This window comes from Mauremys reevesii, linkage group 2 (assembly GCF_016161935.1).
Source record: "Mauremys reevesii isolate NIE-2019 linkage group 2, ASM1616193v1, whole genome shotgun sequence".
In the NCBI taxonomy this organism is placed as follows: Eukaryota; Metazoa; Chordata; order Testudines; family Geoemydidae; genus Mauremys; species Mauremys reevesii.
This window is the reverse complement of record NC_052624.1, coordinates 166,093,469-166,237,647: the sequence shown is the minus strand read 5'-3', so window position 1 is coordinate 166,237,647 and position 144,179 is coordinate 166,093,469. Positions and strand designations below refer to the sequence as shown.

The window sequence follows — 144,179 nt, the reverse complement described above, 5'->3', positions numbered from 1 at the left end:
GTCATCTTGTGAATTTCACGATGTTGAAATAGGGTTCCACCAATGACTAAATTATTCATATTACAAAAATCAACAAACTGTTCATAGTGTCACACCCATGTCTTCCCATTGCTCTGTCATTGTTTGTGTTATCCTTACCAACCTTGGCATTCAGGTCTCCCATGACAATAGTTAGGTCATGGCACAGTACTCTCTCTAACTCCGCCTGTAATGTAAGGTAGAATTTGTCCTTTACTTCTTCATCGCTGTCATTTGTCAGAGCATAACACTGAATCAAGGTGATATTATGGTTTCCTTTCAGTCTGGCTCTTGGAAGTCTGCTGCTGATTGACTTCCATTCAAGCAGGGAAGGGTCCACTCCCTTCTTCAAAAGATTAGCAACACTCTCCAGAATCAGCAAAGTTTCTGATTGTTAAGGCTGTTAATCTTTCTGATCCTGTCCATCTGCTCTTGCTGACACCCAGGATGTGTAAGCTGTAGAGTCTCATCTCTGCTGTGACCTGAGCTAGCTGAATTGTCGGGTTAACCCATTTTTTGCTCCTTCCCCCTTGGCTTCTCGCTTCCTGCAAGGGAATTTTCCATTTTGCACTTACACCTTTGACCTTTTCCCCACCCTCTCCCCAAAATGCTTTGCCATGCTTACAGCCGTGTTAGCAACATACAATGCTGATTTGCTTTCCCAGGGAACCCACTGAGAGATGGAGTTCTTGGGCCTGTGACACTCCCACATCCCAGGTGCAAAAGGCAAGCACCACCACCTTCTCCACTGGCTTTTTGTGTGGCATAGAACAGGCACCTAAGCCATGTGACTTTAAGAGACGGGGTCAGAGTTGTGGATTGCTAGCAGTGTTAGGCACCTCCCTGGAGCCTAGATTTAGACATTTATCTCTATAAAAGTGTGTGTTGGGGAGGGCCTTAGGACACACACCTCTCATCATCCTCTCCCATTGGCTAGTTTAGGTGACTCGCCGTCTAGCATGCTGGGTTTTGTGGATCCCATTCATTGTATAGGAAGCCTAGCACCTAACTTGGCTTTTGTGGATTGCAGAGTGTTTCTGTGGTTTTCTAAAAGTTAGGCATTGCTATGCTCATTGTCACAGCATCTAAATCTCTTTTTGGTGATATGGATCTTACACAATGCCTGGTATAACTTAATTGATGGACACTAACATAGCTGAGAGCAGAGTTTGGACCATGCAATTTCACTTTTAGGTGTGATCAAATTAGGAAGCTTGTCAAACCACAAAAACACTGCAAATATTTTTCACAAGTGGCTTTCAGTATATTTTTCATACACTTCTCGTTGAAGGTTATTTCTCCATTTAGTGTTTTTTCCAGATCCTTTTGTTCTTTTTTGTTTTCTTTGGTCCTAATCCTATAAACACTTACACATCTAAGTGGTAATGGAACTATTTACATTCTTCAAGGTAAGCAGGTGCATAAGTGTTTACAGAATCACAGCCTGATAGTGTGCTTTCATGCTTTCTGGAATGATTTTTTTTTAAACTATTTCCATTAGAACAGCCAAAGTAGGGGTAGAAAGGAACAAATGGTGACCCTAACATTACAGGCACTTATGTACACGAGCAGTTCCTAGGGCTCTGTCTTGATAAGGGAAAAGGCTGTGGTTCCTTCCCCTCCCCGCCGCCCAATTGTGGTAGCTCAGTTGACTCAGCCAATAGTATTAAAAGGAGGAAGACTTGCTTGCGCAGCTGTGTTAGTTAGCCATGTTTTAGCCTGGGGGCTCATAAAATGCCCAACTTTTGAAAACTGGGCACAGCTTTTGACTCCTACCTCAAACAACTTTCCAGTGTTCACTATTTATTAACCTAGGCGATGAGCTGTTTGTGATCAGCAGCACACAAAATCCAAGAAAATGCAGAGTATAGACTGTATGTGTGTATATGGACAATACAATTTCTTCCCACTAAAGAAATCCCTCTCACTTAAATATCTTTAAGCTCATGTACACATGACCTAATTAGTAATTAATTCTATACTTTGTAATTAAACAGGACATATTAACAGATAGTGAAGTCTGAGTGAAGGCAGTTTATAATTACTGTAACAAACACAAAATGCATCAGGCATCCTGGTTTATCCTATTTTCAAGCTTTTTGGTTAAGTTCTCTTATTCTTCTGTACAGAGATATTGGTAATTCAGATAAACAATAAATAAAACTTCTGTAATTATCACTAGGAAGGGGATGAGCAATTTACAACTCACCAGGATACTGCTAAAAATGGAAGGACAATTTTTCTTTGAAAGTTAATTCATACAGCATGTTTATATTGAAGTTCTTAAAACAAGCTCTTCGGGTGAATCTCTGGCACAGTTCCAGAGTTGATACCACAAAAGAATTTTGCCGGTTACATTTTAAAGAGATAGAGATTAAAGTCTAAAGCACTATATAACAATTAATACATTCCAGTTCCATAATGCCTTCTCTACCAGGATCCTTTAGCACATTACAATATATACTTCATCTCTCTAGGCCTCTTTCTCCTCTGATCCTTTGTCTGTCTTGTCTATTTAAACTACGTTTTTCAGAGCAGAGACTGTGTCTTACAATGTGTTTGTACAATGCTTAGCACAAGAGGGCCCATGTTTTGATTAGGGACTCTAGGTGCTACTTTAATAAAAATACATAATCATCAAGTCAGTTAAGCCTTACAACAACACTCCTGCGAATCAAATATGTGTTTGTAACCCACTTTACAAGTGGAGAAAGTGAGACACAAGAAAGATAACTCATTTGAAGGCCACACGAAGTCTTTGGTAAAACCAGTAGTAAAGCAAAGATTGCTGGACTACCAGATCTATAGAATAGTGACAACACCATAATTTCACCCCTGGATACTTGCCTATAATCATGCTGCTTTCACTGTTGTTAAAGGGTTGTTAAACCCCTGAATCAAAAGGTACTGTGAGGTTGCACCAGATATTTAGGAATGAGAGAAAGGAGAAGTCAGGAGAAAACATGAAAAGAGGTACAATACTTACCAAATGAAAGGAAGAAAAGTACTTCCTCTAGCAGCCAGTTGCAAAATAGCCACTTTAGAGCTGCAGCTGGCTGTCTCTCCAAGATTTAAAGGCCAGCTACCAAATGATAACATGCTGGGCAAGGATGAACTCAAACTGGAGAGTTCAGTTATAATTAGGACAAAGAGGGGACAGCTGTGAGTAACTAGTTAATTTGCAACATTCTAAACTTCAGAGAGTTAAGATTCACAAAGTCTGATGTTGCACACAATTAGCCTGTTTATGCCCACATTGGACTGATCAGAAGGATTTCATCTAAGAAAAAGTAGAACTCACCAGGAAAAGAATTGATGAAGGGAGCCAGGGAGGACATTTTTCGTTTAATTTTAAAACAGCTCTAGCCCACATTCTGCTGAGACTGTTCATACACAAGAATCCATATTTCTTTTTGGACATTATCTGCTGCCTGGGCTTCAAGGGTGCCATCTGTTCTTTAAATGCAATGTAAGGCCCATCCTGTTTGGAAGATTTTTATTTTTCCAGTTCAGAATAGACAGCATAGAGTAGGACTGGGTTTCCTATGAGTAAAATTGTCTAAGAAGAGGGGGACTATCAGATCAATGTCAAGGTTTTATTTGTCATTCTAAGGCCAAGTTTTGCATGTGGTTTTGCAGACACAACATACAAGAAAAGGCAGTAGAAGCAATAGGTGAGGATAGATTTTGGTTCTTAAGTGAAAATCTTTCCTCCTTGGCCAAACAGAACTGTTGTGCTCTCACTGCACAAAGGGGAGCAGGATTTGGGAATGCCCTCATGCACGCAGTATCTAGCCCATGAAAGGAATGATAACTCAGTGGTTAAGGTACTGGCCTTTACTAAAGGAGACCAGGGATCAATTCCCTGCTCTATCATGCATTTTTTCCTGTGTGAGTCACTTCCCCTTGGTAATATGGGGATAATAGCGCTTTGCTACCATACAAGGCTGTTGTGAAGGTAAATTCATTTAAAAAATGTGAAATGCTCAGATACCACAATGAAGAGAGCTCTGTAAGCACCTAAACTGATGGAGATCCAGTGATAGTCTCTACCATTATGTTCACCACTTTTACAAAACCATGATAAATTCTGTACAAAGTAAGCCTTGTGAGGTATCATTTGAAAACTCAAAATCTGCTGAACACTATTGTCCTGATAAAATGTGTGGCAATGTTGTATGTAAAGTTATAAGATTCTACTCTATAACGTTGTTGTAACATGTTCCAAAATTAGAAAGGCCAGCCCAAACCAGTTTTTTGGAGACAAAGACACACAGGCACCTCAGACAGGTGTCAACAAAGCCAAGTGGGCTATCGCTTAGCTAAGCAACCATTCTCTGACCGAGGAAAGGCAGAAACAAGAAATTAACATTTCCTCATAAGGATAGTTCAAGCCTCACATCCCCAAGAGACTGTTTGTAATAATGACTTAGCAAGGCTGTTTCTAGCACAAGAAATTGAATTATAAAGAGGGGAGAAAAAAGGTTTGACCTCACTCTCCTCCTTCATCTCTGCTCATGACATCAAAACCTTTAAAGAACTGCACTTGGTGGGGGAAGTCCTGGCTGAAAGGAAACTCAGCCAGTGGACTGTAAAGCACCTGGTGAGAAAATAATTGCTTTGAATCCATTTTTGCTTGTTAAGTTAGGCACTGAGCTTGCATTTTTTCTTTTTATTTTCTTGGTAACCAATTCATACTTTTATGTCTCATTACTCGTAATAATTTAAAATCTCTATCTTCTTTCTGTAGTTGTTAAACTTGTTTCACTGTTTTATTTAACCAGTGAGTTTTTATTAAAGTGGGTGGGAAACTCCATTTGGGATAACAAAGCGGGTGCATATCATTTTCTATTGATGAAACGACAGATTTATATGTGCTTGCATTGTTCAGCAAGATGCTGGGCAATACAAGATGCACATTTCTGGTGGAAACTCTGGAACTAGAGAATCTGCTGGTGTTCTTCTGCAGTGTAATTCATGAGTGGCTAGCTAGTAGCACTCAATACTGTGTACCTGGGAGCAAGGTACATGCTGGAGGCTGTGTGTTAACTGGCCTGGAGCGGCTGTTCCCCAGTAAAGCAGTGTAAAAGGCATCTCAAGTTGGAGAACTGAGGAGACACAGGTATTCAGCAGTCCAGATTGAATCCTGGGTAATCTCACAAACCCCCACCCTGTGGGGACTTCTTGTGTGGTAGGAAGCGAGTGGGGTACAACAGGAGAGAGATGAATGCAAGATCTGCAGTGGAATGTCTACTAGTGATAAATGTGGTATTCACTTAGGCTGTAAATGCTAGCAGTGATTAGTTCTGGGCATAATAAGTATTGTAAAGCAAATATACGTCCTGTGCTTTGCCTATTCTGGCTCCCTTCTGTTCCCTTCTTCCTCTCATCTTTTGGAGTTCTCCAGCAGCTTATTGAAATACATGTCTACTTTACTCTGCTTTATTGATTCACCACTGTTTTTAAAGAAAAAGCTCAAAACCCACCTCTTCTATGTTACATGTAGCTAGTAAGTTAGATCTTTTCTTGTATAATGACCTCACTTAGTTTCTAATGAGTATTTGCAATTTTATAGCTTTAAAAAAGCTTTAGAATATTTTCAGAATTATAGTGAATCATATGAAGTTAAGTACCATCTCAGAGATGTCCCAATCTGAATGAAAGTACTAGAACAACTATAGCAAACTCTACCTCTAGATCTGGACAGGAATCATGTCCCCCTCCATCTTCCACCCCCCCACCACACACTTTTTTTTTTTTTTTTTTTTTTTACACACAAAGATGAACATTTTTATATTTGTCAAAAAACTGAAAACCCCAAACCCTAAACGATCAAGTTTTATGTAAACCCAACTATTTTAATAAATTTTTTTTTGACAAACCTCTTTGTTGATTAAAAATCTGTACAACAGGAGAGAGATGAATGCAAGATCTGCAGTGGAATGTCTACTAGTGATAAATGTGGTATTCAACCAGTTCTACTTATGCCTTACAATATCATACTGCAGTGGATGTGGCATTGTTTCTAGAATGCTGTAGCTATTTTGCAAAGAAGACCAAAGAATCTACAGATTTCATAAGCATCTAGTAAATCTCAACTCTGTAAAGAAAGCCTTGAGGGAACCATTGAAGCCTATTGTGTCAATGATATCTATTTAAACATGTCACGGTGCAACAACAACCCCTCCCCCACCACCAACAACAACAATAGGAAAGCAATAATTTGGCTCTATATAAATTTGTGTCTTATTGTGATGAAACTCCCTTGCTCTTGGCATACTATACCTTTAAAGCCCCTGCTTCTCCTACAAAGGCAGCACTTGAAACCATTTTTTGAGTATTAGCACACAACATTGGGGCTAAGAAAGGAATGGGATAGCAACGTATAGAGTGTCTCTTGTTTGTCATTTAGAACCTTTCCTACTTGCTTACCTGTGTTTATTTTAAACCCAATTTGAGATCATGTCCATTAAACTACCTTTTCTACACATGCTTCTTATCAGTTTCCTCTCAAGAGGAAGTTCATAAACCAATGATATTCTTCATTGCTTGGAAATGAAGGGAACAAATAGGAACTAGTTATACTGGAAAGAGGTGATGGGGGCTCTGCAGACAAGGAGGTCAGCCACACAACATGATTCTGTGGTATCCCATAGCTGCACTAATTCCCTCTATAGCAATTAACAGCTGAGCTTCTGTGGTAGGTGGAGGTCTTCTGGATGGAGTGAGGAGTTACTGAACAGCTGCTTAACATTCCCCTCCCAGGCCAGAAGAAGTTTTGGAGATAATTCATGCATACTTTTAGCAGCACAATTCATTTGCACACTGCTATCTCTGTAAGAGGAGCAGATGGCTTGACATTTATGGGGTCTCCCATGCCTTTTCATGTGGCTCTCTGGCCATGATGTGGATGTTAAGGCATATCCATGCCCCTTCCACATGACTGCTGATCCCATGCAACATGTGTACATCATATGATGCAACCCTGCAAAGAAGAAAACTGATGACTTTTTTGGATACCTTTCCCCCTCGACTGTTTATTTAGGCAGAAGAGGGTCATAAAATACTATCAAAACAGCCATCTTAGTTGTTTAAATGACAAATGACACAAGTTACGATTAGGCCTAACTTGCCTCCACTTACAAACCTGTATACGGTCGCTCTTAATGGAGCCCAAAAGGGCCAAATAGCCATGGGAGACTTTTATAAATCTACTGAGCATGACAATATGCCCCCATGTATCTGAGCTTGGAATAAAGTCCAGTGTGAAAGAACACAGAGTAAAAAGAAAGAGAAGCCTTTGCTACATATAAACAGAGGGATATGCTTACAGCTGGCAAGCCAATGAAAAGGAATATCTATAGCCATGTTTGATGCTCTGATGGCTTCAGTACTTTCACATGTCCCTTGAAGGCAAGTCTATCCATTCCAAGTAGCTGCAGTTTGATCAGTTTTAGGGGATACATTAGAAACAACCCTGAGCCATATCACTCAGGCTTTTATTAGTCCTCTATCAGATACCCAAAACAAAAACTTCTCCCTCCTCTTTATCCAAGCCCTGAAGCAACTGGATAAACAAGCAATTCTGCTCTCTGCTTCACTAACCCTTCTAGCCTATGCAGCAGAAGGTAATTTGATCAGTCTTTCCACACTCGCCTAGCCCTGCAGGCATTGTACGTTTAAAAGTCCCAGTGAGGTTAATGAGCCTATTGAGTGGAGATGAGCAATAATGGAACGGCTTTGGGTTTGCAGATCAGCTGTGTTTTGATTTTGCTAAAGCTCAGCTAAGAAAAAGAGGTGTTTGTGATTCAGATCCACATCCAATTTCATCAATACCCCATCAGGTTTGGTTGGGGCAGCGGAAGTTTTCAAGAAGCTGAGTTGTCATTTGGCCCCTCTATAGTATTAGGAATTCAATGATTACAGAATCACTGTCAATTTACCTCTTATGATAGTAAGACACTTTGCAATTTGTATGTGGAAGTTCATTTTATTTTTATGGAATAGGCAAAATGTGCAAAATTGTGTCTGGAGAGAATGAGGAAGCTGCTGGGCTGTCTGGCTCCCTGGGCTACTACCCAGGGAACTATCCAGCATGGCAGGTGGGCAGCTCAGGAAGAGAGACATTCGCAACAGGTGAGGTGCAGGGAAGCAGTGGGTTCCAGGGAGCATATTTTATTTTGGAAACACTTAAATGTTCCTGTTGCCTGGGCAGTGGCAGATTTTCTAAATGAAATATTTCAGAATTTCAGGGTCCATAAAAAAAAATTGACTATTTGATTTTTCAGCACAAATTGGGCTTTATTTTTTTAAATTGAGATTTTCTGCAAGTTGGAAATTGTTTTCCAGTCAGCTCTATATGTTTCTCTGTGCCTTTCTTTTACTCCCAACCTTTGTCTGTCTTGTGTATTTAGACTTTTAGTCAATTATGGCAAGGATTGTCCCTTATTCTGTGATTGTACGCTGCTTAGTCAATGGGGCCCTGATCTCATTTGGGACTGGCGGGACTATCATAACAAAAATGAATAATTGCCTTCTTCTGTAACACACAGGGGTGTGCATAATTCCTTGTGTACAGTTAGTTGTCAAATTAGGTCTGAATCCATAATGACCACCGGGGAGGCAAAGGGGGCAGTTTCCCCCAGCCCTCTGTTTGAAAAGGATCCCAAATTGAGTGATGCTGTAACCTCACACTTTGGGTCGCAATGCCCTGAGAGGGGAGCTATCCTCAACCCTGCAAGGCAGGAGCTGAGCCACTGCTACAGGATGAATGTGGTGTGGGCTTGATCTCCAATCCCCTACCCCTTAGTGGTAATTTTTTTTTAAAGGGGGAATTCTCTGTTTCAGATTTTGCCTCGGACCCCCAAAAACCTCTGTGCAGCTTGGATCCATATTCACTGTTCCCTGTCATCATTGGAAGCAATTTCCTATTTTAAAAACTTGTACCTGGCTGAACAACTTCCCTGTGGATTGATAAATGATCATTAAAGGAAATGAGTATCTGTGATAAGCAAGCTTGGTTGAGCCCTGGTTGAAGGTGTGCACTTTGTGCCCTTCCAGAGCTGAAACACATTGTCTTTCTGTGAACCATTTGGTGCCTTTCTTTTGCAGGAAATCTGTATAGATTATAGGGTCACACAGGTCTCGAAAATATTCTAAACAGAGGGAGAAAGATTTATACATCTGCAAAGACACAAAATCTAGCACAATATGATTCAAGTGCAGTTTTATTTTGCACTAAAAGTATGCTGTACAAGCTGCCTCAAAGAACTATGGTCCCAGGGGGTTGGTCCTAGGTTCCAGAGCATCATCTGTGACAGCAGTTTTACATTATAGTTGCAAACCACCATCCCTCCCAGGAAAAATAAAAGACAGAAGAGCAGGCTTAGGCAAAGGAGAAAATGGAACCATCTATCCACTTGCAAGAGACTAGCCCCTATTTGGAAGCTGTGCTGGACTTTTGGCTTCTGTTTCAAATTAGATAAGAGAGTTTATTATAGTAGCAAAATACTCTAGGCTGCCTAAAATTACCCAAGCCTGCCAGGTGTCACGTAGAGAGTACCAGATTCCTATGTTCTTTTTATGGCTACTTCTCTGACCATTAACTGTTTTGTCCAAGGTTTGACAAATAACACATTTGTTTTTGGTGAGTCTTCTTCCCTATTTCTATTAAGCTTTTTATAACTTCTTGTTCCTTTTGGAAGAGTCTTGCAGAATGCAGTGGTGAAACCAATGAAGTACTATAGAAATCTAATAGGATTACTTTAAAACACCTAGAATACAATCATTCATATATAATTTTATCAACCACCATACTGTGCCAGATCCTCAGCTGATGGAAACTGGGGTCACTTCATGCTAATATAGCATGTTAGGATCTGACCCTTAGAGAATTATATCCATGCTGTAGAATTCTATTGGTTGGTTTAAAATTTTCAAAGAAATATTATTGTGACATTCTATAGGATTTTTCTATAAGATGTATGTGATGTTCTGTACCTCATGGGAACACCCTACACCCCCATGTTCTTTCTTATTATATGATTGTGTGGTATCTGTGCAAAGTTTATCATGTTGGGTGTCTTCGGAAGGCTCACGAAGTACTGATCATTGTTGTTATGGTAATGTTATAGTACTCATTATAGTAATGTTATAGGTTGTATTTTTATGTATATAGTTATGAGGCTGAAAATGTGTCCTCTTGGCTTAAAGCAAGCCCAGGCAAAAACTCCCTAAGAGCAGAGGGGCAGTTCACACCTCATCCGGGCATGTATGGGACAACCCCAGCCCAGCCTCACAGAAACAAAGGACACTGGCCTAGGCAACAACAAAGAATCTGTTGGACTCTCCAGTGAGTCACCCCCTCCCTTTGGTCAGTTTGGGACTGTGATGAGGTAATGCTCACCTGACTCTCTGGCGTGGGGGGGGGGGCAAAGCCAAAAAGGAAGAAAGAGTATGATAAAAGGGAAATATGTTTGCCATGTTCTTTCTCTCTCTCTCACACCTCCATCTACAGACATCACCACCAAGTGACTGAAGTGCTGATCAAAGGGGAGAGCCTGGCTAAAGAGCATCTTGCAGTGTCCAGGGAGCATACCTGGACACTGCAAGATGGAGGTTTCTAGGGTTGCGTCTGGGCCTGGAGATATTGGCTAATGTCATTCGGTTGCAAGTAGCTGGGAGCAGCTTACATGCCAGAGGCTGTGCGTGAACAGCCCAGGAGTGGGGGTTCTCACAGCAGCTCAGGGTAAGGCTGGCTCCCAGAGTCAAGGATTGGAGTGACCTAGCAGCTCACCAGTCTGGATAACACCAGGGGAGCGTCACAATGTATTTCAATGCTGTTTGAGAAAGCATGATGAAGATTTAATCTCAATTATCAATGACTGCAATAGATGGGGCTAGAAGGTTAAGGCTAAGATTTTCAAAACTACCCTACCGATTTGGATCCCTAATTCCCATTGCCAATGCAGTTACACTGGTATAAAGCTGGTGTAAGTGAGTGAAAAATCTGGTCCCTGACTTTTAATGTATGGATTAGTCCATTGACACCTTGAAAGACCAGCTGGCAACTTGAATTTAAAATTCAACTGAGTTGGCTCTGATTGATTTATGCTGAATTTTACAAAATAAACTGGCATTCTTGATTGCAGAATATGGACCACTACACCACTTAGGAATCATTAAAAAAGGGATAAAGAATAAGACGGAGAATATCTTATTACCCTTATATAAATACATGGTACGCCCACATCATGAATACTGTGTACAGATGTGGTCTCCTCATCTCAAAAAAGGATATACTGGCACTAGAAAAGGTTCAGAGAAGGGCAACTAAAATGATTAGGGGTTTGGAACAGGCCCCATATGAGAAGAGATTAAAGAGGCTAGGACTTTTCAGCTTGGAAAAGAGACGACTAAGGGGGATATGATAGAGGTATATAAAATCATGAGTGGTGTGGAGGAGAAAGTGAATAAGGAAAAGTTATTTACTTGTTCCCATAATATAAGAACTAGGAGCCACCAAATGAAATTAATGGGCAACAGGTTTAAAACAAATAAAAGGAAGTTCTTCTTCACACACAGCACACAGTCAACCTGCGGAACTCCTTGCCTGAGGAGGTTGTGAAGGCTAGAACTATAACAGGATTTAAAAGAGAACTAGACAAATTCATGGAGGTTAAGTCCATTAATGGCTATTAGCCATGGGTAAGGAATAGTAAGGAATAGTGGAGGGTGGAGATGGATGGCAGGAGAGAGATCACTTGATCATTACCCGTTAGGTTCACTCCCTCTGGGGCACCTGGCATTGGCCACTGTCGGTAGACAAGATACTGGGCTGGATGGACCTTTGGTCTGACCCAGTACGGCCATTCTTATGTTCTTATTACATATCGTTGGGATCAGCTAATGATAATGTATCCCGCAACTGAAAATGTCACCTTTGTTTACATGGTGACCTGCTAAGGTCCTTATAGAATTGTATAAAAGGATAATAGTTATACAGATAGTGGTATCAGCCAGAATCCAAAGCTTATTATCTCTATAATTTAAACATTGAAGGAAATAGAGGAAAGCACAGGAGTTATGGATGGGAAGGGGAGAAGGGAAGAGGGTGTGACAGCAGAGCTGGTCGGAAAAACTTCAGTGGAACCTTGTCCTGTCACAATCTGCAGCTGTGCTGATATCAAAATGCTTTGTGACAAGGTAAAGCTATTGCAACTTGTAAAGGGTTAACATATCCCAGATGATCACATGGCTGCTCTGAGGGGCTGCACAGGTAATGAGAAGGTGGTTTAAAGGGGAGCTAATAATAAAAGTTTTATCTTTTTTCCCTCCTGGGATGCTAAAACCTCTGAGGAGTTATTGCCCACTGTTTTCAGTTGATTTGCTTTTGTGACTGGCAGAAAAACAACTAACCCCTGAAGAAACATCTTCTAAAAAGGTTTCAGGCATGGAGTTTTTATAGATTTTAAGGCCAGAAGGGACCATTACAATAATTTAGTCTGACTGTCCTGCACAACGCAGACCATAGAACCTCACCCAGGAATTTTTGGATCAAGTCCATACCATACATTATTTTTGAGCTACAGCAGATCTTCTAGAAAGACCATCCAATACTGAGGGAAAGAAAATGGTATAGAAACTAGTTACTGCCCCTGCGCAGCCCTAATTCTTGCTGGGGCTCAGTGGCCTTGAATTGGGGAACCACAATCTGCTCCTTGTAGCCCCAACTCCATTGGACTACACCTTTGACATCCTTTGTGTTCTACTTTCAATAAGGCTGTTCAGTTTCCAAATCAGTGGTCCTATGCCCATTTACATCAGCTAAGGATATGGACCAATTCTTCAAAGGTATTCTTAAGCAAAATGTGCAATGTTCTATCCAGGTACGTTTAGAGACGTTAAGATAGATTCTCCTGTACTCTTCCCTGGCTTTGCACCAGTCTAGAGATTCTAAACAGCTGTGAACCAGTATTAGAGAGTTAACCTCAGTGAGATTTAAGCACATGCCTAATATTATGTTTGTGGCATACACATTTGAAATACATCAAATACTCTTACTGGAATTTTGCAGCACAACAGTACTTCTATTCTTAGAATTCAGAACGACAGCACACAAGAATCCAAAAGAGTGACAAAGCAAGCTGCTGCTAAAACAGTGAAGAACAACTCACCCCACCTTATTTTAGGCTGTCTGCTGACTAACTCTGACTGCACACTTCCCTACAGAGCCACTTAGCCTGCAAGCAGGACCAGGAAACCCCTGACCATTTAAAGTGGTAGCTCTACAATTTAAATACTGTTTTCCACATACCACAATTAAGTTTTTGCTAAATGGGGGCCTTAGTGACTACAACAGGTGTTTAAAACTCATTGTATGTAATTAAAATGCAGAGCTAGTTATTGGAAGTGGCAGGAAATTTCAGGGGCTTGTTTAAATATTCAATTTGAAGTTTCTTGATCTCAGAGGTGATGAACACCCAGAACTCCCACTGAAGTCAATGGTGCTCTATGCCTCCCAAAATGAGCCAAATACTGTGTTTTAAGGTTTTCACTTTACCAATGTGCATCACACTCTGATACTTTATTTTTAGACTCTGGCGTTTTTTCTACCATAAACAACTTTATTTAAACCGGGTACTTGATGTTATTTGCATTGTTCAATAAACCAATTAATACAAATCAATCACATTTCAGATTTGTTTTGTAAAGAACTGGATCATTCATCTTAATGTGGTCACTTTGTTCTCACTATGGAATTTAACAGAGATGGGAAAATGTGTTCCCGTAAATATTAAACCGCCCCAGGGTTTGAGAGGTTCAGCTGTAGAGCTCTCCTGAATTGTAGGGTGGCTACTTCTGGTATGATGAAACTAGGCATGAGCAAACCTCACAATGTGTGAAGACTCAGGACAAGATTTTGGTGATATGCAAGATATGCAGCTTGGTGGTGAGGAAGGTGGAAAGAGGGTCTAAGGAGATTTTCTTCTCCCTTATGGTCATATGCAGGGGCTGAGCATAATATGGCTAGTAAGGAGATAGTGGCATTAGGGGTAAGAGAAGGCAAGATCATCCCAAGAAGTACAAATTCACCAGGGAGTTCTGTGAGTCTTCAGAAGGAGTTCTTCCAGAGTCACCAATAATTCCTCCCAGGATCTTTCATTACAATAGTTTCTACCACCTCCAGTGCAGGCTTTAGGTTCAGATCTAAAATTTCAAATGCGACTTGTGATTTTTGGGTTCCAATCTTAAGTTACTTTAGAGGGACCTATTTTTCAAAAAGTGCTGGGCAATTTCTCTCTGAAAATCAGGTCTCTTTAAGGGTGTCTTAAGTTGGCAAAAATCCAAAAACGGAGGCACCCAAATTCACTAATCACATTTGAAAACTTTGTCCTTAAGTCACAAAATGTCTCAACTTGAGAAGCTTATTCAAACTGTATCTGACACTAGGGGAACCTCTTGAATCTGTAAAATGGGCCCCAAATTAAAACAAGTTTCCTCATGACACTTCCTGTAGTTCTTTTTCTTGCCATGTCTCCTGCTTTTCAGCTGGCACCAGAAATGGCATGGAAACCTGAAAATAACAATGGGACAGTCATGGCATTTAGGGAATTGGCCTATATTGAATGCAGCATAGACCAAGCTATCTCACACACACAGAGAGAGAGAGAGAGATTTACTTTCTGATCAATGGAACTCCAAAGACTGAGCAGAGAAGGGTATCAAAGAATTAACCATTTCTATAAATTACCTTGAGAATTGAGAACACATAATAGTCTCTGTGTTGATGAGCCTTGTCCACTAACATTCAAAAAGGATTTTTGTATTTCAGTGTCTTATTGATTCTAGATATCAGACGAAGTGGGTATTCACCCACGAAAGCTCATGCTCCAAAATGTCTGTTAGTCTATAAGGTGCCACAGGTTCCTTTGCTGCTTTTACAGATCCAGACTAACACGGCTACCCCTCTGATACTAGATATCAGATATAATTATATTACCATTTCAACTAACAGAGCATTCCTGATGTGTCTGTTGTCTCTTCTCTGTGCACCCAAATTCAGAGCTGGATGTATACCTATCCTCCCTGCAACCCCCATATTCACTCATCAGGGAAAGAGACAGATTGAATTGATTTAGACTGTATTCAGTTTCTGCACATATTTTAATGAATGAGTCTACCGGCAGGGATGTCATGGAAAAAAGTTTTAAGCAGTTAAATAATATTAATGAAAAGCAATTTTTTTTAAAATCTGTAATCCCACGTACTAGCTTGAAACCGCTGATTCTATGAGTTATGCTCATGCAATCAAGAATAGAAACAATGCCAAGAGATTGATAGCCAATCAAAACTAGTCAACGCACTACACTTTTTTTCAAATACTATAAAGAACAAGCTACAGTCCAAGAATTATTCAGCAAATATTTGGGGGCAAATAAATACAAGAAAATTGTAATCTGCTTGCAGACAGTTTGTGAACAGAAAGAGGGTACATTATTTGAATGTTATTCATTATAGATTACTTACTCAACAGGAATCGGTATTTGGAACTGTTATATAAGTGGAAGTTCTAGGGGTCTGATCCAAAGCCCACTGAAGTCAATGGGAGTCTTTCCACTTTCAGTCATGATCTAAGAGATCAAGGAGATACTGTGTTTATTTGACCTTACAGTATGGTCACAGAAACATCATTATGGCAGCATGAGAGCCTATTTTAGAAGAGATGATGATAGTAAAACATCACTTCTGGAAAATGTATTAAGGGTAAGTTAGGCACATAGCCATCAAAATGCCCCCTTCCACCACAGACTTGAGATCTCAGGCTCTTCCTTACAGCCAAGCACTGCCTTTGAGGGCAAATTCTATTTCAAGTCCCTCACCCACACAATGAACTTTTCTCTTTCTTCCAATCCTGAGTCCTTGACCTCATCCCAAAAAAGGCATCCTAGAATACTACAACAGGCAGACACCCAGCAGAAAGCACATGTGCTGTACGTCTTGTTCTGTCTCTGACTCCTTGCTTCATTTGGGACTGCTATAACCATGAGGATCAGATTCTCTCTTTCCCCTACCTACTCCCCATGCTCCCCAATCCTGCCTTTATCTACTCCAAGTGGTGTATATTGTATATCACTGCAATTTACACTGCAGGTTTACTTGGATTTTCTCCGTAAGTTTATGTTACCATAGAAAATATAAATACCATGCAATAATATAAAGCAGTGGAACATCTTCAGTATGCATGAATTTCAGATAAAAGTCACATTCAGCATTTCACTGAATGTCAAGTACAGCATGTTAATTGGCATAAAGTACAAGTAACTGATTAAAGCAATTTTCCTGGTTGTGGGGTTTGGGTTTTTTTGGCTTTACAAGTTTAAAAAGAAAAACTGGCAATTGTTTTATAAAAATAATATAACAAAGCCCTAACTTCTTGTGTAATTAACTGTACACTAGGGAAAGATTTTTTTTTTTTGGCCTATGAAATAATTTTGTTTTTTAATGGGGAATGTAGTTTCTTTATTTTAAACTAATACAACTTTGTTTTGTATACCATCATGCAGCAATTAAATAGTATGGGCTAAAACCTCAGCTCGTATGAACTGGCATAGCTCCATTCAAATCAATGCTATAATTACAGCATTAAATAATGGCAGAGAAGAAGAGAAATGTAAATATGTTTTCAAGTGTTGTTTATAAGGATATGGACAAAGCCACAGGTGAAACTAAGAAAATCAAACGCTGTCTAATCTGATATAATTTAGTCCTCTCCATGAACATTTTGGAGTGTGTCACTGGAAAAACAGGACATTTCCTTCTTTAATTTACCCTTCATTCTGGGATAAAGCTTATAAGGGCAGTATTCCACCACCACCTCCTCTTGCTGTTTTGTGCAGAGGAGGCATACACTTAACTCATTCCCTCAAAAAGCAGCTTAGGCACCTAAGCCACCTGATTCCAGTAGGTGGATTCCCTTTCATGGATCACTATGCTGACATAGGTGTCTGTCTCCAACAGAGGAGCAGGGTTTAGCACACACCCCTCTTGTCAGCATCTCCCATTGGCTACCTTTGGCAGGGAGCTGCATAGCATGCTGGCTTTTGTGGATCACATACATAGGGTCCTATCTCTCCCATTTATTATTCAGGGAGCCTCAGTACCTAATTTTGTGCAGTGCAGTGTTATTCCTGTAATATTCTAGGCACCCAAAAGTTAGGCATTATGTCACTCAGCATAGCAATGACTATGTCCTTTCATGGATCCCATCCTCAGTACCTAACGTAGATATCCAAGTTTGAAAATGTTGGCCATTATGTATGACTGTACTTATTTTGCAAACATCCTTGCAGACACTTCTTTACTGATGAAACCCAACTAAGGAGTAGACTACTGGTGACATTTTATTCCCTCCCCCCTTTCCATTAGAAATTCTGTTTTTTATAAAAATTTTAGGGCTCCTTTTCCTCTCATCCCAAGTCATCTGCTCCCAGAATAGCCATTTACACACATCATACAAAAACACCAGAAGATGAACTATGTATTTCCACAATGAGTTGTAACTACTGCAGTAGGAGTGGAATTGACAGTCTTCTGTAATTGGAATGCACTACTCACTATTTATAGTTTATTATATACACCTCTACCCCACCATTTAAGCAGCCCAGTTCAAATTAACTTGTACAATATTATATCATTATGGCACTGATTTGCATTTTAATTACATAGTTTAATTTTAAAGAGGAAAAATATCCCCAGTGACTAAGGTTAGAAACAGCATCTTTCAGGCATAGGAACTGTTGCTGTCAGCTTCATTCATTTCAAATAAGTGGCAAAAATAGCTTCCATGCACTTTGATTCAACTTAGAAATATGAAATTGTTTTTGCAAGTAATCTACTGTGGACCAGATTGTAACTGGCTCACATGTAGTCCACAGGGTGGTAGGGCAAAATTTGACTCAAGAGAACACAGGAACTACTTTCTGTTATCATCACTCCAAGTGCTGGATGTTCAGAGGAGTCAGAAAAAGATGCAGAGTGCACATAGAACAGTCCTAAGGCAAAGTGCAGTGGACACATATTTTCTGTGCCCTGGGAGTTCGGGGACACAATTTTTACTTGGGGGTATTGTGAATAGGAAGAGATTCCTAATAGTGGATGTCTGTTTAATCTAGCAGATGAAAGCTCCAAGGTTAGAAGCCAAAGTTAGACAAATTCAGACAAGAAATAAGGCAAAAGATTTAACAGAGAGAATAATTAATCACTGGAACAACTTACCACAGGATGTGGTAGATTCTCCATCACTTGAAGTCTTGATTTTTTTTTAATTTACTAATTTAGCTTTGGTGTTGTTGTTTTTTTTAAATAAAATATGCTGTAGTTCAAACAGAAGGTATGGGCTTTATGCAGAAGCTATTGGCTGAGGTTCTTTGGCCTGTGTTTAGAACAGAATAATAAAATATCAGGATTGGAAGGGACCTCAGAAGATCATCTAGTCCAACTTTCTGCTTAGGGCAGGACCAATCCCAGATAGATTTTTGCCCCAGATCCCTAAATGGCCCCCTCAAGGATTGAACTCATAACCCTGGGGTTAGCAGGCCAATGCTCAATCCACTAAGCTATACCTCCCCCTAGATACAAGAGTTCACACTGGATATTCAAAATGGTTCCTTCTTGTCTTAAAAGCTATGAAACCATATAGTGTCCTAAACTCAAGCCTGTGTCTTAATGGAACCACCTTTTCAGTCCTTTCACTTCTGTGCAGTACTTGCACTAAACAAACTTCCTTTAAGCTCAACACATTTTGAAATGCTTTGCTCCAGTAAAGAAATACTCCAGATCTAGAGCTTTACCTAAACTAAAATCCTCCATCTAAAGAACCCTGAACTTCAAAATTTGTATCTGAATTTCACAGCTGGTCCCATCTCTAATGGACCAAATAAAAATTTTGGATATGAACACCCCCCGCCCCAATCTCCAAACTTTGGTATGGTTCAGATCTTGAGTTGAATTTTGCAGCTTGGACATATCCATGCTTCATACATGACCAGACAAATCAAAAGAGGTAAAACAAAAAGTTATCCCCCCCCTCCCCATCTAAGCTTATATTTGACACATTTCACTGAAACTTAAAATAGAGCTAATATCAACCTGGTTTAATTGAAGTGAATAAGAAAAATACACAGTCATGGGAAATTGAAGACAGGAATACTATTCCATTATGCAATAAGTTACTAGATTGGATATACATTGCATCAGTAAAAGGTGCTGTACCATATAAAGAAGTGAATGGTCAGTGTGTAAGTATGTTCCAGACTTTGGGGTAGAACATGTACAAATTACTTGAAGTTTGCAAACTGATAACCTCAGGTGAAAGTTTTCCTTTCCCATCGTTAGGGGGAGACCATGACATAGGTACTGTCCTACAGATTTGCATGGAACTCCTATGGATGTCAGCAGAAATCCTGCATCAGTAGGTAATTCAGAATACCAACCAAGATTAGCTGGGTGGATACCAAAGAAGAATTTCGCTCTTCATAGTGTTTTCAGTTGTTTTAAATTACAAAGCCAAATTGTGACTGGTTTTTGCTTGCATGCTGATGAACTCAAAAATGCTTCTCTGAATTTTGATGGCCCACATGTCAACCATACTCAGGAGAGCACTAGGATTGATCCCTTTGTGTCTCCTTGAGATGCATCATACCCAGAAAGAAACAAGGAGGGATGAGGAGGAGATGGGACCATCTTGCCTCCCCCTAGCACTGGCCTGGCCACAATTATGGAAAGCCACTGGGTTGCTCAGGGAAAAGCACAATTCTGCCTCAAGTTCTGATGTGATGGAACATCAATACACCACCCCTCAGTCAGGTTACTGGCTACATGACACAGTTTGGTGTTGTTTATATACACAGATTGCACCAGTTTTAGTTAAACTGGAGAATTTTTAAAACCAATTTAGTTAAATCGGTGCAAACTCCTGTATGCGCACACTGTTTACAATTGCATCATATCAATTTAGCTTAATTCAGTTAGTTACCAAGTAAAGCTAAACCAATAGTTTGTCTTCAATCATTTAAATCAAAATAAACATTCTTCTAAGGCTCTAGCAACCTTAACTCACCTTTAACAATACAATTAAGTTTCAGCACATTAAATAATTAATTCAATCGGAATTCAGCCATCCACTTACAAAAAACTCCCTTGTGCTTCTTGATAGTCTCAGAAGTAAACCCTGAGCCTTCTCCAAAATTCTGGTGGCACAGATGACTTTAGCAGCATGCCCAGGAGGTCATCAAATTCAGACTATCGTGGACCAAGGACCTAATATAAGCTGTCTTCACACAGGGGTCTTCACTAATTTAACTAAATTGATTCAAAAGACAATTTTAGGGTCTGCCTAGATTGCAGTCATGCTCAGGTATGTCAGCTTGAGCTGCAATCACACTGCACAATTGAAGTTAGATATACACTTACTTAGACTGGTGCAATAGGTTTAAATTAGTGTAAACAGTGAATTCTTTGTAACTTGAAGTCTTTAAATCATGATTTGAGGATTTTAGTATTCAGCCAAAGGTTAGTGGGTCTCTTTCAGGAGTGGGTGGGTGAGATTCTGTGGCCTGCAAAGTGCAGGAGGTCAGACTAGATGGGGTGGCCAACCTGTGGCTCTGGATCCACATGCAGCTCTTCAGAAGTTAATATGCAGCTCCTTGTATAGGCACCGACTCCGGGGCTGGAGCTACAGGTGCCAATTTTCCAATGTGCCGGGGGTGGCTCACTGCTCAACCCCTGGCTCTGCCACAGGCCCTGCCCCCACTCCACCCCTTCCTGCTCCCTCCCCTGAGCCTGCCATGTCCTCGCTCCTCCTGCTCCTCGCTGCCCCCCAGAGCCTCCTGCATGCCACAAAACAGCTGATTGGGAGGTGCAGGGAGGCACTGATTGGCAGGGCTGCTGGTGGCGGGAGCCACTGGGACTGGGGGCAGGGAAGCTGATAGGGGGCTGCTGATGTATTACTGTGGCTCCTATTGTACATTGGTAAATTCTCGCTCCTTCTCTGGCTCAGGTTGGCCACTCCTGGACTAGATGATCATGATGGTCCCTTCTGACCTTAAAGTCTATGAGTCTATGATACTTACATGTACAGCATTTTTATACACAGTTAAATTTATCCAGATTAGAGTATTTTCAGAGCTATATTACCTATGTACAAGGGGCTTTACACACTGTTCAGCCAGCCAATGAATAATCACGTTTATCAGAGGGATTTAAAATGGCTCCACTGATACTATACTGAGTAAATGCATAATTTGTTTCCCATGTGTACTGAATATTGCAAAGCAATGTAATTGCTATTGCAGGATTAGATTTCCAAGAAACAGAGATTGTAATTTCCCATCCTAATTATGTATATATAATCACAGTGAATAATAAATTATTTGGCCTTTGGTACTCTCTGTATTCTCTGAGGATCTCAAAACGTTCAGAGGAAAATCCTGCTCTTTTCTCAGCTGTCCTGGAAGGTCCCAGCATGGTTCCACTGCTGAGAGGGGAACAGAGCCCAGCTCTGTAGGGCTCCTTACACAGATGGGTTTGGGAACACAGAAGATTGGAGCAGTAGTGGAGTCAGAGCCTAGAGATGAGGATTTTTCTTTCCCAGCCCCTCACAGTTCCTTGTGCCAAATGCAGTTTCTAAAGGTTCATATGGAGAAAGGGTTTTAGTTCTACAATCAATAAAAGTGTCACAAATCTCCAGTGAGGTAGATATTAGCCCTATTTTCCACATGGGAAACGTGGAAGGGTAGAAAGACTAAGGCTGAGATTCTCAGAGTCTCCTCAGGGATTTAGAGGCCCAAGGCCAGTTAACTTTAATAGGAATTGAGCATCCAAATCCCTTAGGCAGCTTTCAAAAACCTCAGCCTAAGTGAAGGATTGACTTGCCTAGAGACAAAAATGAGTGACCAAGCTGAAAAGAAACTGTGTGAGCAGCTCTTCTAGCCACTAGCCACACAATTTACATGTTATTCACAAGACAAAATGCCTGTATTGTTTTATGTTTAAACAAAAAACTAAGAACAGAGGGGAAAATAAATCCCTAAGGGTTTTTTGGTCTTTTATCAAAGGTGTCTGAGAGATTTTCCAGTGACACCTAAAATCCAGCACCACAAGCAGCTGAATGAAACCTGGTCTTCAAAAATAAATGTCTTCTGAGCATACCAAGATGATCAGTCTCTCTGCTACATACAGACATACAGTAATACAAATTATTATGGCTACATTGTACTCTTGCAGTCTAGCCTGAGTAAGAGGCTGCGCATACTTGACACTGCTCCAGGACACAGTTCAGTCCCTCTTCTCCCTTATTCCATGGGGAGAAAGTAAGCTGCACAAGACATATTCCTGTGTTTTGGTAGGGGTGGAACCAAGGCTCTTGCTCACTCATCAAACAGGATTATTTACATCAAAGGCATGAATCCCATTACTTTTAAGTTTCCTGCCTGAATGATTTTTCTATACCCCTCATTTTGGGTCTTTAAAATTTTTGTCTCACATTTGGCCCATGGTAGATTGAGAGGAATGATCCTGTAGGAGTCAAAAGCCAAGAAATAACTCAGAGCCCACAATTCTCAATGAAGACAATAGGTGTTGAAGATGCTCAATATCTCTCAAATAGATCTTTGTTGGATTAGATATTTTAGCTTGCATTCTCCACCTCCACAATGAATCTCATACTGTGTGGTGCTGGGGAATTTTTAACTAATGCTATCTAATATATTTATTACTGACTTGAAAGGAAATGAACAGCGAGTTGATGAATCTAAAGTGGAAGATACAATTTCTCAAAATAGTCTATGGAATTAAATGCTATGGGTTGTTGGACAGCATACTGACAGACCACATTTAAACTGGATATTTGTGGGGAAATTCAATGGGATTTGGGTGCCTAACTCCCTTACACTCCTACGTTTATATGAGTAGGCTTGGAAGGATTAGATTTTTATTGGTAAATGTTGATAAACCTTGATTTCACCATCCACATACAAACCTTTGAAAAAATATTTCCATCGATAATCAAAATGTACGGCAGGCAAAGGAAAAAAAATGCAGCTTTAGAATTTATTAGAATTTGATTTAAGGCAATTTTTGACATAAGATGTTGACAATGTGTGTTTTAATGGTTATGAATCTTTACATTTTTGAATCTCAACATCTACTGTCATTAAAAAAAAATTGTCTGACACCCTCCCCATTGTCCAACTCCTCCATAAATTTCTTCAACCTGGAAAATTTAAACTGATTAAAAAAAGTCTATATATGAGACTATACTGAAACTTACACAATACTCTGAGAAAATAGGCTTTGCTGTCACAATGGATATCACACTGAAAAATCCTGGTCATATTGCACAGGCAAAGTTCTTCATTTCAAGATTCATTTCAGTGCTTTGGTTCATTAATAAAAAGGGATAGAGAATATGTTATCAGTCAGGGCATTCTCACAGTCCTGGGTTCAGTTTTGGTCACTTCACTTTTTGAAAGAGATTAGAAAAGTCCCAAAGATAGGCAGCAGAAATGGTTAGTCACAGAAGGATGTACATATCCTAAGAGAATGCCAAAATTAGGCTTGTGCTTGGAAGAGAAATGGAAGGCTGCATGTTTAAAATGAGAGTATTTTTTTTTTTAAAAAAGAGAGATTGACCTCTTTCTTTTATATTGTCTCAAATTTCAAAGCTAAGCTGTCAGTCTTAAGTTTCTTGTAAGTATTTTTGGGAAACAAAACCAAAACACCCGCCTCTTAATTTCTTCATCGAGTACCAGAGCCTGACTTTAAGAATAGTTGGATAACTTTATAATAACATTACTTATATCTTAGCTTAACTACAAGTAATCAAATCTCATGCTTAAAAGGTATCAGACAGAAAATTGCTGCAGGGGACAGGAAAGATATTTTTCCCCTTTGTATACAACAAGCATAATTGATCCCATTCAGTATGTTTTTAAAATGTTGCAAGTTTATCAAATTCTATGAGGGCATGGCTATTAAAAATGTCCTTGTTTGACATACAAACTACAGAGAATAGATTTACTGTATGAGAGCAATTCAGGGCATCCCTAAACCACTGTACTGTTAGGATATAGATATTCAGGCCTGTCTGTAAAGGCCTATACTTTAAGAATTTAGGTGTATTTTTATCACTTACCTAGTTACAGAGGTACAAAAGAAAGAATCAAAATCACAGTCTGCCAGTGTAAGGGCCTTCTCTCACTAGGCTAGTCTGAGGCCTGGTTCTTAGGCAAAGGCCTTTGGCTAAGCAGCAGGGGCAGCCATAAACTGGGAAGCGTATGGTCACATTCCAAACCAGTCACATTGAAATAAGATGCTATTGGGCTGTCCTGATAATGCCCATCACCACCAGATAAAGATAGTTAAAGAAAACTTAGTTTGATAGCATCCTGTCTGGCAAGAAATCACTTCTCAATAGTTGTGGTTGTGAAACTCTCATTTCTGTATGTTTTATTTTTATGGCCCCCACTTTCCTATTGTTAATCTGTCTGGTTCTCTAATTGTTTCTGTCTGCTGTATAATTAATTTTGCTGGGTGTAAACTAATGAAAGGGTGAGATATAATTGGTTAGCTAATCATGTTACAGTATGTTAGGATTGGTTAGGTAAATTTCAGTAAAATGATTGATTAAGGTAAAGCTGAGAATATTACTATATAAATTAGGGGCAAACCGGAAGTAAGTGGGGATTCAAAAATAAGGAAAAAGGAACTTGGATTTAAGCTTGCTGGAAGTTCACCCCAATAAACATTGAATTGTTTGCACCTTCGGACTTTGGGTATTGTCGCTCTCTGTTCATACAAGAAGGACCAGGGAAGTGGGAGGGTGAAGGAATAAGCCCTCTAACATGTACAAATGTAGATTTGTTTTCGTTACATAACTGCACTTAAAAATAAAACAAAGTGCACTCAGTCCTACTTCTTGTTCAGCCAGTCACTAAGACAAACAAGTTTGTTTACATTTACAGGGTCCTACCTGTAATTCACCACCCTGTAATGCACTTACATGATAAAGAGATTACACTACTGTACTTGTCTGAGGAGAATTGAAAAATACTATTTATTTTATAAAGTGCAGATATTTGTAATAAAAATAATATAAAGTGATCACTGTACACTTTGTATTCTGTGTATTAATTGAAATAAATTTATTTGAAAATGTAGAAAATATCCAAAAATATTTAAATGGTATTGTATTATTATTTAATAGTGTGATCAAACCTCCGGTTAATCACAATATTTTAAATTAATTTTTTAATAGATTTCACAGCCGTAATTCTGAACCACCTTTTCAAAATCCACCAACTGTAAGACATTTCTTGCCCCCCTCCCTCTTGCTCCAGTGGTTCTTTAATACAAGTGTCTCTCTTTAGTTTTAATATGCACTAATATCAATTCAAGCCATTGCATGATGTCACTGTGGGAAAAAAATCAGTTGTTAGTGACAGGGCCTTAAAGATAAAAGTTAAATCATATAGCTAACTGGTATGGAAAAGAAGGCTCATTAATTATATAGATAGGGTGAGGATGGTGACATGGCTACATTGATCTATAGATATAGTCCCCCCCACTGCCCTCCCGCTGATATTGGAGCCTGGTAGGTCAACATCTTAGTGGAAAGGAAATCACTGATTCAGAGTCTTGCTATGTTCCAAGTGTAACTTATTTTATTTACACCTATACTCCAATCCTGGAACCAAGGTGGTCATTAACAGCAATCCAGACAATCTCTTCTTTCAAGACTATTTGCCCAACACCAATGCCCAGTTACCAGTCTCAAGACTCGGTCTCAAGAACAGACTCCAATCAGAGACCAAGGCAAAGAACCAACTCTTCTGCTGCTTGTACAGCTCTCCTACACAGAGCCCAGCATAATCTATCTTCCCAAGACTGAACATTTGCTTGCATGCTAAACAAAAAAAACTTGGAAGACTACTTCTCACAAAAGCACCTGGTGACACTAGTCATAATATATTGAGAAATGATACATAAGGGGAAGCTGAAGAAATACAGAAAAGATAGATAATTAAAAGGATTAGAAGAACTATCAAAAGAACTAACAGGAAGGGATTCCACCTCCCCCCCAAAAAAAAAAATTAGATAAGTAGTTGCCTGCACTGCTGGTCTTGAATGAAATTTTCAAAAGTGCATAAATTACTTAGGAGTACAAATTCCACTCAAAGTCAATGGTATTTGTGCTTTTAAGGTACTTACACTCTTTTGAAAATCCCACCCTTGAACAACAACAAGTTCATGAAATTTAAAAGGGAATCATGCACTTAAGCCACCTTTGCAGTACTCTGATCCAGAGAGCTGCTCTAAATTGCTCCAGTGGTGTACATCCCCTCAAAGAGTTATTCCAGAAAATAAGAATGTAGATTAGGAAGATTAGGAACTTCTTGCCTGTAGCCCTTTCCCTTAAACATGGTCACTGTCCTGGAACAAGGAGACAGGATGAATACAAGTCTCTACGTCACCCAACAATTTCCCCCATATTGGGGGGAAAATACTCAAGTGGCTGGTTAATTCAGTTTTAATGTTTCTTTGCACTTCCAGTGCAGTACAAAGATGTTCATGTCTCAGTTGAGTGCAGGGAAAACTAGGACCAAATATGCCCACAGTGATACAACTGTGAAAACTAAGGTTAACAATAACAATTTGAGTATGTATGCACAAAATGATGAAACTTTGCTATTTACATGCACAAACACTGGTTCTTCCTTTTTTTTTTTCCAACAGTAATTTCATGCACTCTTTATAGTTGGATTTTCCACATCTGATATTGCTCACCCAGGTGTATCTATGTAACCAGATTTTAAAAGTTTAGACATACAGTTGTCCATATCAGATGTGGAAAATCCAACTATAAAGAGTTAGAGACAAATCTGCAAGGAAAAAGTTAACTAGATTTGTGTGAGTGATAAATAATAGAGCTTGTAAGATTACTAAGTGAAGGAAGAAAAGGAATTAAGTGTTCAAATGGAACAAAAGACCAGTCAGAAGAGACAGACAATTTAAATATAGAAATGTAAATAACAGAAATTGCACAGCCAAAACATGTGGTGTGGGACTACTGAAAGAAAGAAAGAAAGAAAGAATGGAATAACATGGAGGAGTACTGTAAAACTACATAAAGGAAAGAGATATCAGAAAAGGTTCTTTATGCCAGGATGCACTTAGACAAAACATATCAACAGAGCTCTCTAAAAGAAGAGCGTGTGCAATGAGAGATTGTTAAGCAAGTGAATGTTGATAGGGGAGAACTTAATATGTTTTGATTTCTACAAGAAAAAGGATGATGACAGAAAAAAATAAATCTGGGAAGAGAACAAAAAATGAGACAAAACAGAATGTAAAGGTAAGGAAGAGGCAAAATGACAATATCGCTGTAGACAAATTAAGAAAGGAGGGGGAAATGACAAAGGGGAGGCAGGGAAATAAGGAGATGCCAGTATGAGGAGCCATCACAACAAACCCTGAGATATTTTCAAATGGAAGTCAGATTGCCAAGAAGAGAAGCAGCTCAGGAGCCATGGTGCCTGATGACACATACTGGAGGAACGTGCTTATTAAGATAAGCAGAGAAAGCCCATCAAAATATTAGTGAGCAGAAATATTAGTTAAGAGGGAAATCCTTCCCATAGGTCTCTGCATGGCAGACAAAGTGTAATCCTCCCCTAAGCCATGGATTGGTAGGGACACCATTCAGTAGATGTTGTCACGGTTCAGATCACCTACAGCTGTATTCCACCTCTGTGATCCCTCCAGGGCACCCATTTTTAGGCTTGCCACTGCTTGCATCCGAAGAAGTGGGTATTCACCCACGAAAGCTCATGCTGCAAAACTTCTGTTAGTCTATAAGGTGCCACAGGATTCTTTGCTATTTTTAGGCTACCAACTCGTCAGCCATCACCTCCCTTGGACCTCTATTGCTCCTGACTGGGGGTTTTCAAGGCTGTGCTGTGCTTTGTCCCCAAAGGCTATAAACTATGTAATTGGCAGCTGTTTCACGTTACCACACAGCTCTTTATAAGCAAGCACATTTATTCTTGAGGTGAACATGTTACAGAAAAAACATATTACAAACAATAAGAGAACCTACGCACATGCTAAAAACTGACCAGAGGTCCTCTCCAGCCTCCCATCTCAGGTTCTGATAGGTGCCAATCCTTCAAAACCCACAACTGGGCTTTCCTATAGTTACAAATTCATAACCATCTCAGAGCCAGACTCATCACGAATAGTAAAGTTTTTCCTTTATACAGCTTGGGCATTTGATCTTGGCTTCATGTAACAGATGAATAGCAGACAATGGCCCACTCCTTTGGGAACAGCTTCCAAAGGCTGGATATTTGCATAACCAGAAGGGAGGAATTTGCATTCACCTCCCCCTAGATATTCCCCAGGAAAACCACTTAAGACTTGTTCCAAGAGTCCACTCTTGTCTGGCACATTGTTCAACAGAATTCTTTGAAACCGCAGGTTTCTCATCCATCATGTCTCCCTCTCCACCCAATCCCAGCCCACAATAAAGCATAAACTTTTCATTTAATACAACAGACCCCAAAGATTATTGAATTTAAATTCAGTAAAGTCTCCCAAGGATACTGCAGGATATTGCCACATCTGTCACAGATGTTATTCCAGCCTAATGGCCATACAGCTTTATCCCTAGGCTTAGTCCCACCCAGATTTTCTGCCACTGCAACTTTAACCTAATCAGGTCAACACTCAGCTTTCTGTAAGGGCTACTCCTACTTCCTTTAAACCAGTTGGGTTAACAAATCATCTACAGCAGGAATCGGCAACCTTTGGCATGCGGCCCATCAGGGAAATCTGCTGGCGGCCCAGGCCAGTTTGTTTACCTGCAGCATCCGCAGGTTTGGCAGATCGCAGCTCCCACTGGCTGCGGTTCACTGTTCCAGGCCAATGGGGGCTGTGGGAAGCAGCGTGGGCCAAGGGACATGCTGGCTGCCGCTTCCCACAGCCCCCATTGGCCTGCAATGGCAAACTGTGGCCAGTAGGAGCTGTGATTGGCCAAACTTGCAGACGCTGCAAGTAAACAAACTGTCCTGGCCCACCGGTGGATTTCCCTGATCTACATTAATGACTAATTAGCATTTATTCAACTAACCCTTTAATAGTTTCAAAGTTATTACTAACAGGGTGGGTGAGATATGCAACACTACTAACCTAATGAAATAACACATAGTGGACCATGTAAAAGTTGCAAAAACCTTTGTGTAGCATTCTTAAGTCCCGCATTCTCCCCCCATTCCCCAAGATTCCTCTGCAGGAAGCTTTGGTTGGTGAATACTGTAGCTGTTGTGAATAAGATCTCCATTATTCAATCACAGAATGCCATCCATATTTGGCATTTGACCACATAAACCTGGCTGAACTACACACAGGCCTTGTTTTAGGGTAATCCAGCAATCACTGACACGTGTCAATGCCTCCATTTTGGAGGGACAATCCTTATCCCTTGCATAGATTGCCTGAGGGTATTTCAATCGAGTTCTTAGTTTTTTTCCCTATATTAATAATCTATGCAGAGTGAAGAAGTGAAAAGTAACTATGATATATTTATCCTGCCTGAGGTGACTAACTAAAAAAAGCTGAGTTTAGTTTAGCACTTAGCTGTTTCATGTACCTGTAGAACAAGACCAAAATATATCACTCTGTTGGTGGATGAACCATCTGCTTTTGTAAGTGATTCCACACCTAAGTAACCTGCAGTGGTGGTAGTGACACTGGAATCCTCACGGATTATTTTCCTCAGGGACTTCAAACTTCATTTCAGGTTGGCCAACCTACATCTCCCTGAAAGCAGCAGATTTACAGGGATTTATCCTGAAGATCGAGAAGGTCCTCCACACGTCTGAGTCTCTGCTTGGCCTTCTCTTTGGATCTTGCTTAGATATCTTGTATGCTCAGGTCATTCCTCTGGATGAATGGACCAACTGTCACATTGGGTATTTGCATGCTTGGGCTTTTCCACCCACAGAACGGTGCTATATCAGAATATTTGCTTCAAAGACTGATCCACAATTTGATTTTTTGCATTGTCCTTACCACACTTGGGGTTGGGGGGCAGGGAGGGAGGACAGCGGGAGAAGGGAAAAACGGTGATAGAGCAGGTGGAGTGGGAGATTTTGGAGCTGGAGAGGTGTACTACCTGGCAGCCTGAGGAATCCATCCCTCTGCAGAGGATGTCAAGAGAAGCAGGACAAACTCTGGGCCCTTGAAAGCCACCAGGCCTGCAGTGGTTTTGTTCGATCCCACATACAACTCCCTCGGGAAATGGAGCACAGCACCTGCCTCTATGACCTGGACAAAAAAGAGGACTGCCAAAAAGCACATCACCTGCCTCTTGGCAGAAGATGGCATCCCTCTGACAGATCTGGTGGAGACAGGGGAAAGGGCCAGGTCTTTTTACACCAGCCTCTTCTGTCCAGATATGACCAATGCTGATGCCAATGGGGTCCTGTGGCATGAACACCTTACAGTCAGCCTGGGTGTCTTGGACCAACCAGAGCCACCGCTCATTTTGGCTAAGTTGTCAGAAGTCTGTGGTCTGATGCCCATCAACAAATCTCTTGGCATCAATGGACTGACTGTGGAGTTCTACCATGCATTCTGGGACAGCCTCAGCCTGGACCTTGCCACCCTCTGGACTGAGTCCTTGGGAAGCAGGGTGCTTCCCCCTGTCATGCAGGCAGGCTGTGCTCACCCTTCTACCTAAGAAGGGGGACCTCCACAACTTATGGAACTGATGCCCAGTATTACTCCTCAGCATGGACCCCAAAGTTGTAGTGAAAACCATCTCACTATGGCTGAAATCTAAACTGGCAGACATGGTCCATCCCAGTCAGACCTAAACTGTCCTGGGTTGGACTATCTTTGATAACCTCAGGACTGCCTGGTGCATTGTAGATCATCACTATTGAGCTTTCCACGGGGGGAGGCAGACAGAGCTCTGGCTGTTTCCCAGGTCCAGGATGCAACTGGTCAAAACTACAGAGAGTCCACCCCAGAAGAGCCTGGCGGTTAGGAAAGTTACTTGGGATGCAGGAGATCCAGGTCATGTCCCTGCTCTGCCTGATTCAGACCAGAGATGTGAAGTTGCCTATCCCCCATTCCAGGTGAGTGCCCCCAGCCCCACCAGCCTATTGGCTATTCTGGGATGAGTTTCTCTCAGCCTCTGCTGCTGGAGTGGTTACAATTTGTATGAACAAAAATATTTATAGGAGCAGTGATATGAACCTGAGTCTCACACGTCCCACATATGGGCCCTAATCACTGGGCTATGGAGTCAGTTAGTCTCTCTTTCTCTCTGGCCCAGTGAATATTTAATTAGTTATGCAAAGTGGAAGAGCTCTAACAGAGGAGATGGAGAGACAGAGACCCTCTTGACATTAGATTGCTTCTCACTTTCTATCAAACAGAAGAAGGTGATTTGAGCCTTATGTGCACATTAGGACCCAGACTGAATGTATGCCAATGTTTTTCAGAGTTGAAACTGCTCTCAAAGGGTGCATCTTCTCTAAGAAGACATGTTCTTAACTTGAGTTAGCTTACATGAAGTATCTCTTAGTCACCCTTGTTCAATGTATATATGAGACCTTCTAGCAAGATAATTTATCAACATGGGCTAGAGCTTCATCAGTATGCTTATGACAGTCAACTGTATTGACCTGCTCCTGCTCCCATTGAAGTTCACCATTTATATGACACAGGATCAAGCCCTATGTCTCTTGCCCTGTGAATTCTCTCTGTTGTTAGATTAGTTTCTGCCCTAGATGCATTATATTGCCAGACTGAGATTTCTCATCCTCATTCTGGCAAGGCAGAAGAAAGAGCGAGCCTCTTCCCAGGACCTTCATGTCCCCACTAACGTACTCATACGGGTAACTGCAGAAAGGACTGTCTTTGTAGTAATATATTAATATCAGTGGTATATTATTTCTCATTCAAATACTGTGAAACAAATGATTGTAAATGAGATAGAACTACAAATAATGAGTGCCTTGCATCTCAGACAGGTATGTGCTTGGGGTGGTTAGCCTCTCGCGCTCGTCACCCCACAATGGCTACACTCTATTTTTAGCAAGCTATATCAATTAGAGCTAGCACATATATGTCTTCTGGAGCTGTAGGCATACCCTAAATCGCTTTTAATATATTCATTATACTTTATTGGTATGATGTGTTAATTATTACCCTGTATAGTCCTGAGCAATGGTCCTTGTGAAAATGCCCTCTATATAAAAAAAATTGGTGCCTAATAGTAATACTTGTTGTCTATAATATTATTTCTAAATGATTTCAATAGATAAGCTCTAGAGCTCTGTGGCTTTACAAGATGAGATCACATGTGTGTGTGTGCACACACATGTGCGTACATGTGAGAAGCACGCGCAGTGGTGCACAAGGGCAGAGGACACTGCTGTTTTTACACAGTGCAATATATTTTGCTAAAACTTTAAAGTTTGTTATGTTAAGCAAAACATACTGTAGCTCAGATTAAAATGCATATTCAATTGATTAGCATTTCCAATTAAATTTATGGGCAGTAGAGATATAATGATATTATCCATAAAATTGCACCAGATATGATAATGATGCCTCAACTGCATCTGTGCCATAAAAAGTATAACAGCACACTATCAATGGTTCTAATTACCTCGTATCCTTTAGAGAATGGCAGGTGGCCAACAAAGTAAAATCAAATGAAGGGAAGATGAAGCTGTTGTTGGCTTTTAGTTATGTAAATTAAGAATTTTACTCAACAAGTTATTTAGATGAGTGGAAACATCCATTTGGAAGACTAATTATACAGTACTTACTATGTTTAAAACACCCAATTGTACTTTATAGTCTTTGTAGGGAAGTATCTTGCATTGTACTAAGTTAATGGCAGAATTGGATCTGGCTTATTTCTTCTGTGAGAAACCTCCAAGGAAAACTCAGTACTGCAGAAAATGAATTGGTAAGTCGGTCAATTAGTAAGATGCACTCTTCCTCTAAATCAATCTCTCTCTTCTTCTCTGCCTTTTAAATAATTTCTGAGCCAATGTGCCAGAATGGTATTAGGATGTATAGTACTGCTGGAAGCAGTAGCTTTCAGATGCAATGTAAAACCAAGGTTCTGATCACTTGCTGTCTCTAGGGATCCCTGAGTACTTTTCATGAGGACAGGGGTGATTGCGTTGTATTCTGACAAAATTCTAGCTGGATAAATGAGAGAACTGAGCACATAGAAACATTTTCACAAATGTTTGCTTAAATTCTAAAACAAATTGAGACTGAATTATGCTCACAATCCCTACAAGTTTGCTTTCCGCAAATATTTGTGTGGTTAAGGTTCACTAGCTCAAATACGCCTGAAAAGTGAAAATCTTCTGAACAGTGAAATTTAAGCTTGAACTTTGCCAATGGCAAATTTTGATTACATTCAGTTCTAAAATTTGTGATAGGCTGATTAGTTATGGAAATGAATTATCTGAGGAAGAATAACTATACCACGTGACTCATGTAACTTACCAAAACAGCAGGAATTGTGAATTAGGAATGTTTACAATTTGCAAATAGTGAATGAGCTGCAGGCCAAGAGATATTCATTGGACATATGTGTGTGCTTTGCCTAATAAATAAGAGTATTTTGTGATCTGTTCATGGACATTCACAAGTCAAAGGAGTCGTGAAATACATATTTTCTCTTAGAAATAGCATAAGAATGAAACTCAAACACTAGCAGCCATTTCTAACCCTAAACTTTTATGGGGAAGCTAGGGATGGCTGACCCACAAGCAAAGTTTTAACCCCAAAAATGGAGAAGTGCCAGAGACTCCATGAAGTCCACTAGAGACTTTGCTGTTGCATAGAAGGTGTTCAGATATCATAGTGATGAGTAGCAGTATAAAACCCAAATATAGATATATTATTTGTTGTTATTCATTTACTCAGTTCTAGTAAATACATTCTTCTTGACTAAATTTCCCTGTACTGGATGTGGTACTACAGCCTAATATGGTCTTTTCCGTCTCTAAACTGTTGCATAGTGTTTCTGTGTACTGGCAGCACCCCTTGACATTTCTCTAACTATTCTGGTAGTCTCTGCCAACTTCGACACCCTCTTCATTCTTCACTTCCTACATTTTCCCAGCATGTGCACTGTTCTCTGTGTGCATTTCCCCTATCTTGCTGATGTTCACTGAAGATCCAGGTTACTCTGGGACATTAGGAAGGATGGAGTTGTTAGCTGTAGTCATAGTGATCCGTAAGTGATGATTTGGAGATATTTAGTCACTGCTCCTTTCCTCTTTACCTTGTGAATAGACTGTTGGAATTTTAAAATCTGTGCTCTGCCTCTCCCTCATTAAAGGCAAAAATCTTCACTCAGATCCACATGGTAAATCTTAACTCCAATATTCTGTTGTCTGTACATTTGGAGAGCACCCCTGGATATCAGTGGGAGATCTATGCACATGAGGAGGGGCAGAATAGCAGAGTCACCATCTGCCTTGCAGCTCTGACAGAAACACATTACTCTCAGCCTCTCTCGAGTGAACTGGGCAGAAAAGAAAAACTATTAACCCTTAGATCTCTCTAGCTGAATATCCTGTTTCATAAACTGCCCCATCTGCTGACCCATGCATAACCCCGGACAGTAGAAATAGGCGAACAGGCTAATATTTGCCTTTGGGGGATTTTCAAGTTCAAGGAATCCAATACTGAAGTGATAGGTGAACCTCTGAGTTCAGATCTACCATTTCCCCACTCCTATAAAAATAACCCCCTCTACGTGACTCCCAGGACTCCCCCCGCCCCCGGTGCAACCTTAAAAGGTAGCAGAACACTCTTTACTATACGATGCTGCCCAGTAGCTTGTAGCCTTACATTCCACACTCTGAAAACTGAAACTGCACTATGTTCTTATTAAGTGGTGTGCCACACCAGAAGCAAACCATATGCTGAGATCTGCCCTGGCTTCCAGTGAGTTTCTAGTGGAATTTGAGGTTGATTAGAGATTTGTAGGTTGGAAAGCTACGAGTAAATATTTTGAGATATAAATTACCTGAGAAATCTTCTCTCTGACTGGTTCAGTGGTGACTCCCAAGGGTTGTTATACACAGGAGGGAGTTGCTTTCAAGGAGTTCCCTGGGAGGAATCCTTGACTTTGGAATTCACAACCCCACTGGTCTCCTGGAACAAAAATCTGCTAACCTTCTAGGCATGCTTCAGAGACCATCTTCTTTCCCAGCCTTTTGGTGAAGTGGTAAATTTGGAGGGGGTTATGTTTGTGTTGTTATAGTCTTATTAGCTGGTGGGTATGCATTTGTGTGTCAAGGGGTATGTCTACACTACCTGCCGGATTACTCGATCTATCAGGGATTGATTTATTGCATCTAGTATAGACACGATAAATCTATCCCCGATCGCTCTGCCATCGACTCCGGAACTCCACCACAGTGAGAGGCAGAAGCAGAGTCAACCGGGGAGCAGTGGCCGTCAATCCCACACCACGAGGATGCAAAGTAAGTGATTCTAAGTCGATCTAAGATACGCAACTTCAGCTATGAGAATAGCGTAGCTGAAGTCGACGTATCTTAGATCGATTCCCTCCCTTCCCCCCCACAGTGTAGACCAGGCCAAGGTGTGGTAAACAGTTCCTTATTTCATACTGCATGTTTTGATTTGTGGGTTGGATGCACAGAACATAGAATGAGCACCTATTGGGAGTTGTATGTACCTAAATATCCATATAAATAATTTGCAAATCAGGTATTTAAAAGTTGGATCCTATAGCTAAATCTGCATGGGCAAGTGCATATGGATTTATGTGGGTGCAGAAGTCCTCATGCCTTGACTCAGCTGCACAATCTGACCCTAATTGTATCACTTCCTTCTTTATGTAGGCAAATCCCTATTTGTGTTCTCTGTACTACAGACACAAAAGTAGAGGATGGTTTTGATGCTGGCTGAAAATGAGGCTCTGTTTTGAGCCAAACATATAAAGTACACTCTATTCCTCTTTTTCACTTCATTATAATAAAGAGGGAAATTTGAAGCCAAATAACAGGCTTTTTAATTTACCAGGCAAATTAGGTTGTTTTTATTACTAGAGTTGGGCCCAAACCAAAATTCTAGCTCTGAACCCTCCCAAACTAGGGAAAGCCCAGATCCAGATCCAAAATTGCAGCAGGCCTCTAGGGATATGTCTACACTGCAATTAACACCCCTGGCTGGCCTGTGTCAGGTGACTTGGGCTCTAGCTACCCGGCTGCTTAATTACATTGTAAACATTTAGGCTCAGGCTAGAGCTCTGGCTCCCATGAGGAGGGAGGGCCCTAGAGCACAGGCTCCAGCCACAGTTTCTACACCACAATTAAAGAGCCCCATAGCCCAAACCCAAGTCAGCTGACATGGGCCAGCCATGGGTGTTAATTGCAGTGTAGACATACCCTAGGTCTACAAAGAGCAATGTGAAAACCCCAGGTACTCCTCCTCCTGAATTTAGGGAGTGATTGCATCCCATTTTGGATCAAAAGTTCCTAATATAGGTGGTTTTCTAATAATCCCTCAGGAGGACTTTAGTGGTACCTACAGATAGTGTGAAGCACCATTCTTAGCTCCTTTATTGTCCCAACATGATATACTCATAATCTGAAGTGCCAGCAATTTAAAACACTGCGCTCTCTCTCATGTTAAGGGGTTGGTAAAAATGGGTGTTTTGCTGCCACTAACAGGTAGAAATAAATATCTTATAACTAACACTGTTCTTTTTCAGAGTTTAGAAAGGCACAGCGCATTCCTGAGCAAGTGGTTTGTGAACCATTTCCCAATTATGCATCTGCTAATCTTTTTGTGTGTGAAAGAGAGAGAAAAACCGTTCAATAGGTCAGCTATTGATAGAACAGGCTTAGCAAGCAATAGCAAAATTCACACCGGTAATTTATCTGCATGGGTCAATGACTATTGACTGCTTCAAAAGAAGGATCAATAATAATGATAGATTTCATTGCCATTGCTATGAACATATATTAATAAACACAGCACAGAAGTAATTTTGACCCTATAGAGCATGGGTAATCAATATCCCTCTGTCCTTGCCCAGACTGAATTCTCTACTTGGATTATGCTAATTAAAGACTAAACAAAGTGCTGATTTTTTGGTATAATTAAGAGATGGAGAATAACAAGGCAATAAGTGGCTTTTGTGAGTGATTTAACGCTGAAGCAAAGCTGAGATGCTTGAGAACTTCAACAAATGCTTTTGGCAAGCATAATCTTCTACCCCGAGCATTATTTCTATTGTTCAGCACAGTACAATGTAAACAGAGCTTTAAAATGTTTATTTTTTAGCTTGTGAGAATTTAAAAGTTCTGTGTTACTGCTTTCTTCATAGAGGTGGCCCAAGCCTCAAAGTTGGACCCAAAGCAAATATCCGTGTTTGAGCCAATCACTGTTTCTTGGACTTTAGTGGCAACACTTTGGCAATAGGGCGGAGATGAAAATTACACAAAAGTGAGGCTAACAACCGCAGTTTATCATGCTGACCAGTATTGTCTCATTGTTTCCTTGTAGTGCCCCATATGTCTATATCCATCTGTTATCTTTTGTCTTATACTTAGATTGTAAGCTCTTTGGGACAGAGACTGTCATTGTACAGTATCTAGCACAACAGGGTCCTGGTCCATAACTGAGGCTGCTAGAGCACCGCTGCAGTACAAATGATAAATAATACTTTTCTAGGGAACAGTCTGTGTGGAAGTTAAATGACAGGATTGTATGAGTGCGTGTAATTATGTAACCCATGACTCTTAGCTGGACCTTAACTTGCCTCAAGTATTGTGGATGCAATTCATGCCCACAATTCAATGTAGGCAGAAAGTGGCAGGAACTATTGTTTTCTCCCTTCCTTCCACCCATTTAGATACCTTTTTGATTGGTGGATGAAATTGGGTAGTCAAGCATCTAAAAAGAGATGCAGGTGCAAATAACTGCATCCACGATTTTGTACCTGCAAATTTTGGAGGCTGTTTTTGAAAAAGGAGGCTACAATGTAGAATGGTCTTCCAGGAGGTTATCGTACAAGACCGTATTAGATCTGGAAGAACCCATCAATGCTCTTAGTAAAGGGAACATCTTCAGGCTACTTCCCTGAACCAACAGACTCATGCCCTTGATTTGCCTACAGCTACCAGAACTGCAATGAAATACTGTGGAGAGATTTGTGACTATACATGATTTGGCTATAAGTTTTTCTGCCATTTTCATAGTAAACTTGCAAATGATAAAAGATCTGATTTTTTTTAAGGACTTGCCTAATTCAATGTAACCTTTTAAGGCCTGTCACAGCTTACTCCCAACCTGCCTATCATCTCTAATACATTAGAGTGCCATCAATATGAACCTCCACCCTGCTAAGGATGTCAGCCTTCATTGCCAATTAGTCAAATTTTCCCTCAAACTCCTCCATGCTTTCAGCCATGCTGCTCCTTCTGCATGGGAGGAGCTCTTCATTAATATTTGTAAAGCCAGTATCTCTTTCAAATCCCTCTTTTGTACTTTCCCCTTTGGAGCCTGCCAATTCCTTAACAGCACAACTTAGATCATGGTTTTGCAATAGCGGAATCATATGCTACTATGTTATCACCTTTGGCCCTGATTCAGCAGAGCCTTTAACTGTACTCTTAGATTTAAGTATGTGTAAGTGTTTTGCTGAAATGCGGCCTTTGTACTTAAAAGAATTTAAAATCTTTAGATGTGGATTTTGTTGTTGCTGTTTCCTTTTTAGATGCTACTTTCTTATGACAAGCCCAAGACACCTCTCAAAAGGTAGAATTTTAAAAGCTCAGGCAACATTGCTTTTATGCAAGAAACTGCAATGTGTCGTTTGCCATGTAACTACCAGGAGGACGGAGAGAATCCGGGCCTGACTCTCCACAGCCTTGCATGTTGCAGAGTCATTTACATTTGTCCAGAAGGTTACCAAATCAATATTTCCTCCTGATTTACCCTAGTGGTAGCACTTTATTACCACTTTGCGCATGAGTGTAAATTACTGTGCAAGGTACAGGACAGCAGAGAATTAGGCTCTAAGTGTTTTTTTTCTTTTGTATATCAAATGCTGCTGCAATTTGTGTACAGAGTTAAACAGAAAACCTACCTCTTTAGAAGTTCTTGATACTCTGAAGGATAAACAAGCAGAAAAATGCCAAGAAAATCTAAAGGATAAACCAATTAATATTTACAGTGAGCAACAGGCAAGTTTATTTTCTTTCAAATGTGTTTGGTCACATGGCTGACTGATTACATGGCCAGCAATATGAATAGAGTGGGTGATTTTATCTACATTCTTCTCTTGACAGCTCCAAACCAAATTCTGATTCATTAGCCCCCATTACTAAATTCATCAAAATGCAATACAAGAATTTAATTTAATAGACATCTGGAGACACAGACACTCTGGAGAACGCGACTATTGTTTTTACTCTCATCCTCATAAAACCTATTTAAGAATTGATTAATTTTTCAGAAGCCGCAACATAGACCTAGAAACTGGTATCAGATCTATTATGTAGTCTGAGCATGAACTCATGATGAAAGCTTGATCCACAATAACATCACTAAACAATGCAGATTCAATAATCTCTTCTTAATTAGAATCCTAACGACAACCAATAACAGTTGAATTAAAAATTACCTAGAGCTGATAGAACAGCTCTCCTGAAATTTCTCATACAAGAAGGTGGGATACATTGAAAGTTGTGATATGAGGCCTTCTATTCTGTACTCCATAGAAAAGAATTTGAAACTACAGAAACAAGATCAGTTTTCCAAATAAAATCTATTAACTGAGAGAATCAAAGAGAAAGCTAATCCAGCTATTGATTGAGAGGCCAATACATGAGCGTAGGCTAACAAAGAAGGCTTACAATGAGAGGCTGAAAAGCTTAATACATTTTTACTCATCAATTTCAGGCTGAAATACAAACACACACAAGCTATTTACAAATAACTGAAATAAAAAAAATAATCGATCACTACCATACTGCAACTATTTTGTTTAAGCAGCATAGTCTGTATTATTGATTTAAGATATATCATGGTATACTTTTTTAAAATGAAATAAAAAGATAAATAATAAAGAATTTTTCAATATATACATACACACACGATACCAAGCCTATACTTTATGCATCCTTGACATAAGGTATAACCAATAAAACAAGCAAAGTGACCTCCCCTTGATTTGCAATGGGACATAGATTCCGAAGGACTAGATTCTTAAAGGTATTCAGGTGCCTAAAGATGCATATATGTGCCTAGTTGGCATTTCAAAAGAGTCTAGGTATGTAGAGTCAGATTTTTAAAAGGATTTTAGGACCTTAACTCCCAAAATACCTTTAAAAATCTTGCCCTGAACTCCTGTTGATTTCAATGGGAGTCAGGCATCTAGTAGGATATTCAAAAGCACCTAGGCACCTAAAGATGCAGAAATACCTTTAACAATCTGGTCTAGGAGCTTAAGTCACTTTAGCAATTTCAAAAAATTGAGCCCATAAGCTCTTACCCGTCAAGCATGGCTTCTTGCTATATCACTTCATGCTGCTCCAGATTCAATCAGATTTAATTTTAGATCTCTTTATTCCCTGCTGGTTAGGGGTTATGCTGCTGTGTTTTCACCCTCTCTTTTATCCGTGGGTGTTAATTATATTTTATGTTGGTATTGAGATTAATAAGTGTATATACTTACCTATGTCTCTCTATGTATTTATATGTCCACTATTGGTGTAGCATCAGAGCACTTCAAGTATTTAAAACTACTAATGAAATGATCTCTCATGTCTCCCCTAGCCTGTGGGAGAAATAGCTCAATTCATTGTTTGTTTAGTTTCTGTGTGTTCATTCTGCACAAGAAGGATTATAGTGAAAGCTTTAGTCAGAGAGAGGAGTTTGCATAGAATGTTTTCGGATAGTTCATCCTGTGCTCCCCAGTGCAACTGCTATGGTTGACAGTCCAGTGCAGAGGGAGGAATAGGCCACGGAACCATTTCCCCTCTGCTCCCTCTGGGGAAAAATGTGTCCCCCACCACATCTCTGGGACTATAGTTTTCCCTGGTCCTGGCATTGGATTCAAAATCTGAGTGCAGTGATGGAGCACTTACCCAGTTTTCCTCCCTGTGTGCTCATGCTTGGTCCAAGGCCAGTCTTCCCCACTGGATACAGTGGGATCACACCAGAATAAAAGTGTCTTCTGGGAGAAGATAAAACAAATATTCAAAAATAGGTCAACCATCAGTTGAATGTTTTCAACTCATTACTACAAGTTAGCAATGACACTCCAGATTAACAAACAAAACAAACAAACAAAGGTAGCTCCCCTTGCTAGGTTTCTCCCGGTAGCAGCCTTCTTTTCCATTGTGGAAGGTTGGAAACTCCATATGGATCCACTTTGGAATGCTGGTTCAACAAACTCTGGAGTATACTTGTCCTGGAAGAAATTACAAGCCTGAGACATAACAAAAATATGCAATACTTTGCCATCTGGTGACCATTTATTAATTTCTCTGAGTCTAATAAGCCAACCTGCCTAATGTTCTTTAAACCACCATGGATGTTAACATGCAGTTACACTCTGTTTAAACTTTAAATTATACCATGAAGTTCCATGTTTCCTGAATCCCAATGCCTCTTTATAAAATGTGCTCTCTTTATTAGAAAAGTGATGCTTTCTTAAATTGTCAGCCATGGTTGCTGAACCTGGGATATGAATCAAACTGGGTTGTTTCTGGGTTGCACTTCATCACTAGTGAGAGAGCTTCTGCAGCTCAAATTTTGCCCTCAGTAACATCTGTGTTATCCTGTAATAGTAGCTACTGGACCTGGTGGACACTGCACATTTGTCACGAGACCCTAATCACAACAAACATATACAGAACAATTACATGGATGTATAACTTGCCAACAAAACAGGATGCAAAATATATCCCTAACAGTTTGATGAGATGTTTAACAGACTGGGGTGCATTAAAGGTGTAATACATCATGTTGGTATAGATCTCAATAAGCTGACAAAAATACAAGTGCCTCATAAAGTCTCATTGGCACTAAGAAATAAAATAAAAGCTGAAGTTGGCCATATGGTAAAATTAGACATTATGTATTAAGCACATGCAGATTTCGTTATTTGAGGCTATGTCTACAGTGGCAATTGAATGACAAAACTTTCATCTTTCAGAGGTGTTAAACCCATCCCCCCCGAAAGATGAAAGTTTTGCTGCGGCAAGTGCTAGTGTGAACAGCGCATTGTTGGCAGGAGCACTGTCCTCCCAACAACACAAATGCTGGTCATTGCGGGTAGAAGGTTTTTCTCAGCAGGAGAGCCGACAAACAGTGGCAATACTGCATGACTATTAGCAGCATGGATGTGGCGACGCAGCCATGTTGCCAAAAGCTGTGTAATGTAGACATAGCCCTAGATACAGGATATCATCAACAAGAGAATCTCCAAAATACGGATTTTTTTCTCTACCCCTCTTTTCACAGTGTCTCTACTTTTTCCACTTTGTTCCATTTTTTCCTCAGGTTTTTGACCTTCCCTTTCCCCTCCATTTTCCTTCTCCCTCCTAGTCTCTGCTAAGTAGAACATTGGCTCAATGATCTTTGAGTCAAGCATTAAAATTCATACTGTTCCAGTAGGTTCAAAATTATGGAAACTTGTTTCCCATCCATACTTGAGAACCAAAAAGAAAGAATGAAGAACACAGGAGAGCTAATGAAGATGCTCATGGTGGTGAAAAGAAGGCTGAATGGCATAGGGGCAGATAGGTATCAAATAAGGGGAAACAAAAAGTAATAATGCATACAAAAATTCTGCTCTGAGATGCATGTGACTCTTGTGACTCTATTGATGTAATGGAGCTGAATGTTAAGGCCAGTTTGTGTTCCTCCTTGCATGGTATACAGAGAAAGTGGTGAGGGAAAGTGCAGAGAGCCCTTTCTCTTTAGCACACAATGAGGCCACAATTTATTTCCCCAAGTAAAAAGAACCTCAGGGAGATTGGGAAATGCCTTACAGAGGAAGGGGAAGATTCAGAGAAGAACTCTGTCTCCCTTCTTCTCCAACTGATGCTACACAAACAGAAAAGTTAGATTTAAACATAAAACACTCTTGCCAAAAGGTTGCAACATAACACTACTTTATTTCTTAGAATTAAAAATTATTACACAGAAGACCCAAGAGCAGAGAGAGAGAAAAAACAAGCTGCTCCTAAAGATACAGAAGCACAACTCACCTCACCTTAGTCTGCAGAAAGTCAGGGTGACTCTGATTGCATTGTGCACCCTTCCCAGCAGAGCCCCCTAATCTGCAGGGCCATGAAACCTTTTAGGACTTAAACTGACAGCTTGTAATTTTTACAGAGTTTTCAATACACCACAGAGGTCAGTGGCATAAATGCCCTGATCTAGCCCAAAGTGTGCCACTAAGTACTTTAGAGGAGAAAAGGAAACCAGGTCTGAGCCACAAGGAAGCCAACAGTCTGAACAGAACTATCTTAGCAGATCCAGTTTCTTTTCTTGGTGATCCTTCTCCACATCAGTCCCTCTGTATTGTTGCTGAGGGAGTTAGAGCTGCAAAAGTGGGACTACTTACCTTGAAGAGCAACTTTAGAGAGGCGTGCAGTTTAAGACCAAAGGACCACCAGATTATCTAGTCTGACCACTTGCATATCACAGACCACTGCACATCACCCAGCCACTCCCTTCCCAAGCCTAAGAACCAGAATGAGACCCACAAAACAAAATTACGGTGCACATTATAAGGTGATACTGGCTTCATGATGTAGTGTGAATGCACTATGACACTGCTGCAATGGGACACAGTGCCATCTCCTATTGACAAATCATCATAAGGTGAACACAACGCACTGTCAGGAGGTTGTATTCTCATTATTTGGTGGCCTAAAATTGGCTGTCACAGACTCCATTCATTATACATTCTTCTCTTCTTTCTCTCCCCACTTGGCTCCTAGAAGAACAGGGATTTCCTCCCCCTCACCTGCCAACCTTTCTTCTTCTTCCTCTCCTGGTTGTAACCTGTTCCTGGTTGCTTTAAGGTTGGGCTAGTCTGGCAGAGGAGATGAATGCACATAGATCAATAAGGCAAGACTAGGTGGAAGCAACTATTATTTGAAGTTGGTTAAAAATTAGGGGTGAAATCCTGGCCCCATTAAAGTCAGTGGCAAAACTTCCTCTAACTTAAGGAACCAGGATTTCAATCTAGGGGTTATTAAAAATATAAGGCCTTTTCCTATGCATGGAGGAGCTGGAATGTCTACTGCTTCCTCTGTAGACTGGGACTTAGCTCACTCTGCAATCTGCAAACACCTTTAGTTATGATGTTTTTAATGCCTTGACCAGTCCTGTTTAACTACTGCCCTTTTAAAAAGTTTGTTACTGTGAGCTAACTGTGCCATCTTGTGGTAGCTTGGAAGAAATACAGGAATATGTTTGCATGCTACAGTATTGTCTATCACAACATCCTTTTTCTTCAAAAGAGATGGGCACTTCTTGAAACACTTGGAGAGTCTGGCTACCTGCCAGGATAATTAAAAAAAACAAGCACACACACTAATTAGAGAGATAGTTTGCTCTCTTCTTACCTCCCGGATCTATTGGGGTTTACACAATTTCACCATGGAAATATTCTATCCACCCATTGTAAACATTTTATTTATACAGATCTCCTCAACTGTTAGAACTGGGGAGAGAGGGGGAATTCCCAGTTTCACAAATATGGTGAAAAAAACCCTAAACATCTTGCAGTTTCATCTGCCTTCCCCTTTATGCTTGTTAATTTTGCAGGGAAAGGGGGAAATCTGTTTTTGTAGAAGATTTTTCTCCACAGAAGTGGCAATGTTTTGTTTCAGGCTGATTTGGAAAAGGTCCTGATAGATTCCAGGGTGACCAAAGTTAGAAATTTGTGAACTTACAACAATAAGTTTTCAGAGGCTGAGAAGGTTGCTAGATTTTATTTTTTTTAAATTGAGAATAATGAAATAATCATAACATTACAGCAGTTGCAAAGGAGAAAGAGACCAAAGGGGAAATACTGGCCCCTTTAAAGTCAGGATAATATTCCCATTGACTTCAAAGGCGCTAGGATTTCATATATCAGCACTTACTATCCCCCGTACTGCCTATTTTTTTCCTTTTTCCCCCCTTGCTTGATCAGCCAGTGTGGGTACTCAGACATTTCAGTAAAGTGGTCCTATAAGATTAGATAGATTTGATAGGTAGAGTTGGCCAGAACCAGTTGAGGGCAAGTGACTCTTCCCTCATACAATACCCCACTGTCCACATACCCTTTGAAACAGCACATTTTTAGAGATGGGGCCAAACTGAAACCATGGCTATTCACACCTCAAATTTCAAAACTATTAGAAAACCAAACCCAGAGCTGATTTTGCAATGGACCAACACAAATCCCCAAATCTGAGTACCCTGGACTCTGCAATGTTTGTCATCTAGATCCAGATCTGCATTTTACAACTGGGTCACATCCATACAAATCTTGAGCAACATCACTGAATCCATTTTGTGCAAATTACAAACAAATGGCACAAAGAGCCTGATCCTTCTCTCTTTGGATTAGTTGGGAGGATTCAGTGCTCAAATGCATTAATAAGAGGCAATTTTGCTACTAGAAAATATCCTATGTATGGACCATCTCAGGGCTGAAACTTACCTGTAGCTTTACACTTTGAAACTAGTTCAATAACAGGTTCAGTCAGAGGTACAGCAGACACAGAAATAGTTCAGATGGTGATAGGTGTTATAAGGGCTATGCTAAAGGAACTGACCAACCCTCCCCTATACAAACTACAACCATAGTATGCTCAGGGTTTCTGTCAGGATTTGAGCCCATTTCTAAGGCTAATTACTGGGGGCAGCTGACTACCATAACAAATTTGCTGAATACAATACTGGCCTCAGACTTGTCAGCTGACTATTGTTGACTATCACTCTGAAAATGTTGGGCTGCTGGACAGTCTTTTAATCCACCCGTAAGTCTGCTGCTAGGAGCTGTGGTGTGCTGCTATATGCAACAGAGTAAAGCTAGTGGTTCTAATTAAAAGAGTTGGATGAAAAAAAAGGTGGAAATTTGTAATAAAAAAAAGTCTGTGAGGTTCCCCACCCATCCCACAATTTCAAGTTTTCAAAACATCCACCAGATCTATACACCTCTACCCCGACATAACGCAACCAGATATAACACAAATTTGGATATAACACGTGTGACCGACCCAGGCCAGCGGGGTACAGGAGTCTGGTCGAGGGCAAATATACTGGTCACTGGATGAGTAGTTTTCTGTTCCCTGAGTGACCAGAGCAGGGGCTGCACTAGAGTAATCAGGAACCTGCTAGAACTAATCAGCCTGTCTGCCTTAATTGGAACACCTGCACCCAATCAAGGCAGGCTAATCAGGGCACCTGGGTTTAAAAAGGAGCTCACTCCAGTCAGGGAGTGGGGAGCCAGAGGAGAGGAAGTACATATGAGGAGCTGGGAGTGAGAGGGTGTGCTGCTGGAGGATTGAAGAATACAAGCATTATCAGACACCAGGAGGAAGGTCCTGTGGTGAGGATAAAGAAGGTGTTTGGAGGAGGCCATGGGGAAGTAGCCCAGGGAGTTGTAGTTGTAGCTGTCATGCAGCTGTTACAGGAGCCACTATAGACAGGGCGCAATCCACAGGGCCCTGGGCTGGAACCCGGAGTAGAGGGCGGGCCCGGGTTCCCCCCAAACCTCCCAACTCCTGATCAGACACAGGAGAAGTTGACCCAGACTGTGGGGAAGATCACTGAGGTGAGCAAACTCTGCCAATAAGCGCAGGACCCACCAAGGTAGAGGAGGAACTTTGTCACACACGGTAAAGCAGTGCTCTGGAGGGGGGCTTTGCACTCCGGTGGATCAAAGCAAGTTTGATATAACACGGTTTCACCTATAACACAGTAAGATTTTTTTGGCTCCCAAGGACAGCGTTATAATGAGGTAGAAGGGTATTTTAACCAAAACAGGAGGGGAAAAAATGCAGAAAATTCATCAAAGCTGGCCAGAGGATGACAATTACATTTCACAACAATTTATGAGGTGTCAAAATGGCCATTTTCAGACTGAAAAGGATGGGTTTTCAACTCATCTCTCTGGTCAGAAGTGACCAGAAAGTTCACCTCAGAAATCTTCCTGTTGAAAACTCCGTTGAAACCAGTATGTCTTCACAAAACCTTCTGGTTTCAAGGAAATAGCATATCTGGGGGGAAAATATTCAGAAATGCTCCAGCCAGCTCTAATAAAAAATACAAAATTCTGTAAATTTCAAATGTTATAATTAAAAAATGTGAAAAATGTTGATCAGCTGGACTAATTAGTGTTCTTGGCTCTGCCTGGCCACATAATGAGGGAGCAAGAAAAAATAAACTAAAATAAAAAAAGCACTCTGGAGGTCAACTTCCTATAGTCAGTCCCCTGTAGGACCACTGTGGCCTGGTCTTCCTTCTTATCCCCTCCTTACCATCCTGAGAAGGGGAAAATACTCCCTCTCAGCACTTCTCCCAAGGGTGAGTGGGGGAGAACAAAAGCCTGTGGTTACCATGGTAACTATTTCATGTCACCACCCTGCTGATGGGTTTGGTTCCTATAGAGATTGAGAATTGAAGACTCTTGCCTGTGGTGCCTGACCCCGGCTAACTCGCAAGGGAGCTGTAAATGCAGGCTTGGGGAGGTGAAATAAAAGTGAAATGAGGAGTGATAGTGCTTCTTGAGAGAACTCAGTGTCCCCAACTCTCACAACAGCAACATCTTAGGGGACTGAGCCTCAACCAGGCAGCAATCAGAGCCTGGCAGTATGATTAGTATGGTTATTACTGAAATAATGGGCTCTTTCTCACTTGAATTGTATGTATTTCCCAAAGCTGAGAGGTGCATGAATACCAATATGTTTGAGCCATAATTATGTCTTAGTTAAACTATGTAATCCTTCTGCCCATCTCAGTTGGCAGCAACAATGGCCAGGTTCAGTATCTAGATGTTCCGTTTCAATATCACAATGCAAAACCTGCTCGAGCCCCCACCCAGTGACCTGGAACAATTACATACCACCCCCCAGGCACCTCTAAGAGGCAATATTTCCCCTCTCGCAAGCACAGAGTCTGAGTGTAGCAAAATCATTTTAATAAGGAGGGAAACAATGCAGCATTATGTTGGGGAAACACCACAAATGGGATTAATAACACAAACCATGAGCAAAAGATCCCTCCCCCCAAGTAAGTTTGACAGTATCCTTTTCCCCTCAGGGTCTTAAATCCAACAACCCCAAAAGTCTCTGTCCCTGGTCAGTGCAGCCCCAGAGTTCAAAATTTTATCTGCAGAGTTTTACCTCCCCACCCGGGGGTGGGGGGGCACAGCAGTGTTAAGGGGCACCTTACGTGGTCTAAGGCCGACTGCCCCACTCTCTCCATGGGGTTCTGCTGCAGCCTTCACCATGAGCTGCTCCACCAGCCGTCCCGTGAGCCATTCCAGCTGTTCCGCTAGCTGTCCGCTCCACCAGCTGTCCCAGAAGCCACTCCAGTCATCCCGCAAACTGCTCTGCTCCACCAACTGCTCAACAACATATCTTCAGGAACCCCACAGCACTCAGTGATTTCAGCTTGCAGTAGGGGAGCCTCAGTGCTGATGCACCATCAGCCCAAACTGAATTCAGCTCAGCAGCCTGTAACTAAATTCCTAATGGAATTTAAATGAGTTTTGATAATCCAGATTAGGGAGGGGACAGTGCAAGTGGTATTCCAGGCCCTCAAAAGGGGCCCATGCCATCAGTTACAAATATCTGTCCCTAGCCTCTCTTAATTCACTGGGTGTTGGAACACATGCCCTTGTCCAGCGAGTGCTACTTAGTTGATGGCGAGTCCCTTTGTCATAAACCAGTTTCATTGTCCTTGATTCACATAATCAGGGTAACAACACTTTATTCTTCCTGCCCCAATAACAGAGAAACTGGTGATCCCACAGCAGCCAAAGTGACCATTTGTAGGCTCATGCTAGGGGTGGGTGTGCCTATGCAAACAAGATCAGCCCCTGAAGTTCTTTTCCACAACTCACCACAATTCACCACCAGATATCAGGGTAGAGCTCATCCTGACTCTGCTTACATCTAGATGACATTTAAATAATATTGTTAACCTTCTGCTAAAGCTGACTTTTTATGTGATAGCTTATCTTTATCTGACTGACCTTTATTTCCTAGCTGGGATTTTCTGTTCAGTATATGAGGTGTCTGATCAGCTCCATATATACACAGAGCTTGTAATTAAAATGAGTGCCAATATTCCAGACTAAAACTTTCCCCTTTTATACAGAGTTTTAAAAAAAAATGTGATGGGACTTGCAGGCAGTTGGCAGCTTGCAGTGTGCAGTCAGCATCATACAGGATTGAAACCTCAAAGTACAACATCCATCATGTTTAGTGTTGGCCTGACCCTACACCACTGAACTTAATGGGAGTTTTAGCACTGACTACAATAGGAGCAGAATCAGTACCTGAGTGAGGTGGGGTTGTGGCACTGCTTTTTAAATAATTTATTAGAAGAGACACTTTGGAGAGACAGTGCAGTCTAATGGATGGGCACTGGGCTAGGAGTCAGGAGACCTGTGTTCCACTCCTAGATCTGCTCTGTGACCCTAAGTAAGTCCCTCCTCTGTTTCCTCTCCCTCCCTTTGTCCTGGCTATTTAGATTACAAGCTCCTTCAGGCAGGGCCTGTCTCTGCTATGTGTTTGTACAATGCTTATTGCAACTGGCTGATGCTATAATAAGTGAAAAACAGTTACACACAACAATTGCTCTCTATCTCCCTTTGTTTTTTATCCTCACTGCTTAATGAGTGCACCCTGCCTCATTCACCGCCCACCATTCAAGCTGCTAACAAAGAGGCATTTTTTCCTCCATTACAGCAGTGTAAATTCAGATTGATGGGTAAATCTAAATTTTTGCTGTTAAAACTGAAAAGAGAGTTCGGCCCAGAGATATAGAAAGAGCCCTGCCTTTTTCATTGTTCACTGACCAATCTGTACACTCATTGTGACTGGCCTCTGCCCGTGTGCAGTGGAGCCTGCGTGTGTGAAGAACCTCCCCTTATGCATATTGCAAATGGGCTAATTGAGCAGAGTCCCTTTGTTCATCTGAGAACTGCTACCTCTGTATGCCCTGGAGGGTGCACTTCACTCCGCAGGAGGTGGGAAGGTACAGTTGGGATGTAGTCCTGCTTCCCTTCTGCCCTAGCCTGTAAAGCAGGGGTAGGCAACGTATGGTATGTGTGCCAAAGGCGGCACGTGAGCTGATTTTCAGTGGCACTCACACTGCCCGTGTCCTGGCCACTGGTCCGGGGGGGCTCTGTGTTTTAATTTAATTTTAAATGAAGCTTTTTAAACATTTTAAAAATTTACTTTACATACAACAATAGTTTAGTTATATATTATAGACTTATAGAAAGAGACCTTCTAAAAACATGAAACCTTAAATTAGAGTGAATAAATGAAGACTCGGCACACCACTTCTGAAAGGTTGCCAACCCCTGCTGTAAAGTATTCTGAAAGGAGATGAAGCCATCCACAAACCAGGGGTTTCAGGGAGAGACAATGCCTCCTTTGGGGTGAGTAGCACCTTCAAGTCTCAATGTAACTGACAACAAGGCCAGGGTCCTGCAGCAATAGTAGCCTCTGTTGAAAATCAGGACCTCAATGCCTATGAACAAATGGGTGCATGACTTTGGAATGCTTAATTTTGAAACCTTAAGTTTCTGTTGATGCTGGGTCTTCTATTCTGTTTCCTTGTTTGTTTGTTTTTTTCTTTTTTCCAGTTGTGATTCTGAAAAGAGGAAACTAAATCCAAAAACTACAAGTATATCCAATATTTGCCTACACCGCATCAGAATTGCAAAAGCAAAGCTGGGTTTGCAGGAGATCATGTTGTATATGTCCTGTACAGAGAGGGTAAAATCCTTGCCCCATGGAAGTCAATGGGAGTTTTACTGTAGACCACAGTGGGGCCAGGATTTCACCCAGACTTGTCAGTCACAAAACTTCCTAAATCTGCACATGGAAAAAACGTTAAGTTTTTACCTCTCATCAATCCTCCTAATGGTATGCTCTTACTAAAATACTTTGAATAGTTACACTGGGCAGAACTAGTAAAAAGCCTTGTCTCATTTGCTGCATAGCTACTTGGAGGTGCAGCATCCGATAAAGAGTATTCTTACTGCTTCCTAGACTCTGCTTCTTTTACAAGTACTGTCCTTATGGCTCAGTAAGTACCTTCCAACTGAAGGTACACAACAGGGTAGGCTACATAAACCCCCTCGTTCCTGTAGTTGCTCTCTTGTATAGTTCCAAGCTTTGCGGGAGAGGGAATGCTTTGTATTTGTATATTTCTTTCCTGAATATGTAACCCTTTTACCAGGTGGTGTGAGCAGCAACAAGGGCCAGGTTCAATATCTAGGGTTCCTCTTAACAATACAAAACAAAATCGGCTCGAGCCCACACTCAGTAATCTGGGAAAACTAAACACCAGCCTTGGGCACCTCTAAGAGACAATATTTCCCCACTCACAAGCACAGAGTCTGTGTATAACAAAGAAAACCATTATTAAAAGAAGTAATCACAGCATTAATTTGAAGAAACATTGCAGCAATGACTTGAAAGTATGCAATCAATCAGTAAAGCGCCTGTCCCACAGTATATTGGGCAAGATCCTTTTTCTCAGTTTCCCACCTGGCCATTCTTTCTCTCCGCTGCATCCCACTCACAGTTTGTTGTCAGCAACATCCCGGGAATTCAGGGATAGACTTGGGTGGGTTGGCCTCACACCCCTGAGAGGAGAGGATAGTTGAGTGAAGCCTCTGCTCATCAATGTTGCTGCAGTCTCCGCCATTGCTTGTTGCTGTTTGTGCCTCTGCTCACAGCTGCCACCATCACTGCTGCCTCTGGCTGCAACACTGTGTTCTGAGGTTCAACCACTTAGCCCAGATCTCAGTGCTGTCAGCTCTTTAATGATTTCACTCGATAGTGCGGAATCTCTACTGCTGCCTCTTCTGCATTGTCTTTCCATTGCAATACTGTCTCCATACTACGTTCAGTGTTCAGCCTCCTCAGAGCAGCTTCTCAGCAAGTTCAACTCTACACTGCATCACTGTCTTTCAACACTAGAGGGAAAGGATCAAATAGTGCCTAGGGCCCTTTAAACAGGTAACCACCACGAGGTAGGACACCTACACGCACTACCTCCGAGTTTAAGTTGCATTTGGTATCACTATGTCAGGAGTAAAGCTCCTGGCACCCTAATGAGTCAGCTAGGCTGCCTGACAGACCACCAGGCCTGATTCCCGAGGAAGTTCTTAAACTCAGAAGTAGCTGTAGCTCACTGGCTGCTCAATGCATGTGCTCATGGAGTCTGTCATATCTCTTTTCAAGTGCTGCTCCTGCTCTATTCCTCACAGCTCCAGCCTAGATCCTGCCCTGCACCCAGCCTTGTTCCCATCTTGTCTCAACCTTGCTCCTGCCTCAGAACCAGCCCTGCTCCTAACATTCCCTGACTCCTGGTAATCTGGTTCTGATTTCTGACTCTGTCTTTGTCTCTGTCTCAACCCTTGGCTCTGGCATTTGGACTCTGAGCCTGCATCTGACCTTTGGTCCTGTTTTCTGGTTCTGACCCTGTTTTGACCTCTGGCTCTAGCAGTTGGACTCCAAACACAAGGCCTGACAACCTAGTCTCCTGACACCTTATCCCCTACTTAGCAAGTGAGGTTCCAGTTGTGACCCCCTCCATCAAGGCATGCTAAGTACAGTTCAGCTGCCCTTTACTCATACAATAAGGATAACAATATTTCATTACCCCAGGATTCAACACTAAAAGCCAAATTTGATTACTATGGGAAGCAGCTCTACTGAACACCTGGGCAGAATATGTGTGTCTGCAAACAGGCACACTGCTCCAGAAGACTTTTTCCCCAATTAATCACTAGATGGCAGGGGAGAGTTCATGCAGATCCTCGAGTTACACACACACACACACAGCGCAGAACCCTGTTTATTTGATCTAATTGGGATCAGAGCCAGATCCAATAGTTAAAAATTTAGATAAGCCAGAGAATGGGAAACTGCAAGGTTGCAACGCCATCTAGCAGGCACACAGGATATCACTTGCTTCTGGACCTGTGTGCACTGGTTGTTTGATTGATATGGAGAGCCAGATAATGGAGGGTCAGAGAAATGGGATTCTACTGTGTATGTAGGTATAAGCACACACATACACAGAGAAAGAGAGGTTGAAAAAAATATGTCAAATAAAATTACTTTATGGTAGTTGTATTGTCTCGTTTTTTTTGTGCTCTCTGTCTGTATCCACTTTTTGTCCTTCCACTTAGATTATAAACTATTAAGGACAGCAACCATGCCTTTTTTCTGTTTTTACAGCATCTAGCACAATGGGGTCATGCTCTATGGCTCTAGACTCTATGGTTATACAAATAATAAATAATAATTGTACTAATGATAAAATTCAGTAAACAATGTTTTGCAAAATGTACAAAATATACAGATTTTTTTAAAGCATCACAATTGAGAAAAGAGGCTTCACAGAAATAAAACAATCTTACTAAATAACTTCACTTTTAGGTCCCCTTCCGAGCGGGTAGGATGCATATACAAAACTAGTGACTTGAACAAGAGGAGCTTTCTGTCTCCATTAATGTTTCAATAATATTTACTACTTTACAGTTACATTATTTCAGCTCTTGAGTGCCATACTGTGGCACTTTAGAGACTATGTTTTCTAAAGTATTTTAATAATTGTCAAATGTTTATATCACATTACACCAGAATAGTATGACTGCATCAGACTTTAATTGCTCATGAACAAGCTGCAGCTAACTACAGAAATTAAATATAGTTCTCTAGAAATCGCTCTTGAAAACCTGTGGAATTTAACTGAGAATTATAGCCTTACCATTCTAAATGCTGATTTAAAAAAATTAGGGAGAGCTTATTATGCTCTATTAAATTTTATTACTTTTTCATCAGGGATGATGGGTAAAATTTCCAGAAAACTAGGTGACTTAGGAGCCTAAGTCCCAGTGCATTTCAGTGTGGTTTAGGCTCTTAAGTCACTTAGGCCATTTTGAAAATTTTATTTAAAAACATTTGGGCCTAATTTTCCACATGCGGCCACTGATTTTGAGTGCCACACTTGAGCCACCCAGGGCTTGATTTCCAGAAGTACTGAGCACTTGCAACTTCTTCTGAAGTCAGTGGGAGCTACAGGAACTGCATCTCAAGTTGGGCCTTGGTGCTCAGGAATGGTGCTAATGCACAGTTCCAGAAACAAAAGTCTTCTATTCATCTGGAGGATGTAATGTCAGTTCAAACTTCTCCACAGTTTTGTGCCTCAGCTATGATCGTGAACCATGAAAGAGACCATCTTTAGGTGAGAAAAGACCTGTTAACTATTTCAGCACAGGTGAAGGGAAACAACTGCAAACAAGTTTTCCAACAGTTGCAATTTTTTACAGAGAAAAGGACCAAGACCAGCAGATCCCTTCACATAGCCCATGGGCTGCTCTTATTGATCTATGCTAGCATGGAACTAATGACATAGAAGGGAAGAGACTGACTCCCTTATTGATCTCCTTGGCCATCTTTCCATCATTGTTATACTCTAACCTAATTTTATTTGATATGTAATTTTTCACCTATGGCCTGATTTTTATACGTGCCCAGCCATTCCTATTGAAGTGATTGGGACCTACAGGAATATAAACTTCAGTCAGTTAAAGGCGATCAGTTATCAGCACAAGCCAAAAATATCCATGTTGAGCTTTTCTTCACGTTTCCTCCCACATGTTCAATAATTGCATGGAGCCAGTACCTCTAAAAAGATACAAAACACAAAGTTCACACAATTTCTGACTTCCTCCCTGATAATCAGCAGAAGCTTCTTAAAGTGAGGAATGTGAGTGAGATGAACCAGCGCCCTGTGGATATTATGGAATGCTGCAGGGTAAATCTAATGAGCACTATAGACCCCACAGATGTCCCACTGGATATTTGAACAAGAATTAATGCTGACCCAAGCAGCAATAATGCCCACTAGGTATGCCATTAGGGATGGATGCAATGCCTGCTAAAGTCAGTGGGGAGACTGGAATGGAAGCATGCACTTTGGCCCAGATCCTGAAAGGTATTTAGGCATCTAACTCCTCAGGTTTTCCACCTGAAGTCAATAGGATTTAGGGCCCACCACAGGACATACTTCCCTTACTTCCCTAGTATGCAATCAATGGAAGTCAGGAGCCTAAATACCATTACGGATCTGGGCCTAAGTGCCAAAATATCTTTGAGGATTTGGGCCTTACTGTCCATGTAAGTGGCAACATATCTCCTGAGAGTGCTGTTTGGGCATGGGGCAAAGGGCCTGGGGAGCTTTGAGGAGGCAGTGGGTCTCCATGGATATCCTGCAGTTTGTGTGGATCTGCTGGTTTAGGGGGTGTATTCCTGTCTTGTCATTGGGGTGCAAACACCCATCTCCTCCCTTCCAATAGAATGAATGAGAGGAAATTCCATGAGCTGACACAGAGTTTCCTGCTTCCTGTACTTAGTGGTATAATCATAAATTTTCAAGAGACTAGTGATTCCAAGGGCCTAAACTGAGACGAGCCTTATTGTCAGAAAGTGCTGAGTACTTACCCTCTCATAGTCAGGCCATCATAGGGTTTCTCAAGTTGCACTCCCAAAACTTGGGGCACCCCAAAATCACTAATTACCTTTAAAAATGTTGGCCATAATGTAAGTACAGTGATCACCACTAACATGAAATGAGACAGCGGCTCTATTTCCACAACTCTGAATATGGAAAGTGCCAACAGCTCAATGTCACATTTTTGTTTCAATAGAATTTTCATTGTAAGTCAGCTGGGAGACTTTTCCTTCTGGTACAGATCAGATGAGCAGAGAAACCTCCTGTGAAATCAAGCTACCAATAAAAGTGTAGCAGTCTGAATTTTTTTCCCGTCCGTTTGAGACATTAACTATCAGAGGAATGGAATTAATTTGCCCAAAGGTCACATTGTAACATCTCATGTAAATGACAAAAAAAGAATTATGTTGAAACTCCTGACTGGTAGACAAAGCCTTTCAGACAATTTCAACAGCATGTAGCTCGCCCCAGATCAGGCCCTTTTTTGGTTCTACACTACTGAAATTAATGAGTCTAGCCACAGGCTAGATGAGAGAGAAGCTACATGCTGCCTTCAAATTGCTGTTCAAGCAGAAACAAAATTGCCTCTGATGCTACTTCAAGAAATAAAATAATGGCCTGCCAGCATTTCTCCAGGATTTAAGGATACGTAGTAACACAACGCACCATGGCAATGATGAGTGCATTAGGTGAGTTTATTTTTTAAACAGGTAGCTCTGTTTTGAGCCTCTCATGTCATCAAGAAGCAGCGAATAATGTTGCCAAAAGATGATGTCCAGAGTTACCATATGGAAAGGGCTAATGATCCTGAAAAGCTGTTCAGTGGCAGACTACACATAAGCACCAAGATCAAAAGGAAATTGCAGATGAAGACTAAGAGTTTGCCTACACTGCACTTTCGTCGGTAAAACTTTTGTCATTCAGGGGTGTGAAAAAGACCCTCCTCCCCCGAACAACAAAAGTTTTATGGAAGGAAAGCGCCCCTGTGGACAGCACTTTGTTGGCAGGAGAGCTCTCCTGCTGACAGAGCTACTGCCTCTCACTGGGGGTGGATTTATTTTGTCAGTGGGAGAGCTCTCTCCCGCTGACAAAAAATGGCTACACTGTAGCACAGCTGTGTCACTAAAAGGTGCATAGTGTAGACATAGCCTAAGGCCTGGTCTACACTAGAAAATTAGGTTGGTTTAACTGCATCCATCAGGTATTTGAAAAATCCACACCCCTGAGCAGTGTAGTTAAGCTGACCTAAGTCTACATGTAGATAACACTAGTTACCACCACTCAGGGAGGTCGATTACCCTTCCCCTCAGCGTAGGTAGTGTCTACACTGACCCCTTACAGCAGCAGAGCTGCAGTGGTGCATCTGTGTGCTGCTGTAGCATTTTAAGTCTAGCCAAGCCCTAAGAGGAGGAGAGAAGGCAAGTAGAAAAAGAAGACAGAAACAGCTGAGCCTATCTTTGAAAACCAGAAAAAACTAGAATTTAGAAGTCAATCTGATCTGCTGTGAGTACTCGAGGGAAGAAAAACATTGACTACAAAAAAGAGATTACAGGGTTGCTGACAGAAGAGATCATATTTCTGGAGAAATTTGTGGGATTTAAAGACATTTTTAGTACATTTTTAATGAGGCAATCAATACATATTTCATACCTGCCAACATGCCAAATATTTCCTGGGGAATGACCTGTTTTGTTTTTTTCAAATTCCCTTTCATTTGCCAGAGGTTCCAAAGACCTTTACATCTTGCCTCAAATGGAATGATGGAAAAACTTCAAAAGCTCCTGCCCCACCTTTTTAATGGTATTTCAAGCATCTGTGGGTTAGTGAAGGTGATGTTGTGATTATAATAAAGACAGACACTGGTCTTTATCATCAAGATTTTTTTCATTTTTTGTAGTTCAGCCATCAGCACTCAATACGTTATATCAAGCTACAATGCCACATTCTGCTGACAGACAGACTCAGAATTAGGGTGGCTGCAAGTTGGATTATTAAAGAACCAGACTAATAGAATCACAATGTGGGGATTCTAGACAAATTTTCTATTCTGTCCTGAGTGTGGCTGTCCAGTTAGTTGGAATTAGGGTGTTTTCCTGGCTTGGCTTCCGACATTAGATCAGTTGCTTCCCCTCTCAATGCCTCTGTTTTCTCTCTCACCGTTTGTCTGTCTTGTCTAAGTCACTTTTCCCTTTTGTGCCTCTGTTTCTGCTCTCGTCCTCTGACTGTTTTGTTTATATAGACTGTAAAGTCATTGGACCAGTGACAGTCATTCATTGTGTGTTTGTACAGTGCGATGGAGCTCCAGTCTCTGTTGGATCCTCTGAGTGTTGCTGTAATACAAATAATAATAAATAACTACAAACAACTCATCCTGAGCAAACTCTGAATTTGATTAGCTAACCACCCGTTACCTCCCCTCCACAAAAAAGCTGATGTGTGTGGCTTAGTGAAGCCCACTCTGCTGTGGGTGAGTGTGGCAAGGCTGTGGGGTCCCTGGCATGGGGTATTGGAAGACCTGTGCACCCCCTAACTGATGGACATTGAAGATGGTGCAGGGCATAGCTGTGCAGGGGACCATGGTTGGACACAGAGGGTGGAATAGCAGGGACAAAGAGTCATGGGCTGGAGATGGAAGGAATCAGTGGAAGCATGTGTATGTGTGTCTGGAGGGGAAGGTTCTAGGTACCAGAAAGATAAGGACGTATAGTATGGGGCACTGACAGACATCAGGCTGGGATAAAAAGAGTGGGAAAATTTGAACATATTTACAATTTTATCAATATTAAATTATAAGCACTTAAAGTTTGCCATGTGGATAAAAGTCTCCCCTGCTTTCCTTCTCAATATTCACCAAGCCCCATATCTAACACCTGCTACGAACTTACTAAAAGCTTCAGGATGGGAGTTCTATGTTGGCGGGCCTCATAAGATTCATCAGGATAGGGCTGCCCTACTGTTGACCTTATATATCACCTTGATTTTAAAAGTTGGTGCTCATTCAAAAGACAGGGAAGTTCTTTAAACAACAACAAATTTTTAAAGAGGTAAGGCTGAAAGTATGCTGTAAAGAAATGCATCTAGTATCCCTCCTTCCTCCAAAATATTACATTTCTTTACAAAATATCTACATTTTCCAAAAAAACCCCAACCCAATAACCTCCCAAAAAATAAAAACAAAATTTGGAACATTTGGAAACCAGCAGCTAAAGAATTCAGCAGCCTCTTCTTTGTTGTCTTGTAATTCTCTGTCACTCTTCCTCGCCCCCCTCTAACTCAGGTTACAACACATTATTTTCATTTTCTTTTCTATATTCAGTCACCCATATTCACAAGGGGGACAAGAAAACTTGTAAAGTTCCTGCCCACCTTTGTAAGTTTGGGAGTTTTGTCTGAGTAAGGAATTGAGGATAGGGCCCAGGACCAGTGTAATGCAGAAAAGCCCTCCTGGAAAACTAGTTTAGGGAACGTGTGCTGTTTGTAAGTTTCAACATTTTAAAGATTTGATCAGTTTTCTCCCGGCTGTGGGTGATCTGTTCCCTTTATCCAGCTGGCATTTTCTATTGGGAAACTAAATGTAATTAACCTTAAAACACAAGGTTTGTTGTTCTGGCTAATTTCACTAAATTTAATTTGTTCTCTTATTGTTCAAACACAAATAACTAGGTTAGTAAAAAAAAAAGTGCCTGGAAGTGTTAAAGATATTGAGTTTACAGTTACCTTGGTGCTGTAGCAGTCACACAACAAGATCAGGAGAAATATCCTATAAATGAGACCTATTAGATGCTAGCAGAGTGTCCCAAGGGAAGGAGTATAAATGCATCAATTCGCTAAATGCATCAATTCGCTAAATTTAAAACAGACTGGCAAATATGCTTGTAGGACACAATGATATACAACCCCTGGGGACCGGAGTAGATAATTCCAGGTCAAATGTCTATTATTCTTTATCAGCGTTCAAAAGATTTAACAAACACATTTACTGCACTTCTACACACCTAGTTTAGGTTATAAAATATACTTCTTCTAAAAGGATGGTCTATTAGTCTCTGAAACAGCCTTTCATGGGAAATAGTGGAAGCTCTGTCCCTTCTGATAGACTCATAGACTTTAAGGTCAGAAGGGACTATTATGATCATCTAGTCCAGGGGTAGGCAACCTATGGCACGCGTGCCGAAGGCAGCACACAAGTTGATTTTCAGTGGTTCTCACACTGCCTGGGTCCTGGCCACCGGTCCAGGGGACTCTGCATTTTAATTTAATTTTAAATGAAGCTTCTTAAACATTTTAAAAACCTTATTTACTTTACATACAACAATAATTTAGTTATATATTATAGACTTATAGAAAGAGACCTTCTAAAAATGTTAAAATTTATTACTGGCACGCGAAACCTTAAATTAGAGTGAATAAATGAAGACTCGGCACAGAACTTCTGAAAGGTTGCCGACCCCTGATCTAGTCTGACCTGCACAATGCAGGCCACAGAATCTCACCCACCCACTCCTGTAACAAACCCCTAACCTATATCTGAGTTATTGAAGTCCTTAAATCGTGGTTTAAAGACCTCAAGGTGCAGAGAATCCTCCAGCAAGTGACCCATGCCTCACGCTGCAGAGGAAGGCGAAAAACCTCCAGGGCCTCTGGCAATCTGCCCTGGAGGAAAATTCCTTCCCAACCCCAAATCAGTTAAACCCTGAGCATGTGGGCAAGACTCACCAGCCAGCACGATGAGGCATAGCACTAAAAATCTCATCCTCTATTTCTACATTAAAAAAAAAAAAAAAGACCATAGAGTTCTCTCTGACACCTCATATAACCTTGTCCATCTACTTGTATGTCATGGGAACTGGCAGCTGCTGCCCCCCTTTTTTGGTGTTAGTATTGCTGAGGGATACCCAAGATGATCCAGCAGTGCTGCCACAGCTTTCCTGAGGTGAGACTGCAGTAGTGAGGCACTGGGGGCTTTGCAGAGGGTTTTAAGAAGTGACAACAGCTGTCACTGGGGCATAGGACTCAACCCGCCTTTCACACACATCTTTGCTACAGTGTCCCCAGTCTGAATAGGACAAGGGTTTTACTGCCTGTTAGTGTCTCACTCAATAAAATGATCTCTCCAAAATTCCCCACAACCAAGCACTAATGACTTCTCCCAATTAACCCCCCAAAATAAACCAATCAAATCCCCATAATGAATTAAACACTGCCCCCTCCCAACAAAAATCAAATCAACATCCCTCCCCAATGCTAAATATGTCCTCCTCCCATGCTCCTTTACAAGTTCTTCTTTACAGAGTGCCTGCTGCTCAGCTTCCGGAACTCAGTGCCAACTGCAGGGGCAGACTCCTTTTCACTGCCACCAGCGATCTGCCTGCCTACCAGAAACCTGCTTTTCCAGCAAAGGCAGGAGCTTGTTGTCATTGCCCCTGCTCACCTCCTCAGTCCTTTACTAAGACCCATATGGCTCAGCACTGCTGGCACCAGCAAAGGGAGTCAAGTAGCTGCCAGTTCCTATGCCACACAGGTAGATGTGGGATGTACCTGCCATGTGACAGGATATAAGCATTTGTTAGTTAGGCCCTGAGGAGCTTACTAAGGGGCCATATAAACATGGGGGGATGACTTATTTCAGTGGAGTTACACCAGCATGAAATCAGAAATCCTCTTTGTTTTGGGAGGACGTCTATCTTTTTAATGGCACAGGTCAGCAATTGTAGGCTTTGCAGATATCCTGAGTCCTGAGACAGGAGTTGGAAGTAAGGAAGGGAGGTGTCTGGCACACTGCAGGAAGGAGTTCCCAGGAGTACTGAAGAAGTAAGTAGCAAACTGTGATTCTAGTAACTGCAAAAGCAAGAGACTTATATCATGATTAAAAGAACTGAAGCACTGTGTATGGTTCCTATTGTGGACTGTACCAAAATGAAGGACACGTGACTTTCACACAGTAGGCTGAAAATAAGTGCAGTGAATTAGGGCTTTATTCAGTGTTAGTCTAGACAGTTGAAGTTTTGATGTAGCTTCGCTGCAGTGTACAGTAGATCTCCCTTTCTCGCATACATGCACAGCCCAGTGTTTTAACCCACCTTTTTCTCTACTTACCAAAGGGAGCAATTCTCAAAGTTATATATACATTCCAGCTACAAATCTGATCTCATATCATGCTTCATTGTTTAGTGGATTCCCTATTCATGTGCATACTTGAAATGCCTACTACCATAGGGCTAAAAAACCAAAACAATACAGCACACAGGTAAATAAATATGAAACAAATGCCAGACCTTAAAATAGAAAATTTAAAAAAATATATCCTTCATAACAAAACCTTTAGAAAAGTTGTCTAAATAACTGAACTTATTACTAATTACTAATACAACATACACTGTGTTAACTTTAGTGTTATCTGTAATGTAAAATGAGAATAAAAATTAGACAGGAATTAAAAAAAACCCTATTATGTCATTTATTCCACCCAGTGCAGGATAGTTCTCTACAGTATATTCTCCAGAGCCTTGTTCAGTTATTTCTAAGTGATCCATATGTTGATCCATGCACCCAAAGGTTCTCAGGAATACACGCAGTGGAAGAACTAAATAAATCTGTAGCATTCCTTTATATTCACTTGTGGCAGAGTCAGAAGGAAGTATGGCTGAATAAATCATAATCATTAAGGGCTAGGCTGTGACTTTGCCACAAGCCCTGAGTTATTAGCAGTGTGTAGTTATCTGGTCCCTAGCTGCCACTTGTTCTAGACAGTGAGCAGGGAGTAATCTGTGCCAGTCCTATACTTCCCTCTTTGCACCAGCTCAGCTGTGCTGGCACAGTGGGGAGCAAGGCAGTGGAAGGGAGAGTCCAGGCCAAGGCTCTACCCACTTGCACCAGAGGGAGAGTAGAGGCTCCACAGAACAGCCAACACTATAACAGTAACCAGTACCGGAGAGTAATGCCCTTCATGTTCTTTGAATCCACTGTGTGGACACATAGGATGAGTTACACTGTTGTGCTAAACTTGAGATGTAAAATGCAATGTAAAAGAGGGAGAGTGAAGGGAAGCCTGCACAGATGTGTTTACTGAAGTCATCAAAACCAAAGCGAGGGATAGAAACCAATAAAAGTGCAAGCATGCAAACAACACTTCCTACTAAGTACTAATGTGGCTGGACAGAAAACCAAAAAAAGCTGTATTCTAGGATAATTTGACTGCCATGAGTAGTTACAAGGTTTCACACACACTGTGATGAAGAAAGCTTTGAGCCAAAGGCCATTCTGGAGCTCCTGCCTCTGTATTCTGCTCTCTTCAACTAATGACAAAAAGAGTGCTATATTTATAGGGCCTGAGACCCGTCAAAGGAGCCTATGAAAACAAAGGTAAACCTTAAGCCTCAACACCGCTTTGCTAGAAAACAAGCCAGGGGGCGGAGAGGAAAAAGATACAGTTAAGAAGGGTGCATACAGTGACTCTCAAGCCCCGTGAAATGATGAGATCTCATGTCTAAAGGGGGTTCCATTAAAAAAAGTTGAGCTTTCATTACTCTAGGTACCTCCAGTAACTGCAGTATCTTCCTATCCTTAGAACAGGAGGTGCCATAATAAATTAAAGTAACATGGAGTAGCAAAGGGAACATGTTTAATGGTGCCCATTATACCAGAACAAAATTGAGCCCATTTCAAAGTGCAGCGTCAGTTATCACAAATCCTTGCCAAGCCTTTCAATTTCTTCAAGGAGGAAGTCAACGTCTGATTTCCTAGTAGCTGGGTTGGAAAAGACCATTCTGAAAAAATTCACTTTGTCCCCATGTGGCTGGTAGCTAACCATCGTCATTCCTTCTTCTATCATCCGTGCTTTTATTTTTGGAGCAACCTGTATACAAAAAGTCAGCCATTGCAATTATTTTCCTTTTATATTTGGAAACTTCTCCCCCTCTCATTGCAGCCAGACTTTGCAAGTCACAGTGTAACAAAAAAGCTAGCATGATTAAAACTTCATAAGACTGTTGCCATTGACATCAGTGAGAGTTCTGCTTGAGTAAGAAGACAGAATTTTAGGATTTGTCTTTCTGTTTTTAATTTAACACAAGATACGATATTAACATTACACACAGAAGGACAAATCCTGAAGTCCTTACTCAGCTTTTACTCACTCCCTATACAGGCAAAACTCTCATTGATTTCAGTGACAACATTCTTATAAAGTTGCAGTCATGCTAGTTCATTTGTTATCCCTAATTTTGCGCACTTAAAATGTTAGGTGCTTCTATTCTGGGGCTTGTAGATTTGGGTTGGTAATATGTCCAAGATAATGGATGAACAAAATTTTTAATTTGCACACAAACATGTAGCATAGTGTTGCCTTGTTACTTGCTTGATTTGTGGATGTTATCACAGATTCTCAGCACCCAAATTGTGGGAACCCAAAATCAGAGGTTAGATTACTTTGAAAAATCAGGCCCCTTCGGCAAAGTTTCAATTTGCAATAAATAGTGAGTTGTGCATGTGAGCTCTTCTACATCACTTTTTATACCTTAAGTAGAGTTTACTAAGTTGTGTCCTACTCCCTTTTTCCTTATCAACTTTAATTACTTTTTAAATATGTTGCGATGAGAATCAAGGTGAGTTTTTTTCTGCATCTTCATTATAGTTGGCTGTCTGATTTATGAGTTCCAATTTTCTTCTATTTGCCATCATTGCAGAACTCCTATCATAATATTGGGAAGGCAAAACAACTTTTCAAGGCCACTATCAGTGGCACTTCCTGGAAATCCTGAGTATCTAGGGCAGCTGAACCCTGCACACTAACCTTGGATGCTAACATGCCCCCTTCTTATTATAATACATGTGATCTCCGGAGTGGGAATTCTGACTCCAAGTCATATTTTGCATGGCACCCTGCTGCTGCCACATGGCCAAGTGTTATTTCAGTTGTGTGTAATATACAAATATATGCTACATTGTGCATTTTTATTAAGAGGTTTTCTGTTGGTAGATTGTACATTTACAGAATTGAAAGCAAACATATAGAATCCTCCCACTTGTCACCTGGACATTTCTGAACAGCCCTGCAGCCCAAATCAATGAGATTTGACCATTGGAATTTGGTATGAAAATAACCCTTACTGAGGAAGAGTGCACAGCCTTGTTTTGGAAGACTGTTTGATTTGACCAAGATATGAGCATTTTAAAATCATGTAATGATTGTGCACAGTAGATTTTTTTCCCTTTTACGTGTTCACCTAGGCCAAGTTGTCCTGTGTATCTAGGTACAATAAAGTTAGCTTTGCTGTCATTAAACACCATAAAATAGGTCAATCACCCTGTACTATTGCCTCAACTCCCATGAATTCTGTAAGCTAAGCAAGGTCAGAGGAGGGCTGATTGACTAGACCTAGGTAAACTATATAAAGTGAAAACTTTTGCATGCATCTGAAGAAGTGGTTTTTTACCCTTGAAAGCTTATGTCCAAATAAATCTGTTAGTCTTTAAGGTGCCACTGGACTCCTTCTTGTTTTTGTGGATACAGAGTAACATGGCTACCACTCTGATAAAGTGAACAAGTTATTACATTAATGTAGCCCCTTTCTCTGCTTACAAAGGGACTTGAGCCAAGATTTTCAAGAGTGATAAGTCACTTTGGTGCTTTAGAACCTGCCCTCTGAAAAGTGAGGCCCTTTACATTGTCTCGGGTTGGGCACCAAAATATTTAGGTCCACTAGATTATTAGTCATTTAAAAAAGATCTCGGCCTTCTATTTTTGCATATTTGAAATTATCTGATGAATGGTTTATGCAAATGTTTTGGACTGGGGATTCTTTGAAAACTATCCACTACAACTATTGATTTAGGTTCCATAATTTAATATTAGTGCTCTATGACTGGTCACTTAAGTCTCATGTCCTTGTTTCTGTTTCCTGATTGAGTGATTTCAAAGCCCAAAGAGAACATTTAAGGGGGCTGCAGATACACTTGGAATAATGGTCTGTAATCATTCTTGTGTGTGGTGAGTCACTCCTACAAATGGTCCGAGAAAACTTTTCTCAGACACATTCAAAGGACTCCTTATCTGAATGAATGTTCATAATTTTTTAAGAGCTTGCTGTGCTCTAATTCTGACACTAAGGATGTGTCCGTGACATTAAGATTTTTCTTCTTTGGATGTCACACAAACTTTAGCATTTGAATCCTGATTAAACAACAAGGTTGTATGAAAATATGGGATGTATGAAGACTGAGACCTATCAATAGAGGCCTTATTAGTCACAACACCCTCTGAATGTCAATACTAGAAATCTTACCTGATGAAGTAATTTCTCTCGTTCTGGCCCGTTTGGTATTCTTCTAAGATTTGGTGGAATGTACCAGAAACACACATTGGTGAGTTCAGGCTTTAAAACAAAGATGTTTATTTCTCAGTAAAGGATAATCATGATTATGCTATTAGGTCTGAGGTCAACAAGAGTTTAATATCAATAGTATCTAAATGACGTAGGCATAAGTCCATTGAACATCACTCCAATGTTTCTAAGTCACTTTTGAAAATCCTACCTTTTACTTTTAGGTCACGTGTTCAAAATTGGCCCAGGTTGATAATTACCACAAAAGTTGTTACTCTTGTGATGATTGTCTAGCAGTCTATGTGATATAATATAGGGTTCACTCCTGCAAGGTGTTGAGCACCCTGGCCTTGATCTAGCAGAGCACTAATTCATGTGCTTAACTGTAAGTACATGAATAGTTCCATGATTAAGTGTAGTATTGCCACTCTCACAATTTTTGGTGAGTGCCAGGGTTTCACGGGGGACTGGAGCGCATATCGTGATGACATGAGAAGTCCAGATCCCTCATGAAATTAAGTGCCACAGGAAGCCAGCAGAGTTTCCCCCTCTGATCACTTTTCCTCACAGGAGGGGAAAGGACAGAGCAAAAAGCTCAGCAGACCAGTGTAGCTCCACTTCCTCCTCCCCACTCTCCTCCTGTGCCCAAGGGAGCAGGATGGGGCCTCTGCTCCTTTTCCTTTCCCCTGCATTATATGGCCCGGGAAAGGAGGGTGAGGGGTGAAGAGCTCCTGGAACTGCATGTCCCACCCCAATCCTGGAAAGGGGGAAAGCCCTGCTGCAGCCCTCCAAGAGAGGGACAGATATGAGGCAGGCGGGGTGGAGGGAGAGGAGCTTAACTGATGGGGGTGGGGCTGATGGGGCATATCGAGGACAAGATTAATTGCTGGGCAGGGGATAGCAGATGTGGGGGTGAGAACTCTTGGAGCAGAGGCTAAAATTTCCTTAGCCAACACATTTTGGCGAGTGGGCAACACTAATTGGTTACATACACTGTGGGTGGGCAGAGGCAGGGCTGGCTCTAGCTTTTTTGCCGTCCCAAGAAGCAAAGAAAAAAAAACAAAACTGAATGAGCTGCCGCCAAACTGCCACTGAAGAGGAAGAGAGGGAGTGAGGGACCCGCCGCTGAATTGCCACCAAAGACCCGGACTGCTGCCCCTTTCTATTGGCTGCCCCAAGCACCTGCTTCCTTCGCTGGTCCCTGGAGCCGGCCATGGGCAGAGGGAGGCTAAAATTCAAGAGACAGACTAAAAAAAATCTCCAGTGAAAAAAAAATTGTTCAGTCAACTTTACAACCAGCTCTACTCTGCACCTTGCAGAATCAAGTCCTTAATTGCCCAGTTTACAACTGTCCATGTTGTTGCAAAAGAAAACCATCACGTAAATTTGGTTTGCCACCTTTGTTTGTAATCCCAGAGGCTGGATGAACAACACAGAGAATTTAAAAATACTCTGTTCATTCAGGAAATGGATACTATGGCTAGACTCATTTCTACTGTACAATATGAATATACCCGATCTATGAAGTGCCTATTTCAATTAGACAGGGAAAGTGACAATAGGAAAATATGTTAGCTTTTTATATGGAAATTAAATCACATGTAAAGTAGATGAGAATACATACTGAAGAAGAGAACAGAGGGATATTTTGATACTTACTTCGGCATCAAATACAAGCTCAAAGTTCTCTCTTGAATTCAGTTCCTTGTAAAGATACTCAGCAAGTTCAAGGGATTTGTTGATAAGAATCTCAAAGCCTCGAGTGCCCTGTAGAATATCAATGCAAAACATATAGAAAGTGAGCTCCAAGAGTGGTTTGAGCCATGTTAGGAAAAACAAACAACAATTTTATTGTACAGGAATGAGCTTGAAGGGGAGAATGGAGGGTACTGTCCTGAGGAACTGTATTTTATTGTTTTGGGGCATATAACTTATTGATGCTCATTCTATATAACATACAGAACCTCATTCTAAAAAGGTACGCTTTTAGAAGACGTATGGATCTACATAACAATTGAGCTTAAACTAAAACCACATCAGATGAAGTCTAATCTGTCTGAGCTTTTGCATGCATGGCAGGGACTGCACTTTGACAGATTTCTTTAACCAATTTAGTTGATAAATTATGCTCCCCCTCTTTTTTTTCCTTTATCTTGCCATTGAGAACATATTTCCTATTTAGGGAATAATGGGGTTTACTCCAGTAGCTAATATAGCACTGTTTTAACAGATTCAGAATTTGGCTATGTTTCTTGTCCTAATCTTTGTTCCATTATTGTTGCAATTCTAACTTGTTTTCGTAAATTATAAATCAGGGGTTGGCAATCTTTTGGAAGTGGTGTGCCGAGTCTTCATTTATTCACTCTAATTTAAGGTTTTGCGGGCCAGTAATACATTTTAACGTTTTTAGAAGGTCTCTTTCTGTAAGTCTATAATATATAACAAAACTATTGTTGTATGTAAAGTAAATAAGCTTTTTAAAATGTTTAAGAAGCTTCATTTAAAATTAAATTAAAATGTAGAGCCCCCTGGCCCGGTGGCCAGGATCCGGGCAGTGTGAGTGACACCGAAAATCAGCTCACGTGCAGCCTTCAGCACGTGTGCCATAGGTTGCCTACCCCTGTTATAAATCATAAAGTCAGAATTGTATATCACATTACACTATTGTTGCATGTCTCTTCTACACAAAAAAGACTAAGCATTAGGCAGTGATGCTCCTATTTATCATTTAATATTTACTTTGCTTGGAATAACAGCTATTGTTTATGTGCTTTGTTGTTGATGCTGCAAAACTTTAAGACTAGGTATGCACTTTTTCTTCTGTCCATGCAACATCTGTTTTCTCATGCAATATTTATCTTATTTCAGATTAACACTATAGTAACCTCCCCAACTCAAGGAAACAGTTCACAGTTTTACATAAAAGCAAAAAATACACACCTTTTCTGAAACATACGGAGCAAAGCCCCTCAGGACAGGAGTCTTACCATTTTTATTGTAAAGCTCTTTGACAGGTTTCAAAAATAAAGCACCCCAGAAATGAAATTGGTTATTACAAATCTTTAGGGGCCTAATTCTGAGAGGGACTGAAATCAATGGCAGCTTAGAGCCATCAGCCCCTTCCAGAATAGGGTTCTAGATAGGGGGAGGGGGAAACAGGTTTTAGATAGCAATAGGCGAGCCTAAAAGAGATTTGGAGCTTCAGATAAATACCCAGAAGACCACAAACCTGAGTCTGTTCACAGTTACAGGGTATAAATAAATAATAACTCCATTGACTTCAATGGATTTATAGCACTGTAAACAAGGGTGAGATTGTATATCAGGCAGTATATACCTGTGTCTCCTGAGTCTGCAAAACTGAACTGGTAATGTCATAAGCATTTGTTTCCTAATGAAATATTTAGTATGTATAAGTCAGAAACAATGCAAGAACAATCTTTTAGGTGATATTTTGGAATTTACAGTTATGTCAACGGGGTTGACATTGCTCAGTATCTCGCAGTATCAGAGCTCTTGTCTAATGTAACCATGAAGTACATATGCTAATAAAAATGAAAGTTAGTCTTTTTGGACCTTAAAAACAGTTTAGATTATGGATGAAGGATCATTTTAGTTTCTATATTGTTATGTATGCATTTCCTCAGTTCTCATCACAATAGTATCTATTCACCACACGCTTAGATTAAATCAATATCAGTAGTTTATAAAGAGAAGGATCCAATTCTCCACAGTCTGTCAGTTATTTACCAGTAAATAAGAACATAAGAAAAGCTATACCGAGTCAGACCAAAGGTCCATCTAGCCCAGAATCCTGTCTTCCAACAGCAGCCAATGCCAGGCGCCCCAAAGGGAATGCACAGAACAGGCAATCAATCATCAAGTGATCAAGCCCCTGTCACCCATTCCCAGCTTCTGGCAAACAAAGGCTAGGGACACCATTCCTGCCCATCTTGGCTAATAGCCATTGATGAACCATGTTGTAAAGTGTACATGTTGGTCCTGGGAATATGTTGCTGGAGCTATGTAGCTGCCCAGTGCAAATGAAAGAGGAGTTTAATGCTGATCTAAAGCTTAGAAGATTTGAACTCAGTGTGATTTCTACAGTTTCACAGATAGGAGTGCTCCACTAAGAACTTCCTGTTACCACTTCCTCTCAACTAAACCATACATTTAAAGTTTGATTTTAAGCCTTAACTTTCATTCCACCTATGCATCAGTTTGAAGTGGCTAAAGAACATTTATTTTTTCTGGTTAAAGCTGCATTTCTGTAGACTTTTCCTACCTTAGCTTTCCACATTAGCCAAAGTTTGAAGACATCAACATGCCGACCACACTGAATGGTCTTGTCCCCTGTGTCATAAGTTGTATCATACTGTTTGTCTGGTTGGAACAGATACCCAGCACACATCTGATTACAGGCTTGCAGAAGACCCTAGAGCAGGAATACAACCTTTGATATGCATGCTATATTTATGAACAAGATTCATTTCAGAATGTCCATTCAACTACTGACCTTGGTCTAGAAATGAGCAAGTGGTAGGATAATTACACTGAAATGCAAACACATTCCCATTGAGAATAGTGCCACATTTAGGGCTTGTCTATATGAACAGTAAGTGCGCAGCAATCGGGAGGGTAAATCTCTCTCTCTCTCTAGCCTGCCATGCACTAATCGTCCATATGGACCCTACTGCTGAGCACTAAAAGTTCGCAGGGCACTTTGATCCACTCTTGTGTCAAAGTGGGGTAGATCAAAGTGACCTAGGGAACTTTTAGTGTAATGTTGCAAGATCCACACAGACAACTAGTGTATATCAGGATAGTGCAAGGTAGATTGACACCTCTGCTTGCCCTGCACTGTTTGTATCAACAAATTTTTAGTCTTTGTTGTGTATTTGGTTGTCATGGTAACAGAATCTTGTTCTTGTTATGGCAATGGAGTTAGATTATTAGGGGATAGCCCCGCCAGTTTTGGCTGGTTTTTGGTTAGTTCGTCTTGACCTGTAGAATTTATTAAATAGGCCCTTTATCAGGCATATGACACTGAGCCCCATATCATGCACATATACAAAAAAATGCAGAATGAAATCTTGAGTATGTAAAATTTCATCTAATTGCCTCCTTTATTATGCTAGAGTCATAATATTTGTGTGTTTTATAGATACTGTGTGAGCTACCAATGATTATAACCGTTGTTCATAGCTTATGGAGTAAGCAAGGATATTAATAGCATTACATTCATCTGAAGGGTAGAGATCGTTTACATCTTGTAATAGACACCCATATAATAATAATGATTTCTCTATAAGACATCAAGTCCATTTTCCACCTATTTTTCTTAAAAAAAAACAAAAACAAACAAACAAACGAAAAAGGCTGAATGGGAAATAAGGCATATGGTAAATGTAACTGCCAGTTGATAAATGCTTGCTTTTTTGTAATAGCTTCCAATGTGTGTCTGTGTTTGTACATACCATGGAAAAAACCTTATTAACACAATGTTAAGATTACAAAAAGGTAAAACTCAAGACCAAGAAAACTCAATGGTTAAGGGTCCCACAATAACATCAACTCAGACACATTGCATAGTATTGTATGCTGTATTAGGGTAATCTAATATTCTATTTATCTGCAAAGATACATTCCACTTGTCAGTCATTAGTGTGACAGATAACCTTTGATATCAAAAGATGGGTTGCCTCCAGAGAAGATATGTTTATGGCAAACAGGAATCAGTGAATTGTCTGCTATTCTGATTCAAATATCCAGATAGAGGATATTCAGAGGAATGGCTTACCAAGGGATGTGATGTGGTAGGTTCTCCATTGCCTGAAGTCTTTAAATTCAATACTTTCTTTCTAAAAAGCTATGCTCTAGCTCAACAAGAAGTTCAGGGCTTACCAAAGAAATGACTGAATGAAATGTTATGACCTGTGTTATGCAGGGGTTCCAATGAGACTGTAAGAATGTCCCCTTCTGCCTTTAAAATCTATGATTATATATTTAGAAATCCAGATCTGGATATCAGCCAGACTTACTCTTCCCAAAGGGCTATATACTCTTTTCTGAACCCCAGGAAATCCTTTTCCAAAGCTGGCCCAGACCCCTCTCTTACTTGTGAAGGTGTTTACATGACTACCAGCCAAATCAATACTTATGATTATGAGCATTATTTTTAAAAAAGTCCTTACTATCCCCTGCTGTCTTTGGGCCTGGATGACCATTAGCCATCTCCTGACATCTTTAGGGGTGGTGGTGGTGTGGCCACTTTCTTCCCAAATCTCGCTTCTTTAGAGTGTATATGCCTGGAAGTCATACTGCCACGTGATCTTGAAGAGGTTTTATGGGAGTCTGTTTCCTCACTAAGCACCAACAGGATAGGAAAGGTCTTCTTCTGGTTGTTCCATGGTTCTGCGATCTTAGGATGTGACTTAGAATTACCTGACTGGTAGCTGGGAAACACAGATCCCACAACATAGGGCAAGTCAGGGTTTTTGGATCAGAAAATTCAAAGGTAAGAGGGGTACAGCAACTGTTGAGAATTGCTGTGCTCTGAGGTTTCTGCTCTTTGCCTTTGTCAACTTTCACGATCACATTAGTTGGCCTTCATGCTAGCACTTTAAGCCATTACCTAAAGACAGTTTTGATATATGAAAGACATCATTTACGGTACCTTTTCACAGACCAGGAAGGCAGAACACTGAAGTGGAACGCCCATCAATTTGTGTGGATTCCAGGTGACAGAATTGGCCCTAGGTGATAAACCAAACTATAATATAAGGAACATGCCAGGTGTTAAATGTAATAGGTATCAGTCTCCCCAAAGGCCCCTGCACACACATATATATCACTTTCCAGACATATTATGTGTGTCTACCTCTGCTGCTCAAAAGAGCTTACGTTCTTACAGGATAAGGGTAGGAAAAAGGGTCAGGGTAGGAAAAGTGAGGGAATTATTAATAAAAAGGAGAGCAGAGCTTTTAAGGAAAGTTTTAGTGGAAGGAAGAGAAGATAGGGAGGAAAGGAAGGGTGTTCCTTGTGAAGAGAGCACTGTGATAAAGGAATGGAGCTCAGAGTGAGAAAAGGAAATTCAGGAGGAGAAAGGCAAAAAGAAATGGTGAGTGTATAAAGTAAAGGAGGTGATGAGATCAGAAATGGGGGGGCAAGATTATTTAGGGATTTGTAGGTGAGGCTGTGTGTTGTGTGGTAATGGAGGGATTCAAGGTATTTGGGGGTAACATGGCGAGAACAATAGAGAGGGAAGAAAGATGACTTACTCTGAATAAAAACACAAAATGCATCATGCTCACCTTTCAATGCCATTAAGTTTAAAGGAATGTTTCCTAGACATCAGCAGCCCACCTCCCCATGCTGCCTGTAAGAAATAAGATGTTAACATTATAAAATAAAAACAAAAGAAGAAAAAGTTCCATCCTTTACAAGATAGTTACTAAAATATTTTTCTTCTAAACTGTTTTCTTTTAAACTGTTAAATAAACAACTCAGGCATTAACTATTACAAGAAATCCAATCTATAAAGGTAAAAACAAACAGAGCAACGCCCAGCCACACAACACAGACAATAAGGGAACAAAGTGCATATATTCAAGAAGATTTTCAGCTCATTTGTTGGCATATGACAGAGTATTGTAAAGTGCTGTGCCACAGATGTAGTTTTATATAGCATTCTGCAGATAATAAGTATGGATAAAAATAAGCCATATTCATTGTGCCTTATTAAACAAATAGCCCATTGGCTTTAATGTGATTTCATGCATGAATAAGATAATCACAGCATTAATAAGGATGAAGGGTGAATTCTGTCACACTGAAGTCAATTCGAACTGCTGGGTGGCAGTTGGGACCTGAGCACTACCTGTGGGCCCAGGTTCAAGGTCTGTGATCCATCACATTTAATTCATTGCATGCTCTTTTAAATGCCTTGACCAGCTTCTTTCTTTAGAGTAGCAAACTGAAACCATAAATTATCTTGATCCACAGTGCATACTAACTCCAAGAAGAATTTATATGAAAATCCTCTTTATGTTTACCAAAGATTAGACTGCATGGGTAAGGTTAAATACACTGAAACAACTTCATTTATGTTTAACTTGGTTATGGTGGCACAGCATTGTACCTAGTGAAAAAGAAACACTTCAAAATTCAACTTATTTTTAACCCAAAATTTCCAACAAAGGTTGCCTAAAGTCAGGCCTAAATCAATATTTAGAGAGAATTCAAAGAGAATGCATTTTGAAGCAGTATTTGTTGTATTATTCCAAGACTAGAGCTGGTTTGATTTTAGGAAGTGCTAAGACCTCACAGCTCTGATCAATCAGAAAATCAGGCCACCAATATAGAGATCTAAATATGCACTTAGATGCCAAACTAAAGTTAGGCAACCACTACTGAGAATTTTGGCTAAAATTCACACATTTTACTTCAGAGTAAAAAAATAATATGACTAGCTACTATTCATTCAACTGTATCAGAAAGAAGAATTTGGCCTAGTGATTTAAATTCAGCTTATAGTGCCAGGAACTGTACTTATCCCAGACACTATGTACTAATAAGGTGGTATTATATGCAGAAGAAATGATTAGTCATAAAAAGAATAATATTCATCAAAATGATAATTCATTGTATGCCAGAGAGGTGTATTATGGTATTTTGAGTTGCTTTGGTCTGACACAAAGAGAATGCATTTTGAAGCAGTATTTGTTGTATTATTCTAAGACTTGAATGAATGCCAACAAATGCTATTTACTTAATTTCTTTTCTAAACAAGCACACCCTTCACTGCAAGATGGTATCTTGTTCAAGTATGTCTATTCATCACAATCCATTCATACACATTAGTTGTATTGGAACCCTTCAAAGCAGATGCTCTTTTCTGTGGTAAAGAAACAAGTTCCAGACTTTAATCCTATAAAAGAATAATTGTGAGCAATATTTCTGAAAAGCATTACATCCACATGCATCCAGAGTCCATACTTCTCGCAGATGTCAGCAATGTTGTCAAGAGGATCAAAAGCTCCATACACTGTTGTACCAGCTGTGGCACTGACATACAGTGGGATATGGTCCTGAAAATAATACAAGATAATTTAGGCAATATTAGCTGAAGGGATAGCTAAGAGAATGTGTTCTTCTTTCATCTCATATCAGTCATCAGTAGCTATTTCTATAATTAATGTGGCAATACATTTCCATCATAACCCCTTTTCTTCACATTAACAACTTTCCCTAAATTCCCATTTGAGACTCAAATTTTCCATTTTTTGTTTCTGCCTGAATGTGGTGAATGTTATGGAAAGTTTGGTCAGTACCATAATAATGAAACCAGAGAAGATGTACGTTTAGGAAGAGATGGGAGCCACCTGACAAAAAAGGAGAATATCGTCTTTGTTCACTGATTCACCAACTTAGTGAAAAGGGATTTGAATGAGGTTCAAAAGGAGCAGGTGACACAAGCCCCCAGGTAAGTAAAAAAAAAAAAGTACTTTAATAGAAGGCTAAATGTTGGAGGATGGGGGAGGGGCACAGAATGGAAAATTATAATAGTCTCATAGGAACAAGAGGAAAATCAGTGGGGGGATTTGCTCAACATGTCTATACTCGGATGCAAGGCGTATGGGGAATAAACAGGAAGAACTGAAAGTATTAGTACATAAGATAACGTAATTGGTGTCCCAGAGACTTGGTAGAATAAATATTATGACGGGAATATTGATATGGGGTACAGCTTGTTCAGGAAGAACAGGCAGGGCAAAAAGGGAGGAGGTGTTGCATGCTTCATTGAGATTATATATACTTGTTTTGAGGTCCCGAACGAGGTAAAAAGCAGACCAGTTGAAAGCCTCCGGATAATATATAAGGGGTAATGTCATGGTAAGGATCTAGTATAGACCACCAAATCAATAAAAGGAGGTGGAGGATGCATTTCTAGAACATAAAAGAGAAATATCCAAAACACGAGACCTGGTAGTAATGGGGGACTTTAGCTACACAGACATCTTTTAGAAAAGTAATACAGCAAAACACAAAATTTCCAGTAAGTTCTTGGAATGTATTGGGAATAACTTCTTGTTTCAGAAAGTGGAGGACTTAGCCAGGGGGACAGCCATAGTAAACCCGATTCTGACTAACAGGGAGGAATTGATAGCAAATCTGAAAGCGGAAGGCAATTTGAGTGAAAGCGACCATGAAATGATAGATTTCATGAGTCTAAGAAAAGGAAAGCATGAGAGTAGAAGAATAAGGACAATGGATTTCAATAAATGCAGACTTCAGCAATCTCAGAGAACTGATAGATAAGGTCAATGGGAAGAAAATCAAAGGGAAAAAGAGTTCAGAGGAGCTTGAAATTTCTCAAGGAGGCAATATCAAAGGCACAACTGCAAACTACCCCAGTTGCAAAGGAAAGATAGGAAAAATAGGAAGAGGCCAATACAGATCCATTGAGAGCTCTCTGATGACCTGAGAGTCAAAAAGGAATCCTACAAAAAGTGAAAACAAGTTGCTAAGGACAAGTGTAACACCGGCCGACCCCCGTCGTCAGTGGGTGGGAGTGAACTTGGGACTTCTGGAGCTTAGTGCATGAGCCTCTACCATATTAGCTAAAAGCCAACGGGGTGTTAGCTAAGGCTGTAGAGCAAACTCACTTTATCTTTCTCCCTAAGTCATTTCAGTGCCACTAAATGGGACACAACACCACACCCAGAAGGTGTGTGGGTTACACAAGCACGAAGGACTAGCCCAAGCATGTAGGGACAAAATCAGAAAGGCTAAGGCACAAAGTGAGGCACGAGGGACATAAAAGGTAATAAGAAGAGGTTCTCTAAATATATTAGGAGCAAGAGAAAGACAAAGGAAAATATAGGTCCTCTATATAGCAGGGAAGGAGAGCTAATAACTGATGACATCTAGAAGGCTGAAGTGTTTAATACCTATTTTGCTTCAGTCTTCACTAAAATAGTTAATAGTGACCAGACATTCAATACAATTAATATTAACAATAATGGGGAAACCAAGCCAAAATAGGGAAAGAACAGGTTAAAGAGTATTTAAATAACTTAGATGTATTCAAGTTGGCAGGGCATGATAAAATTAATTCTACAGTACTTAGAAAACTAGTTGGATCTTTGAGAACTCACTTGGTGAGGACAGGTGAGGTCCCAGAGGACTGGAAAAGGGCAAACATAAGTATGGGCAAACATAGTACCTATCTTTAACAAGGGGAACAAAGAGGACGTGGGGAATTATAAACCAGTCAGCCTGGAAACATACTGAAAGAAATTATTAAACAATCAGTTTGTAAGCACTTAGAGGATACTAGGGTTGTAAGGAATAGCCAGCTTGCATTTGTCAAAAACAGTCCTGTGAAAACAATCTAATTTCTTTCTTTGACAGGATTACTGGTCTGATGGATGGTGGGGAAGCAGTAGATGTGCTATATCTTGATTTTCGTAAGTCTTTTGATACATTCTCATATGACAGTCTCATAAGCAAACTAGGGAAAAATGGACTAGATGAAATTGTTCTAATGCAGATGCACAACTGATTGAAAGACTATACTCAAAGTAATTATCAATGATTCACTGACAAACTGGGAGAGTGTATCTAGTGGGGTTCCACAGAGGCCAGTTCTGGATCAGATACTATTCAATATTTTCATGAATGACTTGGATAATGGAGTGGAGAGCATCCTTATAAAATTTGAAGATGATACCAAGTTGGGAAAGGTTACAAGCATTTTGGAGGATAGGATTAGAATTCATTACAATCTCGACAAATCAGAGAATTGATCTGAAATCAACAAGATGAAATTCAATAAAGACGACTGCAAAATACTATACTTGGGGAAAAAATCAAATGCACAACTACAAAATGGGGAATAACTGGCTAGGTGGTAGTACTGTTGAAAAGGATCTGCGGGTTATAGTGGATCACAAATTGCGTATGAATGAATTAATGTGATGTAGCTGGGGGAAAAGGCTAATGTCATTCTGGAGTTTATTAACAGGAATGTTGCATGTAAGACATGGGAGGTAATTGTCCAGTTCTACTTGGCACTGACGAGGCCTCAGCTGAAGTATCATGTCCAACTGTGAGCACTGTACTTTAGGAAAGGTGGATAAATTAGAGATAGTCCAGAGAAAAACAACAAAAATGATAAGAGATTTAGAAAACTTGACCTATGAGCAAAGGTTAAAAAAACTGTGCATGTTCAGCCTTAAGAAAAGAAGACCGAAGGGGGACCATATAGCCATCTTCAAATATGTGAAAGGCTGTTACAAAGAAGACAGGGGTCAATTGTTCTCCATGTCCACTGAATGTAGGACAAGAAGTGATGGGCTTAATCTGAAGCAAGGAAGATTTAGGTTAGATATTAGGAAATGCTTTCTAACTCTAAGGTCAGTTAAGCACTGGAATAGGCTTCCAAGGGAGGTTGAGGAATTCCCATCACTGGAGGTTTCTAAGAACAGGTTGGACAAACACCTGTCAGGGATAGTTTAGGTTTACTTGGGTCCGCCTCAGTGTAGGGGGATGGATTCATGGACCATTCAAGGTTCCTTCCAGCCCTACATGTCCATGATACTATGACTCTCTACTTTTAATTGTAAGACAATTTTGTAACTTAAAAGATGTCTTCTATGTAATCCAGGCAAATACTACACTCTGCCAAAACTCCCATTAATTTAAATGAGATTGCATTTGGAGCTCTGAGTGTTAAATACTTTTGAAAATGTGGTTCCTACTATTAACTTCCTTGGCAATTTCACCTGACTGAGGATTGCTGGATTTAGCTCAATATTAATATCATAAGGTTACAAATAATAAATAAACCGACCAACCTGTCTCTTGACTTTGAGTATTTTTGCCTCCAAATCTGATGGAATCATCTTCCCTCTAGATGATTGTAGAATGTTGGGAGGGAGAAAAGAAAATTTAAGTTATTTGTCCTGCTATTCTTGAGAATATGCAGTAAATCAAAGCCCGGTTGGGGGGAGCAGTCTTTCCTTGACATTTACCATATTATTCAGTTGACTCTGTCTGGTGATGTTTACTTATATTTTGTGGCAACATATTTTCAGCCTATATAAAACAGTGGCAAAAAGACAAGGAGCCTGATTTTCCACTACCCTGAATCTTTGCAAGGTGTGTGTAAAGTGGGTGTAGAGCCTTGCCAAATGAGAATGGTAGCATTTTAGACCTACTTTGCACAAGAATAAATGGCTGCATGAGGTGCAGGGCAGTTGTGTATCACTCCCAATGATCTAACTGGTGCATTTGTGACCTTCATCACATCTAAATAAAGAGACCATTATTGTAAACAAACTCATTGAAAATTAATGTTTTGTTATGATACGGGGCCCTGGGGAAGAAAACTGAGTATAGCAGTTCCTAACCACTTCTCACCATGTGTCTGATGGCAGGATTTGGCCCATAACATTTTGAAAATTTCGGTAATGCACATATTTCCTTCCTTAGAGGTTTTTAAGGTCAGGCTTGACAAAGCCCTGGCTGGGATGATTTAGTTGGGTTTGGTCCTGCTTTGAGCAGGGGGTTGGACTAGATGACCTCCTGAGGTCCCTTCCAACCCTGAGATTCTATGATTTGTATATGAGCATAATACATGCTAATTTTAATCTGTTAATAGTTTTCTCTCCTCACATACTAGCCATATTTCTAATATCGGTGCTGCTAGTGTGTTATCCTCTTTGGTATCCATCTTATTACGGCATACTAATATGGTGACCTTTTCTATCTGAATTGTTGCAAACTTTTCTCTTCCTATACTGCAAAATATTTCCTTTTACTCTTGCAGATTTTGCATTTCAAGTCTGCAGAAATTAAGGAAGTCTTTGTAATATTGTACTCCATGAAAGAATTAGAACCAATTTTCAAACTTGGGTACCCGCTGTTAGGCTCTTAAATGCATACTTGTTACTATAAAGAATTCTTTCCTGGGTGTCTGGTTGGTGAGTCTTGCCCACATGCTCAGGGTTTAACTGATCACCATATTTGGGGTAGGGAAGGAATTTTCCTCCAGGGCAGATTGGCAGAGGCCCTGGGGGTTTTTTGCTTTCCTCTACAGCATGGGGCCTGGGTCACTTGCTAGAGGATTCTCTGCACCTTGAAGTCTTTAAACCATGATTTGAGGACTTCAATAGCTCAGACATAGGTTAGGGGTTTGTTACAGGAGTGAGTGGGTGAGATTCTGTGGCTTGCATTGTGCAGTAAGTCAGACTAGACGATCTTAATGGTCTCTTCTGACCTTAAAGTCTATGAATATATACTTATGTTCCTAAATACAAGTGGCCTGATATGCAGAGGTAATGAGTAAATCAGGTCAGGAAATGGGGAATTTTCCCTTACAAAATTGTGACCCAACTGGCAATGGAGTTACAAGAATAACCTTATCCTGGTATGTACATTCTGGTTCACCAAAGAATGTCACATGAGGTTTTACATAAAAGCTAGAGTCCCAGCATTAATATTGTTGATTATGTAAAGAGTTATCTGAAGTCTGTATCAAGACAGACTTGGCAAACAGGTTTTTTTTCCAGACAAATGATATTTATTCACCTGCATCTCTGTCAGCATGTAATTAAGCATTGTAAGCCAACACAATGGAATCCTCATTTTCATACACAGTCAACAGGGTGGGGAATGTGAAATCATCAAACTACAAGAGAATAAGCTATAGGGGCAGAGTGTATTATCCTGACTCTGGGTACAAACAAAGTACTTAGGGATATTAAGGAGGAGGCGAGGAAGACACCCCTTTATCCTGCACTTAGGAATTGATTGGTCAGTGCGATTACATTCATGACAATGGATCACAACCAGTGATGAGCTGCCAAAATCTTAACAACCGGTTCCCTATAAAAAGTTCTGATTTAAGGGGGGGGGGGAAGGGGGGGGAGAGATCCTCGTGGGGGGGGGGGCCCCTGGGGCCCCTGCCCCCCCCCCCCCCCCCCCCCCCCCCCTCAGCCCCTGCCCCCCCCAGCACCCACCACACACCACACACACTTGCTGGGCCATTCAAGGCGGCAGACAGGAGCAGCTCAGAGCTGAGCTGCTGCTGCCCTGCTGGTGCCAGCTGCTGCAGCTGGGAAGCTGGGGGGGGGGGGGGAGGGGAGCCCCTCCCTCTGGGAATCAGCTGGGAGGGGGGGATGGGATGGGATGGGGCCCCCACAGACCCCTTTTTCTTTGCCCCCCCCTGGCCTTAACAACCGGGTTCTCCACGGTCTAATTTTAGCAACCGGTTCTTGACCCTGCTGCTGTGGGAAGCGATCACAACCTGCCCTGGTTGAAATGCTGGAAAGGACATTTGGGCTAAGATGATCTTCTTTAGACAGGAGTCTAGCCAATTAAGTTATGTCTCTAGAAATCATGTTATGATTTTACGTGTAATCCTGTTGTTTCCATTATCCTCTCTCTTGAGGATATCCTAACCTCTTGAATCTTTGATAATAAAATGGTTGTTTTCACTACAAATCTATCTAAGTGCCATGGTACTATACAAGGAGCTGATCCTGAGTTGAATCATTCAAGCAGAAGTGTACACTGTTCCCTGGGGGACTGCAGACCTGGTATTTCTGTGAGTGTTCAGTGAAAAAGGGGCTGACACTACAGTGAGATGCCTCAAAGTGGCTTTGAGCCTGGGGCTCACCTATTGTTAACCTGCAAGGGCCTCTTGACAAGAATGTATCTGACACAGAATTGCAGAAATGCCCTAAAACATGTCTTCATATAGTCCCAGAGCAAAATATGGAAGAGAAACATAACCACAAACTCCTACATAGTCCCCTTCCCAAACACTTGCAAAATGAAATTCAGCAGCCTTGCTCCCAATGTAAACATATGAAATGAAAGCTATTCAAGTGAAGAGAAGATGGCTTTAGAAAGAGTAAGTTTAAAGGTGGACCAAATTGTGGTCCGGGCCAGGGATTCTCAAACTTTTTCTCTCTGAGCTCCCCCCCTCAACATACTATAAAAACTCCAGGGCCCAGTGGGGACAGAGGGGCCTTGGGGCAGTGGCCTTTGGCATAGGCATTGTTTGCCTTCTATTTTGTGGGAGCAGGGGCCAGTAGGGCTCAAGCCAACTCCACATGGAAGGTCCAGGGAGGGAGTGCCACCTCCACCCCATGACTCACCTCAGCAGGTCACCCAGCCTGTCTCGGTTGTGGGGGTGGGAACATGCAACCCAAAATTATAACTCAGAGGTGGGGGGCTTAGCTCAAAAAGTTTAAAAATAGCTCAGGGTGCAGAGAGGGGGTAGCTGGGGCTGTGTGCAGGCAGGGGGTAGCTCAGGGTGCAGGGAAGGGGGTACCTGGGGCTGTGTGTGGGCAGGGAGGTAGCTCAGGATGCAGGGAAGGGGGTAGCTGGGGCTGTGTGCAGGCAGGGGGTAGCTCAGGGTATAGGGAGAGGGTATTAGGGGCTGTGTGCTGGGAGAACTCCCCTGCGATCCCTGTTCCTCTGCCAGCCATGGAGCCGGGTCTCCCCACCCGGGGGGCTCTTACCGGCTTCCTCTGTGGGAGCAAAGGGGCTGGGAGCTGAGGAGCAGCTTCAACCTGGGGAACCAGCAGGAGTCGAGAGAACACTGCTGCTGCTAATTGCTCCATGGCACCATCCACCTTCCACCTGCGATCTGGTCACAGGGCGGGGAGAGCAGATGGGGCGGTGAGGGAGCTTCTCCCAGGAGTGTCATGATCTTGTGCTGCAGTTTGGGGGGGGGGGGGCAATGCCCTCCATGTCCCCAACTCTGCCCATGGGCTCAGGGCTTCTGCCCCACAGGGAGCACCAGGGCCAATTTCCTTCCTTGCAAGGTTTTTGGGGTGGCTTAGCATGTCTTGCTCCTTACATAGAGTTAGTAATAAAACCTCAGTCTAACCCTATATGTGGGCCCCATCCTGAAATCTTCACTTAGAGACAGGTTCAGCCACCTTTACTCATGTTAAATAGTACGTAACTTGACAACTAGTCAAGTAGTATTACTACTGGAATAACGTTTGTAGAACTGTCCCTTTAGTTTTACTCCATCCTTACTCAGGCGCAACTCCCACTGACTTCAGTGAGAGTTTTGTCTGAATAGGGACTGAGTAAATACTGAATAAGGACTTACAAATTTGACTCTGTATTCATAAGTGATCCATAGTTTTGCATTTAATCAATTCTGCTTTAGCTGTAGCTCGAGATCATTTTATAAAGTACAATTCACCTTAAGAAATTGACATAAGACCAAGTGGCACAAGAGAAGGTTAAATTCAGAAAAAAAAAAAACATTTACTGGAAGACATTAAGGGGCTTACCTTTCATCACACTTTACTGCAATTACATTATCTGTCCCAATTCCAAGGACCGCTGCAGCTTTCTTTACTGAATAATGGCTCTTAAAACATAAAAAAGAAAAAGTTTATAAGGGAGTTTTGTTAGATACATGTGTGTATACAAAGTACATACCATATATGGATGGCACCATTATTTTTTCTGCCCTAGAGAAATATTAAGTATGTTATGGCTCAGGTGTTGTGATGATACATAAGGGTATAATAATGGGCATGTTGAAATCTACCAAGAGTCCATCAAATCCTGCCTAACAGTGGTCAAAACCAGTTGTTTCAGAAAGAGGCTTACCCGTCCCATAATACTCCTAATTGTGCAATACGGTGCTAAGATGTATAGGGAGTTTACTTCCTGATCCCATGTGGAGATAATTCTTTGCCCTGATGACTGATAGTCTGTACATTTTTAAATCCTAGCTAGTGTCATTAGACTAAGCAACTATTCTCGGTAAGACAAAGAAAGCAAAAAACTTTAGGAATGTGTACAATATGCTTGAGATTATTTATTAGATTTATGGCAATTATGTTAATCAGTAGGAGATTCATGTGATCATTGATTATTTAAGTTATGGGTTGTGTGGTAAATATATTTAATTACAGGGTAAATAGTGGGTTATTTTTGCACTATTTTGCAGCCTGACCTCAAGTTTACTATTACAAAGGAACCACAAATCTGCACCAACATGCAACTACAATGATAAATAGCATTTGGAATTTCACATGTCCCATTTTTTGCATAATATTTCTGCATTATTAAATAAAGGTTTAAAAATAATCTAGACTGTCCTCTGTTAACATCCATGTAACAGATTATTTTTATGAGAAAAATAAAAGATTTTAAAAAACACTGAAAGCTCTACTGATTTCACTCTGTACCTCCACATTAGCAGAGTGAACAACTTTTGCAACTGTGGAACACTCCACCGTGAAATAACACAAAGCCACACCTGAGTAACCAACATCAATATTCTGCTTTTACTTTATGCCTCAGTTCCATAAGCAATCGTATAAATATGAATTTAGTTGAAGTTTCATACTTTGCATGTGCAATGACAATATTCATTGTCAATGCCAAACTCTTATTTTTAAATTGTATGTATGCACATTTGTCTGCAGACTAATCAGGGAAGTGTAGGCACCTGAGGCCTGATCCACTGAGGTCCATGGAAACACTTCCATTGACATCAATCACATCAATCATCAGACCCCTAGAAAGTTTCACTGAGTTGTATGCATGGGGTGGGGGATTCCAAGGGCCAGACCGTGACTTGTATAATGCACCTGCATAATGGAATAGGAAGGAGTGAACTTCTTCCAGATACCGCCTGGGTGTGAAATCTGAATCTTGTGTAGGCACATAGCAGTGAATGGGTGCTGTTTGTCCAGTTACTTGCCCATCCTCACACCAAAAGCAGTGGATTGGAATAGGTAAGGCCGTGGCTCCATGACCCCAAAGTTCCAGTGCAGGGAGTGTGATAACTTACTGCTGGTGCAGGTCAGCAGGAAATTTCTATCCCTTTCTCTAAAGCTAGAAGATAACAGAGGAGGAACTGTGACTCAGAGATACATTTCTGAGTCACAATGGCTATGTCCACACAGCAATTAGATGTCCCCAGCTGGCCCATATCAAATGACAAGGGCTTGAAGGGCTTTTTAATTGCAGTGTAGATATTTGGGCTCGGGCTGCAGCTCAAACTCTGGGACCCTCCCACCGCGCATGAGCCAACTGAGGGGGGTGGGAGGGCTAATTGCTGTGTAGACATATCCAGTGATTTCCAGTCCTGGTGCAGCTTACACTATACCACTTAGTCAGGGCTGTGCCTAAAGTCACAAAAGTGGATTTTCAAAAGAGCCTGTGTGACTTAGAACATAAAAACAAGCACTAGTGACGTGCAATGGGACAGGTGCTCCTAAATCATGTAGGCACTTTTGAAAATCTCACTCAAACTTTCTCCAGAAGTATTTCATTTCATTTTCAGCTCATTTATTTCAGTAGTCTAATTTTCAAGATTCAGTACTGAATCTAGCAGAGACAAGCTATTTACTATAATTCTGTACTTACATGTTCAGAAACAAACAGTGCAATGTGTGGAAGTGCTGCCATGCCTTTGGTTTTAATCTCAGGAAACCGCTTATAACGAGCCACTAGAACACTGTAGAGGTTTGATATGGTACCACCTAACAGCATGGAAAGGAAACAAATACTTCTATTTTGGTTTGAATAGCTTATTCCTACTGGGAATTTAAATTTTACATCACTGCATCAGAGGGCCAGATTCTCAACTGTTATAAATTAGCATACTTCCATTGGCTTAATTTTGATTCCTTAATGACCCAACAATTTGCAATTCACCAGCTGACTGCCCATTTTGACTGCAGGATATATGTACAGATTACCAGTCAAATCTTGGCCACAGAATTTTCTCCCCACCATTTAATCCCTTGTGCACTTCTCCAGGCTTCCACGGATTTGATAAGATTTGCCAATGGGAGTCCCAGTTTGATGGACCTCTTAAGGTTTGTGCTTGTCAGGCAAATTTGATTGCAAGTCTCCTTTTCTTTTCTCCAACCCACCATGTCCCAGTCCCTAACAGAAACAAAGAGAATTAAGGAGCTTGATTCAAAATTATCAAATTCTGATTTCTGAGAGGTTCATTTCTTTCTTTATTCTTATTGTATCATTGTACCAGAAGGTGCTTTCTGAGAATTAGCTTGATGTAAAATTGAATTCTGAGAAGCTTTGTGGATTTTTACTCTTTTCATTGCAGTAACTTTCTTTTCTTTATCCTGTCATTTTTTATTTACATGATTGCTATTAACAATATTTTAAAATTATAAATAATGTTTTAAATAATTTAACCATATTATTTCAAATGGCAAAAAAGTTCAATTCAAATTTGCTTTTAGATTAAAGGGAAGGTTCAAGTTGCTGCCTATTTTATTTTACTTAAGCTACTTTGCTCATGCCTAAAACAAACCTAATGCAGTTTTCATACAGAGCCTGATCCTAAAGTGAGTGAACTTAATGGAAAGACTCTCACTGATTTGCTTGGGCTTCAGATCAGGCTAATAGCAAAGGTAATTTCCTGTCTACTTACCAGGAGAAAATATGCCATCTGCTTCCGTTTCTCCCCATCCAACCATTTCATGCATTTTCTTGAGAAGGATCTCCTCCATGACAACGAACACTGGAGCTATTTCATATGTAAACCTAAAATATGTTTTTAAAAAATAGCAACAGGCTGTTTTCAGAAACGTATTTCTATTACACAAAAGAGGCACAAAAGGAATTAAGACTTGATTTAGGAATGATATAAGGGGTGAGATTAGACTAGTGGCATCCTTTCATTTTTTCTTCCCCATTACCTTCTTCTTTCTCATCCCATATAATATCCATTATCTGACTATACATTTAGAATGTGAAAATGTTATTGTAGATACCTGAGGTGGTGAAAGTAGACTCTTTATTTGTGCCCACTGAATCTAGAAATGGTGTTCTAGATTCTGTCTCATTTACATCTGTGTAACTATTGACTTCACTGGATTTATTTGTTGTTTGCACTGGGATTGCCCAAAAAACACAGCTCAGCTGATTAAAATAGTCCAACATTTCAGGGTCATTCCTCAAGTGAATTTTGCTTGAAATTATATTATATGAGACAGTGAATGTCTGTTTATTGCTACAGCACATCTCAGGTGTGCTTTCTAATGTGACGTCCTGGGCACCGAGTGAGGCAAAGCATTTAGAAGTTTCCCACAGAACCATGTATAGATGTAGAGCCAAATCATGGCCCTATTAGATACTGGGGAGTTGCTGAGGTGGAGAACTAAAGGAAGGTATTTCTGGATGGAGTTGGAGAAGGCTCTCAAAGCAAAGTGACCAGATTGTGTGCAGACAAACAAGAAGCCAGTGTTACAAGAGTAGACAAAGGACTAGAGAGAGACACAAAGTTCGCTTATTACACACATACTCTCACCCTAATACACAATATCTACATGACTCCAAACCAATTTAAAAGAACTTTTTAGTCACTCATGTGAGCATTTATATGGACTCTTAAAAATTCAAAGGAAAGAAGGAAGAGCTATAATTGACTAAATTTAGGAGCGACGCAGTGATTTTTACCTGGAAAAACTGAATTACCTACCAAGCTAAAAAAACCCCAAACACTGTACTGTTTGCTGACTGACATATTAGTCATTGGCTTTGTGTGGCTAATACTGCTCTGTAATACAAAGGGAAAGATATGAATGTTTACTAGGCACTTAGTGAATGAAGGTAACTGTATCAGAACATGACATTATGACCGTATCATAGCATATAGCTTAAAGGTGTAGCTATTTCCTGTTCTCCCTTTGACTGAAACTACTTATAATTGTGCTGCTCTTCAGACACATATTTTTATGTTCTATTTTTTCTTAGAATTGTATTTAGTTAAAAAACATGGTTATAGCTAATCTGGTGGTGTAGCTACACTATTCACTATAGACCTATTAGACCTCCAGTTAAACAGAAACAATTTTGATTGAGCCAAAAAAACTATACCAAGACAGCTCTTAAATTTAGTTCAAAATGTCCAAGTGAAAGACTATAATCTGCAGTAACCAGCTAGGATAATTTTACCAAACTACTCACAGATGTTTATGCAGTTTCCATCTCGATAAACACCACAGCTTTGTTGTAATAGAAAACAAGAGCAGGAATTTACTTTGGTTGAAAGAAATCTGGGGCTTACATTGTCCAAAAAAACCCACAAACAAAACTGAACCTGCAGCCAGAGTTCTGCATGCCTATTTTAACATGTGCAATACTCCATGCATGAACAAGTTTGATTGAAGTACAAAAATTTAGGCTAATAAATGTAAACTACATTTGCATGCCAGACTGTCAAAGTGACAAGCCAGTTAATAATACATTAGTGCTTGTCTAGGCCCTGATCCAGCAAAACACTTAAGCACGTATTTAAACAACATACCTAGTACCCTTCCCGTTGGGCTACTCACATAGGTAAGGTTAAGGAAAGGTGAGTGTTTTACTGGATTGTGTCCATAGTGTTTTTCCTAAGTAGATCTGAAAGTACTTTCCAAAGATGGGCAAGCATTATCATCCCCATTCACTGTATGTGAATTAATATATCTGTAAGGTGCAAAGGGTTAAGATGTTACTGTACACTGACATTCTGCACACTTTCTCCAGCTAATCTTTCCTACTGGGTTATGCAATGGATGTTTTTCTGAAATGTCTCCAAAGAGATGTGTTCCAATGTTCTTGTGGATAGTAAAAATCTGCTAGGACATTTTAATTGGGAAATAGGGACAGAAATACAGTGTGGCTGAAAGCTGTTTAGGTGCAGCATTGTCCATCTCTGTGGACACTAGTTTCTGTTCCAGTCTCTTTAATGATGTTGTCCTTTCAGAAAAGAAAAGTTTTATTATTTTCCCCCATTACATTATAAACTGCAATGAGCTGCATCCCACAGAATGTATGACTGGAAATTATGGATGTAAGATACTTGGTTTTAGGCACATAGAAGGTACATTGGCTAACTCTACCACCTCCAGTCGTCCTTTCTAACCTCCCTACGGTTGGTCTCTATGAGGTGCTCCCCCTTTAGTTTTGTGATGTCTTTTCAGTAAATACATGCACTTTATGGCTTAAACCTAGTACTTTTCAACTTCTCCTGCCTACCAAGACCACACAGTCTACTCCACATATTCTCCACAGATAATGCATCTTCAATAATCCCCTCAAGGCCTCTGCTTCCACTTCCCAGTCTCAAAAATTGTCCACTAGGTCCCAGAGCTCAACAAAATTTTTTTGTCAAAACTTTTTTTTACATGAAAAATGATTATTCAAATTAAATTAATTTTCATTTTGGTCCAAATTTTTGTAAAAAGAAACTGATTTTTTTTAATATGCTGAAAACGGGTGTTTTCTTTTTAAACCAAAATAGTTTTTTTAACAGATTTTTATTTGAGGGAAATGATTTTTTATTGAAAAAAACTAAACTTCCTCCATCTACAGAAAATTTGTGGGAGCAGGGGATAGAATTTTTCAAAATTCATTGTGGAAAATATATTTTAGTCAACTCCACTAGATCCTTTATCCCTTCCAGGAAGCATCCAGTTCTCGAATTCACTTTCTTACCCAAGTTTCTCACTCTCTCTTTCTCTCTCTCTGCCTTTCCTTATCTCAAACACCCGCCCTTAATCCTTGGAGAATAATATACAAAATTCTTATTAGGATTATTAAATGCTATCAACAAAAATAAAACAAATTAGAGTTTTAAAAGTTCAGTATAATTGTTACAAAGTCTTATTTTACTGGAAAACATGTAGCCAAATCTCCAACTTGAAAGTATATGGATCAAATGTTCCAAAAACCGCTTCTTAGTTTGCAGCTGCAACTTGATGCACTAAAAGTTTTGTCCATGCAGTTTTTCTACTCCCAACATTTAGCATACGCAATCCTTGTATTTGCATTTATAAATCAGGGAGTTGAGCATCTAATTACCCATTATACATGTGCCAATTTAAGGTTTTGTGTTCACTAAGACTTCTTGGGTGTATCAAAAGTATTTGAGGGTGCAGAATTGCACATGCCAATCCAGAAGTCTGGTTTGAGGTTCCTTTGAAAATATGGCAGCATGTGCCAAAATGTTCATTTTGGCCATTCAGTCCTACCCGTTTCACAAAGATTTTGCTGTGTTATGGTTATGCTGAACATTTTGCATATACTTAATTTCTTTGTGTTTTATTTCAGAAATTCTTCTAGTGAGAATCTGACAGCTCTGAAATTTTGTTATATTTTATGTTTAATTATAATAGAATCAATCAGCTTTAAGTTGCGGTTGGGATTTCCTGGGAACCCCTCTGCTAGGCTGTGGCAGAGAATCAGTTCATCCTTTGGTTGACCTACCCATGTTCTTTCCTCAGCAGTCATTTTGGGGCTATATTGGTCAGCTATGAGCTCCCTATTGGAGCATGGGATGTGTGCAGTCTGTGTCCTGCAGTCCCTCTCCAGGAATTTTCCAACAGCAGGGGCCTTACACCCTTGGTCACGTGGATGTAACTTGGGACTGAATCTAGTCCTGTAACATTAACAGGGATGTTAGTGATTTTGAGTTCCCGTTGTTCGGTGCTGATGTGTTTTGCAAGTGAACCCTGTCAGGGCCGGTGCTATCATTTAGGCCAACTAGGCGGTTGCCTAGAGCACCAAAATTTGGGGGGTGCCAAAAAGTGGTGCCCCCCCAAAAAATTTTAAAGTGTTTCAGCAGCCGCTGCGCTGGGAGGGAGAGGGAGTCTGAGCCGCCGCCGGCAGCCCGGGGCTTCCAGCGCGCAGTCACTGCTTCGCTTCTCCCACCAACCAGGCTTGCGGCGCCAATCAGCTGTTTGGTGCCGCAAGTCTGGGAGGAGAATTAGAGCGGGGGCAGCGTGCTCGGGGAGGACATGGAGCAGATGTGAGCTGGGGTGGGGAGGTACTGCACAGCTCCCCAGGCCAGGGGGTGAGGAGCTGCCGTGGGGAGGGGAGGAGGAGCTGATGTGGGGAGGGAGGCACCTCAGGGTGGAGTGGGGGGCGGGGAGCTGCTGCAGGGCTGGGGGGGGCAAGGTGGAAGTTTCTTCTAGGGCGCAAAACTTCCTTGCATCAGCCCTGAACCCTGTTATTCCCTCTACTCAGTACATCTGTGTACGTTTTGCCCCAAAATAAGCCTGGATCATTATTAGCTGCTCTTAGGTTAAAATAATTGGCTGCTAATTTTAAGACTGCTGTCTGAAGTATGTTCTGCTTGAAAACAACCAGTGAGTTTACATCCAGTGCAGGCTCCTTAACAGCCATTGTCACTTTGCTGTACAACATGGTTTATCTTCCTCAGTTGTCTGTAGTGCACAGATTCCTGCTACCTAGCCAACACTATTTATGCAAGCGTTCACGCATTTGTTTAAAAAATGGGAAGTCGGTGCTTGCTTGTTTTCAGATAAGTATTTTGCATTCCAGAAAAGTGGCTGGCTTTTGTTAGTATTTAACTTGTAACCAAAGACTGGGATTTACAGTACATACATGTTTGTATTTGCAGTAGCTGACAGCCATTCGCCAGCTAGTCCAACAATGTCAAGGCCACTGGAGAGTTGGTTGAAGTAGCGAGGATGTCCTAAAATGAAATAAAAATAAACCAGAATCTGTGTAAGAGATAGAAATACATTGTTCTTCAGCTCAGTCCCCAGTTAACTTGTGTTGATAAGGACAATGAAATCAGTAAGGAGAATAAGTGTTGCTTTATGCTAATGTTGGGGAAAGAAGCCTTCCTTAAAAAGAGGTATGAAGTGGGGGAGGGATAGCTCAGTGGTTTGAGCATTGGTCTCCTAAACCCAGGGTTGTGAGCTCAATCCTTAAAGGGGCCATTTAGGGAACAGGGGTAAAAATCTGCCTGGGGATTGATCCTGCTTTGAGCAGGGGGTTGGACTAGATGACCTCCTGAGGTCCATTCCAACCCTGATATTCTAAGTAAAACCTAGGACATTCAAGTCTTTATTGAGCAAATTAAATAAACTACATTTTCCAATAAAGTAGCTTACTTTCTACTAACCAGAATTCAAATCATTCAAGACAATGGGTCCCTTATATTGGAATGTGGGTAACATTTTCAAAAGCATTTAGGTTAATAAGATTTATGTGCTTTAGAGCATTTTTCCATTTGTGATCAAAACCCTTTTACTATTCTGAACCAACTGTCTCTAAATCTAAGGATATTTTTGAACCCAGCGTGCTATCCCTTAAGCCTCTGTACATGCCAAGTCAATTCACATCTAAAAAGGCGTTAAAAATAAATATACACAGTTGGAAAAATTGTCTAAATATTTTAGAAACCTCCCTAGTGTCATGCACTGCAAAGGGGAAAGAGAACAGAAAAACAAACCAAAATAGTCAGCCCTATCTAAAATGTTGTCAGTTCCTGTACATAACCCTCTTTAATGAATAATTACATTAAATTATTTAAATAAAGAATTACATTAGTGAATAATTCATTAAAGTGTTAACTGGTTCTCTTGAGAAAGTGACTTTTCACCCCCTTGTTTCTTACTGTATCAAAACAAGTTGAGAGCAGAACAACACACACACCACCCACTGGAAATACAGGATAAGGAAAAAATATTTAAGGAGTTATATGAATCTGGCAAAACTAAGAGTCCTGGACAAATTGATTCCAGTATGGAGAAATGTCAGATCTCTAAATAATGATATATGTGCCTGTGAAGATATGAGAGATACATTTTTGCTGTGGGGGACACTATGTTACCTGTTTTAACTCCATATTTTAAGGTATCCCTACAGTCAACAAGTATCTGTTCCAAAGGCTCTGGCTGATCACGCAGTTCCAAGCTGAACCCTTCCAAGCCTTCCAGAAGCTGATGGGGGTGATGAAAGTCCAGAACTTTACTCTTCCCATCATAGGCTTTTTTAATGTAATTCAGGAGAATTTCTACCACTTCAAGCAGGAACTGGTCTGTTAATTCCTCACCATTCCTAGTAGGCAACAAGTCTAGGAAGAAATCAAGGGAACATCAGTGTAATGTTAACAAGTACTCAGGAGTCAGGTTGGTTGGAGACAAGGCACACTGCTTTTATTGACTTCACAAATGCTCTGTTCAGTCTCACTCTGCACAGGCTTCTGGGAATATCCAGTTTCCACTGAACATGTTCAGAAGTTTACTCTAGTTGCTTCCATCGTTGTAACACATTGTGGTGTTCAGTGAGCATTCAGACCCAGATCCTCCAAGGTATTTAAGAGCCTAATTGCCACTGAAATTATGGAAGCCTTAACTGTTCATTTTGAGGAACTGAATCCTCACTGCACTGGAAAAATCAATGGGAGTTAAGCTCCTAAATTCCTTTGAGGATGTGAGCTTAAGTGCATAAGGTGCTTGGAAAAGATCTGCTTTATTCGGTGACCAGTTCCAACTGACTGTGCATAACAACAATAACATGAACTTCTGTAGCGTCCCGCCCAGACTCTTTTTCTAGGAAGCTCAGCCCTTAAAGGCACAGTCCCCATTACCATATTGCTTATCTCTACTATTATCATGTAAGGGCTTAGCACGTTAACCCTTTTGTAGCATTCACAATATGTTGCACTTCTATAGCACCTTTCATGTGCGGAGCTCAGAACATAGATGCAGATAGTGGGAAAACAGATATTTTGCTCAGTGACCCAACTCTCTATCAGGGTGTTCAAGGGCCAATTCAGACTGGAAGAGGCTAGAAGGGCAGGGATAATTTCCTGCTGGTACAGAAAGGAAATTTACTATGCTACTATTTTCAGTTTGATTCACAGATCCAGAAGACCACAGCTCCCTCTCAGTCTACTAGTGACAATGCAATTGATAGGATCAACATTTCCCTCATCCTCTTCCCCCTAGAAAGGAGGGGCAAGATCATCCATAAATCCTTGAGTCCTTGCCTCACCACCATGATGAAAATACCCCTTGAACCCATTCCCTTGTACTCAGTGGCCTGCAAAGTAGAAAGAGAGAAACTCCTAGGTCTTCATTGAGCATAGGCAAAAATCCTAATGGCTTAGCTACCCCTCCTCTGATCTATGGGTACGGGCTACAGGAACACTTGGTTCCTCCTCAGGGTGCATGTATGTGTGTGGTAGGGTTGCCAGGCATCTAGTTTTCGACCAGAACACCCGGTCGAAAAGTGACCCTGACGCTCTGGTCAGCACCACCAATTGGGCTGTTACAAGTCCAGTCGGCAGTGCTGCTGGTGTAAAGGAGGCTAGTCCCTACCTGTCCTGGCATCATGTGCTGCCCCCAGCCCGAGCACCGGCTCTGTACTTCCATTGGCCGGGAACCACAATGAATGGGAGCTGGGGTGGGGGGCGGTACCTGCAGGCGAGAGCAGTGCGTGGAGCGTCCTGTCCCCCCCGCCTAGGAGCCAGACCTGCTGGCCACTTCCAGGGCCCAGCGCAGAGTCAGAATAGGCAGGGAGCCTGCCTTAACCCCACTGTGCCGCTGACCAGGAGCCGCCCGAGGTAAACCCATGCCCCAACACAAAGCCCCAACCCGCTGCCCCAGCCCTGAGTCCCCCCAAACCCCCTCCTGCACCACAAACCCCTCATCCCCAGCCCCACCCCAGAACCTGCATCCCCAGCCCAAAGCCCATACCCCACCTCCTGCACTGCCTCAACATGCAGCCCCTTCTTGCACTCCAAATGCCTCAGCCCCACCCTCAGCCTGGACCCACCTCCTGCACCCCAAACCCCTCATCCCCAGCCCCACCCCAGAATCTGCACCCTCAACCCTCTGCCTCAACCCGCAGCCCCCTCCCACACTCTGAATCCCTTGGCCCCACCCCCCCCAGCCTGGAGCCCCCCTTCCTGCACTCCAAACCTCTCATCCCCAGCTCCACCTGGAGCCCTCATCCCCTCCAGCACCCCAACTCCCAGCCCCAGTCTGGACACCCCTCCCACACTCTGAACCCCTCGTTTCTGGCCCCACCCCAGAGTGTGTATCCCTAGTTAGAGCCCTAGCCCTCTCCTGCACCCCAACCCCCTGTCCCAGCCCCGTGAAAGTGAGTGAGGGTGGGGGAGAGTGAACCACCAAGGGAGGGGGAGTGAGTGGGGGGCAGGGCCTAGGGGAAGGGGTGGGTGGGGTGGGCCTCAGGGAAGGAGCAGGGCTACGGTGTTCGGTTTTGTGCAATTAGAAAGTTGGCAAACCTAGTGTGTGTGTGTGGGCGGGGGGGAACTGCTGGTTCTTGGCCTATCAATCTATGGAGGGTGGGAAAATATGTGGGGGGACTTCTACTACCAGTTTTGCCTGCTGGTTTTATTTAGGAGATTTGTTACCAGATTTATGAAGATTAGAGAGAATGAGGAGTAGAGAGGGAGAGATTGGGAACAGAGACGAGAGGACACTTCATCTTCATTGTCTTCCACCTTTCCCCATTGGACATATAAAATGTAGTCATCAAGCTGAACCATGACACATCTCCACAATACACTGTTTAGAAACAGGGAATCTTCCCAAGAGAAATACCAGCCAGAATTTATTGACAACAAAAGGAACAATTATAGAAAGGGTTGGTTGTTCTGTTGTTTTGTTTTTTTTATGTCACACTTACCCGATGCATAGATATTTGAAAAATTAGCCACAAGGATCTCAGAGTTAGTGTCCTTTTCCTTCTCTTCACTTTCTCCCTGAAAGCTAGAGATATGTTTCTCGCTCAGCTGGGAAGGTTCATGATGGACCCGTTCATCTGGGAAAATGCCACCAGATTGAAAAAAGAAAATGGCTTTAAATTATTATTTGCAATATAGGAATTTCCAGACCAGATCAGATGACAGTCCATCCACTAGTCTGGTATTCAGTCTGTGACAGTTGCCAGAGTCACAGTTTCAGGGTAACTGCACCTGTATCCCCACTCCAAGGTCCACTCAAGGAGTGTCTAGTCAGTCATCATCAGCCCAGTAGGGGCCCTAGTAGCTTTACTCTTCCTTCCAAATCACTTTGGCTGCTTATCTTTTGGGGCCGACTTTGATACAATGGGATGGCTTGTGGGATAATGTGCTAATCAACGTGAGAAATGATCAAAATGTGGCCTCTACCTATTGACCTACTATTTTTTTAAACATTTAACAAACATTTAACTTCCTTCAACAAATGCTTCATACAGTCCTTCAAGCTATTACTTCTGGTCACCATAATTTCAAATTCTAACAGATGCCTACCTAACACATTTCCCATATTCCTGAGGTTTTCTGAAAGGAATCTCTAAAAAGCATTTCCAAAGTTTCTAAATCCTTACGATGCATCCCATGGGTAAGATTCATGTCAGGAGATCTGCCAATGCAAGCCAAACAAAATAGTTGACTTCTGAAGGAATTTGCCTGGGGAAAAAAAAGGAGGCCCACACGATTTAACCTGTTATCTGACTATAAAGCTAACTTTTCTTTTGACTTCTGCCTGCACACACACTGGAAAGAATTTGGACTTGGAGATGGATTTTAAAAATCTCTATTTGCCAATGAAGTTAATTTGACACATTTAACATTTTACTCAGATAAATTGCCACCACAGCTTAACAAATTTGGGTGGACATGGCTGTAGCATAAGTAACAATTGTCACTGGGCTAAGGCACTTATTTAATTTTTTTTTAAAGTACAAAAGCTAAATCCTAGACTCTGAGCTAATGCTTAAAACAGCTATCCAAAGAGGCAATTAAATTAGAACAAACCTTATATTCATCAGATAGACATCTGTTTAGTTTAATAAAAGGAGGTGCTTTCCTATTTTGGTTGTTGGATGGAAATGACTGATTTACCTAGGCTTTTATTACAGTAATTTTCTTTGATGTGATTTTGGGTTAATCATTGGGGGGAGCACAAAATACAAGGATCCATGTTTTGGGGATTTTTAAAGATGGAAATAATTGAAGCAAATACACCTTCTTTTCACTCATTGCCCTAGTACAGTATGGTAGAGGCACAATGGGCACCACAGCTCTTGCTCACAGATGTTGGATCTCCTTTGCTTTCGGTGTTCTCTGGTTATGTGTTTCAAACAACAACATTAATACTAATAATCAGACATTTGCTTAAGCAGAACAGCAAAATCAAGGCAAGAAATATAACTTTGAAATGCTGTTGTTTACATGCTACAAGAGGTCAACAGGTGTAGTCCTTGGAAACCCATACACACAGTGTCCCTAAAATGGATATGGGAATTTCCTCCACTCACAAAGGCAATACAGACTAGTCATGGGGACTGCAGGGAACAAATTAATATGAGCTGGACTGCACATAGTCACTGACTGGACAATCATCAGACAGTAATTTACAGTCATGCTGGAGGGAATTTTTAATTCCTGTTTTTCCTTTCCAGGTCTTAAGAAGACTCTCGTTACTATTTTAATTCCGTGTTTTATAATTAAACAAAGAAATTTACTTGCATCAAATACAGTTATAAGACTTGATATTTGAACAACAGCTTTTAATTTTGCAGTGCTGTTTTGCAGGCACAAATAACAGCCACATGTCTAACTGCACTATTGTGCCTAAAATTAGATAGTACCAGGTAAACAGCTAACAATTTAAGTGTTCAAAATGCACCTGCAAAACTGAAGGCTGGGATGAGGCCTCTATTAAGGTTGTGCTCAGTACTGTATTCCTTACTCCGTTACTACCAATGCCTTATGATGTCTAATGTATAATCTCAAAAGCCTGTCTCTCTCACCAACAGAAGCTGTTCCAATGAAAGATATTACCTCACCCACTTTGTCTTGCTAAGTAACTACAAAGATAACATCTTTTCCAGTGGGTGTCTAACAATGTGCTAATTTTACTTATGATGGAAATGCACCAACTGTTCTAGTTAAACTAAAATAAGTATCAGCAATTATATAACTTCAATATCTGTAGTATTCCCTTGATAATTCATATATGTACAATATTTTAGGTGATACCAGGACTTTAATAATTGCAGAATTTGCAATGTTCAAACAGCAAATATTAGACATAATGAGAAAAATGTGTATTTTCAGTCTGAATAACTGTTTCAACACAGCTAAAATCAAATCTTCATTTTAACTCAATTGAATAATATAACACCCTCTTGTTTTTCTGTTTATACTAATGTAGAATGATAAAAGGCCACTGTGTTCTGTTACTGAATCCTTCACAGGACTCAACTGTTCTCTCTAATGAATAAGAAAATATGAATGGGATTCCATTAGCTTTAAACTATGACTGTCCTCTCGATACAAGTCAAAGCAAAGCAGTTCAAAAGTCTGATCCATTTGCTTTCTGTGTTTAACCAAATATCTCTCCATCGTTTATACCAATATTGGGGAAAGGGCTGTGTTTTTGTTTTGGTAATAGAGGATTAAGCTTTATATACTTTATATGTATTTTGAGAAGACAGCTTTCTTCTTATACCCATTTTATACCAATGCAACTACCCTGAGTTCACAGAAGCTATTCCCAATTTGAACTGGTGCAAATAACACCAGAATCAATTGCAGCAACTCTGACTTTGAATTTACCGGATATTTTCTCAGTACATATTTTGAATGTGATTATTAGTGTGAAACGGGCTGCTGTAGGGCATTATCTTCAGAAACACACCTGATTTTTTCTTTTAAATATGATTAACAGCTAGACAACTAAAGAGAATGAATGTCAGGAGAGAAAGCAAAGATGCAGAATATAAGCAGAGACTTACTAATGATTTGTTCTCTTCTATAAGCAGTGAAGTTTAACATCCTAATGAACTGAACACTACTTTGGGAAGGAGTGGTGGAAATTGTTTGGTTTTACACTGTTTTGCCTCAACATGTAATAGCTTTCCAAAAAACACCTCTCATTTTTACTACCCTTTCTTCAGACACAAAGACACTGCTAGTTACCAGTTTGCCCCTTCTCCCCCTTTTTTGGCATGAACAAGTTATATATCAAATTCTATCACCAAAATGTAATCAGCCCTCTTCTACATTCTCTTCTTCCTCATCATTTCATTATATCACAGATGTCAGACAGCTGTAAATCAGACAATTAAAGGCATGATTCTACCTCACTGAAGTCAGCTGGAGTCTTAACATTTACCTCTAAGGGGTATGAAACAGACCCATATTTGTATTCTTTCCCAGGGCAGGCTATGCAGCGACAGTTCCATATCCCTGTGTATAGTTAAAGTCATATCAAAGACCGTCTCACTTTTTTAAATTGGTTACATAAACAAACTTTATTCTGATTTTTTAAATGTATATATATATAATTTCATACAAAGTCTTTCAGTGAAGAGATTATTTAATGTAATCTTTGAACTTACTTGTCTTGTTAGGACCTGTCCTGAAATCCATGTCTATGCTTCTCTGAAGAACAGCACAGCACAGGAAAAGGCCCTGAGTAATAAAAAGTACAATTTTGCAAACAAAACAAAACAAAACAAAAGCTTGTGTTCATCAAGCCTATGTGCAGCTGAACTGATTTGTCACAGATACAGATTTATCTAGTGTTTATATTCTTTCAATGTATTGCTCAGAGTTTCTGGGCGTTCCTACTAGTTAAACTAAATGGAAGGGGAGGTACGATTTTTTTCTTGCTCTCTTTTTTTAAGTGGCTAGCACCCGTTTGTTTTTAAAGCAATAAACACCTTTTTCAAGGCTTCCTTAGAAACCTCTAATATAATTAAAGTAGTTTGCATGCCTACCAAAATTTCCCTTTAACATTTTCAACTACTTTGTGTATCTATGGACCAATCTTGAAAGGTGCTAAGTACCCCTAGCTTCCATTGACTTCAATAGGAATCAAGGGTGCACAGGAACTTGCGGGATCAATTCCTTGCTCTGATGGATTTATGCAACGCTCTCATTGATTTTGCTGTGTGTGGGGGAAGAGAAACAGAAGCAATGTGTGTGCAGTCCAGTATTAGAGCTGCCATTGAAGATGGAACCTCGATGCCAACTCTGCCCACATATCTACACCAGCAACACCATCACAGGACCTAACCAGATCAGCCACACCATCACCGGTTCATTCACCTGCACGTCCACCAATGTAATATATGCCATCATATGCCAGCAATGCCCCTCTGCTATGTACATCGGCCAAACTGGACAGTCTCTAAGGAAAAGGATAAATGGACACAAATCAGACATTAGGAATGGCAATATACAAAAACCTGTAGGAGAACACTTCAACCTCCCTGGCCACACAATAGCAGATGTTAAGGTGGCCATCTTACAACAAAAAAACTTTAGGACCAGACTTCAAAGAGAAACTGCTGAGCTCCAATTCATCTGCAAATTTAACACCATCAGCTTAGGACTAAACAAAGACTGTGAATGGCTTGCCAATTACAGAACCAGTTTCTCCTCCCTTGGCTTTCACACCTCAGCTGCTGGAACAGGGCCCCATCCTCCCTGATTGATCTAACCTCGTTATCTCTAGCTTGCTTCTTGCTTGCTTATATATACACACCTGTCCCTGGAAATTTCCACTGCTTGCATCCGAAGAAGTGGGTATTCACCCACGAAAGCTCATGCTGCAAAACTTCTGTTAGTCTATAAGGTGCCACAGGATTCTTTGCTGCTTCTACAGAACCAGACTAACACGGCTACCCCTCTGATACTTGACACCATGCAAGGCACTGCATTTAGCCGTATGGAGTGAAAATCCATCAACCTCATGAAGAAACTTGCACAAATACAGACGGATATCATCTTCCTTTCCAAATGTAAACGGATGGACATCATACCTAATGGACTAAAGGTAAAAAATCCACTGCTATCTACATACTACACAGACCACAGTGAGAGTTTATGCCGTACTCTAAGAAACTGAGGAACCACCTGATCAGCATCCTATACAGCAAACAGGAAAACATCAAAAAAGAGCTCTCCAACCTAGAGACTCTCATCAATAACCAAACTTCCATACAAACGGACTTCACTAAAATAAGACAGGAGATCTACATTACCCACTTCACCTCTCTAAAAAGGAAAAAGGACTGTAAGCTGTCTAAACTCCTACCTGCCACATGGGGCCACAACCGTGATACCCCTAACCCACCCAGCAATATCGTCAATCTATCCAGCCACACACTCAGCCCAGAAGAACAGTCTGTCCTATCTCGGGGACTTTCCTTCTGCCCTGCCACCCCCACCAACATGATACAGTTCTGCGGCGATCTGGAAGCCTACTTTCGCCGTCTCCGACTCAAAGAATACTTCCAGGACAACACTGAACAGCGCACTGATACACAGTTACCCTCCCACCAACAGCACAAGAAGAAGAACTCCACATGGACTCCTCCTGAGGGTCGAAATGACAGTCTGGACCTATACATTGAATGCTTCCGCCGACGTGCACAGGCAGAAATTGTGGAAAAACAACATCACTTGCCTCACAACTTAAGTCGTGCAGAACGCAATGCCATCCACAGCCTCAGAAACCATCCTGACATTATAATCAAAGAGGCTGATAAAGGAGGTGCTGTTGTCATCATGAACAGGTCTGACTACCAAAAGGAGGCCGCCAGACAACTCTCCAATACCAAATTTTACAGGCTACTTCCCTCAGATCCCACTGAGGAATACACTAAGAAACTGCACCATCTACTCAGGACACTCCCTACACTAGCACCGGAACAAATCAACATACCCTTAGAGCCCCGACCAGGGTTATTCTATCTACTACCCAAGATCCACAAACCCGGAAATCCTGGACGCCCCATCATCTCTGGCATTGGAACTCTCACTGAAGGACTGTCTGGATATGTAGACTCTCTACTCAGACCCTATGTTACCAGCACTCCCAGCTATCTCTGTGACACCACTGATTTCCTGAGGAAACTACAATGCATTGGTGACCTTCCAGAAAACACCATCCTAGCCACCATGGATGTAGAGGCTCTCTACACAAACATCCCACACACTGATGGAATACAAGCTATCAGGAACAGTATCCCTGATGATGCCACAGCACAACTGGTTGCTGAGCTCTGTGCCTTTATCCTCACACACAACTATTTCAAATTTAATGACAATATATATCTCCAGATCAGTGGCACTGCTATGGGCACCCGCATGGCCCCACAATATGCCAATATTTTTATGGCCGACCTGGAACAACGCTTCCTCAGCTCCATCCACTCACGCCCCTTCTCTACCTACGCTACATTGATGACATCTTCATCATCTGGACCCATGGGAAGGAGACTCTGGAAAAATTCCACCATGATTTCAACAGCTTCCACCCCTCCATCAACCTCAGCCTGGACCTATCTACACGGGAGGTCCACTTCCTAGACACCACGGTGCAAATAAGTGGTGGTCACATTACCACCACCCTATACCGAAAACCTACCGACCGCTATGCCTACCTTCATGCCTCCAGCTTCCATCCCGGGCACACCACAAGATCCATTGTCTACAGCCAAGCACTGAGGTACAACCGTATCTGCTCTAACCCCGCAGACAGAGACCAACACCTAGAAAATCTCCACCAAGCATTCTCAAGACTACAGTACCCACACGAGGAAATAAGGAAACAGATCAACAGAGCCAAATGTGTACCCAGAAACCTCCTTCTGCAAGACAAACCCAAGAAAGAAACCAACAGGACTCCACTGGCCATCACATACAGTCCCCAGCTCAAACTCCTCCAACGCATCATCAGGGATCTACAACCCATCCTGGACAATGATCCCACACTTTCACAGGCGTTGGGTGGCAGGCCAGTCCTCGCCCACAGACAACCTGCCAACCTGAAGCATATTCTCACCAACAACTGCACACCACACCATAGTAACTCTAGCTCAGGAACCAACCCATGCAAGAAACCTCGATGCCAACTCTGCCCACATATCTACACCAGCAACACCATCACAGGACCTAACCAGATCAGCCACACCATCACCGGTTCATTCACCTGCACGTCCACCAATGTAATATATGCCATCATATGCCAGCAATGCCCCTCTGCTATGTACATCGGCCAAACTGGACAGTCTCTAAGGAAAAGGATAAATGGACACAAATCAGACATTAGGAATGGCAATATACAAAAACCTGTAGGAGAACACTTCAACCTCCCTGGCCACACAATAGCAGATGTTATGGTGGCCATCTTACAACAAAAAAACTTTAGGACCAGACTTCAAAGAGAAACTGCTGAGCTCCAATTCATCTGCAAATTTAACACCATCAGCTTAGGACTAAACAAAGACTGTGAATGGCTTGCCAATTACAGAACCAGTTTCTCCTCCCTTGGCTTTCACACCTCAGCTGCTGGAACAGGGCCCCATCCTCCCTGATTGATCTAACCTCGTTATCTCTAGCTTGCTTCTTGCTTGCTTATATATACACACACCTGTCCCTGGAAATTTCCACTGCTTGCATCCGAAGAAGTGGGTATTCACCCACGAAAGCTCATGCTGCAAAACTTCTGTTAGTCTATAAGGTGCCACAGGATTCTTTGCTGCTTCTACAGAACCAGACTAACACGGCTACCCCTCTGATACAGGACTTACTATTAATCTTATTTGAAAGTGTTCTTGGTGCTTTGAAAAGCCTTTAATCTGACATAATTGAGGGCTTAAATCTTGCATTAATCTAGTCAAGCCCCACCCCAGTTTACTTACCCGAAGGCTTGTGAAACTGTGGTGTGTCTCTCCTTAGTTTTCTCTCTGGCTAGCCACTTTCTCTTCTTGCCAGGATAGAACTTCTCTGAGAACAAGCTGCCTGCTTAATTGGGAATGGGGGATGGTTTTTGTAGGGTATAACTCTGCATGCTAGTAGAGATTTGTACCACAATGAGTCCTGCAGCAGAGGGACTCTATCATCAGGTGATGGAGGTAAGTGGGTCTCCAAGTTCGGAGGCTTCAAAAATTACAACAGATTTGATGCAGAGAGAGAAGAGTTGATGCATGCTCAGGCTGCAGAGCCAAAGTCTCTTCCCCTGACTTTCTGCTTATTGGAAACTGAGACTCAACTCCTGGTAGGTGGAGCCTATGTTGAGACCACTAACTGAACAGTTGCAGGCAGGCTGTTCAAATAATAAAATAAAACACTTCTTTTAAAATGAAAAACACTGGAGTTGTCCATCCCAGAGCAGATCCGATCTACTATCTTTCATGATTCTACATGTGACTTTCTTGTCATTGTCATGGTGGATTGCCCAGGCAATTGTGGATATTAGTAATGTACAGTACCCTACCAAATTCATGGCCATGAAAAACATGGCACAGACCTTGAAATTTGGTGTCGTCCCATGAAATCTGGTCTTTTGTGCGCTTTTACCCTATACTATACAGGTTTCATGGGGGCGATCAGTGTTTTTCAAATTGGGGGTCCTGATTCAAAAGGGATTTGAAGGGGAGATTGCAAGGTTATTTTAGGGGGGTCAAAGTATTGCCACCCTTAGTTCTTGGCTGCCATCAGATCTGGGTGGCCGGCCAACAGCCACCGCTCTCTGCCAGGTGCCCAGATCTGAAGGCAGTGCCCCGCCAGCAGCAGTGCTGAAGTAAAAGTGGCAATACCATACCATACCACCCTTACTTCTGAGCTTCTGCCTTCAGAGATGGGCAGCTGGAGAGTGGCAGCTGCTGACCAAGGGCCCAGCTCTGAAGGCAGCAGCACAGAAGTAAAAGTTCTGCAGCCACTGCCCGTCATCCCAGACGTGCATGACTATGTGATCCCACCACTCAGTGCTTGTTTCCCGAGCCCAAAAGCAGCGTTCCACTATGGTCAGCACCTCCGTGAATGCCACAAGTAATCTTGTGTCGTAGCTATGACATGTGGTGAGATCAATGTCACACTCCTCTTGCCTTTGTAGTTTAAGGAACAACTCCACTAGCGCTCGTGATGTATTGGTCAGAGCAAACAGCATACTGGTCAGCAGTTTGGGATCCATTCCTGCAGCCTGAAAGAGGCAGGGCATGCAGTACAGAAACCACTGAAATATGGCGCCAAATGCAGATGGAAGCACAGCAATTGCTTGCATCACGGGGCATTGGGACAGGAACCAGGATGCCCTGCAGTCCCCTCCCCCCATCCTCCCACAACTCTTAGTGGCAGAAGAGGAAGAGATGCTCTGTGGGATAGCTGCCCAGAGTGCACCGCTCCAAATACCACTGCAAGTGCCACAAGTGTGAACACGCTATTGCGCAGGCAGCTGTCAGTGTGATCACACAACAACAGTTTCCCTTCTGCGCGCTCAGGGTGGTGCTGTAACTGCTGGCGCTGTAACTTTGCTAGTACAGATGTGCCCTAAGTCTCCCCATAATAGCTGGATGATGATAATCCATACTTCATGGGGTATTGTGAGGATAAATACCTTAAAGATTGCTAGGCCCTCAGGTAATCAGAGCTGTATAAATACCTAAGGGTATGTCTACACTACCAGATTAGTTCAATTTAACTTAATTCGAATTTGTGGAATCGACCTTACAAAGTCGAATTTGTGTGTCCACACTAAGGACACTAATTTGACTTTGTGAGTCCACACTAACGGGGCAAGCATCGACATTGGAAGCGGTGCACTGTGGGAAGCTATCCCACAGTTCCCGCAGTCCCCGCTGCCCATTTGAATTCTGGGATTTCCCCACAATGCATGCTGGGGGGAAAAATGTGTCGAGGGTGGTCTTGGGTAACTGTCATCATTCAACGTGCTTTTGGACGTCTCAAGGGGAGATGGAGGAGCTTACTGACTCACTCGGATCTCAGCGAAACCAATATCCCCATTGTTATTGCAGCTTGCTGTGTTCTCCACAATCTCTGTGAGAGCAAGGGGGAGACCTTTATGGCGGGATGGGAGGTTGAGGCAAATCGCCTGGCTGCTGATTACGCTCAGCCAGACAGCCGTGCAATTAGAAGAGCCCAGCGGGAAGCGCTGTGCATCCGGGAGGCTTTGAAAGCTAGGTTCCTCAGGGAGCAGGGTAACCTGCGACTGTTCAGTTTCTTTACAGAGAAGCTGAACCTGCCCCTGCTTCAGTTACTGTTGACTTTCTTCTGCGGTTACATACCCCGATCACCACGTTTCCCCCCTTCCAACACACGTTTAAAAATAAAGTTAATGGAACATTGTTAATTAACAACATTTTCTTTATTAATGAATTCGCGTTAAAGGGTTGAAACAGGGATGCAGACTGTGGTGGGTAGGGTGTGCAGTGATGTTAACACCGCTTCTACACTTGAGGAATGATAGGCTCCTGCTCCTAGAGCGGTCTGCAGTGCCGGACTGGTTGTTTCAACGGAGCCTGCCATCCCTCCTTTTCGGGACTCTGTGTGCGGGGGCTATGTGACCTTGTGGCGGGGGAGGACGGTTACAGATTCCCCTGCTGCATGGCTCTGTGGTCCGGGACAAGGACCGCTGCATAAGTTCTGTAACCGCCCTCCCATGCGACAAAGTCACGTACCCCCCACCCACACAGAACATGGAAAACACCTCCCAGACCGACCAGGGTGCCTACTGACTGCGCTGTGTGTGTGACCTGCTGTTGATCCTGCCCCCGTGTCTGTACCCTGGTAAAGGTGACTGTCCTATGCAATTAACAACCCCCTTCCCCACCCCCCTTCACAGGCAGTCTTCTGTAGAAAAACTTGACAGAAATAGTAATTAACAGCAAACTACTTTTAATAATCAACTACACAGTTAGGGGATGAAACTGGGATTGGGGCTTCAGTGAGCCAGGAAGGGAAGGACTTCTCAACATTTAGGGAATGAGAGCCTTCTTGTATTTGTGCACTCTGCAGGGGTGCAGTGACAGTTTTCACGGCCCCTGTCGCCCCTCCTTCTTGTTACTTTGGGTGAGCGGGGTTTGGGACTTTGTGGCAGGGGAGGGCGGTTGCAGATACAGTGCAGGGGTGCTCTGTCCTCCTGCCTGCGGTCCTGCAGAACATCCACAAGGCGCCGGAGCATGTCAAATTTTCCCTGGGCATTTCCTGTGTGGCTGGTCAGAACATCCAAGCTTGGACTGCTGTCCAGAGCGTCAACAGAGTGGTGCACTGTGGGATAGCTCCCGGAGCTACTAAGATCAATTTCCGTCCACACATAGCCTAATTCGACATAGTCATGTCGAATTTAGCGCTACTCCCCTCGTCGGGGAGGAGTACACAATTTGAACTAAAGAGCCCTCTAGGTCGAACTAATTAGCTTCCTGGTGTGGACGGGTGCACGGTTAAGTCGATTTAACTCTGCTAAATTCGACATAAACTCCTAGTGTAGACCAGGCCTAAGATAGATACCATCACCAAGCACCATCAAAACTTTTTGGGTGTGTTCCGTATGGTTATACTTTCCTACCTTCCAAACAATAACAAATTTCACTTCAAGTTATGGTTGCAAACTAACAAGAAAACTCTAGCCCAAAGTGGTTCACTTACAAGCAAAACTGCAGAGCTTGCTTGGCTTGGGAGTGAAGCTATCAGTCGGTCCAAGTGTGCCAGAAATACTCTTTAACTTTTCAACTAAAGTGATCTGAGTTTCAAATTTGTAATGAAATCTGAAACTGGGTGAATTTTGCAGGCCCTCATTGCCTGGTGCAAACATTTTCCAGAGCTCAAATGTGAACCATCTTAAGAACAGACTTGTTTTAAAAAGCCTTTTTAAAACTTAGATTTGTTACTGACACTGTAAATCTGTTATAATATCATTGCCCCATTTTGAGCCAGAATATTAAAGACACAAAGAACAAAGATCCCCAAGTAATACATTGTTGTAAGAGAAACATATCACTTACTTGTGAAAAGTATCAGAGGGGTAGCCATGTTAGTCTGGATCTGTAAAAGCAGCAAAGAGTCCTGTGGCACCTTATAGACTAACAGATGTATTGGAGCATGAGCTTTCGTGTGTGAATTTCGTGGATGCATCCAACGAAGTGGGTATTCACCCATGAAAGTTCATGCTCCAATATGTCTGTTAGTCTATAAGGTGCCACAAGACTCTTTGCTGCTTTTACTTGTGAAAGGTTCTGGGAGGGATATTTTGGGGTGTATGCAGGAACTGCAAGTCTCCCATTTAATATTAAGTGTAGGAAATACAAGAATTCTTGCCAATAATCCATAAACATTCTCACAAGTTGTTTCTGGTTTGCAACAGACAAACACTACAGTAAACTTCCTGATAATAGTGCACTCTTACTCAATGATGAAAGATAGAGCACACACTCAGAAATTAAAGCTTGTTTGTGAACAGCTCCCATTGACTTCAGTGGGATTTGTGGATGCTCATCACTTCTGAAGAGTGGGTCATTTTTATTTAGATATCTAAATGTGGCTTTCAGAGCCTAATGCTTAGATACCCAAGTTAATAAACTCTGGCTATTGGGCTCATAGATAGCTTATTTTGGAGATGGGAGATTGTCTTCCATGATGTACTTAATCCATCTGGGGCCCATAGAGGAAAATGAGGCAATCAAACTACAGCACCCACAAATTTTCATTTTGTTGAAACCCCAATTTTTATGGAAAAAAGAGTTAAAATGTGTTAAATATTTAACCAGCGCTACAGGATGACATAGATTATGTGACTGTGGCATTTGCTGAATACAGTGCTGTTTGCACCAGTAAGGGTCTGCTCACAGAAGTTGTCACTGAACCAGCCAAGGTTTGATGGGAAGTTCTAAGTTGAAAACAAACAAAAAATGCTTCCACCCAAAGGGTCCTACTTACCTCACCCTGAAAATTACCTGGCAGCTCCCCAGAAGGCAGCTTGGGAGAGACCCTCCGTCATAAGAACATAACATAAGAACAGCCGTACCAGGTCAGACCAAAGGTCCATCTAGCTCAGTATCTGTCTACCGACATTGGCCAATGCCAGGTGCCCCAGAAGGAGTGAACCTAACAGGCAATGATCAAGTGATCACTCTCCTGCCATCCATCTCCATCCTCTGACGAACAGAGGCTAGGGACACCATTCTTTACCCATCCTGGCTAATAGCCATTTATGGACTTCACCACCATGACTTTATCCAGTTCTCTTTTAAACACTGTTATAGTCCTAGCCTTCACAACCTCCTCAGGCAAGGAGTTCCACAAGTTGACTGTGCGCTGCGTGAAGAAGAACTTCCTTTTATTTGTTTCAAACCTGCTGCCTATTAATTTCATTTGGTGACCCCTAGTTCTTGTATTATGGGAATAAGTAAATAACTTTTCCTTATCACTCGTGATTTTATATACCTCTATCATATCCTCCCTTAGTCTCCTTTTTTCCAAGCTGAAGAGTCCTAGCCTCTTTAATCTTTCCTCATATGGGACCCTCTCTAAACCCCTAATCATTTTAGTTGCCCTTTTCTGAACCTTTTCTAGTGCTAGAATATCTTTTTTGAGGTGAGGAGACCACATCTGTACACAGTATTCAAGATGCGGGCGTACCATGGATTTATATAAGGGCAATAATATATTCTCAGTCTTATTCTCTATCCCCTTTTTAATGATTCCTAACATCCTGTTTGCTTTTTTGACCGCCTCTGCACACTGCGTGGACATCTTCAGAGAACTATCCACGATGACTCCAAGATCTTTTTCCTGACTCGGTGTAGCTAAATTAGCCCCCATCATATTGTATGTATAGTTGGGGTTATTTTTCCCAATGTGCATTACTTTACATTTATTCACATTAAATTTCATTTGCCATTTTGTTGCCCAATCACTTAGTTTTGTGAGATCTTTTTGAAGTTCTTCACAATCTGCTTTGGTCTTAACTGTTCTGAGTAGTTTAGTATCATCTGCAAACTTTGCCACCTCACTGTTTACCCCTTTCTCCAGATCATTTATGAATAAATTGAATAGGATTGGTCCTAGGACTGACCCTTGGGGAACACCACTAGTTACCCCTCTCCATTCTGAGAATTTACCATTAATTCCTACCCTTTGTTCCCTGTCTTTTAACCAGTTCTCAATCCATGAAAGGACCTTCCCTTTTATCCCATGACAGCTTAATTTACATAAGAGCCTTTGGTGAGGGAACTTGTCAAAGGCTTTCTGGAAATCTAAGTATACTACGTCCACTGGATCCCCCTTGTCCACATGTTCGTTGATCCCTTCAAAGAACTCTAATAGATTAGTAAGACACGGTTTCCCTTTACAGAAACCATGTTGACTATTGCTCAACAGTTTCTGTTTTTCTATGTGTCTGACAATTTTATTCTTAACTATTGTTTTGACTAATTTGCCCGGTACCGACATTAGACTTACTGGTCTGTAATTGCTGGGATCACCTCTGGAGCCCTTTTTAAATATTGGCGTTACATTAGCTAACTTCCAGTCATTGGGTACCGAAACCAGTTTAAAGGACAGGTTACAAACCTCAGTTAATAGTTCTGCAACTTCACATTTGAGTTCTTTCAGAACTTTTGGGTGAATGCCATCGGGTCCCGGTGACTTGTTAATGTTGAGTTTATCAATTAATTCCAAAACCTCCTCTAGTGACACTTCAATCTGTGACAGTTCCTCAGATTTGTCACCTACAAAAGCCAGCTCAGGTTTGAGAATCTCCCTAACATCCTCAGCTGTGAAGGCTGAAGCAAAGAATCCATTTAATTTCTCCGCAATGACTTTATCGTCTTTAAGTGCTCCTTTTGTATCTCGATCGTCAAGGGGCCCCACTGGTTGTTTAGCAGGCTTCCTGCTTCTGATGTACTTAAAAAACATTTTGTTATTACCTTTGGAGTTTTTGGCTAGCCGTTCTTCAAACTCCTCTTTGGCTTTTCTTATTACATTCTTGCACTTATTTTGGCAGTGTTTATGCTCCTTTCTATTTGCCTCACTAGGATTTGACTTCCACTTTTTAAAGGAAGTCTTTTTATCTCACACTGCTTCTTTTACATGGTTGTTAAGCCACGGTGGCTCTTTTTTAGTTCTTTTACTGTGTTTCTTAATTTGGGGTATACATTGAAGTTGGGCCTCTATTATGGTGTCTTTAAAAAGTGCCCATATAGCTTGCAGAGATTTCACTTTAGTCACTGTACCTTTTAATTTCTGTTTAACTAACCCCCTCATTTTTGTATAGTTCCCCCTTTTGAAATTAAATGCCACAGTGTTGGGCTGTTGAGATGTTCTTCCCACCACAGGGATGTTAAATGTTATTATATTATGGTCACTATTTCCAAGCAGTCCTGCTATAGTTACCTCTTGGACCAGCTCCTGCGCTCCACTCAAGATTAAATCTAGAGTTGCCTCTCCCCTTGTGGGTTCCCATACCAGCTGCTCCATGAAGCAGTCATTTAAAGTATAGAGAAATTTTATCTCTGCATTTCTTCCTGAAGTGAAATGTTCCCAGTCAATATGGGGATAATTGAAATCCCCCACTATTATTTGGGTTCTTAATTTTGATAGCCTCTCTAATTTCCCTTAGCATTTCATCATCACTATTACTGTCCTGGTCAGGTGGTCGATAATAGATCTCTAATGTTATATTTTTATTAGAACATGACATTTCTATCCATAGAGATTCTATGGAACATGTGGATTCGATTAAGATTTTTACTTCATTTGAATCTACATTTTCTTTCACGTATAGTGCCACTCCCCACCCCCGCACAACCTGTTCTGTCCTTCCGATATATTTTGTACCCCAGAATGATTGTGTCCCATTGATTGCTCTCAGTCCACCAGGTTTCTGTGATGCCTATTATATCAATATCCTCCTTTATCACAAGGCACATCTTATTATTTAGACTTCTAGCATTTGTGTACAAGCACTTTAAAAACTTGTCCCTGTTTATTTGTCTGCCCTTTTCTGATGTGCCAGATTCTTTTTTATGTGACTGTTTATCATCTGATCTGGCCCTTACATTATCCTCTTCCGTCCTCTGCTCCTGACTATAACCTGGAGATTCTCTATCATCAGACTCTCCCCTCATCTGCTGAGGATGCTGGGAAGGGGCACAATGTCCCATCATGGCACTCTTCAAATGCATGTAAAATAAAGTAGTGCCAACAGTCTAGTCATAATCTGGATGCGAGGAACAGCATGGGATGTGCCTATTGGAAAGGTGTTTGTATATGTTTCTTATGCTAGGATTTGGTCAAATGCATCATTTCAGGTTTGGAACCTTTTTCCAAACTGGAGTTATATGGAGTTCCCATATAAAGTAAACCCATCTTAATTTTTGGGGAGTTTGGTTTTGTATGAACCTGTTGCACCACCCTGGATGTATTAGATCTCTCTCTGCTAACTAGATTAATATATTTAGTGCCACATTTGCGTAAGAGGACCACATACAAAAATGCACATGAATTAAACTTCTACAGGTACATAAATTACTATTTCATCTTCTAATTATACATTTTCAAATGCATTTGCATCAATTTCACCTCCAAATGAAGAGATGTAAGTCTGTGTATATTTTTGCACATAATTTAGAATCTTTTGTCCATAATTTGACTCAAGAGGCTACGTTTTCATCATGTACAAAATGTGACTGCAATTACGATAACACACCGCAGTTGCACATAGATATTAGTTTTAAGATGTTCACATACTTGCTTGTGCACATACCAGGGTAAATGTATGTGCATTTGCAGGACGCGTGCATGCAATTGCAAGCCTATATATTGTAGACATGCTGATTTTTACAGACTTATTGTTTTTCCAACTTCCATTACCATCCACTGGAGTTATGCTTATTTATCTGAATATGGAATTTTGCCATTATTTTCTATATGAAATGTGTGAAACTAAAAACATGAATATTTACTAACCTCTAGAATTAAACCGTTAGTCACTTATTTCACTAACTTGACTCACAGCTACTCCGCCTTCTAATGCTAGCTTTATATTAGGAAAGTATGGCTAGTTCAGTCTGAACCCCACATTTGCATTTATTGTGTGAAAAGGCAAAGTGAAAAACCAGCTCTCCTCAAGTAAGAAAACTGGCATTTGGATTCCAACTGCCAATTTTGGTTTTAAAATGGATGGATGCTGAGTGGCAAATATCAGCAAGAAGAGGTCCTGGACACATTTTGAAAAGTATCAGATTTTAGCCAGCTAAATGATAAAATAGATATATCTTATAATTTGTTAATTATGAATGTATTGGTGAAATAACATTATAGGTTATTAGCAGTTGACGGTTATGTCTTATCTCATCAGAAGGGCAACTAATTTTCCCCTAAATTTGCAATAAATCTAAGATTTTATCTGTCACTTTTAAGATTTGATAAACAGCTTCAAAAGATTAGGCTTGAACATCTGAAACCACCAGGAGCTGAAAGTTGTGCCATCTCTCTTTGTAAAGTTAGTTTTCCCTAGATTTGTATTTTTAATCAACTTTTTTCTCAACCAAGTGCCTCTGCTAGTCTATAGCCAATACAGTCTGAACCAAAGATGCCCAGTCCAGCATGAGTGTGTATGTCGTTTCACACTCACTTCCTTACAGACTCTGCAACTGTGGTGCAGTAGCCATATTTCTATAGGCCCCAGAAAGTTTTGTGTTACCACTATGCACTACTTGAAGCTTCAAATGGGTTTATGACTCTACAGCACCATAAACTTGGTACGCTTGAGGAAAATCATTAGTTGTATGTCAGACTTTGCTCAAATAATAGGCTATACTTCTGGCGGATAAATGAAGCAACTGTGAAGCCAAGAGGTCAAATTTTGCCCTCACTTAAACCCATACAACCCCACTGAAGTCAGTGAGGTTGAAGAGGTGAAATTTTTAATGTGATTACAGATCATTCCTGAAGTACAAACTGACATACCATTAATGTTAGCACTACGATATAGAAAAAGTCAGAAAGGTTCTTAAAGGAGCTGCTTGCATTCTCTTCTTTCATGGAGGGAATTCAAGATGAGGACCATAATAAAGCCTGCCACAACAATTCTGGAAGCTGTAAAAGCTTCATTTGCCTTTCAACCAATTCTTTGAGCATTGCATGGTCTCCAGAAATATAATTTTAAGACAAAATTAATCTCACACAGTTTCTAAATTGGTCAGCTGTATATATAGATTAAGAACAGTGACATGGTGAATCCCAGCCTCCCTTGAACTGAAGCCAGTCAGAAGGTAGCAAATTAATAAAAGTGCTCGTCTGTCCTTATTATAGTACCCAATTTCTTAAAGCAGATTGTCTCAGAGGGGCTAATTGAAATAAGTATTTATCTACTTTAACAATCATTGGTAAGTAATTTTATGAATGGTTAACATTCTGTCTCAATGTCTCCACTGTAGTGCAGCAATCTAGTGCTGCTGTACCATAAGCTGAATTGATGACATAAAATTAACATAGCTGACTGGAGGAGGACCCCACCATAGAAAAATCCTCTGATTGTGTGACAGTCATTAGGGCACTTATGACAGCCCCTTCCTGGATCTGAAATTAGGGGTCATAGGTTGGGGGGGGAGAAGTAAGAGGGAAGGGAGCATGGCTGGGACTGTTAACAGAGTGCCATATAAAAAGATATAAGTATGTTCATACATACACGTGTGCACGCACACAATGCAGATAGTTATGATTTACATAGCAAAAATAATAGAAGGGGAAAAAAATTGGATCTCACATGAGGAAGTCAGAGTAACTGAATTTGGACAATGTGTGTTGTACCCTATAGACTAGACCTTCTAATTTGGCATTTGAGTTATCGCTGGCAAGAGGCTGAATTCTTTACAGCTTAAATAAAATGAAATTAGAAGCTGAGATACATGGAAAAATTATATGACAATGTTTGTGTGGAAATGTGAAAGTATTAGATTAATAAATCTAACCATTTGTGTAATTTGAATGATTATGATTTTTCAGTTCATTTATTAGTAATGATGAAACGTTACAAAGAGGGAAAAAGGTCAGATATCTGTATGCATATGTATATATAGATAATTAAGGGTGCCATCCACTGGCATAGCAGAAAATGTTCATAAATCTGAAGGTTCAGTCAAGTTGTCGTTGGGCTGCACTGCAAATAGTTTCTGGATTAGGGAGCTCTTAACAAGGGCTTGTGTTATGTTCTTACATTCTTATGACTTTACTCCACTAGAGCCGGTGGAAAATTTTCAGTTAAAACTTTTTATTGGAGAATGTCTTTTCAAACAAAGGAAAATGTTTGATTTCTTTCATTTTGTACAATTTTTACTTTCTGATGAAAAAAAACTGAAATGAAAATGCTGATGTTTGGGGGGATTTTATTTTTTAATTTCTTTTTTAAAAATTCTTTCCCTTTTTCCCAGAGGGAGGAAAAAAGTAAAAAAAAAGTGAAAGTAGTTTTTCCCTCCCAAAACAAAACTATTATTTTATTTTATCTTATTTGGTAAAAAATAAAATTAAAAAATGGATCATTTTGAATAAAATGAAACATTTTCACTTTCATTTTCTGTGTGTGTGTGTGAGTGTGAGTGTGTGAGTGAGGGAGAGAGCTTTTTGTGACCAGCTCTGCCAGGTGCCTTGATGATTCCCAGATGCTCTAGAAAGGTCTTATCCAAAGCCCACTGGAGTCAACGGAAAGACTTCCATTCATTTCAGACTTTGTATCAAAGCCTAAAGCTCTTGGGGAAGTTGTACCTTATACTTGTATGGGGGGACTGGCCTACACACAATTCTCCTAGGATCAGGACAGTACAAAGAAGGCTTAAAAGTTAAAACCAGACTTTGCAAATCCTTCCATACCCGTCCTGATTTGCATGATACACTACTCATCCTTAGCTTATGGATGCATTTCGTAACACTGTCAGAGGAGTATTATTCAGTTCAGCACCCACAGGAAGTTGTTTTATCTGCAATGCTTCCATGCTTGCACAAAAATATCTGATTTACTTATTAATGAGCTTCTATTTGCTGATAACTGTGCACTGTGTTGCTCAATTGATCAATAACATTATTCAATTTATAACTAATCATTTTGTGAAACTAAAACGGTTAACTGCACAATTACCCTAAAGAAAACTGAAATACTGTACCATCCTCTGCCAGACGATGCACACGTCCACCCAATTATTAAGATCAACAATGTTCCACTCAAGTCCATGGAGAAGTTTTGCTATCTAGGGAGCATGCTCTCACAGAATGCCACAACTGATGATGCCAAGGCGAGTTCTGCGTTTGGAATGTTGTCCCACTGCCTCTGGAATGATAGGGGTGTCAAAAAAACCACTCTGTTAAAGGTCTATTGGGCAGCTATGGTAACAACACTTCTATATGGTTGTGAGACATGGACAACACATCGCTCCCATATCAGGAAACATCAGTTGCATATGTGAGGTTTCATGGCATTTTGTACAGTCAAATGTTGGGACAAGATTCCTAATATCAAAATCCTTAATTGTTGGATGTCTGCACTCAAAGCATGCTCATAAAAGTTTAGTTGCATTGGTCTGGTCCCCTCATTCATCTGCAGACTCGAGACCATTCAGCACCATATTTTACAGTCAGTTAAAACAAGGCACCGAATCTCATCATGGTCAGTACAAATTACATAAAGACACAATGAAGTCAAACTTGAAAGCATGTCATGTCAATCCAAGTAACTGGGAAACAACAGCCCATGACAGAGCAAGGTGACAGCAGATTTGTCCTGTTGCTATTAACAGCTATGAAGCAAGGCACACATCAACACCTTATGCAAAAAAACATGAATTCCACAAAGCAAAGATACAACAGACTGCAATGGTCATGGACAGTTTGTCTGTCCCTCTGGCAGTTGTGGTTGCAGTTCTCGCGTTGGTCTCTTCTCCCATATATGTATTCATTTATAGTGTCTGCTGAAGTATCCTACCTGCACACCATTGTGAGACTCCATTCATCCTCCTTAGCCAAGGATTGGGGTCTTTATTTGTAACTGGGGAATTATGGCCAACTTTCCAGCAAACTGTCTGATCCAAAATTCTATTTGGTAAAATATTATCTTTTGAAATTGTGATGACATTGGCAAAGCCAGCATTCCATCCTCATTCAAATGGTCTAAAAAACTCACATCTACTTCAAGACCCACAAGATGACCTAAATACTGAATATATCATGATATTCTCTCCTCTGTCTTTTTAGATTTTTAGCTCTGTGGGGCAGAAACCTCTTATGTCTCTTTTCCAATGCTTATCTGTCATCACTTAACAACTAATAGATAAGAATTAAATATTCAGGGCCAATTTAAAAAAAACAAACTCTAATTTGTGATATTCGCTCTCCCAACACACAACAGATGCAATTTTGTGGACACAATAATTTAGGAGTGAAATACAATTTAGACAACTACCTGAATTGTGGGCACAAACACCATTTGTATCTGCAAATAGCAGACACTTCACTATGGTCAATTTAAGCTTGCATTTACTAGTGCTCACAGAATTGTACAATTGATGGCCAGTGAAAAAAGTAGAGAATAGATGGAGTCCCCTTTCAAAAGTCTGGCCCTCAAGCGTTTATGAAGTCACCAGAACCTCTCCGTGTGAGTCCGCATGAGTCTAATTTTTAATCAGCATTTTACACTGATACTGGACATGCCTTTACAGCAATCTCAGAAGTGAACTCCTACTTGTTTATTCTGATAAACTATTTTCCAAATAAAAAACAAATGTTCAAAGGTTGAAATAAGGTAATCAAAAGCAGGAAATGAAAGTTCAGGGCCAGCTATAGTTATTGACGCCTTAACAACTCCCTCTTATCATCCGGTAGCCACCCAAACAGAAATAGCTAATGAACATTTAGCAGTCCCTAATATTTTGTTGCCGTAGGCAACTGCCTGTCTTTTCTACGTGATAGACCAAACCTATAAAAGATAACCACTTATCTCAGCCCAACATTAAAATGGCTTTTGTTATAATCATTAGATAATGTTTCAGACACAAATACAATTTTTAATGGAAACATTATCCTCAAAGAATTTTAGGCAAAGCTCAACATCCCAGGAGCAAAAGCAACAAATGAGCAACTGCAATCAAAGTGGATAAGAAAGTGAGCGATAAAAGCAGGACACAATGTAGAGTAATAGGAGCTAGAAATGAATAATAAAGGAACAAGGGTGCAGTAAACAATAAGTAAAATCATAGGCTTTATAGAAACAGGAGGACTAAGATCTGTAAAGGCTCAATAGATGACAAGTATTTCAAAGTACCAGTAGGTAAATAATGGCGAGACTATTATATGAAAAGAAGAATATCCAAGACAAATATTTATGCATTATAAAGATTATACCAAGCCTGAATTTGGTAGCTAACCATAAGCAGCTCCCACTGACGCCCACTTACACCAGGTCTGAATCTGACCTGAGAAGCTGATGGTATGCGATACACTATGAATTCTTAGGAGAAGTAAAAAACACAAGAGTACTCATTCTCTCTCTGATGCACTGAACTGTCAAAAGGTACACATTTCTAGCCTTTAAATCACATCAGCCAATCATTTTCCACATCATTCACTTAGGTGTGACAGAAGCAACCCACTTTCAGGAGCCCATCAGGAGGTACTGCAGCTAAATACTGTAGTTCTGAAGTCTGGCAATGTTCAGCAGTGGAAAGTGGGCTAGGCTACAGTTTATGATACAATTAAATGCTTGCAAGCAGCTAGAGGCAACAAAAAATGAACTAATTATGCATTTTAAAATTAATAAGCTGGCTCATTTTACACCCATTACAGTTTAGCTATGACCTCAGCCAGCAATAAGAAGCTGAACAACAAATGAATACAGCATGTCTTCTGGGGCAACTCGGCACATTTTTAGATTTTGCTTATAGTTATAGTTCTCAGATATTATAATAAACCCTGAGAAGTTTTTTAAAAGGAATAAATGACTTTATGTACAAGGATGCTTGTTGTAATAATCCATTTTGTTTTGCAATCACTGAAATACAGACACAATACATGTAATTGCAAATCTTCTTTTAAAAGCCCAAAGTAGTGCTGTGTAGCATTTTTGAAAATTGTTTTACCATAAAACAATCTGGAAGTTGTTTTTCCCTAGAAAGTTCTGTATCAGATGTAGAACAAAAGTTGTTTGTTTTTTCCCTCCAGACATACAATTTAACCCACTATGACTTTGCTATGACACACCCACAGACTTTACAGTCAGAAGGGATCATCATGATCATCTAGTCTGACCTCCTGCACATTGTAGGCCACAGAACCTCACCCACCCACTTCTGTAATAGACCCCTAACCTCTGGCTGAGTTACTGAAGTCCTCAAATCATGGTTTAAAAACTTCAAGTTACAGAGAATTCTCCATTTACACTTGTTTAAACCTGCAAGTTACCCATGCCCCAGGCTGCAGATGAAGGTGACTCCCCTCCCTCCCCTCCCAGATCTCTGCCAATCTGACCCAGGAGAAAATTCCCTCCTGACCCCAAATATGGTGATCAGTTAGACTGAGCATGTGGGCAAGACCCACCAGGTAGAAGCTGGGAACAAATTGTCTATAGTAACTCAGAGCACTCCCAATCTAGTGTCCCATCCCGGTTCGTTGGGAATTTTTGCTATTGGCAGTTGCTGATGGGCCACATGATGTTGTAGGCAGTCCCATCATACCATCCCCTCCATAAACTTATCAAGCTCAGCCTTGAAGCCAGATATGTCTTTTGCCCCCACTGCTCCCCTTGGAAGGCTGTTCCAGAACTTCATTCCTCTGAGGGTTAGAAACCTTCACCTAATTTAAAGCCAAAACTTGATGATGGCCAGTATATCCTTGTGTTCTTGTGTCCACACTGACATTTAAAATAAATAACTCCTCCTCCTCGGTATTTTTCCTCTTATATATTTATAGAGAGCAGCCATATCTCCCCACATAGCCTTCTTTTTGTTAAGACTAAACAAGTGAAGCTCTTTGAGTCTCCTCTCATAAGGTAGGTTTTCCATTTCTCGGATCATCCTAGTGGCTGCACCTGTTTCAGTTTGAATTGATCTTTCTTAAACATGGGAGACCAGAACTGCACACAGTATTGCAGATGAAGTCTCATCAATGCCTTGTCTAACAGTATTAACATTTCCTTGTCTCTACTGGAAATACCTTGACTGATGTATCCTAGGATTGCACTAGCCTTTTTCACAGCCACATCACATTGGCAGCTCTTAGTTGTAGTAGAAAGAGCCTGAAGCATGATCCTGGTGCAAGGCCTGAGGTCTGAACCAAAGTCAGCAAAAGTTATGCTATGGGCAACAGTCAGGCCCTGTCAAAGGCAGATACTTGCCTGCAAGCCAGTGTCCGGTACATAACCTCGGCACCAGTATTGCTAGCATTGCTAAAACACACTGAATATGTAAACACATTCCAGCAGGCCAGCACAAGAACACCCCAACCTAGCACACAGTAAAATGGTTTGACAAAAGTGATGAATAGTGATATTTTGTCTGACGCATCAGGAGTAAAAGTACAAAGACAGGTGGGGAATAGGAATGTTTTGTCTGAAACATCAGAAGGAAAGTTCAAGGGGAAGTAACAAACATTTCATGAAATATGTAAGATGATACATAAATTGTTTAACCCAGATTGTTTGTCTCAGTCTATAAATGTTGGGATTCCTCACTTTTACCCTTCGTCCAGCCTAAGGAGCAGTAGAAAGTCCCAACACTGATTGAGCTGCATCCATTGTCATGGCATACGTGTGTTAGTTTACCTGTAACCATTGAGCTGGGGCATTAGCACCATGTTTTGTCGGCAATAAACCTGACCAGATGCCTTCGCTACTAAATCAAGTCTAGTGGTCTTATTGGGCAGTTCGATCAGAGCCTGCTGTATGAGCTATCTGGCCAGAGCCAGTGCAGCACGCAGAGAGAACAAACACATGCAGCCAAACATCTGACAACAATAGTCATCCTATGATCAACCAATACATCCAGGTCTTCCAACTGATCAGTCCTCAGTTTATAGCAAAAATTCTTCTTGTTAGTCCCTAAATGCATGACCTTGCACTTTGCACTATTAAATTTCATTCCATTTCTATTACTCCAGTTTACAAGGACATCCAGATCTTTTCGTGTGATTTTCTGGTCCGCCTCTGTATTGGCAATATCTCCCAATTTTGTGTAATCCACAAATTTTACTGAGCACATTCCCACTTAATAGAAATGTTAAATAAGATTGGTCCCAAGACCGATCCCTGATGAACTCTACTAGTAACGTCCCTCCAGCCTGACAGTTCACCTTTCAGTATGACACATTGTAGTCTCTCCTTTAACTAGTTCCTTATCCACCTTTCAGTTCTCATATTAATCCCCATCTTCTCCAATTTAACTAATATTTTCCCATGTGTAACTGTATTAAATGCCTTATGGAAATCCAGTAGGTTAGATCTACCTGTATTTCCTTTGTCTAAAAAATCAGTTATCTTCTCAAAGAAGATCAGGCTGGTCTGGCACAATCTACCATTTTAAAAACCATGTTGTATTTTATCCCAATGACTGTTTATCCCTATGTCCTTAACTACTTTCTCTTTCAAAATTGGTTCCAAGATCTTGCATACAACTGAGGTCAAAGTAACAGGCCTATAGTTTAGCAGATCACCTTTTTCCTCTTCCTTATAAATAAGAACTATATTAGTAATTCCCCAGAGTTTACAGATTCATTACAAATCCTTGTTATTGGACTAGTAATTTCATGTGCCAGTTCCTTTAATATTCCCTGGATGGAGATTATCCAGGCCCCTTGATTTAGTCACATTAAGTATTTGAGTTGACTTCCACCTTGGATGTAGTAATTTCTACCTCCATATACCCATTCCCATTAGCCACCCTGTCATTACCCCTAAGATCTTCATTAGGCAAACACCAGTCCGGGACGTTCTAGATAATACTTAGTCCTGCCATGAGTGCAGGGGACTGGACTAGATGACCTCTTGAGGTCCCTTCCAGTCCTATATTTCTGTGATTCTATGATTAGCCCCATTAAAACTGAAGCAAAGTATTTGTTTAGGTGCTGGGCCGGGCTTAGATTATCTTTAAACTCCACCCCTTCCTCAGTGTTGAGCAGTCTCACCTCTTCTTTCCATCTTATTTATATGGCTGTAGAACTTTTTACTACTGGTTTTAATTCCCTCTGCAAGCTACAACACTGCTTGGCTTTTGGCAGGTCTCACTTTACCTCTACACTTTCTGACCTCCAAGAGGTAGCTTTCCTTGCTGATCCCTCCTATCTTCCATTCCTTGTAGGTTGTCTGCTTTCTCTTAATCACCTGGCTTGGTTTGCAAGCCTTCTCTATAAAATTTCCCCCCTTGCTTGGGATGTAGGTTTCAGATAGATCCTGAAACTTTCAAAGTAATTCCAAGCCTCCTCCACATTCAGATCCTTGAGTTCTTCAGTCCTGTCCATGTCCCTAATTCCCTTAATTTTTTTTTGTTAGTTCTTTTGAAATCAAGGACCTTTGTTGCAGATTTATTTATTTTTTGGTCCCTCCATTTAGTTTAAACTGAATGAGCTCGTTATCACTCAAACCAACGCTGTCTCCTACAATCAGTTCTCTTATAAGGTCCTCACTACTCACCAATACCAAACCTAAAATGGCATCACCTCTTGTTGATTCAGCAACTGTTTGGTGAAGAAATCTGTCAGCTATCACATCCAGGAAAATCTGAGCCCTACTATTATTAGCAGCACTTGTCTTCCAATCTGTATCTGTCTGTAGCATACCCCAAGCACTAGCCCAGGGAAAACTCTATTAGCTTTCTTTCCCAAAGTGATTATGGCCCAGACTCTGTCTTATCCATTCCATTACTTCTAATTTTTTACAGTCCACCTCATTAGTATTCAATACTATCCCACCATGCTTGCCTTTATTTCTATCTTTCCTGAATAGCATATATCCTTGAACACCTGTACTTTAGTCATGACTACTATCCCACCATGTTTCTGTTATCCCTATAATATCTGGTTTCACTTCCTGCATTGGTAGTTCTAGTTCCTCCATTTTGTTGCCCAGCTCCTTGCATTCAAGTACACACATCTTAATTGCTGCTGCTTGGCTTTTCCCACATTCCTCGCCCGATTGGGTACAGTTATTCTACGTATATGACTGGTATCAGCACTGTCCTTCCCCTTAATGTCCATTCTCCTACCCACTGCTGTTCCTTTCTCCATTGCTGTATCCACTCTTATTTGATTTTCTTCCCTCTGAATGTTAAAATCAGGTGTGGCCTATTATATGAGCCCTACCTACTGTCTCTCCTGAGTTCCTAGTTTAAAGCTCTTAAGTTGTGCCTACCTCCATCACAGAAGTCTATTTCTCTCCCTATTCATTAGGAGTCCATCCCATGAGAACAGTCCTCTGCCCATGAATGCCTCCCAGTGGTCAAACATCCCAAAGCCCTCCTTATAGCACCACTGCTTGAGCCATCTGTTAATCATCAAAATCTTGTCTTGCCTTCCTTCTCCTCCTCTAGGGACAGGCAGAATCCCACTGGAGATACCTGAGCATCCATTTCATTAAGCATCTTCCTCAGTCTCGCATAGTCTCCCTTGGTACATTCCAGCGAGAATCTACCTGTGCCAGGACAATCAGTGGAGTCTTTCCTGCTCTCATTAGGATCCTCTTCAGCCTCAGATCCACATCTCTAGCTTAGCTCCCGGCAAACAGCACACTCTTCTGTTCTCCAAATCAGCTCCGGTGACAGGCCTGTCTGTTCTTCTTAGTGGAGAGTGCCCAGTCACATAGACCTGCCTTTTCCTGGTGATCGTGTGATTCTCAGGCCTTCCTCCTCTTCTTTCTGGCTGCAATTCTTTTTGTCTTTTATTCTCTCTTGCAATCATCTGCAAGTCATCCTGTATCCTCCTGGGGCTCTGAACTCTAGCTCTTCCCCTCTTCTTACAGGACTAAGCTCTTCTCTTTCTTGCCCTCCCACCTTCAGTTACTGCCTGCTGTGCCCCTTCATTTTCCAACTCAGCAAACCTGTTCCTGAGCTTTGTTTTTCCTTCATTAACCAGTCTTTTCTCCTAATCACATGCTTCCATTGACCACTTTCCTTATCCAGCCATCTCCCCTTCAAGTTGTTCCGTGCAGCTTGCATCTGCAAGTCCTAACCAAGGGTGCTAGAACCTTTGTAGAAGTGAGGGGAAGGGGCAGCAACACATCTTCAGTGGTGCACAGTTCATAAGAAATAATAAACATGACAAGGTTATTTGTTTAGCTGTCTGAAGAGGTGAATTTTATGGGACATCTCAACTCTAAATGAGATTTTTCTGAAGATAACTGTTGTCCTGAATGACAATTTAAGTCACGGGTCCTATGGTTATTTTTTCAAGAAGCATTCCCTGCTGAAAACTGAGTCCTGAACCTTAAACATCAACCTTATTTTGGTAAGGCCAGTTTTCTTTGTCTCATTATAAGCAGTTTATCATCCAGTTCATGCAGTAAAAGGTTCCTTTTTTTTAATATTTGGATTTGTGTTTGAAGGTATACCTCTATACAGTATATGTTCAATGGCTTTAAAAATCATGTCCCATAGTCCTCTCAGTTGTTACAAAGAATTCATGTATTACTCTTATTCTGTATTTTGTGCTGGCACAATATCTTTCTAAGCAGTATCAGGTTAAAAAAATCCATATTTTTTATTTTGCAAATCTCCAGTGTTATCAGATTATATTTGCTTTTTCTAAAAGCATAACAACCTACCCTTGATGAGAGCAGAATGTTCCCTTAGGACCTTTCATCTTCCTTCAATGACAAAAATTAGATCAAGAGTGAGTTATCATAGCCTAAAGTAAAGATCACTTCTTTAGTTTTCTTAATTACTCTGTCTAGTCATTCAAAGCCAAATTGTTGTATTTGGTGACGGGCCCAATTAAGAGGCAGAGCACAATTGAACTTTATTATGGCCCCATCTCTTCCCTGTTTGCCCCCCTCAGGATGATCCTATGTTCCCAGGAGCAGTCTCCCAAGTACAGGCATTGTAGTTGTGATAGGCCCTTGAGTGAGCCATGCCAGGACACAGCAGGAGGAGAGGGTTGTGTGAGGAACTACATAGACATTGAGGTGGTGCAATGGAGTGGGACTTGGTGGGCAAAACTGCAACTCAGAATTATAAAGGGCAGCTTTGCAACTGCTCCATGCCCACATTTTTATCCCCTGAGCTGAAATACCAGCCCTGACTCCTTCATACAAGCTGTGTGGGAGTTTGTGGTTATTTGATGTCCACTGATCTATCCCTCATTTTCAATAACATTCCCTTCCACACTAATATTCAGTACCAGCTCATAAATTGTCTCCTCAGTGCACAGAAGTGTATATGTTCTTCCTACGCAACTAATCTAACTGCCCACTCCCTCATGCAGAGGTACCATGGGGAATCATTGGTGTAGAGAATATTTTATGGGCTTTCTGAAATAGAGCCCTGGTTCTGAAAAGCATACCTAGTCAGGAGAGCATTTGTGCTTAAGTCACCCAAGGCCAATCTCTCCTAAATAGGAATAAACTTCAGTGCTTTCCTGAACAGTAGCAAAGGTTAAGTTTACTTGACATCACTATATGAAAGGATGGATAATTAGCTGCATTTTTTTAAAATTAAGAATAAATTAAAATGGAACCCGGTCTTTTTTTTTTTTTTTTTTTTTTTTTTTTAGTTTGTGTTCTTAGTGAATAGACATATGGCCTACAGGAAATATTCTGAGATGAGATTCTATTTAAAACCAGTGACTTACCCTTCATCAATAGAAAAAAGAGAGTTACTGATAATACTTTAATGCAGTACAACCTGCATGTCTGCCAGGGAATGTACAGAAGCTTCTGTCCTAGAAGGTGGTTTGTTCATCATAATTAGTTTCTTCAGTAACTGCAGGGCACTTTAATACATTACTCCAAAACTGCTCTTTCATTTTGTTGGCAGATAAAAAATTAATGAACCCAGGGGCTGTTCTAAAAATATTCCAAGCACAATTTTCCTCTTGCTGTGTTTAGATAACATAAGCTCCAGTTACATTCAAATGTGTGAGGGGTTTTATTATTATTAGCAATATTATTTATTTACACCACCTGGGTGAATTCCTAGCTTATGATAGTTCAGCAAAATAAAAATAAAAGATTTATCCAGATTTTAAATCATGACTGGTCTGCCTTTCTTCCCTTTTCTTCACTTATTAAGAAAAGTGAGAACCAGGGTCTGCTATCTACCAATATTGATCAACTTCTCTTTGATTAAAAATAGTCTATTATTATGAGAAAGGGTGTTTGTGTGGGTCAGACACTGGCTTGGGAGTGGGACTCAGAAAACACTAAGGGAAAAAAGTTGGCACAAAAACCAGGAAGATCAAGGGTATTGTGGGAGAAAAGATGCAAAATTTTAGCAATTCAGCTGGGTGTGTGTGTAGAAACCAGACAGCGAGAAAGAAAGGATGCAGAAACAGATGAATTTGTTGTATTGCACTAGATCAACTGCCCTCATTTTCATTTTGAAATCTGGTAGGTGTGCAAGTGCTCCAGGCGCCTCATAGTCATTTGCTTCCTCTTCTCCCTCTATACTGGACCCACCACTGTTCATTTCCCTTCTGGCCCTTTATCTTTAAAACAACCTCTCTTTAGCTTTTGCATTTCTTGCTTTTTTCCACTTCACAATCTTAAAACCACCTGAATATAAGGTATTTGTTTTCATTTTAATTATTCAATGCAGGCAGGGTCCAGGAAAGGACGTAGCACTTGTGAGCAAGTCTTGGCCTTGACCGCCTTTACCAAAAATGGTTATCAACAAAATCTAAAGACAGGAGCTGTCTTCCTACATTTGACCACCACTTATGACACAGTTTGGCACAAAGGCCTTCTGTGCAAACTCTCAAGTTGCCCTGCATTGGGTGGTCGAAGTAGTAGAGCTCTGCTTCTAAAATGGGTAACTGTTGTGGTTCCTGGAAGTGTCAGATTAACAGTCTTCCTCAAGGTTCAGTTCTTTCAATACTGTTCAATGTGTACATCAACAATTTGCCAGCAACACTCTTCCACAAGTTTATTTGTTGAATAGCAGAGGGCAAGTTTTCAGTTTACTCACATAAGTTATAGGGTCAAATCCAGAACCCCACACTCTTTTTACTCACTCTTTACGCAAGCAATCTCCCACTGAGATCAAAAGAGAGTTGCCTTAATTAAAAAAAAAATAGAGATTTAAGGATGTGACTCTCAAATAATTCATTCTAAATGTGATGGTTGATTTAAATATGAAGATTCAGGTGATATAATATACAGTAATTGAAGTGGACAACTATTTTTATAAACCAAATTTATTTTTGTGTAGATAATGCATCAAAAACTTTGTCACCCTATAAAAAAATTTTTATTCCAAGTTCATCAGAGTTTTAGAAAAACGTTGTTAGATGTGCTTGAATTGATGAGATGTAGAGGGCACTGTTGCACTTACTAATCTTAGACACTGTCTGATTTGAGGTCTGAAATCAGCTATTATCCATTTATTTTGTCTTGTGGCTCATATTGGATATTTATTATTATTTTCCAGAAAACAAGGATTCTTTAAAAAAAATCATAACTGGCTTTCTATCTCACCAATGTAAGGATGTTCTAAAGCAGTTTCATGAATGATCTTAGCAGCACATGGTTTATATTTTATAGGCCTTTGTCTGACACATTGATTTCACTCTTGGCTGTAAAGTTTTACATGTGATGCACCGGGAGTTATGATACCAACTCTTTCTGTGAAAAGTGAGCTGGTAATGGGAGTTTTTGTTCCACTCTTTATCCTGAAGTACAAAGAACAAAGTTCAGGGTTTTGTGTTCCTCTTCAAGGGTTGATGGCATTACTAACATCTTAATCAGCACAGAGAACAGTTGCATGGGAAACCTGGCAGCCTCTAGGGAAATTACTGAAAGTCAGAGGTGATTTTCAATTATTTTCTTTTAATAGGTTTATTATTTTGGGGCCAAGTTTTCAAGGAAGCCAAATGCCACCTTCAGCTGTGTGTAAACGAGTCATTTTTTCAACCCCAGCTCTCCTGCCATATAGATCAGTGATAGGGGGAGGGCAGCTTGTGAGGAGGTGGATTATCTGCTTCCACCAGCAAAGACGTTCCCTGACCATGGGGGAATTCTCCAGGATCCATTTCTATTTACAAGTGTTACAAAGTGGACCTTTGTTGTCACATTGTTGTACCATTACAGCATTTCCTAACCTAACCCCCACACACTAGTCTCTGACCTATGCTCACCGAATGGGGATACCAATCACTTTTCCTGTAACATGCAGTGTGGAAACAAAAAACAAAAAAACAAATTCACCCTCAATATTAAATAACATAGTTGCAAGCTTCAGCTATGTTAAACAATATATACAAGGAACCTGGTTACATGACAGACTATAGCTCTTCCTGTGTAATATCTTCATTGTTGGAATCAGAGGCTCCTGAGCTAACAGCAGGTTTAAAAAAATGATGGTGGCAGAGCATATTCCACATAGGTCTGTAACTCAAACCTTCCCTTCTGCCCCCTGCTCAACATCCTGTCCAATCCAGAAATATGGTGATTTCCTGGGCACACTGCAAGGCAGCTTGGTTCAGTGGCTTAGGCACTGGGTGCATGAGTCTCAGGAGCTCTGGCTCGGTCACTAGGGTGACCAGATGTCCCAATTTTATAGGAACAGTCCCAATTTTGGGGTCTTTTTCTTATATAGGCTCCTACTACCCCCCCACCCCCGTCCCAATTTTTCACACTTGCTGAAAAGCCTGGGAAGCTAAGGAAAAGCACTTTAAAGCAAATAAATAATAGTGCCCTGTACTGAGCAAAAATCATATTTTGGGGCTTGGTGAATTAGTTTCCCATTTGGGATGTGGAGTCCAGTATTTTCTTAGGGTAGTTTATGTACAAAGTGTACACATGTCCTGTTTCCTTGGAGAACACTGGGAACAAACTGCATACAGGTGGTTTTGTAGAAATCTCATAAGGTCCCATTGCCATTTTAGGGACTGAAAACTTAAATTTAACAGATTACAGTCCTTCTCTACTGCAGCTTCTCACCCTGTAAGCCTTTCTGCAGAGCTTGCTGGTTTTCAGTCAGGATCCAAATGATCACAAATCACCTGTCTCCACCAAGGTTGTTCCTCAGTGAAATGGATAATGAGATGTTGTCCTTGAACAGCCTGTTATAATCCAGAAGACCTTTGAAATGCAGGGTGTTGTATATTTTCTACTCTACTTCTGCTAGGTTGCCTTCTCATCCCTATGTTAACTTGCTTTTCCAGATTACATGCCATGCAAACATAACTCCCCTTGGTTTTGGCTCACAATGATTAATTTATGTAGGACAGAAAGATAACTATCTTCCCTCCGGTCTTGCAGATACCTGTTTCTCGCTTTGTTTGGTTACAGACTTTAAAGTACAATATCAGCAGTATACATAATTTCTCAGAAAGAGTGAATACATACATTTCACAATGACATTGATGGCTAATGTATCACTAGCTTTCATTTGATACCTTACAGGACACTTTTTGAATAAATACTATGAAAGAAGGTTAAGGAGGTCGACAAATATTGACCTGTGTCAGCAGTTGAGCAGACAACTCATTCGAAGGGGAATGCTGTAGCAGGAGAAAGGCGGGGTGGGCAAGTTTCAACAAAATAAAGACATCTCTAAAGGATGATGAACTGCCCATGAGGAAAAGGAAAGAACTGTTTAACTCCACCGTTCTGCCAGCAATGATATACGGAGTGGAAAACTGGTCAACAATGAAAGCGGAGGAAGAACAATTCACTGTCACCTAGAGAGTGATGGAAAGGTGAATGTGTAAGATATCGCTCCGTGATCACATACTGAATGAGATCAGAGGGCATACAGAGGTGACCGATGTAGTGCAGGCGATGTAGTGCAAAGCGAAGATGGGCAGGTCATGTAGTCTGCAGGCAAGAAAATAGGTGGATAACCTGCATCAGTGACTGGATCCCCAGTGACCACAAGCGACCACTGGGCAGACAAAAATATGCTGGGCTGATCCCATGACAAAACTCTTTGGCAAGATATGGAAAGAATGTGTACGCAAAAAACGGAAAGGTGTCGACTTGTGTTTGTGGAGAGCCAGATGAGGACAAGGTGAACAAAGGTGACTATGAAAGCAGTGTGTTAGGTGTAGTGAGTATGTCAGACCTGTCAGGAAGTGCTGTAACAGAACAACAAACCCTTTGCCAGTTGGCACTGAGGAGTTCTTAGGGTCAGAGTGCCCATTTTCACTTTTAAGCCCCTGCCCCTTTACATCTGGGAAACTCTTAGTTTGAGCTTTTCCTTGGAATACATGGTCTGGAAAAGCAGTGCCCATTACCTCTCCTTTTGTGCAACTGCTCTGCAATAGTAAGAAACTTAGGTCTAAAGTCCCTGGGGAAAGGAGAGTGCTTTAACCCACACACTGCTCTTCATGACTTTCTGGATGCAATTACTGCATGGCATCTTTAACTCTTTCTATGGGGAGCTTCATCCTGGGTGCTTCAACATCCATGAACCCTACATGTGTGAGCCATTTGTACCTTTCACCATACAAATAATGTAGCTTTAATTCCTATTTCATCTTAGGGCGCTAAGGGATACAGTTAAAGTCAGATATTAATTTGGTCTATACGGTCAATGCCAGTACTGGCTATTGGCTTCATTGCTCTCCTTTGATTGTGGCTATTGTGCCACTAGTGGTGGTCCAGGAAGCCCCAGTGAAGAGACTGAAATCCTATAGTCTAAGGACGGAAAAGATAGTTACAGAATGAAGATAATTAAGGTCACTGAAGAAGAGGCTGCTAGAGAAGGGAAGGGTGCTAGTCATCTCCAAGAAAAGAATACTAAATTTATAAATCCAAGGACAGAGAAGGGTCCATGTTTGTTCTGCAGTTTTATTCTGATGCCACTTCAGTAACATGCTTTTAATTTTTATGTTGAAGGTTCACAGTGTGCTAAATAATGACCAGCCACATGAATTCAGATGGGAATAAGTAAAGATTGAATGTATACAGTATTGCTCTTAGCCATTGCTAGCTGAGTTAATAACTCAGTGTGGAAAGAAAGGGTAATATTCCATTCTAATAACCTGACACTTGTTGAAAGTGTCAGCAAACAACCAGCATGCCCTACATCCATTATGATGAATTATTGTGTTAAGATTCCTGCTGGTTAAAATCATTTTTTAAATATATGCTATATTTCTGTCAGGAAAAAAACACAAACATTTAGCTGCTTTATTTACTTCTAAGTGACAGTTCCATTTTCTCTTCTCTGTTGGAGTAAAGAGAATTAACAGCAGCAACAAATAGCTCTGGCTCCTTAACAGTGGTTTGCTGAAGTGTTCTGTTTCACTTGAAGCTTGGAGACTTTAGAAACTAGAGCTTGAATGCCCTTCTGTAATAGGGCAGGATGATGAAGGGGAATTTTATTTCCTCAGCCACCTATGTCCACTACTTGTCTCTGGCCTAATATTTAGATTGTAAGCTCTTTTTGGGTAGGGACTGTGTTTCCGTTCTGTCTTGTACAGCACCTAGCACAATGAGGTTATGGTCCATGACTGGGCTCCTAGACACTACCAGAATACAGTAAATAAGGAGTAAAGGAAGTGTTGATGTGGAGCATGATCCTATAATGGATTTGTTATTATCTACTACAGTCAGTAAAAACAGAAAGTTAGATTTACAGCCATTACTAGAAAATTCACAAGTTTTTAATTTGATAGATACCAGCAATGTGTTCACTGTGGTTCAAGATTCAAAATGAAGACTATCAGAGGGGTAGCCGTGTTAGTCTGGATCTGTAAAAAGTGACAAACAGTCCTGTGGCACCTTATAGACCGGGGTTCTCAGACTTTTGTACTGGTGACCCCTTTCACACAGCAAGTCTCTGAGTGCGACCCCCCCTATACATTAAAAACACTTTTTTATATATTTAACACCATTATAAATGCTGGAGGTACAGCGGGGTTTGGGGTGGAGGCTGACAGCTCGCGACCCCCCATGTAATAAGCTCATGACCCCCTGAGGGGTCCCGACCCCCAGTTTGAGAACCCCTGTTATAGACTAACAGAAGTATTGGAGATAAGCTTTCGTAGGTGAATACCCACTTCGTCTGATGAAGTGGGTATTCACCCATGAAAGCTTATGCTCCAATATTTCTGTTAGTCTATAAGGTGCCACAGGTCTCTTTGTCGCTTTTTACAAAACGAAGACTGTCCTTGCAGTTCAAAGTTCCCTACAGTGCACAAATATATGGTAGTGTTTGCGATAGCATTATGGAGTGGGAGGAATTAGGGGTTTAGAAGTGTTGATTGGGAATAAGGGAGTGGTGGGGGGAAAATGTCCCCATTCTAGAGAATTGAATTGGTTGATCATTAGTTTACACTGGAAAACTGAACCACTGAGTCACAGACAGTAGAACAGAAAATGGAACTTCGTCCATCAAGGCAACAGACACTTGGCACGATGACAGGTGTAGGGAAGGGAAGTATGGGAGACTGTTTGGTAATATTTTGTTAGAATGGCAATGAAACACACTTTAAATAGCAGTTCCAGGCTTTTCCCATAACAATTTTAACTCAAATTCAGCTTATAGTACAATGACTCAGCAGCAGGGGTATGATTTCACGTCAAACAGATTGGAAGTCTGAGTCAGATTGATATAGGTCCTGGAATGCTTAAAAGCATGCGAGAGAGCTGTATTATAGTGTTTTCTTATTAACAAGAACTAGAGTTAAGATTGCCAAACAGTTTCAGTTATAAACTATCACTTTCCACTCAAAGCTTTACCAAAACCAGTTCTCTTTTGGGTCTGGAATCACTTATACCCAGGTAACTTCACAGACTTTTCTTCAGTTCTTTCTGGTTTACACCGGAGCAAGTGAGATCAAAATCAAGCTATTAGTTTCTGCCTTGTTGTGAAGATCCTGATTCTTCCCTACCTTTAATCTCATGTGGTTATTACTCCTGTGCAGTGAGCATTTTCCTACCAATATTTCTACATTTTTTTTAACTTTAAACCAGGAAATTAAATGCAATATATGGTATAAACATATGGCCATGCTTCTCCTCCTTCCTCTGCACCAGCCAGTTGAGCTGTCCAAGCACAGTATGGGGGCTGTGGAGGACTTGATGTCTTTCTAAAGAGTACACTGGAGCTCAGCTACAATTTATTGAAGTCAGTGCAGGACTAACTGGGTGAAATTCTACAGCTTGTGTTATGCAGCAAGTCAGACTAGATGTTCACAAGGGTCCTTTGGGGTCCTACCATCTAAGAATCACCAGTATGGGGTACTAGTCATCTGTACTATTTTCCTGAAGCATTTCATGTTTTATTAGCTATCTGGAATGAATATGTCTCCTAGATAGAGAATAGAATATCAGGGTTGGAAGGGACCTCAGGAGGTCATCTAGTCCAACCCCCTACTCAAAGCAGGACCAATCCCCAGGCAGATTTTTGCCCAAGATCCCTAGATGGCCCCCTCAAGGACTGAATTTACAACCCTGGGTTTAGCAGGCCAATGCTCAAACCACTGAGCTATCCCTCCCGCCTCTTTCTAATTTATGAGTGATAAAGAGTCGAGTGTAGGGACTTCACCCCGTTAGTGTCCCTGGAAGTACTAGCCACCCGGTGGGGAGGATGAGACCATTGCCCTGCTACCCTTTAGCGCCAGCCAACAGTGCTGACTAGGTGGAAGACAGTGCTATAGCCACCTAAAAAGTGGTTACTTCTTACTTCCTTGGCGGGCCTGGGGAAGCATTGTGCTTTGCAGATGCAGTGCAGCTCTGCAGCACCTTCACTGCAGGCTTGTGCTGGAAGAGTCCGTCAAGCCCTCAAGGAGTAGCCTTCACTCTGGTATGTACAAGGTCTTCTATTGCATTTCCTAACAGCTGTGGCATACACATTTGAGTGAACAGCCTTTATGTAGCATTATCCTCATTGATGCTTCCATCATTAGAAATAGGTGTATCTTTCACAGCTGCAGAAGGAGATACAATTGTTTCCCCCTTATCTGAAGACAGCTCAGGGAACACACCTTGAAATAATCTTGAGCACAAGTATATTCGGGCTGATCTCAGTGTGCATGCCTCTTAGCATCTGCTCTAAGCCGCCATATCCCTTATTATCTGCATGGACAATGTAAATATTCTCAAGATTAAGCTCATCCATAAAGTTAAGATTCATTGCCGCAACTAGTCTGGATATCAGGAAGGAAAGGAAAGGAAAGGAAAGGAGAGATAGTGAGAGGAACAGGTGGAACATGGAGGGCAGGGAGAGGGAGGAGGTAAGTGGAAGGATGTCCAGGGAAAGGGGATAAGGGGTGATCAGAGCAAACAACCAATTCACACAGGATGCAGCTACACAGCAAGCAGGAGCCCAGGACCGTGACTCTCCCATCCCAGGTCAAAAGACTCAGGTTCATGTTACTGGGCTAAAATGAAATGTGTAGATGTTGCAGCTGAGGCTGGACCTTGGGCTCAGAAGCCCATCCCCTTCCAAGGCTTTAGAGCCTAAGTTGCAATGTCTACACAGCTATTTTTAATGCGGTAGCACAAGCCCTGTGAGCCCAAGTCTATCAACCCAGGCTCAGAGGCTCACTGCTTCAGGCTGCGTAGGTATATCCCGACAGGAGGGAGACTATACACAGTCCAAACAGCAGCAAATAGCCTGATGGCATTGTAAATATTGGGGCTGCACAGGAATGGAGTGTGACAGGGTGCACTAACCTCTCATGAGTGCCTCCTGGGTGCAAACCTGCACTTGCTGTTTCAGCTTGAGGTGTCCCCTGTTGCTCTCGGCAGGTGAGTCTTCAGGGGCTCAGCCCTCCAACTAAGTCACTCAGTCAATAGGTGAAAAGGTGGATGAACCACTTTCAGAGTAAAAGGCCCAACAGGGCTTGTCCCTGTGCCCTTCTTAATATCTTTAGCCCTGTCTCTGGGCTCACTCCTCAGCCCCTTTTGGGCTAGTTTTAAGTCTGTGCCTGCCCTGATATCGAGTTGTGCCCTCCCCACCCACCCCTCAGCTTTCTCCCTAGAGACTTTGTCCTCAGCGGTTGTCTTGTGTCATGTTCAAATTCTATCACCTTTCTCGGGCTTTTGGTACCGAGTCTTATCTCCTTCTTGGGGCTTAGGCCACTTCCCCAGCATCTAGTGGGGGTGGGGAGGAACCCAGGCCTGCCCACTATTTCAGGTTCCACATGCCGCTGTAGTTGCTGCTGCTGCCTTCCCTGGGATGCTTCTCACATAGCCTCTTCCTCTTCACCATTACCTCAGAGCTGAATTTCTCAACTCCTCTTCTTCCTCACTGAATGCCAATGCCACCAGAACCCATCCTCTGGTTCTCTCTTGAGCAAGAAGTACCCTTCCTTACTCTTCTGGTCCCAGCCAGGAACTGAGTAGCTCAACCCCTGCAGCTCCTTTTAATTTAGCCTGCTACACTCTGATTGGCTGCTTCCCTGCAGCTTTTCTAGGAAGTCCTGGAGGACCCACCTTCATGGCTTCTTTCCTGGGGAAGGGTGTGGTAGGACCATGAGGTCTCCAGCAGGGGGCCTCAATGGGCCTGGTACACTCCATCACATGTAGTACACCAAATAACTACTGTGCCTGTAGAATGCCAGGTGTACCACAACCTGCAGGCAAGCACTATAGGTGCATCAGCAGCTAGGCCTTGTAGGTTTTAGTCCTGGTGGGATCCAATAACCACTCAGACATGTGACTAAGAGAAAGGGTATTTCACTAGGGCTCTCAGAAGAGAAAAGGTTGCAAATACCCTAGGTACAAAGGCTTAAACCACGACAGTTCAAGGTAAGCAATAACCATTCTTATTCTGGGCCCCTAGGGCAGTCCAATTGAGAGATAGGGCTCTTTACGTTTAACACCTGGGGTGATCTCTCCAGTCCAGTCTCTATTCAACAAATAGGGGCTTGAAGGTTTCCAAGCCAGAAAGTCATGAAGAGCAGTGTGTGGGTTAAAGCACTCTCCTTTCTCCAGGGACTTTAGACCTCTGAGTTTCTTACTATTGCAGAGCAGTTGCACAAAAGGAGGGGTACTGGGCACTGCTTTTCCAGACCATGTATTCCAAGGAAAAGCTCAGACTAAGAGTTTCCCAGATGTAAAGGGGCAGGGGCTTAAAAGTGAAAATGGGCACTCTGACCCAGAGATCATACTCTTTTCCTCCTTGAAATTTATCCACTGTTTCTTTTTGAGGTTGTGGTTGCTTTATTAAAGTTCAGAGTGACTAAAGTTGCTGGAAGCAATTGTAGTTGCCTCTGCAGGGAAAGGGCAACATTCTAACTATGATCATAGTGTCCAAGATTATTAAATTTATTAATCACACCGTGTAACGGGTTGACTCACCCCTGCGGCGCCTCCTGCTGGTTGCTCTCCGTATTTAGCTCAGTCCAGCCCTGGAGCGCCCTCTGCAGGCCGGTGATCCACCTGTTCGTAGGCCCCCGTGTCCCTCCCTGGACCCGGTGCCCTTCTACATGGGGTGCTGCCCCCTAACAGCAACCCCTTTCTCTCTCTGGGTCTCCCTTTCTCTCTCAGGGAACCCCCACCCTCTATCTCTACCTTGCCTCAGTATTTGGCTACTGCCAGTCATTGTCTAGCCCCACGCTCTGGGGCAGACTGTAGTCTCAGCCTACTCATCACAGGCAAAGTTGGGTTTGGACCTGCTGCTTTGTCCTACCCCTAGGTTGCCCTCTGCAACCCCCAGTACCTATTGGCCCACTGCTAGGCCGCAGCCTGGGGCTCTCTAGGCTGGAGCTCCCCAGCTCCTCAGCCTTCCCCAGCCCTGCTGCACTCAGGTAGCTATTCTCAAGCCCTAAGCAGCCATCTCTCTCTATAGCCAGAGAGAGACTCTCTGTCTTCCTGGCTGATCTGGCCTTTTATAAGGCCCTGCTCCTCAGTTTGGGGCGTGGCCCCCAGCTTTAGCCACTTCCCCAATCAGCTCAGCTCTGTCAGGCCACATTTTAAACCCCTTAAAACCCCGGAGCAGGTTCCACCCTGCTACACACCACCTACAGAGATACTTGGCTCTATGTTTTTCTTTAAAAAGGTAACTATAAAAGTCAAATTACTCAGCCATAAGATTGTGCCTAAGGAAACCCCAGTGATATCGATGGGAGTCAGGGGTGCTGGGAGTGCAGCAGAAACCCGTGGCTTGAAGTAGTAACAACTAAATATATGGCTTCAACTTTCAGCACCCCCCACTATAAAAATTGTTCCAGCACCCCTGATGGGAGCTTTCAGAGCAGGATATGACTAATAGTTCTGCTTAGTTTCTTGTTTTAATTATTGTAGGATGAGATTAAAACTTATCTCAGAGATGTATTTATTTCATTTCATTCTGGCTTTTTGTCTCAGTAGTTTCTTATAAAACCTAATAATTCTGATCCATCTGATCTGATTCAATCCACTCACATGTTTATTTGTTAAACTGTACACACACACACAGAGGGAAGCAAAAGAGTAGTCCTCCCATGTTTTCAAGTATTCGACTATGTAGTTTATCAAAAGCAATCAGAGAGAGGCAGCAGGAACACTATAGTCGGGTAGCAGCACTATTCATCAAGCAAACGTGTGCTGTGCATGCTCAAGAGGAAAACACTGCAGCGCATGCATTCAGTTACAGAAATGAAAATTCTGCCAAGTGCTTCAGACTTGCTCTCAGTTCCGGGAAGATAAAGCATGAGCATAAATAGATTTTCAGTGGATCAAGTTAATGAGCAAAATCCTGCACTACTTTCCCTTCTGATTTAATAGCAAACAGAGTGCAGCTGTGTCTGAGGGATAACACTTTATTTTAAAGGCCACTGTAACTGTTAAGAGTACTTCATGCACTGGATTTATTCATAAATATCTCACAAATGTTATCAACATTTTCCTGTTATGGTACGGGACTGTTTCCATTAGCTAACATTATTAATGGGTAGAAAGGGCACTTCATAAAGTTCTTATTATGGACCAGTCATTTACCAATAAAGTTTTGTGAAACCTGCCATAAGTGACAGAGAAAGATTGACCCCCATGCAAAAGCAGAGACTGATTTAGACCCAGAAAAGATGCAACTAGTATCTCCCCTATTCATTGACTGCCAGGGGCAGATTTGTCCTCTAGCACAGGCTAGGGAATCCCTCAGGGATGTTCTAACTTGTGTACCTGGTGCAATGACCCCTATGAGCCACTCTACAGGCACATAACTGACGGGAAACAGTTCTGCTTTGGCTGTTCCCCCTCCTGACCCTTTCCTTCTTTAGCCCATCTCAAACCCACTCCAGAATGGGTAGAAAGGGCACTTTCTGAGCCATTGTGGACCTAGCTCTGCCTCTGGAGTAGGAGCCTCCTGGGCAAGGGACTTTATCTCTTTTCTATGGTTCTATGGTTCTTTTCTAGCCTAAAACAAGAAAAGAATTGATAAAAAGTATTTAATGTCATTAACTTCTCTCTCTTCCTTCTAATCTCCCCACAGTGCAGTTGTTTATATTTCATTAGCACATTCATTTAACATGAGCTGCATTTTATTATTTGGACCACATGTAAAGCAGACACCACAGCCTCTTCATGTGAACGAAACAAGATGTCCATTTTACTTCCTTCAGAAATTATTCAAAACCCTCTCTTACTTTCAAGGGTCAGATAATTTAGACATGACTTTGCAAAATTTTCACTTGATTCTATATCTTAAATAATGAGAAGAAGTCAGCAAATAATATTTCCTTAGAAGGGAATTATTTTTCAAAGCACGAGGACCTAGTTTTGATTGAAATAAGAAAATCAGAGGCTAGTCTATGCTTTTATCATTGACCTCTCAGAGCACACATTTAAATAAAGTATAAAAGATATATTTCTTTAATAAGTAGAAAATACATGATTAAAATTTTACTAGGCCTAAACTTTACTTTTGGTGCATTACATCATTAAACTTCCATAGTATTATAAAATGTGAAATCCACATAAAGCATTTGTATGATTTTTATATAAAGAAAACCTTGCACTTGTTAATAGAACTCTATCAAGTATTTTTATGTAATATATAAATACGTCTTATCCTGCTAATATCATTGGAGGTGACTTTCCCTCTGTGTACAGCATTGGGGAGGCCAATAGTGGAATTCTGTGATCAAGTCTGGTGACCACATTTTACTATAAAGGATATTGAAAAATTGGAAATGATGCACAGAACAGCCACAAAAATAATTTGAGGGCTATAAAAAGTGCTTACCAGTAAAATACTTAAGGAGTTCAATGGGTTCTTGTGCAGGCATAATTTCTATCTGTCAAAAATGCACCCACAGATTATCACCAATCTTAGCCCTGGTCTACACTTAACATTTAGATCGACCTAGCAACATCATTCAGGAATGTGAAGAATCCACAACTCTGAATGCTATAATTAACCAATCTAATACCCCAGTGTAGCACAGTAATGCCACTGAAGCCATAGGAATTAGATGGGTATGTGGAAGCAAGGAAAGAATTAATAAAGATTTGAAGGGGATTTTAATGCATGTTAGTCAGTTAGCAAGAGTCAGGCCATACTGTGACCCTAATGACGTGAGATTTGTAGAAGCAAGATAATGTAAGACAGAGTGAACTGTGTGAAAGTTATTACGACCTTGCAATGTAGGCAGTCTTGTTTTTTTCTTAGTAGTGAGATAAATAAGATAGCAAAGAGGCTTATGTATAAACAAATGCAAATGTTTTCTTTTTACTGTCTCCAGGATTGCTAGCTATTGTCTGTAACAAAGGTATAAAGGCTTGATGTAATTGTTTAGCAGTTGAGAGACCTGTCCGGGACTGGGGCGACCCTGTGTCCTATGGCACTCTCTCCCTCCATTGTAATTACTGGAGAAATAATAAAGTATTTGATTTTGCTGCACCCAAACAAAAAGCGAGAACTGAGTTTTTCTCCGACAGGTAAGTGCTGAACAGGATGAGTAAAGTTAACAAAATCTAGCCCAGCAGGGTCTGTTTTTCCTTGAAATATAGCCATGTGTTTTTAAATAGTTTATATGGTAGAATATACATGCTACTATAGACAAGCAGCTGACAAGTCTCATGAGCAAAGCCAGTTAATCATTGGCAGTCTATCTGGTAGAGTTGAGCAGCAACATGATATTGTCCAGTGGTACAGGCGCTCACTTGGAATATGGGAAACCCAGGTTCCACTGCCTGCTTTGTCTGACTACACACAAACAATAAAATATCAATGTAGCGAGAAGTGGTCAGAGATATTTGATCTATCTTCATGATATTGATAATTAGTTCATGCTTAATAAAAAACCCATCATAATTGTGTCCTTAAGGTGGGATTTTTGAAAAGGGCTCATTGTTAGTCTAATTCTGCATGTGCTGAAGTCGACAGGAGTTTTACCATTGACTTCAGTGGGAACAGAGTTAGGTCAATGGTAAATGCTTTTGAAAAGACCATCTTTTCTTGCTTAGCATTTGGGACCAAATTTTCTGTTGGTGTAAATTGGTACAGTTTCATTTAATTCAGTGGAGCATCATCCATTTAAACCAGCACAACATTTGGTCATTCATGTCCAGAAATATCTGAGGTAGATATCAATATAGTTATGGTAAACATATAGATTGTGGGTGAAATTGTGGATTTATGCCTCTCAAGGCAGTAGAATGATAGCAGGAATGAACAGAGCCCTTTTTGTTTATTTTCTTCTTTGTGTTTACCTTTGTTTTCTGTTGCTTTGTCTACATGAGCTGTATTTTAATTTAGCAGAACAATAAAAAGAAGTTAAGGAATTTTTTAATCCAGATACTCACTGGACTATATACATAAATTCATAGATTTAAGGTCAGAAGGGACCATTATGGTCATCTAGTCTGACCTCCTGCACAATGCAGGCCACAGAATCTCACCCACCCACTCCTGTAACAACCCCCTAACCTATGTCTGAGTTATTGAAGTCCTCAAATTGTGGTTTAAAGACCTCAAGGTGCAGAGAATCCTCCAGCAAGTGACCCATGCCCCATGCTGCAGAGGAAGGCAAAAAACCTGCCTGGCCTCTGCCAATCTTTCCTGGAGGAAAATTCTTTCCCAACCCCAAATATGGCGATTAGTTAAACCCTGAGCATGTGGGCAAGACTCACCAGCCAGCACCCAGGAAAGAATTTTCTGTAGTAACACAGACCCCACCCCATCTAACATCCCATCACAGACCACTGGGCATATTTACCTGCTAATAATCAAAGATTAATTAATTGCCAAAATTAGGCTATCCCATTTTACCATCCCCTCCATAAACTTATCAAGTTTAGTCTTGAAGCCAGATATGTCTTTTGCCCCCACTACTCCCCTTGGAAGGCTGTTCCAGAACTTCACTCCTCTAATGGTTAGAAACCTTTGTCTAATTTCAAGTCTAAACTTCCTAGTGTCCGGTTTATATCCATTTGTTCTTGTGTCCACATTGGTACTAAGCTTAAATAATTCCTCTCCCTCCCTGGTATTTATCCCTTTGATATATTTATAAAGAGCAATCATATCTCCGCTCAGCCTTCTTTTGGTTAGGCTAAACAAGCCAAGCTCTTTCAGTCTCCTTTCATAAGACAGATTTTCCATTCCTTGGATCATCCTAGTAGCCCTTCTCTGTATCTGTTCCGGTTTAAATTCATCCTTCTTAAACATGGGAGACCAGAACTGCACACAGTATTTCAGATGAGGTCTCACCAGTGCCTTGTATAACAGTACTAACACCACCTTATCTTTACTGGAAATACCTCGTCTAATGCATCCTAAAACCGCATTAGCTTTTTTAACGGCCATATCACATTGGCGGCTCATAGTCATCCTGTGATCAACCAATACTTCGAGGTCCTTCTCCTCCTCTGTTACTTCCAACTGATGCATCCCCAACTTATAACCAAAATTCTTGTTATTAATCCCTAAATGCATGACCTTGCACTTTTCACTATTAAATTTCATCCTATTACTATTACTCCAGTTTACAAGGTCATCCAGATCTTCCTGTATGATATCCCGGTCCTTCTCTGTGTTAGCAATACCTCCCAGCTTTGTGTCATCCGCAAACTTTATTAGCACATTCCCACTCTTTGTGCCAAGGTCAGTAATAAAAATATTACATAAGATTGGTCCCAAAACCAATCCCTGAGGAACTCCACTAGTAACCACCTTCCAGCCTGACAGTTCACCTTTCAGTATGACTCGTTGTAGTCTTCCCTTTAACCAGTTCCTTATCCACCTTTCAGTTTTCATATTGATCCCCATCTTTTCCAATTTAACTAATAATTCCCCGTGTGGAACCGTATCAAATGCCTTACTGAAATTGAGGTAAATTAGATCCACATACAAACTACAGTGTTTCCAAACACACTTTGGAACTATGCTGTGATATCAAATTTATGTTTCAATTAAATAGAAGCAAACTTTAAGCAAGTAGTGACACATTCCCTTATGAACTTTGCAAGCTGATATAATTCATAGATTCCCATAAACTTTTTATATCTCAGTCATTTCTAGGCGTGAGAAAATCAGCAGCACTTAATCACTTTAGTCCTGTGGAAACTATTGGGCCAACTCACTTGAGTAAATGTTACTCATTGTAATAGCTGCAGAAACAGGCATTAAATTGAAATATGAGTAGAAGTTGAACTACTGCCAAAGGAGGGAAATAATTCTTCAGTTTTAGAAACAGTGAGATACACCAGTTTTCACCCTGCTACAAGATGTTTGGGAGCTATACAACTTTCAAAGGACAAGAGCATCTGGGGGGGGGGAGAAATTCCCTGCTATTATCAGTAATTTATTAGAGGGGAAGAAAAGTATATTCCTCCCAGTAATCAGTTTTAAGCTGAGTAATATTTGTAACTGTATATTTACACACACACACAAATCCAAATCTACTTCCTACTTAAGGAACTACAATAATTAGACCCTACTCCTGCCTCACTGAAATGAAAAGGAGTTTTCACTATTGACTTCAGTGGAAGTAGAATGGAGCCTTTAATTAGCACGATTGCTCTTTGATACTGATAAATGTCCAGATGTCAGCAGTTTGGAAGCATTAAGACCATTTTTAGTAGGCAAATTTGCATCACACTAAGTTATTGTATTCTTGCCTGATATGTTAGATTTTTTTGGAATGCAATTGCCTTGACCTTAATTATATGTTTGGATTCAAACAGCTCTAGGAGCAGTTTTTGCGCAAAATTATGCTAACTTATACACGTGATGATGTGACTAGAAATTGGAGATGAAACTGTGTTTTACTGGAGTCCAGTTAGCATTCAGAACAATAATATACTTTTACAAAAGTCTAACTACACCTTTAAAAAAATTGGGCTATGTATTTAACATATAATAATGGACAGTAAAGAGCTCCAGCCCATTCCTCCCTGCCATATACTCATTCTCACTAAGTATCAACCCTTCCAATTTACACTCCCAACCCATCCTTAACTCTTTACCCTAGAACAGGGATCGGCAACCTTTCAAAAGTGGTGTGCCGAAATTTCATTTATTCCCTCTAATTTAAGGTTTCGCGTGCCAGTAATACATTTTAACATTTTTAGAAGGTCTCTTTCTATAAGTCTATAATATATAACTAAACTATTGTTGTATGTAAAGTAAATAAGGCTTTTAAAATGTTTAAGAAGCTTCATTTAAAATTAAATTAAAATGCAGAGCCCCCCGGACTGGTGGCCAGGACCTGGGCAGTGTGAGTGCCCCTGAAAATCAGCTCGCATGCCGCCTTCGGCACCCATGCCATAGGTTGCCTACCCCTGCCCTAGAACTATGTAAAGATTAAAACAAACAACTAGGAGATTATAAATTCTATTTCTTATTCCAATGATCTACTACTACTTCAACATTAAGAGTTGCTAAATAAAATGGTTAAAAATACCAACATTATTTGCTACATAAAATAGTTAAAAATACTAACTTGCAAGGTCTACATACACTTATATAAGCCAGCATTCCCAAGTAATCACATTTCAGAACACCAGGCTGATCAATCACTCCAGCTGGCTTAACAAAATATTCTTCTATTCCACCACGTCACACTATGAGAGTTTCTAGAACTATGACAGATCAATAGACCTCACCCCACTGACTTTAGTGGTCTTTGGATCAAGGCCTGTAATCCTTTAGAAATCTTTATTAGTCATTTGCTACACATATAAGGTCCACAAGATACATTTAGCAGCACATTTCCACTACAAGGACAATACAAGGGGGCAGTTGTAAGATTGAGTGGCCTTAGTAATTGGATGAGGTGACAGTCTAGGTAGGATGAAATAATTGGATTCCTTAATTGTCCAT

The 144,179-nt window shown here is 41.1% G+C and overlaps 1 protein-coding gene across 3 annotated transcripts; it reads right to left on the bottom strand.

Moving 5' to 3' along the window:
• Nucleotides 1–61,879: 61,879 nt before the first annotated feature.
• LOC120397828 (glutamate decarboxylase 1-like) lies at nt 61,880–134,656 on the bottom strand. Of its 3 annotated transcripts, none has more exons than XM_039524364.1 (16): nt 134,606–134,656; nt 99,390–99,462; nt 95,685–95,819; nt 92,860–93,102; nt 91,623–91,713; nt 86,662–86,774; nt 85,626–85,741; nt 83,531–83,610; nt 79,067–79,121; nt 75,179–75,295; nt 73,520–73,584; nt 72,883–72,961; nt 70,492–70,641; nt 67,866–67,973; nt 66,168–66,257; nt 61,880–63,739 (listed from the first exon to the last, which is right to left on the bottom strand). In XM_039524364.1, the coding sequence occupies exons 2-16, from the start codon at nt 99,418–99,420 to the stop codon at nt 63,566–63,568; spliced, it is 1,647 nt and encodes a 548-aa protein (XP_039380298.1). In that variant the 5' UTR covers nt 99,421–99,462; nt 134,606–134,656; the 3' UTR covers nt 61,880–63,565. The 3 variants fall into 3 exon arrangements, with proteins under 3 accessions (XP_039380298.1, XP_039380297.1, XP_039380296.1); XM_039524363.1 differs by lacking the exon at nt 134,606–134,656 and adding an exon at nt 116,771–116,825; XM_039524362.1 differs by lacking the exon at nt 134,606–134,656 and adding an exon at nt 102,992–103,030.
• Nucleotides 134,657–144,179: the final 9,523 nt, after the last annotated feature.

Bases quoted from the DNA above. Each gene is read 5' to 3' on its own strand.
- LOC120397828 (XM_039524362.1), bottom strand. From the start codon at position 103,024: ATGATGGCATATATTACATTGGTGGACGTGCAG. The intron at 86,775-91,622 runs GTATGTACTGTA...AACATATTTTAG, and splicing joins GCTACTGCAAATACAAACAT to GTTTACATATGAAATAGCTC. The intron at 72,962-73,519 runs GTGAGCATGATG...TTTATCACCTAG, and splicing joins AAACTTAATGGCATTGAAAG to GGCCAATTCTGTCACCTGGA.